The following is a 137,228-nucleotide window of genomic DNA, read 5'->3' on the forward strand; positions in this document are numbered from 1 at the left end:
GTTTGGCCCATTAAAATAATAATAATAATAATAATAATAATAATAATAATAATAATAATAATAAACATCATCATCAAATTTACCTGTGATAATAAATATATTTACAAACAGATACAAAGTTAAAAGCTAGAAAGGCAGCTGGGATTGATAAGATTTTTGGTGATATGTTAACGGCTATGGACTGGGATATATAGCCATGTCTGAAATGCTTTTTTGATTACCGTTACTAGTTGCTTGAAGGGGCGATACGAAATGAATGGATAGTTGTTATATTATCCCCAGTGTACAATGAAGAGGATAGCAAACATAAATCGGATAATTAACTTACTGTCCAGTCAGCTTGACATGTGTTGTTTGCTAGTTCTTTGTGATTATATTAGATACGTTTACTAAATTTCTAACAGGCTTTTTAAGCCGACAAAACGATTGTTGTATTCGTCCTTTTGAATACGAACGTAGAGAAATCTTGTTAGGTTCTAGGCTTGTACCCAGCTAGAGCGACGCATCAAGTCGGCCGTGGCTTGTAGCAACATTTTGAGTTATTCCATTGGCGATGCTGGCAGTGGCAGTTAATAGTCGCAAAACATAAATAAAGGAGAATTGTCAAAGTAGCCGTCTGTCATCATTATAGTAGAGAACATTGAAGTATAGTCGTACTCATTCTCTTTGATATAGTCACAGCAGTACTCTTGAAAGGTTGGCGGGTGTGATGAAGTAGGAGTATAGGTTATGGATGTTTTTTAGAGTTACATTGTAGTATTATGTACTACATCTATTACATGTAGTTTTTAAGAGTTGTTACTATCATTACAAATGATGGAAAGTGATGATTTGAGCCCAGAATTTGCCCGGCCTGTTCGCCGTTCAAATATTCGGATGCAGTATGGTTTGAGTGACACACCACTAACCAATGCTCTAGAAGGAGGAGATTTCGACGCTGCTGAAAAAATCATTCTTTCGAATACAGATGCGGAGTATTTGGATGAAGGTATTAAGCCATCATTATTATCCTGTATTTCGACATAGTATATGAACCAATTTACACTTCAGATGATAATAATATGACAGTGCTTCCAGCTTATAATTGAAAAGTTGAAAATATGTTACTGGTATCTTAACAGTAATAATTTTTCAGACGGGAGCTGTCTTGAATTTTATATCTTAATGTATGGTGCAGTAATTTCATGGAATGTACTATTTACTTCACTACAACAGTGGATCTGTTATGCCTGTTGTTTATCATTTAAAAAAATACATATATATAGTATGCAAACCTTTTCTTGAGCCCTGAGCTCCATAGTGCTGAATGGGAACTTGGGCTCAAGAAAGGTTCGCGTACTATACATACATTCGTCTCCATTAGGCTATGCCTTTCAGTGCTTAGTCTGGAAGATTGTAAATTTGCTAAATGCCCCACAATCCGCATCTGTAACTAGGTCTGTGGTCTCGTTCGATTTTTTTTTTTTTTCATACATGGTGGCACTTTAATACCTGGTTCAGATGTTGAAATCATAGGAAACTAATTTTTTATGATACCTGATGTAGCTCAATGCTTGTCAGGAACAAACTGCCCCACACCAAAAAATTATTGCTACTTATATAGAAGGATTAAAACAGAGACAGTCTTTTCTTTGCTCTTATTGGTCAGCTGTGAATGGCTGTGATCAGCTATAATGAAGGCAATGTTCATACTACCTCCAATAGAGCTCTCATGATGATTGGGCACAGCGTTACCATATTCAGTGAAAATAATAAAAGAACGGCATTTCAGCCGACATTAACGTCTGTGCCAGATAACCTTATTTTGTCACTTTATAATATTTGTCATAGTATACCTGGACTTCAAAGGATACTAGAGGCCTGTTGGCTGCTTGACCCCAGCCCAGTTGTCTTGTCACTAGTCAGATCTAACCTATCCAGACTAATGATCTAGACTTCACAAACCAGGTCTCAAAATTATACCCCGGACACCTCTTAAATAATTAGAAACTGAGTCTAGCCATAATCTCCTTGTCTCCCTCTACTTTCTTACCTTCCATGATTGAGTCCATTATTCTCTTTGGTAACCTATCCTCCTCCATTCACCTCTCATGATCTCACTACTAAAGCTAGTTTATGTGTACCGCTTCATCCGTCAAGTTCATTCCTAACTTAGCCTTTATCTTCTCATTTAGAGTACCCTCCTGCCACTGTTCCCATTTGCCTACACAAGCAGTTATTCTCACTACTTTTGTGCCATTCTTATTTTACAATGGATTTATGTTACACTGGCACAGGTAGGTCTGAACTTATGGCGGTGATGGGACAGGAAAGGGTAGCAGTGGGAAGGAAGCAGCTGTAGCATTAATTTAGGCACAGTCCCAGCATTTGCCTGGTGTGAAAATGGGAAACCACGGAAAACCATCTTCAGGGCTGCCGACATTGGGGTTCAAACCTACTATCTCTTGAATTCAAGCTCATAGCTGCAAGCCCGTAACCGAACGACCAACTTGCTCAGTGTCATTCTTATACCGGTAATCTCTATTAAATACCCCCAGGGGTTCTGAACTTAGGAGCATGGGTTGATGACCACAGGATCTTAGCTCAGTCTTCTTTGTTTCTACTTACTGGTATCGGTATCATGCTCCTAACTTTCATTTTTCATATCTGACATACCATGGTCAACTCTTATACTTTTTCGACCCTTGTGAGATTAGGAATGCGAGGCCTTGGAAGTCATTCATTTTCACTTCCATCATGGGATTCACTTTCTTTTGCTGATACCTTTATTTTTTGAATATTCAGAACATTCCATTTTCCTCTCTGAATAGCATTTAGAGGGGATAGTTGCCTAGTTGTACTTCCCTGTAAAACAGTACACACTACCACCTAATTTCTTACTCATATAAGCAATAATCAGTCTAGGATTATGAGGGACGTGATGGAAAAATGTAAACTCCCAGTAATGTTAACATGGACCCTGGCTATCGACTAAGCAGTATCTGATTTACCAATGTGGGTAGAGAGGATGGTTGCCCAGTCATACTTAACTCTTAAAATAGTAGCCTACTTACCACCATCACCATGGGTAGAAAGTTCTGTTTCCTATTCTGTGATTTTTGACTTTTTTTTTTTCCCTCTTCAAAATCTGCACCCTTGACCTTCTTTAGGTCCATAATTGCAGAGTGGTTTATTCAGTGTTTGAGTGTGTTTTTTTTCACTTGACATTGTTAATGCAAATATAAAACAAAATATTGAAATGATTTTGCAGAAAGCTTTGCACCGTAAAGTCTCACAAAATTAGAGAAAATGCTCCAATGATAGGTGCTGTGGTTCTTTTTTTTTTTTGCTAGTTGCTTTACGTCACACCGACACAGATAGGTCTTACGGTGACGATGGGATAGGAAAGGCCTAGGAGTTGGAAGGAAGCGGCCGTGGCCTTAATTAAGGTACAGCCCCAGCATTTGCCTGGTGTGAAAATGGGAAACCACGGAAAACCATCTTCAGGGCTGCCGACAGTGGGGTTCGAACCTACTATCTCCCGAATACCGGATACTGGCCGCACTTAAGCGACTGCAGCTATCGAGCTCGGTGCTGTGGTTTTTAACACGAAGTCAGCTTCCTCTGTGGATCATTAGTAGAGTATTGACCTCTGGATTCCAAGGTAGCGGTTCAAACCCGGCACATGCAGTTGGATGTTTGAAGGGCAGAAAGAAGTCCATTTGATACTCCACATTGTACAATGTCGGCATGCAAAAGATCTCTGGTGACACATTTGGTATTCACTTGACAAAACTCTTTAAAATTCAAGTCATAGATGCCCAAGAGAGATTTGGTTTACTCTGCCATCTAGTAGGCCTAGTGTAAAACGGAACATGGAAATTGATGAGCAAGCAGCCAGATGGCGTTTAATGCTTGCACACAGTAGCTGTCTTTCTACACAGAACTGGACGAAGCCATGTTGGAATGAATGCTTCATCAATGTCTGTTTCACCTCTTTTGCAGATTATCTGCGGTTTTCGATTGTTCACGGTTTCTCTATCCTCATACCTCTCAAACAGTTGACGTACAGACCAATGGCCTTGAGCATGCTGGAGTTCAATTCAGTTTAGTAAGCGAGTGCCTATACATTGGTATCAGTTAGAGCTGCGAGTTTATGTTCTTGTATATGTAAAGGCCGGTCTCCACTGATTAACATTTAACACCAACATGTTAAATTTAACATGTTACAATTGACATGTATATTGTGAATGTGTCTTCCAATTGACTTTACATGTTAACTCAGAAGGTTGAGGTTAACACTTTTAACATGTTGGCGTGTTTTCCGCTCCAAGTGGAAAACATGTCACGTCAATTCGTTGTTCGTGAGATGTTGGCCAGCTTCGGCAACTTCCTTGCCGTTTCCATGTTAACAGATAGTCAAAGACGTGCTTCTCGTGAAGTAGGATTATAGTTACAACACTCTGCAACACTCATTCTCTTTGTTATAAGCTACAAATACAGTACCGGTACCGGTACGTGCACGTGTGTCGTTCTCTCTGCACTATACTAATATTTATAGTCAGAAATGGAGTGGAGCAAGATTACTTTGGACTTAATTAATGATATAATATAAAGGCCTTGTTTGTGGGATGTCTCATCAAAGAAATACAGATGTAAAGCGAAGAAGGCCGACAGTTTCCAGGAACTCTAAATTATCTATAATTGTTCCCGCGAGTGCAATGAAAAAAAACCTAGCGTCCCTCCGCTCCCAGTACAGTCGAGTATTGAAAAAAAAAATCACAAGTCGGGTGCGGGAGCGGACGAAGTTTATACTTCAAAGTGGTTTGCTTTTGAAGCAATGAGCAGGATGAGGGGAGGAATGTGTCTAGTAAAACTACATTTCTAAGTCATAACAAGAAACAACAGTGGCAATAACAAAGGGCCAAATCCTCTTCATGTGAGTCCATTGTCCTTATTTGAAAATACTAGACACCACCTAAATGTATTACCACCAATTGATATGAGAACTACTTAGGGCCTATATATAAACAAAGAAAGTCAAGTTTAAGATGTTTATTAAGTGTGGACACAATGTTAAATGAAACAGTATTCAACATTTAACATTGAACATGTTGATGGTGTTGCCAGTTAACATTTAACACTTTTAACATTTAACATGTTGTTGTTAAATGTTAATCAGTGGAGACCCGCCTTAAGAAATTGCAGAAGTATTCAGTCAGCAGTAAAAGTAGTTTGATATAAAGATAATGTCCGGGTAGAGGACGCAACTAATACTGAAATTTACTATGATGATAAAGACATTTACAAAAAGATACATAAGTTGAAAGCTTGAAAGGCAGCTGGGATTGATGAGATTTCTGGGCATATATTAAAGCCTATGGGTTGGGATATAGTGCCATATCTGAAATACATATTTGATTACTGTTTGCATGGAGTAGGTGAAGTGTTATTTGATCCTGTAATGATTAAGAGAGGGGTCGTCGCAGGGCAGTATTATTGGACCTTGATGTTTTCTTATATATACGACATAAATGATATGTGTAAAAAACTGGAATCACAGATTTGCAGATGATGTTATAGAATAGTAAAAGAGTTGCAGGATTGTTAGCAACTGCAGGGGGGCCTAGACAATGATGTGAAATGGATGGCAGTGTGATTGTAAATGGGATGAAAAGTCAGATAGTAAGTTTCTCCAAGAGGAATAATCCTCTGTTTTAATTACCGTACTGTCTTAGTGGGATGATGGTACCTCATGGAGAACAGTGTAAGTAACTAGGTTTTAATATAAGGAATGATCTTCATTGGGGTAATAATATTAACAAGGTTGTTAAGAAAGTTTACAGTTATGGTTGTGGAGTATTTAGGGTTTGTAGTAAGGATTTAAAGGAGAGGGCGTATAAGTCTCTGGTAAGACCCCAATTAGAGTATGATTTAAGTACATGGGACCCACACCAGGACTACTTGATATAAGAACTGGAAAAGATCCAAAGGAAAGCAGCACAACTTGTTCCGGGTGATTTTCGACAAAGGATTAGTGTAAATATATTTGAGAGGAATTCCACCTTTTCAATACTTTAAATAATCAGATAAAATGTGACATTAATACCATTGTCTGTTGGTACTCTAAAAAGAGTGAATTGTGAAAACATGCATATTAGGAAATACACTGCTTTTTTATACATTTCTCATGAACATTAAGATGTTTTTTGTAAAAAAAATCACAATGTTGAACTTGAATAGGTTACTATTCTGATTGGGCCGATGGCCTAGATGTTAGGCCCCTTTAGACAACAAGCAAAGCATCATTATTCTTGTTGTTGAAACACATGAAAACATGTTGTCTGTTATATATATGTTTGAAAAGGTGGATCGATCTTCTTTAAGTTATAAATGCTGTTATATTGGCTGAGGGATATCCCGGTGTTTAAGAAAATCAAGTCACATTCATCCGTAAGGGCGATAGTGGGGGATATCTACAAGAATGAAAAAAGAAAAAGACTTTAGACGGATCATAATAAATTTGTTATTAGGTCGAAAATAGAAAAACTGGAAAAGAAGCTTGCTCCTCGAGGTTCCAGTGGTACACCTTATATAGCTGTTAGTGTTGTGACATTAGTATCTCGCTATGGCATGGTGAAGAAGGGAATAGAGGAGAGGTGAACAGCAGAAGAAAGAGGAGGGGATGGAGAAAGTTCATTGCTTACACCCTTGCTAGAGTCGCAGATGAGGTATTTTCGTGAATGGGTTTTTCACAAATTCTTATAAATTGTAAGGTAGATGCAATATAAGTGATTTTTAATGTCTATTGCACAATTTGCAAATGTTTTACAGTTGTGACATATTGTGAATTTTTGTAATTTTATCATTTTGTCATAAATTCTTATGTAATTAACAATGTAGTATTTTGGGATATTAGTTCATGTCAGTAATAGCCCCGAAATACTATGTCATTTAGTGGTCATGGGAGTCTACGTTTTAAGATTACAACAATCTTATGTAATTAATATTTTTGTGGATTTCCATGTAATTCACCATTGTTTTCACGATTTTGGACAAATTTTGCAATGAAACCACAATATATTGGAGGACATCATTATCACGTAGAAACCATCCATACATTTTGATATCAGTACATAGATTACCAATATTTTTCAGTTAGAGTTGTAAAAATTGATTCCTACGATATCTAGCGATTTTATGCATTTTATCGTTTAATCATTTTAGTGCCAGGATCCTGTATTGTACATTCAAACTCTTTGTAAACAGTCATTTATTTCAGAAATTAAGTTCCCAGAAGGGAATCATAATTTCACTGACTGTGAATATTATAGTATTCAAACTCTTTAGGCCTTTCCAGTCATGAAAATACCAGCATTCAACCTCAGTGTGGCAGTGGGTTAATCAGTTATTTATTTATTTTTGCATGTATAAATATATTTGTGTGTAAGTGAGAAACTAGCGAGAATGATTGCTGATACAAATGGTGACAGAGATGAAAGTAGTGAGAAATATTCCTAGAAAAAACATGTGGCACAGTGACTGGAGGATACTCAGAGTTAAGCATGAATTTGATGGATGAAGCTGTACGCATAAACTGATTTTGGTGGTAGGGTCTTGTGAAATAAATGGAGGAGGAATAATGAACTAGCCATGGAGAGTAAAAGAAGCAGAGGTTGGCTAAGGTGACTATGGTTAGACTTGGTTTTAATTATTTAATAATAAGAGGTGTGGAACTAAACGAGGTCACAGGCCACCACAACTGAAATGGTAAGAGAATTTGATGCAAAATTGGAAGGTTGTGGGTTCAGATCAGACTGGTGTCCGGTTGGCTATTTTTGTTCTGTACTTAACATCTCTTTGGCACATGCTGTGTGTACCAAACACAACCTGAAACATTGAAAATTTATTTTGAGTACAGTGCAGTCATGAGAAGTCAGTATACATTGATTTTTATTGTTCTATACTTTAATTTGATGTTGATAATATTTACAATTTACTTTTCAGGGCCCTTTGATAGAATTCCATTAGGTATTGTGCTGAATAATGACCCTATGTACCGCCTATTTCCACGTAATTTACGTCTGGCCAGACTGTTGGTGGAGAGGGGTGCCGATCCAAATCTTCGAATTCCTTTGGCTCAGCTACAAAGATCCAGCCCAAGTCCTTTGGAGTATCTGGTGAAGTTTTGTGAGGATGCTCTAGATCTCTGCGATATGAATGAATCTGCTGACAAAATGTTAGTATCTTAGAGCAATTGTTTTTGAATGTCTAACTCATCTTAGACCTTTGCCTTATATATTTCACCATTAGTCTTATTATAGTAAGTCATTTATTCTAAGTTGACAAACATTGAAGATACAATGTTTATTTCCCCATTATATTTTTTAGAATAATGATATTGTTATAAAATTGGTAACCTTCATTTTGAATTTTTCTTCCTTAAAACAGATGACAAATAATTCATTTTAAACTGGTTTGCAATTTCCAGGAATGAGAATGACAATATTTGGGGCCACAACTTAGTCAGACATTACTTTGGCTTACTTGTATCATAGGAGGGATTGAAACCTATTGTTGATTATCCTTGATGTTATATAATTTTTTGTCATTTCTACTTCAGGTAAATGCTGGAATGTTTTACTTCCTCATAGCCTCTTTCTTCCCATTCATTCCACACACACACACACACACACACACACACACACACACACACACACACACACACACACACACACCCCTGTACAGACACTGTCATAACATGGAATATTTGGCATTTCTCACATACTCTTTAATGAGGCCAATGGTCAAAACACAAAGCCCCTAAATGAAACAGCAGAGTAATAGCCATCCTTAAAAATTTAAGAATAGTATATCGTTATTGGTATTTGGACTTGTCTTCATGTCACTTAATTTTTTATGTTTGGATATGACAGGAAAAATTGATGGCTCTTATAAGTATGCCACTGTAGACCACGGTTGCAATAAGGAATGGAGAAAATGTTCTGTTAAAACTTTGCAAAAGAAATGCAAGGATTCTGGTACATACAGTATCCTCTCCTTTTTCATTGTTACATTAGGCTCTCTTAATTCATGATATTTGTCGCAATATATAATCATCATCTCCTGATGATAAATTCTATAATTATGTCTTATGATAACTTGTTCCTTCCACTTTTAAAGGGACAGCTCTGGGGAATCAGAATACTTCCTTGAAGTGATCGGTTTGCATAATGAAGTGAATCTTAGTGGTCCTGAGTTAAAAGTGCAACTTCTGGAACTTCTGGATGTGTTTTTAGGTGAGTAATATTTGTCTCATATATTCCTTCTGCTTTCGTCAGCAGTAATGTGATTAACTTGGAAAACATGCCTGTTGGGCTACAACAGTCTGAGGAGCTAAACCCAATGTAGAAATAATTTAAGTTTTCCAGTTTTTTTCTTTTTTACAATTTGTTTAAGTCGCACCAACACACACAGGTCTTATGGCGACAATGGGATAGGAAAGGCGTAGGAGTGGGAAGGAAGCAGCCGTGGCCTTAATAACGTACAGCCCCAGCATTCGCTGAAAATGGGAAACCACGGAAAACCATCTTCAGGGCTGCCGACAGTGGGGTTCAAACCCACTATCTCCCGGATGCAAGCTCACAGATGTGCGCCCCTAACCGCATGGCCAATCACCTGGTAGTTTTACTTTTGATTTCATATGGTGGAAAATTCTAACTTCAACAAAAACTACTTTGATTAACCTTTCTAAAGCTAAGAATAACTTGTAAAACTGACTTAGGGATAAGTAAAAAAAAAAAAAAAGTATAAAGAACAGTTATGTTCTGGACATTAGTAGGTCCCTTATAGCCACTGTATTGAAAATGACAGGTTTTGGATGTTCTCAAAGAGATCGTCAGCCTCAGTGCAATTGGCTTTACACATTGTGGACATAATTGCCTGCTCCAAAACCTCCAGATGTTAAGTAGTAATCGATCCTACGATCAGGCTTGAACAGGGCATTGGACAAGTGATGACTGTCAACGATGGAAAGGCAATGAATAACCAAGGTGACCAGATGTTCTGATTATTCCGGGGACAGTCTCAGTTTTTGTAGTTTGTCCCTGTGTCCCGAAAAGCTTCCTCTGGGTGCTGAAATGCCCTGGTTTTCAAGAAATGATGCATTGAAAATTTTGACATTGTCTCTGTTTTTGTGGAGATGAACACCATGATTCCTTGAACAACTCACATTTTACATTGGCATTCTTGGTTCCTAGAGTAATAGAAAATAAGCAGATGAAAGCAGTAGAGCCAATGTCCATTTGGGTCATGTGGAGCAAATGTGACATTAATAGCATACAGATGTACTGTATGTTCAGTATAACAGTCTGTGTAACAGTCTTTTCATTTGATAATGCCAAAAGGAAAGTATTTCAGGATTATTTTCCATACATTGAAGATTCTAAGAGAGAGGATAAAATGGAACACTATACATTATATATCGGAACTCTGCTTCCATGTTTGGTTGTCCTGTTTTTCTGTCTTCAGAATATGGTCACCTATGTATCGCCCAATAATCCCATACTTCAAGGGAAGATACAATTGGGTTGTATATGTGTAATCGATTTCATTGTTAGTGCATGTGGTGCTTCAGAAGTTCTGCCACAAATACTGACTACCTGCTAGCCTCAGAGATATCATCTCTATTGCCCTTAGGAGGTCATGACAGATTTTATTTCACCATGCTCAGTCACAAGCAACAAGTTACTTACATAGAGCTACTTTTTGCATGTAATGAACTTAATTTTCAACATCCATATTGATGTAACAATGATAAATTTCCAATTTTTAATGTTTGTAAATTGTATTGAAACTGTAACCTGATTTTATTCTGGATCCAAATGGTCACCCTCATTGCAGGATGGACGATTTATTATTTTAATAAATCCCTCTCTCTCAAGTCAAAATTGAGAAGAGTCCACCTTTTTCAGTACCAGAATATTGTATTAACTGTTTAAAAGTACACGTACTGAGCTCGATAGCTGCAGTCGCTGAAGTGCGGCCAGTATCCAGTATTCGGGAGATAGTAGGTTCGAACCCCACTGTCGGCAGCCCTGAAAATGGTTTTCCGTGGTTTCCCATTTTCACACCAGGCAAATGCTGGGGCTGTACCTTAATTAAGGCCACGGCCGCTTCCTTCCCACTCCTAGCCCTTTCCTGTCCCATCGTCGCTGTAAGACCTATCTGTGTCGGTGTGACGTAAAACAACTAGCAAAGGTACACGTTTAGCCCCTTGTTGGGGACATCTTTGGCTTTTAGAAGATACAAAGATAGTCTATTCCAAAATACATGGCAAGTAATGAATAAATAAAAAAACCTTCTGAAATAAGTTTTAGAACTAATGGAATACTGTGTATTTCTAAGATACAGTTCTTGTATGTTATGTCTTGTGGTGAAGGTATTTCAGATTGTAAAAGATAATATTATGGTGACATTTAAAATTTTAATGAGTTGTTGTGGAGGAGACGTTGTAGAGGCAGGAGGTATAAGGCTACGGTAGGGAAGGCATAGAAGAGGGGAGTTTGTTTTGTCATTAATGGTTTTATTATGTTTGTTTTTCTGAGAAGATATTTTGGAGATTTCCTCTAGCAGAATATTAATGTTTTCAGTAATTTCATTTAAATTATAGTTTTAATTAGATTGTTGGTCCTATTTGTATGTAAATATGTTCAAAAATATTAATTAAAATGCCTTTATTTACAGTGTGCAAAATAGTTTCTAGTGCTGAACTAGATTCCTTTTTGCTCCATAGAATTTTGCAATGCTACCAAAAATATTAAATTACAACCATCATACACTATTAATTTGATATTATAAATATGTACTCTAATATACTAGTTACTGATGCAATTAAATTAATTAACATAAATCCATTTGAAATCCATACTGGACTTCAACAGGGAGATGGACTCTCACCATTATTGTTTTACCTGTGCCCTGGAGAAAGTCATGCGAGAATGGCTGAAGAAATGTCATTCAAACATCAAGATAGGCAGAAATATTAAATTTAATTGCCTAGCATTTGCAGACGATCTTACATTACTAGCAAATAGTGTGGAAAAAGCTAAATTTCAAATTGAAGAACTCGAGAAAACTGCTGCAAAAATCGGACTGCAAATCTCGTTTGAAAAGACTGAAATGATGCCGATCTTCAGAATTGAAACACCAGCCATTCACCTTGACAGTGGCAAAGAAAGTAAGATTGTGAATAAGTTCAAATACGTTGGGGAAATTATAACCTGGAACACAAAAGAGAAAACATTGATCGAAACATCTAAACTGAAAACAGCACAGCAAATCACCTGGCCAACTCGTAAAAAAACCTCTCTCCATGAATGCTAAATTTCGACATTACTATACAGTTGTAAAACCCGAAGCAACTTATGCTAGTGAAACACTCTTGAAGTTGAACAATAAATCAACAACCAATAAATTGCAGAAAGTAGATAGAAGAATCATCAGGACAATCATCAATAAGAAACACCAAATTGATGGCCAGTGGAGATTATTACCTAATGATGTGTATATCGTGAAAGCGAATCAATAATAGATACAATGCGGAAAAGGAGAATTGCCTTTTTTTTTGTGATATATTCAGACTGCCATTACCCGACTTGTGAAGCAGTTATTTAGCTACTTCTGGAAAAACAAAACAAAGAACACTTAGTTCACGGAGATCATAAATGATTTAGAACAATTAAATTTATCAATGCTCCAAATTGAAGGCAAAGAGAAGAGAAGAAAATTCTAAGGAATAAACACTTGCGATTCAAGCTCATAACATTTGAACAAAGGAAGTACACCATTACTGACAACCAAAGGGCAGCCAGGTCCGACAGGATGAAGAAGTTTTGGGAGCGGAAGAAGAAGAAGCTGAAAAGCTGATTCTGTTTAATACTATTAGGCCCAATTGTATAAAGCAGTTGATTCTAGATCAAGGCGTAAAACTGATTCTAGATCACGTTGATCGTCAAATTTGTGTTGTATAAACATTGATCCGAGATTAATTTTCCTCAATCTCAAATCAAAATTGATCCAACAAACTCCTTGGATCAAGCCTTGTGATCCGGATCAAGTAGTGTTCTTGCACTGTAGGGCGCATTTATTAGCGTGAAAAGAAGAAGGCTTTTATAGTGAAAAATAGTACCGTAACGATAATCATGGTAAGAAAATGAAAAAAAGAGGTTCTGCATTTTTATCGGTATTTAATCTGATGAAGGGACTTTTATCGCGATTCTGTCTTTGAATTACAGATGTCTGGCTTCTCCGATTTTTCTTCAGATGACGATAATGAAGAATTTTGGCGGTCTCTTCGAGTATTCCAAGAAAGAGGAAACCCATTCTTAGAACTTAGCGACAAAGCTTTTAAAATGAATTCCGTCTAACCAAGTACACTGTTGAGGTTATGAAAGGTAGACTTCGAGACTTTAATGGGACGATCAAATAGAAACCAGCCACTTACTCGATGTTCCAGTGATTTATGGCTGGTTTCGGAAATGATAGTTATCTGGAGATGTGTAGTTATCAGTGACTTAACATGGTGATACGTTTAAAATGAGTTTCCGAAACTGTTTCGTGAACGAATTGGATCCACGAAATATCACTGTAATATGTGTCCCTAATGGAAGATAATAATAGCTTTTACTAGGGGGGAGTGGATAGAACCTAACGGACTGGATAAAGAGGCGAATAGGGCAAGAATTAGAAAACTAGAATTGGCTTGCAGGTTAACCCAGAACAGATACAGCAAAAGAGCAATATCTTACAAGGCAAAACTTAGACACTACATCATAGTGGTAAAGCCAGAGAGTCTCTACGCTTCAGAGAGTCTGACAATGAATAAAAAGGGTGAGCTTCAAGATCTCAAAAAAAAAGAGAGGAGAATCTTAAGGAAAACTTTAGGACCACAGAAAAATGTTGATGGGGAGTGGAGGAATAGAAAAAATGATGATCTCTACAAAAACACCAAAAAAATCACTGTCACAATGCGAAAGCCAAGGCTAAAATTCTATGGGCATCTAGAAAGAATGGATGAGAAACGGCCAACTATGAAATTATTCAAGTACATCAGTGGACTGAAAGCTTTGACGAAGTGGTAGAAGAGGTAAAAAGATATGCAATAGAAAGTGGACTTACAATGGATATGATTCACAACAGAAAAGAATTTAGAAGTCGAGTGGACAGCATCAAAACACTCTAGGAAAACCACCAAAATGTAGACCCAAACTGGTCATATCTGAGAAAGAATTAGGAAATTACAAGTGAAAGGATGAAGAGGTTCTGGGAGGAGGAGGAGGAGCAGAAGAAGAAGAACAGGGGTCATTTAAAATGTCTGTAGATGATAGGTATATCATAGTACAGCCTACTTAATAATAATAATAATAATAATAATAAATTGTATCAGTCAATAATTTTGAAATCCATGAGGAATTCCTCATAGGACAAGATGTAGCTAAAAGTATAAATGATTTTTTACTATTGTTAACGATCCTTTCAGGGCTGCTAACCCAATGTCCTTAATAAATTGGTTGTGCAAATTAAATTGCTTACAAAAGTTGTGGAATGTGTGAGTAATGGTGCCTCTTGCTCCTATCATCAATCCTAAAACATCTATGGAGTCCAGATGATATTTCTCGACATAGTATGGAATTGTAGGTTCATATACTATATAATCTCAAGTACCACCCTCACTGTTTTTTTTCGAAAATATCACTTCCAAAATTGGGTGCAAGTCTTATTTAAAATATTGGGAAATTTATCTTTCCGAATGCGCGTAAATCGGACATCACCGTCGGCGTGGCTTGGCAACAATGCTCTCTCTGCTCTCAGCATACGCTACTTCCGTGCTTGGCGTCAGTATCATGCACGTTCTCGGAGTATCAACATTGAATTCCACAAAGCGTTTGCGATCTTAACTGCGAGTGAGAAACTGAAAGTAGTTCGGGAAGCCGAAATTATTGAAAATCGTGCCGCCGGTAGGAAATACGATATTGACGAGTCGTGTGTTCGCGATTGGAAAAAGAAGAAAAATATGCTATTAACATGTAGTGGTGATCATAGAGCTTTTCATGAACTGTGTGAACAGTTTCCAGAAATTGAAAGAAAGAAAAACTTTATAAATATGTGACAGAAAGGCGGGAAATGGGATATGGTGTGTCAACCAAAATATGTCAGCTAAAGGCATTAGAGATCGATGGGTTTGTAATTTTTATAAAAGAAATGGATTCAGCGTACGAAGGCGTACCTCAATTTCACAGCCTGTTCCTGGTGCCTACGATGAGAAGTTATTGTCGTGCCAGCGTCACATAATTCGGTTGCGGAAGGATAATGCATATTTGCTTTCCCAAATTGGCAATGCAGATCAGACGCCAGTCTACTTTGAAATGCCAGAGGACAGGACTGTGAATGTTAAGGGTGCGAAAAGTGTTACCATTAGAACAGGTGGTAATGAAAAACAATGGTGTACAGTAATGTTATGTATCCTCGCCGACGGAACCAAATTGCTGCCGTACATTGTTCTCAAGCGAAAGACGCTTCCTAAAAATCTACCCGCTGGTGTTATCGTCAGATCTCAGAACTCCAGCTGGATGGACAGTTCACTTGTGGAAGATAGGGTAAAGTGTGTCTGGCAACATCGCCCTGGTGCATTATTGGTACAAAAGAGCTTGCTTGTTCTCGACAGTTACTGTGGCCACACAACAGACGCTGTGAAGAAACATATCAAGGATGGGAAAACCGACCTAGCAGTCATTCCGGGCGGGATGACGTCTATGCTACAAATATAAATGGTCCGTTATTGGACCTATGGGAATCAACATCTGTATCATCTATGCTACAGCCGCTGGATGTCTGTGTGAACCGTCGATTTAAAACAGCCTTGAAACAGCTCTATACAGAATGGATGGCGGCTGATAATCACACACTGACGCCAACTGGTCGCATTCGGGGCCCGGAAGTTCAGCTGCTGTGTTCGTGGATTTTGACGGCATGGAATCATATCCCTAGAGACCTCATACGGAAGAGCTTCAGGAAATGTAGCATTTCTAATGCTATGGATGGCAGCGATGACGACATTTTGTGGGAAGGTGATGGTGATAAAAGTTCCGAAGTTGGTACTGATGATGATGATGATGATGATGATGATGATGAATGAACTCATTGGATATCGTTCTGGAAATGTTTGTTTACTTTTATTTGTATTTTCTAATCATTTGATGTGTGTTAGTAAAGATTGTAAATAATTTTGACTTAACTTTTTTTAAAAATTTTGTTCTTTCAAAATAAGGATGCGGGTCTTAATTTGGTGGCGGGTGTTATTCGAGATTATACTGTATATCATATTTCTCCTTGTGTACATTATGTGGTTGAGTGGATGATGCTTCGGTTCTAATTGTGGGGTCTTGAGCCTGGTGATATAGCTATCATGTCAATCCGCCAGCTTGACCCTGTCTGAGAGAATTCATTACCTCCTCGTAGACTGTATAATGCTTTTCTCTCAGGGCTTCAGCAAAATTATAGATCTTATATGATGATGCTGTGAATTCTGTAGGGTGTCATTAAATGGACAGGAACCCAAGACGTGGCCAAGTGTTTCAAATCTCACTGTGTAATGCCGACAGTGATTATTGTCTTGGGACCTGCCAGGTAATGCACGAACTGGAACTACATTTGCTTTAAGTTTTATGGCATTTCTCCATTCGCTGCTGGTCAAACCTTCGGGTTTTCTTACCCACTGATTGGCTGGAGTGCATTCCTTAAGGGGGCACATACAGCTCAAACCTATCTAAAATAGGCAACATTCAATTTCAATTTTTATAGCTTCCACAGGGCCTTCTTAGCTAAACTTTTGCATGTATGACTAAAATGTCCTTCTAAACCTATATATTTATTAATGTTTAGAGAATAAAAAATTTAAAGATGTTTTTGGGCATTTCAAATTTTGCAGTTTTTTTCACACAAAAGTAGCGTTTCCCTCGTATCATCCACAATTTTGGACTGATTCTAATTTTTTAAAATTTTATATACTCCCATATAATTGAGGAACAAACTGAATTAAGTTTTCTAAACATTTTATATGTAAGTAATATTTTTAAAACAATACTTCCTTATCATTCATTTTTTAGGTAATTTTATTTTAAAAATATTTTTTTAAAAAAGATCTGGCCATGATGTTACTACAAAATTAATTCACTTTTTAGAACACTAGAAAGTGATGTTAAGTACAAAGTTTCATGCTCATATCTTGAAAACTGTTCATGTTACAAGGGAAACCGTTTTGAAAAACTCAAGTGTGGGTAAATGAGCATTAAAGTTGCAACTGAAATGAATGAACTCTAGAACATCCCTGGTGCATATATGATTCCCTCTTGTGAGTTTCTCTGGGATGCTTTTTCCATCCTTAGTCTTCTCTTTACTTTCCTTGCTTCCTCTGTCGATTTTTGAGCTCTTTTAAGGTTGTAAGTGACTCGTTGAGCATTCATATGGCTGAAAGCCTGGAGGCAGTACTCTCCAGAAACAAGTTGTAGTTCTTCAAGAAATTTCAATCTAGTCTGCATACCATCACTGAAAGTCAGAGCAGCAGCATTTACTGCTATACCTACCACTTTATGCCCTGCAAAGCCATTTTGGGCAAATTCTCCAAATTTTGGAGTTTAGGGATTCATTATTGTTCTGGGTGTGGCCGCCTGCACACATCTTCAGGAGATTTGTTTTAACTAAATCTTTAAACACAGGTTTGACAACCTCCATTATAGAAAGGGATATGTTTTTTTGTCTTTTTAAGCCTGAACTTGCCCTTCCACTATGGCATTTCAGTAAGAGCACCAATAATTAGGTTCCTTTGGGCAGAAATATTTGTATGGTTTGCCATCTGAGGATGCTTTGTGGTACCATACAGGCCAAATAGGCTTCCTCATCTCATCTACAGAATTGCAGTTTTCTCTGATAGCATTCCCAGGAAGACTTCCTCTTTCCCATGTTTCACTTTAAAACACAACTTGCTAGACAATAGATTTACATAATAAAAACAGAAGTCACATGTGCATATCTATAAACAGCTGATATTTTGTAGGCATGTAACAAACAATAATAAAAGGAAGTAGATGTCGCTACCAGTGCCATGGAAGTGTGAGAAAGTGAGCAAGTCATATGACAATCAGTCCCGCGGCAAACATGAATTTGCCTGTAGTAATAACTTGGAAACAAGGCATGAACGCGTTCCGATCTATGTGACAGCAGAATGGAGCGTGGTGCCTGCAGAGATTTAAATTATGTTTTAGGCCATAACTCAAGAACTATTGCAGATATTAATGTAATTCTTTCATGGAATTACACAGAAGAGTATAATCTAAAATCACATAACAAAATAGAAAAATCAATTTTTTTGACCACTTAAGCTGTATGTGCCCCCTTAAAGAGTATAACATCCTTACCCTTAATTTTCAACTACATGGTTTCCTTATAACCGCATAACCTTTGGTGGTGCTATTTGAGGATCCAACCAGCCTCTGGGCTGATGACCAGACATACATACATACATACATACATACATACATCTCCATTATAGACCGTTATGCCTTTCAGCATTCAGTCTGCAAGCCTCTATGAATTTATTAAATACCGCCACAATCCTCTCTTTGTAACTAGTTCTGTGGCCTCGTTTAGTTTTATACCTCTTCTTTAAATCATTAGAAACTGAGTCTACCGGGCGAGTTGGCTGTGCGGTCAGGGGCACGCGGCTGTGAGCTTGCATCTGGGAGATAGTGGGTTCGAATCCTACTGTCGGCAGCCCTGAAGATGGTTTTCCGTGGTTTCCCATTTTTACACCAGGCAAATGCTGGGGCTGTGCCTTAATGAAGGCTACGGCTGCTTCTTTCTCACTCCTAGACCTTTCCTGTCCCGTCGTTTCCATAAGACCTATCTGTGTTGGTGCGACATTAAGCAAGGAGAAAAAAAAAAAAAAAGAAACTGAGTCTAACCATAGTCGTCTTGGTTTACCTCTACTTCTCGTATCATCCATAATAGAGTCCATTATTCCCCTAGGTAACCTATCCTCATCCATTCGCTTCACATGACTACACCACTGAAGCCGGTTTATGCATAAAGCTTCATCCATCGAGTTCATTCCCAACCTAGCCTTTATCTCCTCATTTCTAGTACCCTCCTGCCATTGTTCCTACCTGTTTGTACCAGTAATCATTCTTGCTGCTTTCATGTCTGTTACTTCTAACTTACGAATAAGATATCCTGAGTTCACCGAGCTTTCACTCCTGTAAAGCAAAGCTGGTCTGAAAACAGACTGATATAAAGATACTTTCGTCCAGGAGCTGACTTCCTTATTACAGAATATTGTTGATCGCCACTGTGAGCTAACTGCATTGGCTCTACTGCACCTTGATTCAATCTCACTTACTTTACTACCATCCTGGGAGAACACACATCCTAAATACTTGAAATTATATCTACTTGTTCCAGCTTTCTATCCCCAGTCTGACACATTCATTTCTCTTGGACTTCTTACCTACTGATATCAGTTTAGTCTTGGAAAGGCTAATTTTCATACCATACTTATTGCACCTATTTTCAAATTCCAAGGTATTGAACTGCAGGCTTCCGGCACAATCTGCCATTAACACAAAGTCATCAGCATAGGCCAGATAGCTAACTACATTTCCACCTACCTGAATCCCACCCTGCCACTTTATACCTTTCAGCAGATGATCCTTGTAATGGCTAACGTAAATGAGTCAATTATTTATACCGAACAGCATGTCCGTGATGTCATTGACCCTATCCCTCTTCAATGTCGTCCGCCTTCACCCTTACCTTCCCCGTCACCAGCTGTGGCAGGAGACATACTTAAGGAAAGGTTAGCTCCCCACCAACAATATTTTCAGTGTTGTCATATCAATGCACAATCGCTTCTTTGTCACTTTGACGAAATACAGGCTCTATTTAGTAACAGTAACTTGCATTGTATTTGTGTAACAGAGACATGGTTACAGCAGTCACTCAAATCTGATCTCGTAAAGCTGAATAACATGACGTTACATCGCCTAGATCGTTTAAATCGTGTAGGGGGCGGTTGCGCTATATATTGCCGTAGCGACTTAAAAAGTAAAATAATTATGACCTCAGATCCTAAGACTCCATTTCGACCTGAATTCATGTTTGTTGAACTCTTGGTTAATAATCAAAAACTACTGATCGGAGTGGTATGCAAGGCGCCGGACATACAACATATATCTGACCTAGAAGTGGCATTATCGAAGTTAACTCCGCTGTACGAAAACATAATCATTCTTGGTGACTTCAATACTAATCTCCTAGTTACGAGTAACGAATCAACATACTTGCAAAACTTATTCCATGGCATGGATTACAATATACTGACACTAGACGCGACTAACCATGTTCACAGAATAAACCACACGTCTCACACACTGATTGATCTTGTTATAACAAACAATCCGCAGAAAGTGGTAAAACATGGACAGCTTGCTGTACCAGGTATTTCGACCCACGATCTCATATACTTATGTTACTCTCTCAAGGCACCAAAGTACAAAACCAGGTACATAATGCGAAGCGACTTCAAGCATTTTAATACTGAGATAATACGAAATGAAGCATATCAATTGCCGTGGAATGACATTCTACTGACTAATGACATTGATGATAAGGTTGACAGACTGAACTCTTTAATATTAGGACTGTATGACAAACACGCTCCGAAGAAGCAAATTTGAGTTTCTCACCCTTCGTCTCCTTGGCTAACAAATGAAATTAAGTTGGTCATGGCAAATCGTGATGCATGGTATAGGCGATTTAGGCGAACTGAAAGCACTAGTGATTTCGAAAATTACCGTATTCTTCAAAATCAAGTTAAGAAATTAATTCGTAACAGCAAGTATAAATATATTCAAGAGATAACAAACAGACGAAATTCAGCACTAATATGGAAACATTTGCATCAGATGGGTATAGGTTGCAGCCTGACCATGCAGACACCCAGTATACCACTTGATGATCTAAATTATCATTTTACGAAAGCAGCATACACTAATAATGATATTACTGACAATAATGACTATGATGCTAACTATCCTAATAATAATAATAATAATAATAATATAATCATCATCATCATCATCAACCAGTTGATGACCTAACTGATGATGATATTAACACCATAAATGCTCATTCCCGAGTAAATCAAGTAAAATTCACTTTCAAAAAAGTTGGGGCGAACGATGTGAAGCGTGTAATTTACTCCCTCAAGTCTGATGCTCCGGGTAATGACGACATACCGTTATCTTTCATAAAAAATATTATTGGTGCCATATTACCTATTCTGACGCATATATTTAATCATTGCCTCGTACAGGGAGTATTCCCAACTGTGTGGAAGCACGGTATCGTCATTCCTATTCCTAAGAAGAATTCTCCTAGTTTACCATCAGATTATCGCCCTATATCCATTCTCCCACACCTTTCCAAAGTACTAGAACGCTTGGTACATGAAGAAGTCCTCACTTAATTGACTAACTTCTCACTGCTTGACCCTTACCAATCTGGTCTCAAGAAAGGACACAGCACGACGACTGCCCTACTGAAAGTAACTGATGATATCCGACAGGCAATGGACACTCGACAAGTGACTGTACTGGTTCTACTTGATTTTTCTAGTGCTTTTGATACTGTTGTTCCTCAACTGCTACTTTCAAAATTGGATTCATTAAATTTCAGCAAGACGGCAATAAACTTTTTCAGTTTGTACCTCAAAAATCGCCGTCAGTGTGTCAAAGTAAATAATAGCAGATCTGAGTGGCTTAACAAACCCCTCGGTTTCCCCCAAGGGTCTGTACTTGGACCATTGCTGTTTGCAATTTACTTACACGATGTTGCCAAATCGATTACACATTGCAAGTATCATCTTTATGCTGATGATCTGCAGATCTACTACCTCTCAAAAACTGATAAAATTCAGAGTGCTGTAGAAAAAGTTAATGCTGATTAAAGTCTCATAAGTAATTTTGCATTGAGTAACAATCTCAAAATTAATCCTCTTAAAACGCAAGCAATAATCATTGGTACTTCGAAAACCTTACACGTCTTAAAACAATACGAAATTCCTCCTGTAGCACTAAACAATACCATTATTCCATTTTGTGAAACAGTTATGAATCTTGGTGTGGCTATAAGCGAAACATTGAACTGGTCGCAACATGTGATGAAAGTGTGCCAAAAGGTATATCAAAGCCTGCATCCTCTGAAGCGGTTTAAAAATATATTTCCTCGGTCCTTGAAAATAAAGCTCATTCAATCACTCTTGTTTCCAATTCTCGAATACTGTGATACAGTTTTTATTGATATCAAAAACGAGCAAAGCACGAGACTGCAACGTGCCCAAAATGCATGCATCAGGTATGCATTCGACATACAACCATACGCCCATGTATCCCCATTCTATACACAATTATCTTGGTTACGACTGAATGGCAGACGTAGACTCCACGCAACTACTTTGGTGTATCAAGTGCTTTCTGAAAACACTCCTCCTTACCTATCCACCAGATTTCGCTACCTTAGTTCCCTGCACCTGTTCAATACCTGGTCAGGCTGTACGCTAGAAATTCCTGTGCATCGAACCGCAACCTACAACAGATCGTTCACGATCACCGCCACAAGCTGGTGGAATGAACTCCCCAATGACATCAGGGAAGCTAAATCTAAGACAAAATTTAAAATCCTTTGCCAGCGTCATCTTTTAAGCACTTCCAGTCTTTCTTGAGTGTGAATGGGATGCATGAATGAGAGTGAATATGGTTGTTTATTGCAATGTGTTCCTGTATATAATTCAGTTATACTTTAGGTTGTAAAGATTTCATATGTTTAAATTTTATGTAAAATATACGTGAAGTGGTTAAGTGTAAGAAAGGGCCGGGAGCCCTAACTTCGCCACAATACACACTTTAATAATAATAATAATAATAATAATAATAATAATAATAATAATAACAACAAAGGTGAAAGATTTCAGCCTTGTCTAACCCCTGTAAGTACCTTGAACGAAGAACTCATTCTACCACAATTCTCACTCCAGTCCACCTGTCAACATAAATGCCTTTGATGGATTTTAATAATTTACCCTTAATCCCATAGTGCCCCAGTACGATGAACATCTTTTCCCTTGGTACACTGTCATATGCTTTCTCTAGATCCACCAAACTTAAACATAGCTACCTACTCCTCTTGTAACATTTTTCAGTTACCTGACGCATACTGAAAATCTGATCCTATAACAGCCCCTCTGTGGTCTGAAACCACACTGTTTTTCATCCAAATTCCTCTCAACCACTCCTCGCACTCTCCCTGCCAAGACACCATTAAACACTTTGCCTGGTATACTGATTAGTGAGATAGTTGTTGCAATCCTTGCTATTCCCTTGCTTATAGAAATGTGCAATTAGTGCTTTTGTCCAATATGAAGGTATCTTACTAACAGCCTTATCTATCTTACTAATCTTCAATCAATCCATCAATCAATCAATCAATCACTACCCATCTGTATTTAGGGCAGTCGCCCAGGTGGCAGATTCCCTGTCTGTTGTTTTCCTACCCTTTTCTTAAATGATTGCACAGAAATTGGAAATTTATTGAACATCTCCCTTGGTAAGTTATTCCAGTTTCTAACTCCCCTCTTATAAACGAATATTTGCCCCCTTGAATTCCAACTTTATCTTCATATTGTGATCTTTCCTACTTTTAAAGACGCCACTCAAACTTATTATATTGGGCCGATGACCTTAGATGTTAGGCCCCTTTAAACAACAAGCACAGCATCAAACTTATTCGTCTACTAATGTCATTCCATGCCATCTCTCCACTGACAGCTTGGAACATAACGCTTAGTTGAGCAGCACGTCTCCTTTCTCCCAATTCTTACCAGCACAAATTTTGCAACATTTTTGTAACGCTACTCTTTTGTCGGAAATTGCCCAGAACGAATCAAGCTGCTTTTCTTTGGATTTTTTCCAGTTCTTGAATAAAGTAATCGTACGAGGGCTGATCAACAAAGACTGAGACTGATTTTTCCTATAGCTTCCTTGATAGTTTCCTATCTGTAATATAAATATTTGAAAAGAGTGGGTTTTTATGTATAATGTCCATAGGCGGCAACACTCTCGTATTGGTAGGTTGGTAGTAATGCTCTATTTTGTAGACGCTACATGCATTTCGCATACCAGACAATGGAGGTGCCGCGAGAGGAGCAGTACAGCGCAAACAAATTCTGTTTCATTTAAACCATCCAGCCACTGAAACTTACGAAAAGCTGAAGCACCTTTATGATCCTGAAGGAAAACAAGCCAGCACATGGTGGAAATCGCCAAAAAAGGCAAAGGTTGTTCCATCTGCAGGGAAAGTGATGATCACATTTTTTGACTGTAATGGAATGATCATCGCAAATCAAGCCATGCAGTTTCTGGCTCGATTCAACATTGCCTGTGTACCGCACACACCTTATAGTCCTGAACTTGCACCTTGTGATTTTTTAAATTTCCATCAATAAAGGCAAAGCTTAGGGGCATTCGATTTGACAACTCTGAAGCAGTGCTTAAGAGAAGTGAGGTGATTCTCAAGGACCTGACAAAGAATGGTTTGCAGCATGTCTTCAAGGACTGGCAGAGATGCTATAAAAAGTGCATTGAAGTGGGAGGGGACTACGGAGGTGGTTTGAAAAGTCCGCGCAAAGTCCGAGAGATGGCACCACCGGCGCGTATTGAGGTCATGTTTAGTTAGTAGCATCTCTTGAATTAATGCACACCAAGTTTCAGCCATATTGGTGTATTTCTTTGTGTTTGGCATTCGTGTGAATCAAGGAAGTCAAGTGATTTTCAAGAAATGGACGAAAAAGAATTTCGTGTGGTGATTAAACATTACTTTATGAAAGGCAAAACGCCTCAGGAGACTGAAGAGAAGCTTGATAAACATTATGGTGACTCTGCACCTTTGATTAGAACAGTTTAGAAATGGTTTCAAAATTTTCGCACTGGCCATGTGGGCACAAGTGACGCTGAACTTTCTGGACGGGCTGTGGAGATTACGACTTCAGAAATCATTGATCAAATCCATGATATGGTGATGGATGACAGAAGAGTTAAGGTGCGTGAGATTGCTAGTGCTGTGGGCATCTCGACTGAGTGGGTACATAATATTTTGACCAAAAACGGAATCGTGTGAAGTGTTGCAAGGATGGTTTCCAGCTGTTCCGGAAGAATCCGGAGGACTTCAAGCGTCGTTTCGTCACTGTGGATGAAACATGGATACATTACTATACTCCTGAGACCAAACAACAATCTAAACAATGGGTTACCAAGGGGGAATCTGCACCAAAAAAGGCGAAGACCGTTCCTTTGGCCGGAAAGGTTATGGCGACTGTCTTTTGGGATTCACAAGGGATAATCCTCCTCGACTATCTGGAAAAGGGTAAAACTATTACAGGTGCATACTATTCATTGTTATTGGACCGTTTGAAAATAGAGCTGCAAGAAAAACGCCCGCGTTTGGCCTACGAGAGAGTCCTTTTCCATCACGACAATGCACCAACACACACCTCAGGAGTTGTGGTCGCAAAATTAATGGAAATAGGATTACAACTCGTTTCACATACCCCATATTCTCCAGACTTGGCTCCTTCGGACTACTATTTATTCCCCAATTTGAGGAAATGGCTGGCGGGACAAAGATTTTATTCTAACGAGGAGGTGATTGCAAACACTAATGGATATTTTGCAGACTTAAACAAATCCTATTATTCGGAAGGGATCAACAAACTAGAACATTGTTGGACGAAGTGTATAAGTCTAAAAGGAAACTGTGTCGAAAAATAAAAAAGGTTTACCCCAAACACGTAAGTAGTTTTTATTTTTGCACAGATTTTTCAAACACCCCTCGTACTTTGAAAAAGATCATGTAAACATTGAAATGGAGTAATAAACATCTGTGAAAACAAATGTCTCAGTCTTTGTTGATCAGCCTTCGTATTACTCTATGAAGCCATTTCATCCCTGCCTTCCCACTATATTGCACCATTTCAGGTCTAATTTCATATATTTCTGCTGCTTTATGACAATAGAATTTAATTACCATCCTTTCCACTTCATCAAGTGTAATTTCATCAACATCAGTGATTGCCTTTCCATTAGCTCGGTTGTTTGCAATGTCACCAGGAAGATTTCCTTTTATGTTCAGAAGATTTTCAAAATATTCCTTCCACCTATCCAGTGATTTATTATAAGTTCACCCGAATTACCCAAAACGCTATTTATTTCCTTTTTCCCCTCCCTTCCTAATATTCTTTATTACTGTCCAGGAAGGCTTCCCTGCTGCTTGACCTAGCCTTTCTATGACTTATTTTTAAATTCAACAACTATTTGTTTCGCTCTGTTTCTTTCATCTGCGTACAATTCCCTGTCTGCTTCAGTCCTTGTTTTTAGCCATTTCTGATATGCCTTCTTTTTATGTTTACAAGCTGCTCTCACTTCATCATTCCACCAAGATGTTTGCTTTTTCCCCATCTTTACACACAGTTGTTCCTAGGCATTCCCCTGCTGTTTCTACCGCAGCATCCCTGTATGCCACCCATTCTCTTTCTATATCCTGAACCTGCTTACTGTCTATTGTTTGGAACTTTTCACTAATCATATCCATGTACTTCTTTCTAATTTCCTCGTCCTGGAGATTTTCTACCCTTATTCGTTTGCAGACAGATTTCACTTTCTCTATCCTAGGCCTAGAGATGCTTAGTTCACTACAGCTCAGATAGTGGTCTGTGTCATCAAAAATTCCCCAGAAAATCTGCACATTCCTAACAGATTTCCCGAATTCAGAGTCTACTATGGATCTGGTGCCCCTACCCTCGCATGTGTAGCGGTAAATAGCCTTATGCTTGAAGAATTTATTTGTCAGTCCTAATCCCATACTAGCACAGAAGTCCAGCAAACGCTTCCCATTCCTATTGGCTTCCATATCTTCCCCACGTTTACCAATCACCCTTTCGTATCTTTCAGTTCTATTTCCTACTCTTGCATTGAAATCACCCATTAGCACTATTCTATCCTTGCTGTTGACCCTGACTATGATATTGCTCAATGCAGAGTTCTCCCCAGAAATTTTTATCAGCCGGTCAGTAGGAATGAGTAGCCGGAAACTACGTAAGGAATGAATATGATAAAATTTCATGTGCCTCAGGGCATTGACAGTAATATCAGTCCGGTAACAAAATTGAACTATTTTAGTGTTATCACGAACAAGACATAACTGAGTATTTTGAACTAGTATTTTGCACTGCTCCTTCATGATCATGTAACACTGGGACTTACCACTCTGTTGCTGTGGAGTACCATACAGGTTTGTGATGTCATGTGGAATCGAGTTTTCGCATACAATTCCACACTAATCCAGGCACCGCTCATACAAGATACTGAGGGATAGTAAAGATAAACATTTAAAATCTGATGTAATTGATGCAATTATGCTGACAATAGTGAAGATTTTCCATTTAAATAAACAGTTTTACAGTAACTTATTTAAATTTAAATGTGGAACAGCCAATGACTCAAATATGTATTCATACGTGGCTAGCACATACCCAGGTTATATTAGCTAGGTGGTCTGTAAAATCAGCAGGGTACTGTGTATATTAAAAAGATCCTAAGGAGAACACTGCAATGCTTCATAAAACTTGTCAACTTTATCCTCATCTGCACCCTCACATGGTGAACACACTGAGACAATTCTAGTCCTAATTCTTCCAACTGCTAAATCTACCCACATCATTCACTCATTTACATGCCTGACAGAAACTATGTTGCGTGCAATAGTGTTCCTGATGAACAGTCCTACCCCACACTCTGCCCTTCCTTTTTTACCATTCGTCAAGTACACTTTATAATCTCCTATCTCTTCCTCATCTCCCCTTGCCCGAATGTTATTAACTCCTAACACATCCAGATGCATCCTCTTTGCTGACTCAGCCAGTTCTACTTTCTTCCTTCCATAAGCGCCATTAATATTGATAGCTCCCCATCAAATTCCACTTTGTTCGCCAAGTTGTTTCCAAGGAGTCCCTCACATGCTGGAGTGGGACTCAGTTACTCCCATAGGTCGGAGGCTTGCTTAAAAAGTTCCGAGTGTGCACAGTGAAATTGGTGGCAACGGCCACTCACATTTTTACGAAGTTAGTACAGTGAAAACATGCTATTCAGTGTTCATTCATACTACCCACTATACATCATACTTGTTCATCTTAATATTGATTATCAATGGTCATCAGTTCTGTTCCCTGAAATTAGAATGAAAGGTCACCCTATAGAGCATATTTACCATCTGCATCACCTTTTACATTACAACAATTTACTTTGCAGTTACAGATTTTGGTATGTTGTAGTCTTTATCTGTGTATCTTATGACTGTTCATCTAATCCAAAAACTGCTTCTGTTACAGCTCATGGAGGAGATCCTAATGTAATTTCAACATCTGCTCACTCAACTGTGTTCCATACTGTTTTGAGGAATCCTGAGCCATGCATGGATTTAGTCTTGAAATTGTGTGAAGCAGGTAATTATTTCATTATAAAATTAAACTTCTCAATATAATGCATCCTTGAGAATTTACAGAATGTCCATTACTTAGAAGTGATCACTATTCAATAAAACAAATTGGGGACACATTTTCCATATGATCCCTCCTCACTGCTGTAGCCCAAGAAGAGATGAAGTCCCATGAATAGCATTAAGTTTAATAATAATAATAATGATAAGCTTATTGACTTTACATCCCACTAACTATTTTTACGGTTTTCGGATATGCTGAGGTGCCAGAATTTAGTCTCGCCAGAGTTCTTTTACGTGCCGGTAATCTTCTGACACGAGGCTGACGTGTTTGAGAACCTTCAAATATCACCGGACTGAGCCAGGGTCAAGCCTGCCAAGTTGGGGTCAGAAGGCCAGCGCCTCAACCGTCTGAGCCACTCAGCCCAGCAACAATAAATTTAGTAGGCCTAATACAGGAATACAGTGTTGAGTACTTCAATGGAGTGCATTAAAACAGTACAGTGAAACTTCTAGATCAAAATGAAAAGATGTTGTGACATTATTTTCCTCTTTACTTTTTAAGGAATCTGATATGAGAGTATGTGTTGTGGAAGCACTTTGAAGTTTATTTTCTACACGTTTTCATACTTCTGATATAATTTTAAGTCCCTCTGCATTTTTGCTATGTACGAAGTAATTTTTTCACTTCTCTTACCTTTTTAATATCATCTTAATATGAAATTATTTTATGAGCTTCTGTTGCTTCCACTGCTTCATCCTCATTCTTGTTCCTGTTTGATGCAGTAGTATCAGATTCTTAACCCATTCACCGTTGGTCATTGAAATCTTCCACTAGCGCTAGCACATTGCCCAGTAGGTCTTTTGATTTCACAATAATTCATATCTTTGGTCATTTTTATGATTTTTTATGAAACTAAAACCACAGTGATTGTGAATCTTTCCTCTAGGTAGTTAGAAAGTTACAAACTTATTATGTCAATATTTGAGTTATCATATTTATAGATTTTTTTGGGTTAGTTGCAAGAAAATTCTAACAGTCATTAAAAATTTGTGTTCAGACTGTACAATCTATGCTGCCAGACATTACTGCTTGACTTATGGAAGAAACCCATATAGATTTCAATGTTAGCAATATAATTTTCTCATTCTCAATTAGATATGCTGGTTAGCTCTCGTTATAAATTGCAAATGCAGCCAGATGCTGTCTGATGCATCTCTTATAATAAAAATACAGACCTAATAGCCCGTGAGATTATACAAATAATAATCATTTTCATTTCTCCTTGTCCATCTCCTGCCAAGTCAGGGTGTTAATGACACTTCTCCACCGTTGCTTCTCCTTCCACCACTCTTCAGTCTTCTGTTTCTTATACTGTCATTAACAGAGTCCATCCATCTTGCTCTGGCTCCCTCTTGCCTTGAATATTTAAGAGATGAGTTATTTATAAGATTCAACCTATTCAATACTAATTACGTGTTGTATAGATGTTATTCATAATATTTATTTAACATGGGGCCGGTTTCAATATGGAAACAACAATGAAACTCATATCTTTGAATATTTAAGTCAGATCACTGTCACTCATAACTATGGCTTCAACAAGTCGAGGTAAGTCGAGCGGTTCATGGCGTTTAGTGAGTGTTAATGGCATGGAGTGACGACGAACTTTGTTGAAGATGTACTAGACAATGACATTGATATTGATTTCAGCTTTGGTGATAGTGATTTAGAAAACGATATTGGAGAAGCTGTTAGCTCAAGTGGTGAAAGTGAAGAAATGAATATATTCCTCTAGGATTGAGGAAGGAGTCAGATATGTGGTGTGCAGACAACAATTGCCCAAACATCAAACCTCATTATTACACTGATGGAATAGCGGGTGTTCAAACATACACAGGTCTAACTGTTGACAGTATGCCTATCAACATTTTAAAACATTTCCTTGATGATGAACTACTGTAGTTTGACAGTTACAGAAACAAATTAATTTCATGGAAAAGTGATTGAAAAATTAACTCCAAAAAGTAGAATTCTCAAATGGGTAGACATTGTGAATGATGACACTTTTTAGCTTTTTATCACTAATTATATAAATGGGTATTGTCAAGAAACCACCAATGGAAGTGTACTGGTCAACTGACAAAATGCTTTCTACACCTTTCTTTAGGAACTGTATGTCAGAAAATAGGTTCTCTTCTGTACTTCGATTTCTCCACATTATCACTGTTGGCACACCAAATGACGACCTGTATTTACACACCTCATAAATAAATTTAGAGATGGATATCGGCGTGGTTAAAAAAAAAAGTCACTGTAGACTAAAGTATAATGTTGTGGAAGGGGCAATTAGGGTGGAAGCAGATCATTAAGATGAAAAGGACTAGGTTTGGAATCAAAAGTTTTGATTTATGTGAGAGTGGATATCTTTACGATAGCAATATTTGCACTGAGAAAGGTACAGACATCACCAGAGACAAGGACCTATGCCTTTCAGATTCAATTGTAATGCATCTAATGGATCCACTACTAAACCAGGGCAGAACAGTATACCGGTATCTGAACAGTTGGTACAGTTCTCCAAAACTGTTTATAGCTCTCCATAATAAAGGAACAAATGCAGTTGGAACTGTCCAAACTAACAGGGTTGTGCTGCCGAAAATTGGTAATGCCAAAAAACTATGGAGAGGAGAAATGAAAGTCAGGCAACTACCCCCTTTCAGATATGTATTATGGAGTGATAGAAGACTATTGTTCGTTTTATCTGATTATCACTCTAGGGTGGGAATGGTGGATACAAGGAAGACCGATCCTATGATTAAATTACCAGTTTTCAAACCCAGATTAGTGGATGTTTAAAATAAGAATAATTGGGGGTGGGGGTGTAGATTTAGTAGATCAAGTGAAACTGCATATCCATCTATGAGGAAAACTGTGAAGTGGCATAAGAAATTGTTCCTTCACATGTTGGACTTATCTATTTACAACAGTCTGATCATTTGGAGGGCCCTAAATATGGAGAAGAGATTGACACTTATCAGTTTTCATCTCATGGTAGGGCACGGCCTGACAGAACAGCACCATGTGCCGCACCCCATCGACACAGGAAGGTAAAAAATCAACAAAGCCCTTTAGGCTAAAAGAGAGGTGATTCATCTCCAAGATTCCATCCACACACAGGAAAAAACATGCTAGCCAGCGAGGTGTGTTGTATCAGAAAATAGGTGTTAGGAAAGATGTGAGAATAATATGCGCTGCCTGCGGAAATGTGCCCTTGTGCTTCAACCCGTTTCAACATGTAAAGGTGAGATACCAATACATTTGATTAGTATTTTAAGAAAAGTATTTTTTTCCAAAACATTAAGTAAAATAGTAAAATACGCGGTACGTTTGGTCAAAATAATTGCAATAAATTTATGTCCATAACATGCAGTGGGTATTTTCTGTTCGACGACGATTTGTTGTTCATAACGGGGAGCAGGTTAACATACTAAATGGATGGCCTGTATATGCAGCAGCATAATCAATGGACTCAACGTCTACTGCATCATCACCAAACTGTTTTAGAAGTTTGCCACAGATTTTGTGCTTTCATTTCCACATTTATCAGTTCTGGAACCACTGTCACTTTAAGAGACTCAGCCTTCAGAAAACAGTTGCATATATTTAATGGAGCGCTTTGCAATGTCGGTGTCGACCTGCCCGATGATGTGGGCCTATATGAATGTAATGCTGGTTGTATTAACAATTCGTTTTGTACAGACAAATGATGCTTCAGAGATCCTTAGGCCTCAGGGAGTATCAATATCAAGTAAGCCACCAAAAATGTCTTTGTATACATTTTTAAAATGCATGTCGTTCACTGTTTGGTATTTGGGCAGTTCTGGTGATGTTTCTTGACAAAGAAGCAATATTATTTAACTTGAAGTATTACATTTGTCATTCTGTATTAACATGACATTTCTATAGTTCATGTATTTTGGCACCGTGTATGTAGGAGTGAATTTATGTTATAAACTTGCTCGTACCATAGTGCTTACTAAGTGTCAAATATACTGCTCATTCAAGACTGTTGAGATGTTGTTGTTGGCATGTTGTGTAAGTCTGTCAAATTATGACTGTATAATCTCTGACTGAAAATATGGTTAGTATTGTAGTTACAGAGCGTAAGGAATTTTCATCATTTGGAGGAGTAAATTCAGGGGATGGTTTGATTAGTTTTACAGATGACATAATTCAGAGCACTGCATCCAGCACATTAATGTTTATCGAAAGGTCACTTGTTGATCAAGCTTTATCCGTTTCTGACAATAGGTGTCTTAGAATCCTTTGGCTATAGTAGGTCTTAAAGCATGTGATGACTCCTTGATCCTGGTGGTTGATAAACTGACGGTAGAAATTCAGTATGTACAGCATAAGTTTTATAGCATCTTAAGGGATTGGAAATGTTACAAATCTTACGTGGAATACCTTGTAGAGGAGATGTGTGCTCACTGTGACAGCCAGGGACCCACCCGCTGTCCCTCAGAAGTACATTTACTTTTATAACCTAATATAATTTATCACGCCATTATTCATTGCTCAAGCACACTGTAGCATTTCCATTGGCTGAGATACAATCGGATATGACAACATTCACAGCAATGAAATGCATTGTTACCAACCCGGACGCAATAAAAACACAACTAAATGCAGTCTGTAATGAAACAATGTACAGTACGTAACAATAGGTTTATCACTAGCTGGCATAATAAATTAACTTCAGATTTTTGAATGCGCTGCTTTCACCGCACGGAGTGCTAGAGGCCTAAACCGCTTCGCGGCCCTAGCCTGGGGGCTTATGCCCACAGATCCCCTTTGCTTAATCCTAGTCCAATGGTTTTGTCACTAGCCGGACCTAACCAATTCAGACCAATGGTTTTGTCACTAGCCAGACCTAACCAATCCAGACCAATAGCCTTATCAGTAGCCGGCATGATAAATCACTTCAGCTTTTGGAATGCGCTGCTACAACCGTACGGAATGCTAGAGGCCTAACAGCTGCTTTACGGCCCTAACCCCCTTTGCTCAGTCACAGTCCAAACCAATCGGCTAGTTCATTAAGTTGAAAAGTAGCGCTGCTCACCTAACAATGTATGACTAGTTCTTAAGGTCAAGAGTTGGCAGCCCTGTGCACTGAACGATCACGACCATCGCAAGAAACCAGCAAGAAAGAAACAGATGATGCAATTGTGCCTAGATGTCTGCACTGAGAAAGTCTTGCAGTAAGTGAACTTTTGCCCAAGCACATTGTGGTTTTTTTTTTTTTTTTTTTTTTTTTTTTTTTTGCTAGGGGCTTTACGTCGCACCGACACGGATAGGTCTTATGGCGACGATGGGATAGGAAAGGCCTAGGAGTTGGAAGGAAGCGACTGTGGCCTTAATTAAGGTACAGCCCCAGCATTTGCCTGGTGTGAAAATGGGAAACCACGGAAAACCATTTTCAGGGCTGCCGATAGTGGGATTCGAACCTACTATCTCCCGGATGCAAGGTCACAGCCGCGCGCCTCTATGCACACGGCCAACTCGCCCGGTCACATTGTGTTTTGGGATAGAAAAATTGACTAAGTTTTCTAGTACATCAACATGTGATTGTTATCTGGGAATAAGACAATCTTTCTCTTCTGACTGCCCATTTTCCTATCAAAACTGACTAGCCAGTTTGTCAGGAGTTCTCTAGTCATCCAGAAACATTTATTTGCATGCTGCTGGACATCATTTTAGTTAAATCCCTTGAAACAGTGGGGATTAGCTACTTTTTGAATAATTAAAGGAGTTTCAAAATCACCCTCCATATCCACATTGAACATAAATGTCTATCTTTGAAAATTTTCCCTCCACTACAATATTCTCCCTTCAGACACATTGTTTTGTCTGGTAAAGCTGTGAAGAAGTCTTTTTTCATCACAGTATGGTCCTTAAAACGTGTGTAACAGTGATCAGAGTGTGTTCAGTCAGGAGATGTGTATGGGAAGGACATTGACTTTAAGAGGCGAAAAATCAGTTACCACCGCACTGCAATCTGTGATGTTCACCACACACAGTTACACCACAGTGCCAGCAGTTACTGGAAGTGGCGACCTTCATGTATCAGTTCAAAAGAGTCGAAAGGTATGTTTAGTAAGACGGTGAAAAAAGAACATGTTTTCGCATGAAAATATTCATGTTGGTTGCATGAAATCTAGAAAAATGGGATCTGTTCAAGTCATTGAATGGTTTAATGGTGTATTCATGCATAATATACTGTCCGGTAAAGTTGTGCTCCTGGATTCCTTTTCTGGACATAAATATGTGCAAAATTAAGATAATGTACAATTGATGATCCCTTCTGGTGCCACAGCTTACTATCAACCACTAGATGTAAATGGGTTTAGAGAATGGAAAGGCTTTGTACGTAGCTTATATGGCTGTTGAGATTTTTGAATGCGCTGCTCTCACCGTACGGAATGCTAGAGGCCTAAATGAAGCCGCTTCGAGAAGGAGATGCAGAGAAATACTATCTTGAAAATGCAGTCTCTGACATAGGTACCACCAACTGTTGTCTCCTTATTTCCATCCCATGTGTCAATATATCTGGTTTTCAAGCCAGTACTTGTACAAAAGCCCCAGAGCCTTTGAGCATCCTGTGCAATAATGTTTTGACGGCGTTGACATAACATCTTCCACTTGGCCTTATCTCCCTTTTTTCCCTTTTTTTACATCACACCAACACAGATAGATCTTATGGTGATGATTGGATAAGAGTGGTCTTGTATTAAGTTATAGCCCCACCATTTGCTGGTGTGAAAATGGAAAACCGGAGAAAACCATCTTCAGGGCTGGTGACAGTGGGGTTCGAACTATCTCTCAAATGCAAGCTCACAGTTGCACGACCCTAACTGCTTTGTGCTTTCAATATTTCTACCATGACCATCATTGTAGACCCATAACCAAGGAAGGAATTAAATTATTTCTCTTAATTAATGACCCATGTGAGTTTGTTAAATTAAGATGTAAGAACATAGTGTTATAAGAAGAATTTGTTGTTAGGGTATATTGAACATGTATATCATTATATTTGTATAACTTTTAATTTGGGTAGGAGTCTGTACATATGGCATAACAGTGAAGATTGCTCAAGATTGTGCAACATGGGAAACAGTAACTGTATCAGGAAAGACATTTTAAGTCAGAAATGTTGCAAGAAGTGGCTTGAAAACCCAGGGTAGAGTTGGGAAGTATAAGCTGAAGATTGTAATTCATCAGTGTGGATGAACGCGGGAGTTTACTAATTTGGCACTGCCTAATCTGGATGCTGAAGATTCTGAAAACTTGCGTATCTTTCGTTACAAAGTTCTAACAGCATCCACATTAATCAACTTGAATCATCCTTCAACGGCCGTTAAGTGCCCTATTTTAATGCATTTTATGCATAATTTAAAACTTTTATCACCATTGTGACTATTTTTCATCTTCAACTTTTAAATTTTAGCGTCGGGGGCCGATGACCTTCAATGTTAGGCCCCTTTAAACAACAAGCATCATCATCATTTTAGCGTCAAACCATGATATTTTTACAGCATATGTACATTGTTTATGGACCATTTGATATGTTGTGCAATTAGTGTTATTGGCTGATCATGACCATGATCTTAGGTCAAAACTAGTACCAAATAAATGTTTCATTTGTAATGTAAACTGCATTGCAAAAATTTTATATCGAAAAGATGGAACAGTTAAACTAAAACTTTTAATTTTCTTTGTAATCACAGTTCAATACGGACCAATCAACATGAAATTTATATCTCTTAGTTGTACTTCCTCTTAAAACAGTAATCACCACCACCACCTTGACGAGTGAACCCAGCACGTGCCGCAATCTTGCTTAGCCAAGCATGTTAATTCAGATGCAAACTTCAACGTATTCTGTAGGTCGCATGAGTTAATTTCTGAAATAATGTTTTGACTGATGTGTTATTCTTTGCTCATTTAACCCATTAGCGCCCAGAAAAAAATGTTCCTAGTTTAATGATATTTTCATTAATTTGTGATGGTTAGGGTATACAAATTGGGAAAATAACATATTATTTTCAAACAAGAATTTATTTTACGAGATATTAGCTGATACCATATGGTATCACTGGGCGGTTACACTGCTATCATTGTACAGGATACAATAAATTGTTAATGTTGTTCCAACCTGTTGACACAGCTTACTGAGTATGGTATGTAGCAAAACATGTTACGCATAAGCCTACATTACACTTCAGACACATTGTTCTGCCGAATGACTTGCAGCCTTCACTGGCACATCTTCTCCTATTGCAGTTTGCAACAAAGTGATTGACTCCATCAAATCTCAAAGCTGGCATTGTATTTCCGGCAACACTTGCTCTCCCAGGAATCTTTTGTGGGACACAATAGTGTTTTAGATACACTTGAACAACTTCTCTACGGAAGTCAAGTTGTGGTGTGCCCTTGTAGTCAGGAGGAGGGCAGGAAACATCAACACGTTCTAAGTCACCGTCAATCCATTCATAAATAACTGGATTTTCTAATCTTTCTAGAATCCACTCAGGAGCTTGTTTTTCAGGTGGTTGTTGTTGTTGTTGTCGCTGCTGCTGCTGTTGTTGATTTTTCTCCGTAGGCTGCATGGATGGTGAGAAAGTACTACAGGAAATTTCAAGGGGTTCATAATCTCCTCCAATATGTTTGTTGTTTGCTAAGCGTGTTTCAGCTGCAGCACGCAGCTGACGTCCAGTTAGGTTATGAACCATTCCTCCCTCATCTTCATTGGCTGAATGTTCATCTGTGTCAACATTACCATCCGGTGGTTCAATGAAAATATCCTCAGTCTGATGTCCTAACTCATCGTCTGCTTCCAATATATCCCTCTCTTCTGATAAGGTCAGTCCACCCCTGGACTAATAAAAGATAAATATGTAATCAACTACATTTAGCACATAAGTAATCTTCGAATGTACGATATATTATTTTAAAAATTACTGTATCAACGGTTCGATATCATAAACGCCCAGTGATACCATATGGTATCACGCACTTAGAGGCATTGCTGTGTTGTCACAAATAACATTGTTGAAATTCAAATGTTACAGAAAGTTTCTTTGATTCATCGTCAATGTTATAATATACTGATTAGAACGGAATAATAGATAATAAGGACAATATTATACTTACACATATCGAACATTCATGATTTTCACTCCAGAGAATCACACCTGAATTCATGCAAGCGCTCCCGCCAACAAACCACTCGTAAGTGTCGGAAGCTTCTTCAGACGCATGCGTCACTTCAAGCCAAAGAACGTATAAAGCTCCAACTAAACCCCTCTTGCGACTCAAGCCAGTACCAGCTCAGTTAAACTTCTACTGTCTCCTGATACCATATGGTATCAGTGGGCGCTAATGGGTTAATGTGTGTGCAAAATTTATGTAAGATCCGTGATTCCACCAGTACGTGACCTTGCCTTGTACATCCCAGTTTTGAGGGAATCTCATAGACTCACATATGCGTTTATGCTTTCTTTTGATGAGTAACAACTCAATTACCCTGGATATCAAGAAATTATCCTTGAAGAAATATACAAACTACAATCCCTACTGAAACACAATAATATTGTTCTTTGTTACGTATTATATTTATTGAGCATTGTGTTTATTGTTTTAATAGTTGAATGTTCTGTTACTGTTTGATTCTTTGTATTAGTTGAATGTCTCATACTTGACTTACATTTATTACAGTACAAAGGGTTGAACTACTTTTGAAGTACAGAAGGTAGTGCAAACATTTTGTTACAAATTAAAATCACATACCTCTCTGATATATAACTGCAAAATCAGGTATCATAAATTGAGTGTGTAAAGGGTTAGCACTCACTACTATACACAGAGATAGCTAAATGTGATGTGTAAGGTGTTCAAATTTCCGCGCACTGTTTCCCAAACCAGCAGTTGCGAGCACTGTTCTCCGCACCGCACTACCCCGTTTGCTCTGGTTGTTGTCGCAGAGCTGAGGCCCGCTAAGTCCAGCTGGTGTAGTGGGGTACATGAAATTGTGAACTTCATGTATAGTATCATTGCAAATTGACTTAGAGAAATAAGATATTGATGTCATTTTCTTCAAGAATAAACATGTTTGTGACTTTGGAACTGCAGCAACATTGCAATCCTATAAGAGAGCACTATTTTCCAAATATTCTGCATACTTATTTTTAATACCGTATTTACACGAATAATCCCCACATATTTCTTTTAAAAATTTGAGGCACGAAATTGTGGAGCGGGTTTTATTTGCGCCAAGGTTGGCAACACGCTCCTGGTTCACCTACTTTTCGATATTGGGCATACAGTTATGCTTTATGTCACCACAAATGGAAGAAAACTGTCCCCATATGTCATATTTAACCGGAAAACAATTCAGACTTTTAATTTAAAACTGCCTTTACATTAAAAATGTAGTATTCAAAATTTCTCCGTGGTATGAGAGAATGCGTGTTTCGGAACGTGCAGGGGTAGCTTTCCGCACTTACACTCACTTATGTGCGTCGACAGTGTGTTTCATAGTTGGTAAGTTCAACCTAATTCTTTTGTATTTAGCGTTTTAAGGAACGCCACAGTGTCGCTTAGCAGGCAGTGTGCGGAGAAGCAGAATCCGCGAACACTGGCGATGCTGATAGTTGGTGAAAAAGAGTGGCTCATAATTATAATCGATTCGTACGCTACGAACAATATTGTCAATGCCAATGAAACTGCATTGTCTTTTTATGCCTAGCCCAAACAGACTTTTTAAAAGGTTAAGGGGTCACTGTACTGTGTTGCAAGGCAGACGGAAGCGAAAGACTTCCTCCCCTCATCATAGGAAACTTCGATAACCCACGATGTTTTAAGGGCATCGGGTACTTTCCGTGCAAGTAGAACGCATCTAAAATGCATACAGTACAGTAATTCAATGAATAAAGTACTTGCACAGGGGAGCCAGCATAGACTTCTCTTCGCCTTTAAATAATTTTTTTTTCATTCCATGAGGTTATGTTTTCCCATTAGTTATCCATGTGCATTATTTCAATACTGTAAATGCACCTTGTTGGATATAGTTTGGAAATAGTTCTTTTCCATGGCATTTGAAAGGTTTAAACTGTGAAACGATGTTAAATTCTTCTCTGTTTTCACCACAGAGAAGGCACCTTGTTGCATCCTTCACCCTAACCCATCCCTTGTTTTTGTAAATTCCCATCATCCACCATATCAAACCCCGGATTTCTCTTCTATTTACACTTACAATATTTATGTTCATATCCTGCCTTATCCTATTAAACTCTGAGAGGGTCGCCTTGCTTCTACACTCGGATACCAACCACTGTCTTTGAATATCTCTGAGTCGTCTAATGATTAGTTTATTCGTTGATCTTTCCAACCTCTCCCCATAACTTCCGTATATTTTGTGACACGGGAAAGGTTGGCATTTCTGAAGTATGGGTCGGCGGTTAATTTGAAATCACGTAATTCGATATTCGATTTTTGCGTCCTGACGACTTCGAAATAACAAGGTTTGACTCTATCGCAAAACTAACATCCGAGTTCGCCGGTGTCTCTGTTTCAAGTGTTTACATTGCACGAAAAGAATTATCCACCACCGGTCGTATTAATATCCGCGTAAAAAAAGACCACATGTGAAAAGCGGTTTAGACGTGGAGTGTGACAAATTTGTAAGTAATTTAGGAGAAAATTCTAGTGGTGTAAGAGACAACGAATATTTCAATCCACAGGGAATCGAGCCAACTGCAAGTTCAGATTAATGAAATACCATGGCCTATTTGCTAATTTTTATGGCAAACATATATTATAGTAGTGATAATGTATTTTTATGATTTCAAATATGTTCAGGCAGAGCGGCTATATCCGCAAATTTACACGTTCATTTTTGCATAAAGACCACGTGAACCTCGCGGAGTGATATGAAATGTCTGTTTATGCCTATGTTAATCTTTCGATGAAAGGAAGTTTAGTTCATTTCATTTTTTCAAAATTAGCCGTCTTAAAATTATGGTGCGGGGATTATTCGCATAAATACGGTATATTGCATCTTGAAAATTTGAAATGGAGTTCAAGAAGTTTAATGAAAATGTAATTATTTTCTCATCATTCAGTGATGGTAACCAATACTGTTATTCTGTTAACCTAATTTTAATGGAAATGCTCTTGGGACCACAAAATTAAAATGGAAATAGGGAGAATTCTGCTTCTGGGAATACGGTATTTATGAGGTTCCTCCATATGACCACAGACATTTTATTATACACGTTCGTATATATTCATTAAATACCTTTTGTAATATATTTTTCAAATATTATTTCACCATACCATCATCTTAGATGAGGAAGAGGTGCCCCTATTCAACAATTTCCACATCTTAAGACTTCATACATCATCTGTTAAACATAGAGCATTTACACTGTGCATTAACTGTTTATACACAGTACTGCCATAGTTCTGTCAGTACTTTTAATGCATATAACTATCAAATAAAAGTACACAAACCCATTAACCCATTGACATACTAATTTTAATGTACTGAGCATGCACATGTATACCATTTTTTCATGCATAAGATACAGTTTTTACACTACTAAGATTTATACATGTAATCCACAACATACTGAATTTTAATCATACCCATGTTTGATGTGATGAAGTGCAGCACTCGGAAGAACAATTTGTGTAAATTCTTATGGTGTGAAACACCCTAAAACACTCAGGGAAATGCAAAGCTACCAAATACTTTTACAGTCGTATCTCATTACACTTTTCTTGCTTGTGTTGCTTTCAACGCAGTCACGGCATGGTTTAGGGTTATAAGCCTTGTGAAATGTTTCCATTGAACACATACAGGGTGAGTTGGGATTTTTTCCGTGAATAACTGATTGGCAAAACTGTTTCTTTCAGTAGCTATCTCATCCCATAAAGAGTTGTGAATCACGTGTTGAGAAATGTGTAGAGGGGAGGGATCTGGAGGGAGGGTCCTGTTTATGATGGGTTTTATTCCAGAATTTCATATAAAATCATATTTTGATGGTTTATCGTCTGTTTTATTCCATTTGCAGTCATCTTCCTTTGTCTTTTTAGGCAGGATGGACTTCATTATCATAGTTGCTTTCAAATGCATCATCACTCTCGCGTGAAATGTTTTTTAATGGTGCTATTATTTTCACTGCTAGTATTTATTTATTTATTTATTTATTTATTTATTTATTTATTTATTTATTTATTTATTTATTTATTTATTTCATGCCTTCATTTGTGGCGAAGTTAAGGCTCACGGCCCTCTCTTACACTTAACCACATATCTAATAAACTTCATAAAACAGAATAGTGAAATAATATAACAAAATATAAATCCTAACCTCATTCATTCTTCCATTCATACTGCCATTCATACAAGCTGGTTATAAATTTAATAGGTAATCTCGGCAAGATCGCTTGAAAGAAGCTAAGGAAGTGCAATTCCTAACACTAAGTGGAAGGGAATTCCATAGCCTTGCACCAGACACTTGAAAGGAGCGGTTAAATGAAGATGAGCGATGCACAGGAATTGAGAGTGTAGTAGTCGATCGTGTGTTGTGTTTATGAGAGGAGGAGAGTAAATTAAACTTTAAGGATAAATACTGGGGTTTAGATTCATTCATCAGACAAAATACGAGAGTTGCAATGTGAAGATGTCGTAGTTTATCGATTTTTAACCAGGGGAGAATTTCATAATAGGGGGAGATATGAGTTGAAAATGTAATTGAAAATATAAACCTAATGCATGAGTTCATTGCCCTCTGTAATTTTAATGTCTGTTCCATGGTGGCATCTATCATTACAATATCACAATTAAGTATGGGAAATATGAGGGTCTGGATAAGTTTAATTTTCAAGCTTAGTGGAAGAAGTGATTGGCGAGTTTTGAGAGGGTGAAGTGACGAGTGAATTTTCCTACAGATGCTTGTGCTCACTCCAATCTAGTGTGTCACTTATGATAATCCCAAGATTTTTTACCGACTTCTGAAATGGTATAGCTACACCACAAAGCAAAAGTGAAGGCAGTAACTTCTTATTAAGGATATTTAACTGCCTTTGTTGCCCTATTATAATAGCTTGTGTCTTTTTAGGATTAATTAATAAACAGTTCTTATTAGAATAGGAGCTAATCAGATTTAAAATAGAATTCATCTGATGAATTCCAAACTCAATATCAATAGCTTTACAGTGATAATATATTTGTAGATCATCTGCATATAAATGATACTTGCAGTTCCTGAACTGAGAATATATATCATTGATATATAGAGTAAACAGAAGAGCTCCAAGCACAGATCCCTGTGGTACACCTGTTTGCTTCGTCTTCCAGTCTGTGGTGATGCTGTTTATGACAACATGTTGTCGCCGATTGGTGAGGTATGAAGCAAAGAGCTGAATAGCAGAGGGACTCAGATTAAATCTTTGTAATTTCGCTAATAATATGTCAATATTACTGTGTCATACGCACTACTGAAGTCAAGTAAAATAATTATAGTCACTTTCCGCTCATCTATAGCACGTCTAACGTCGTCTGTAATTCTTAGTAGTGCCGTCCCTGTGCTATGTCCTTGAAACCAGATTGGAAGGGGTCACGCAGAGAATATTTTTTCAGGTGTTGTTCAAGTTGGCTATAGATCAATTTTTCTAGAGCTTTAGACAGTGCTGAAAGAATGCATACAGGACGAAAGTCAGATGCTACATTAACTGGCGACCTTTTTGGAACTGGGACAACTTGTGCATCTTTCCACTTTGACGGAAATAAACTACGGGAGAGGCATGCATTAAATAAGTCAGTAATAACCGGCAATATTATATCCATAATGTTAGTAATAAAGAAAATAGGGATTTCATCAGCCCCCGTTGCATGAGATTTAATTGAAATCAGTACTCGTCTCACTGCAGACTCTGAAACAGTTTGAAATTCGAAATATGGGCGATCAGATAATTGTTGTCGTGTTTATAGACTTGATGGTGGCCTGCACTATATCGTGTTTAGGAGTAAAAGCATCTGTTGAAAAGTGTCTATTAATCTCGTCAAGCGGTATTTCTGGTTTAGCATGGTTCACAGGAGGCCTTCCAATACCTAATGAACGAAGTTATCGCCAAGTAGTACCAGCGTTTATATTATTGGATAGACACCGGAAGTAATCGAATTTCTTATTGCGGATAATTTAATTCGATTTTGCAGTACACGGTATTGTTCAAATGTGTCAGCTGATAACTTTCGTTTGTAACGTCTATATAACGAATCACGCTGAGCCATCAGAGATTTAATTTCAGTTGTCAGCCACGGACAGGGCGGGCGTGTTACTTTCACACAGCGCTTAGAAACATGCTTATTGTAAAGTCCATGAATATGAGAATTAATATTTTCCAGTTTTTTATCTATATCATTCATTAGTATTATGTCACCCCAAGGACATTTGCATGCATCTTCTTTTAGGTGATGGAAATCTATATTTTTAAAGTCTCTAAAAGTCACGTATTTCGACCTATATTTAGGAACTCTTAGCGAATACGCTAAGTATATAAGGTCATGAGTTGATATTTCAGGAACAGGTATTTGACCGTGTTTAAGAACCTTATGTGGATTATTGGTTATCACCCCAAGGACATTTGCATGCATCTTCTTTTAGATGATGGAAATCTATATTTTTAAAGTCTCTAAAAGTCACGTATTTCGACCTATATTTAGGAACTCTTAGCGAATACGCTAAGTATATAAGGTCATGAGTTGATATTTCAGGAACAGGTATTTGACCGTGTTTAAGAACCTTATGTGGATTATTGGTTATCATGAGATCAATTAGTGTATCAGAAGAGATGGTGGAATTATGAACGTGGTTAGTTGGTTCCGAGGGCAGTATTGTCATGTCACAGGAGAGAAAAATGTTTCGAAAGCGTATTGTTTCACTAGTCCGAGTTAACAAATTTGTATTAAAGTCGCCTAGTATAATCACGTATAATCAATTATAATAAGATGGTAAAAGTCTCATTAAATCGTCCTCTAACTCACCAATGCCCCCTGCATTTGGAAGCCTATATACAACTCCAATGAGTACTTTAAGAGTGTCTATAATAATTTCAACAAACATAAATTCAGGAACAGGATTTGTAGTAGTGGTAGAAATTTTTACCACTGTACTCCTGAGTTTAAGCTTACAAAACAACGCAACACCACCTCCATTCCTGCTCATCCTATCAAATCGATGAATACGATACCCTTGTATTTCAACCATACTGCAAGGAATTGAACTACATAGCCAACTCTCACTTACAGCAATTATATGAAATAAACTGTTTTCAAATATGGCTTTCAGTTCATCATGGTGAGCACAATAGATTGACTGTTAACATGAGCACACAACAAAGCGCGTGGAAATGCTTTCACTTCAGTTTCTAAAATACTACGAACAGATAGATCTGAAGAGAGAATCTGGGAAAAGAGAGGGGTAAGAGGAGTAAAACTAAAAGTCGGTGCCAAAGAGAAAGGAGGGGTGGTGTCTGTGTTCAAGTCTATGCTCGCGATAGAAGTGAATGACACTGTTATACTTAAATCCTCAGGCAGAAGTTGAGAATAAACAGATAGCGGCTTACCTCGACATAGCATAAAATATAACTTCCAGCTAATTCATACAAACACACACACTTACTAACCATAACTAACCTAAAACATAGAATAGGCCTACTATACCATAGCAATAACAAGAACGCAATCATAATTATTTCCTAGTGCTAATTTTGCCTAACTGTCTAATCAAAGAATTTAATTCTGCAGGAGTGTTTAAGTGCATCTTCTTTCCATCGGCTGTGAGGACGATAACCGTGCCATTTAGCGTATAGGTGTTACGCATTCCAAATATATCACGTGCCTTGCGGAACATCTCCTTCCTTGTAGCTGTCAGAGATTCAGTAATAAGAATTTTAGTGCCTTTTAGCAGCCGCTTAGCACACCACACTCTATCTCGTTGCTGATATCTAAGAAATTTTATGATAATTGGCCTGTTTCCTGATGTCACCACATCAGCAGTCTATCTCTGTTGTTGCACTAATCTGTGACATCGATCAATGCAGTCAATATTCAGGTCAATCTGCAGTTTATCTCTGATGGCCTTGCTGTACACATTTCATCAGCAGTCTCATTAACACCATGCAACAGGAGACAATTGCACCTGCTGTATTGGGCCGCTTCATCTGACAATGCTTCGTGTATCTCAAGGCGCTGTTCAATTTCACGTGTATTTCTCTTCAAATCGGATATTTCCGCTGAAATCTATTCTCGAAAGTCACGGAAGTCACGTTCAAGCACACGTAGCAACTCTTTGGGATTAGTGGCATTGTTAGTAGTAGCAGTTAGAGCTTCCTCCAGGCGCCCTTGGAATTGAGACATACGTCTTTCAAATTCACTAATCTTCTCATTCACAGCTTTGAGGGTCATGTTTGGTGCACTAAAAATGAAATATATATTTATAAATCTAGTGGATCCCACTCACGGTAAATATGTATGATATATTTTGATATTCGGTAGGTGAATTACGGAGCACTTTCACACACGTTCAACTACAGGCGCCATTTTACTTTTTAATTTTATAAAACTACTTCACTGCCCAATTCATTCTGACTATCCCATAATATATGTTCGATTGTATTCCTTGTAATACAGTGTTTACTAGGGCCAGTCATTTCTGCTCATTATCAAGCGGGTAATCACCCTACTTGGAGAGCGATTGCCTGCTGCGTGATGTGATCTATGATGTTCATTCCAACTTCAAGAGAGAGCAGATTCTTAACTTACAGACGGTATACTGTATGCCATCTATGGACAGAAGGCTTGAACTAGTCGAAGAAAGCTTACCTCCCAGTAGTCTGCCTGTCAAGGCATCTGTGTATGAATGGTCACTGCACGCACAGTTGCCTGGCAGGCGGCAAAGTATGCCAATGATTTAATATTACATATGTTCTGAAAAATCACAAAAATTTTACAGAATGAACACACTCTTATTCAAAATGATCACCATATGTGGAAACACATGGGCGAATACGTTGAGGCCACTCATCAATAGCTGCACGAATTGTGTCCAAGTGGAATTTTTTTGACAGCTGATGTGATTGATTTTTTTAACATCTCGATATTGCGATGCCTTGACCTTCTGTCACAGAGGATAGTCCAATGGATTGAGGTCTGGACTTCCTCTAGGCCAGTCAGCAGCAGCAATGAACTGTGGAACATTGGTTCCCAACCACAGCTGCGTAGTTTTTGCTTTGTGTGCAGGAGTGCTATTTTGCTGAAATATCCACAATTTCCCTTCAAACAGCTTTAAAACATTGTCTGGTAGACAGCTGCAGAAGTCTTTACTCCACCTTTGCAAAAATGCACCTCTGATGCTCCCCGCCAGAAAACCACCCACCATACCATGACAGAAGCAGGGTGATGTCCGCGCTGCACACGTGGAACTTTCTCTCTTGCTTCCTCAAAGGACTGTGCGTAAACACAATCCTTTTGCTTGTTAAATGACTCTTCCACAGTGAATATTTTTTCATCTGTGAATAGGATGTCTCGATACTGGCTCTCCCCATGTCGTTGACAAAGCTTGCGATCGAACCTGCCGTGTGTATCTATTATATGCACTAACACGTTAATCATCCTTCAAAATACATGCAATAGTTTGTGGAGATACATTCATTTCACAAGACAAAATTGTTTTGTTTACACAAAGGATTGCGTCAAATCCTCGCACAAACGGCATTTACAACTTCTTTTCTGCATACACACCTAGGATGGCCTGATCTGATGCAATCACACCCGTTTCTTTAAACAGTGCTATTGTCCAAAACACAAATCGTTTGTTGATACCAAGAAGTTTCAGTGTAGAAAATATTTCCTTAGTTTGCTTTCTACAATGTGATAATGCCAATTCAGCGATACAATCCTTGTACACTCCCCACTTAATCTTTCACTGCTGCCTGCTGTTGGCATGCTGCAAGCCAGTTACTGGTGGAGTCATGAAGGTGACCCTGTGGATGACAACATTCAGCATTGCCACACTCCTTCATTCACAATTGCCATACTACAGTGCGTTTGGATTTTACTGACAGAACTTATAGCAGGTGTATATGATGATGTGATGTCATCCGTTCATTCGAATCCGACCATCGGCGATTCTATGAATTAGTGCTCTCCAAGTTGTCCTGTTCCACACTGCCTCCTTTAGTTGTTCCAGGGTGAGAGTTGTGTCTGTTTTAATGGTGTCTAACCAACAAGTCCTCTGGCGACCTTGTCTTCTTGTACCGCTGATCATTCCAACTTCTATGGAAAGCGGGTGTATATACATTGAAGTAATACTACATGACCACATTTTGACTTTCTGCTATGTCATTACACTCAGTTTTAATAAGCAGATTTATTTACTTGGTCAGTAAATTATTCTTTGAGGTTTATTTTTTATCATTATTTTTTATAAACCCGTCATAACACTTTAAACTGAAATATTTATTTTTTCAGGCGGTGACTTGAATCGCTGCAATGCACACAGAACAACACCTCTGATGGACCTAGTTACATATGCTGAATTAGATACTTCCCTGGACATACTTAATAGTATTTTGGAAGTTAATCCTGATGTAAGTTTTTTTTTTTTTCTGTTTCACTCATTGAATTCATAAAATGTCATTTTTCATAAACCTTGGATTTTAAACCACATAGTTTTAAAACCATGGTTCATGGTGTGGGTTACTGTAGTCACGTCCTAGTTCGTGAACCTGGCTGAGTGGCGTAGTAAGTGGACCTGAGACTCTGGATACCAGTTGCTATGGAATGGGAGTGGGCATCTCAGACATATTCCGAATCATGGCCCTCCTTGTGCTCAGGCGGCTAGGGCTATACAATCCACCGGTGGTCCATAACGCGTTAGAGGAGAGATCCTCACTTGGACTGTGTGTAAGTAGGGTAGCATCCTGCTTCATGAATTTACTGAGCTCAGAACATTTTAAGCAAGCCTCGGACCTATGGGAGTAACAGAGTCCCACTCCCATTTGACAGGCGAGGGACTCCTTGGAAAAAACTTGGCAAATGAAATGGAATTCGATGGGGAGCTATCAATATTAATGGGGCTTATGGAAGAAAGAAAGTAGAACTGGCTGAATCAGCAAAGGGGATGCATCTGGATGTGTTAGGAGTAAGTGATATTCGGGTAAGGGGAGATAACAAGGAAGAGATAGGAGATTTTAAAGTGTACTTGACGGGTGTTAGAAAGGGAAGAGCAGAGTATGGGGTAGGGCTGTTTATCAGGAATACCATTGCACGGAACATAGTTTCTGTTAGGCATGTAAATGAGCGAATGATGTGGGTAGATTCGTCAGTTGGAGGAATTAGGAGGAGAATTGTCTCAGGGTCAACAGCAAGGATAGAATAGTGCTAATGGGCGATTACAATGTGAGAGTTGAAAATAGAACTGCAGGATACGAAAGGGTGATTGGTAAATGTGGGGAAGATATGGAAGCAAACAGGAATGGGAAGCGTTTGCTGGACTTCTGTGCTAGCATGGGTTTAGCAGTTACGAATACATTCTTCCAGCATAAGGCTATTCACCGCTACACACGGGAGGCTAGGGGTACCAGAGCCATAATAGGCTATATCTTAACAGACTTCGAATTCAGGAAATCTGTTACGAATGTACGAGTTTTCCGGGGATTTTTCGATGATACAGACCACTATCAATCTGTAGTGAACTAAGTATCTCTAGGCCTAGGGTAGAGAAAGTGAAATCTGTCTGCAAACGAATAAGGGTAGAAAATCTCCAGACGAGAAAATTAGACGGAAGTACATAGATATGATTAGTGAGAAGTTTCGAACAGTAGATAATAAACAGGTTGAGGATATAGAAAGAGAATGTTGCGAACAGCCAAGCTCATGGGGAGGAGGAAAATGATGTTGGTGAAATTACACTTGAGGAAGTGGAAAGGATGGTAAATAAACTCCATTGTCAAAAAGTAGCAGGAATAGATGAAGTTAGACCTGAAATGGTGAAGTATAGTGGGAAGGCAGGGATGAAATGGCTTCATAGAGTTATAAGGTTAGCATGGAGTGTTGGTAAGGTACCTTCAGATTGGACAAAAGCAGTAATTGGACCTATCTGTAAGCAAGGGAACAGGAAGAATTGCAACAACTATCGAGGTATCTCATTGATTAGTATACCAAGCAGAGTATTCACTGGCATCTTGGAAGGGAAGGTGCGATCAGGGGTTGAGAGGAAGTGGGATGAAAACCAGTGTGGTTTCAGACCGCAGAGGGGCTGTCAGGATCAGATTTTTAGTATGCGCCAGGTAATTGAGAAATGCTACGAGAGGAATAGGCAGTTGTGTTTGTTTCGCAGATCTAGAGAAAGCATATGACATGGTACTGAGGGAAAATATGTTCACCATACTGGGGGACTATGGAATTAAGGGTAGATTATTAAAATCAATCAAAGGCATTTATGTTGACAATTTGGCTTCAGTGAGAATTGATGGTAGAATGAGTTCTTGGTTCGGGGTACTTACAGGGGTTAGACAAGGCTGTAATCTTTCACCTTTGCTGTTCGTAGTTTACATGGATCATCTGCTGAAAGGTATAAAATGGCAGGGAGGGATTCAGTTAGGTGGAAATGTAGTAAGCAGTCTGGCCTTTGCTGACGACTTGGTCTTAATGGCAGATTGTGCCGAAAGCCTGCAGTCTAATATCTTGGAACTTGAAAATATGTGCAATGAGTATGGTATGAAAATTAGCCTCTCGAAGACTAAATTGATGTCAGTAGGTAAGAAATTCAACAGAATTGAATGTTAGATTGGTGATGCAAAGCTAGAACAGGTCGATAATTTCAAGTATTTAGGTTGTGTGTTCTCCCGGGATGGTAATATAGTGAGATTGAATCAAGGTGTAGTAAAGCTAAGCAGTGAACTCGTATTTGCAATCAGCAGTATTCTGTAAGAAGGAAGTCAGCTCCCAGACGAAACTATCTTTACATCGGTCTGTTTTCAGACCAACTTTGCTTTACGGGAGCGAAAGCTGGGTGGACTCAGGATATTTTATTCATAAGTTAGAAGTAACAGACATGAAAGTAGCAAGAATGATTGCTGGTATAAACAGGTGGGAACAATGGCAGGATGGTACTCGGAATGAGGAGATAAAGGCTGATTGAGGAATGAACTCTATGGATGAAGCTGTATGCATAAACCAGCTTCGGTGGTGGGGTCATGTGAGGCGAATGGAGGAGGATAGGTTACCTAGGAGAATATTGGACTCTGTTATGGAGGGTAAGAGAAGTAGAGGGAGACCAAGACGACAATGTTTAGACTGAGTTACTAACGATTTAATGATAAGAGGTATAGAACTATATGAGGCCACAGCACTAGTTGCAAATCGAGGATTGTGGCGACGTTTAGTAAATCCACAGAGGCTTGCAGACTGAACGCTGAAAGGCATAACAGTCTTTAATGATAATGTATGTAGTTTTAAAGCCTTGACTGTCCTTTTGCAGACTGAATACGTGACATTGAACATTCCTTCTGCGACTTTCTGGTACCGTACGTTTTACATTATTGTTTTTCATCATTTGTATGATATTAGCTGAGCTCTTCATATACAGTTCCACTGCATCTGTTATTGTAGACATTTGTTTCTTTTTGTAGGGAATGAAGAAAGAATTGGGTAAGGAAACAGGTGGTAGAAATATATGGTTCACAATTTCTGGAAAGTCGGGGAAAATTAAGAAATTTTGGAAAGTTCAGGGAAAGTCAGTGAAACACTGAAAAAAATGCTGAAAATCAGGGCAAACAGCTAGGTCTTTTAAAAAAAAGTTGGGGATTTTTAAATTACATCATTTGCTCACGCTTGTTGCTGTGATAAGTCATCAACAAATGTACGATTTCTTCTTGATAACTGTTGGTGAAAGAAATTGTAATCAAGTTCAGGTAATAAATATAGAGTAAATTAAATGTCTGTTATTACTTTTTAAAATAGAATTAATCAAGAACTGCATTAATTTACACTATACCGGGCGAGTTGGCCGTTCGGTTAGGGGCGCGCGGCTGTGAGCTTGCATCCGGGAGATAGTGGGTTTGAATCCCACTGTCAGCAGCCCTGAAGGTGGTTTTCCGTGGTTTCCCATTTTCACGCCAGGCAAATGCTGGGGCTCTACCTTAATTAAGGCCACAGCCGCTTCTTTCCCACTCCTAGCCCTTTCCTATCCCATCATCGCCATAAGACCTATCTGCGTGAGTGCGACGTAAAGCCACTAGCAAAAAAAAATTTACACTATTTATTTATTTCCATAGTTTACGCCCACATTGGAGTACTTAAATCAATCCATATACACTACAGTCTTCACAATATTAGTTGTAATGTTTTTTCAACTTCCTCTTCCCAGAACTACTTCATTTTTTCTGACCTGGCCACTCTATCTTCATCTGTAATGATGTATTGTTTTTGTTTGGCTGTTTTTAATTTTAGTCTTGTATCTCTACTTCTTAGAATCCTCTTCTCTTTTCTCTCTGCAATTTGTTTCATTGTTATATTCAGTTCTTCTAAATCATTCTGGACCTCAGCGAACCAGTTGTTCTTGGTTTTACTTTTCCAAAAGAAATTGAATATTTGTTTCAGTAGTCTGATCTCTGGTAGTCTTACTATGTGGCTGAAAACAGCAGTTCTCCCTTTTCTCATTTTATCCACAATTTATTCATTTTCCCGATAGACAATTTCATTAGGCAGCAGTCTCCGTTGTCCATGTACTTGATGTTTTTTATTGATGATTGTCCTAATGATCCTTCCGTCTATTTTTTTGATTTTATCTGTTGTTGCTTTGGTTAGAGTTTCGCTTGCATAAGTTGCTTCAGGTTTAACTACTGAACCGTAATGTTTGAATTACACTGTAAGTGTCCATTTACTATACTTCAACTTTTATTCAATAAGTACTGCAAAAGTACAAACCATATAAATTATACTTCATATACATAATACTTACCATGATGATATAAAACAATTTGCCTTATGCCTTTAAGATATAAAGGTAGACAGGAGATAATTCTACCTCTATCTTAAAGGCTGCAGAGATTTGCCATCAAAGGGGACATTTTATTTTTATTATTTTTGTTATAGATATTTAGTAATTCATTATAAATATGTTCTGCAAGGTCTTTTTGTATACAAAAATTTATCATGATTAAGTATATTTTATGTTAATTTTCTATAAACTAAGTTTTTTTGTTTGTTTTGCGGGTTCATTTTGAATATGACATCATCAAAGGAAACCTTTTTTAATGACCAATTGTTAGACTGTAAAATCATTCCCCAATTCACAGGCTAGTTAAACAAAGGACCTACCATTTCACAAGTTCATTGCAACATTTTCATAAAATCAATTATATCAACTGTCATCAGGTTGTTATATTTCATAGTAAAGGAAAAATTCATGAGAGTTTAGCTAAAACGAAAGAAGACCAATCTTCCGTTAAAAACTTTTTTTGTGCTTCTACAAGTACCTCAAGAGAAAATGTTGCTAGTATGAGTCAAGTAAATATCCAGCCACCTAGTCAAGAAAGTATGGAATTTTCACCCCAACCTGAGATATTGAAATCCGCTCAACAGTCAGTTGAATCAATTTGCACAAAGGACGATGTTACAAAAGCGGAAGCAATATGGGCTTTGAAAGTTGTTTATAGCAAGTTTTCATTAAATTCATGATCATGTGGAGGAGAAACATTCAAACTAATGTTCCCTGACAGTTCAGTTGCTTTGAAGTTTAAAATGGGTGCCACAAAGTGCAAATACGTTACAAACTATGGTCTAGCTCCTCATTTTTCCGATTAACTCAGATACATTGCAACAGTGTGATGATTACGTTCTCTGTTTCGATGAGTCATTAAATAAGATAGTACAAAGGGGACAGATGGATATATTTGTTAGGTTTTTTGACATCAATAGGAGTAGAGTACGTATGGAGTATTTTAACAGTGTGTTTTCAGGCAGAGCTACTGCACAAGATTTACTTTAAAGTTTTAGTGCAGGAATTCATCCATTGAAAAAAAAACTTCACGTTTCAGTGGATGGTCCAAATGATAATTTGAGTTTTATGAAAAAGTTAGAAGATAGAAAAGAAGAGAATCCTGATGGGAAAAAAACTCTTAATGTTGGAGTTCATGGGCTACATGTGATAAATAGAGCGATTGGGTCTGGTCTGCTAGCTGCAAAGTGGAATGTGGATGACTTTTTTTTGCGAGATGCATATTACATTTTCAGTGATTCTCCTGCCCGCCGTGCAGAATATACCACTCTTACTGGCAATACAGTGTTTCCTTTAAAATACTGTACCACTAGATGGTTCGATAATGTGGCATGTAGTGACAGACTTTTAAACATTTTTGATAGTGTTAAGGAATTCATTGATTCAAGAAAAGTTTTGAATACAAAACCATTAAGAAATATTTCAGAACAAACAAAAGACAGTTTCATTAAGTGCAAAGTGGCATTTTTCAAAAACATCTCCCTAGAATGTGCACCATTTCTAAGAAAATTTCAAACTTAGGATCCACTAACTCTGTTTTTGTTTACAGATTTGCAAATTATTTTACGTAGTTTGTTGGAGAGGTTCATAAGAAGTGAGACTCTACCTTCTAGTACATCTGCTCTCTTATTCTTGGACTTAAAAGATAAGCTCAACTACCGTGACTTGAAAGATATTGATATCGGTTTCCAAACCAAAAAAACTTCTTAAAGAAATCAAAGCAAAGGAAACTGATATTCAAAAGTTCAGATTAGAGTGTCAAACTATACTGATCAAAGTGACTGAAGAATTATTAGAAAAATGTCCTATTAAGTACAGAACTGTACAAGGTTTGTCATCTTTGGAGCCCATAATAATATTCAGTCAATCAGAACGAGGAAAACAGAGAGTTAACACATTATTAGAATCATTGTACACTGCTAACAGAATTTCTGATGTTTTTGCTCAAAAAGCTAAAACACAGTACAGTAGTCTTTGTTGTGAAGCACACATTACATTTGAACATCATTTCAAAACTTATTTAGAAAATGCAAGTTCATCTGCAAGACTTGATGACTTTTATTCAGACTTATTGATTTTTATTCAGACTTATTGATGTGGAACATAAAATATCAGGAACTGTGGCAAGTTATTCAACTTGGTCTAATCTTTTCTCATGGAAATGCTACTGTTGAGAGTGGTTTTTCAATAAATAAAGATTTACTTGTTGAAAATGTACATGAACACAGCTTAGTTGCACAACGTAGGGTTCAGAATGCAATATGATTCTATGAAAGCATCCAGAAAATACCAATAACCTAAGAACAATGTCAGAGCTGCCTACAGAAGATATGGGGAAAGCCTCCAACAGTCAAAAAAAGCTCAAAAAGAAGAGCAGGTTCGATCCTGGCTCAGTCCGGTGGTATTTGAAGGTGCTCAAATACGTCAGCCTCGTGTCGGTAGATTTACTGGCACGTAAAAGAACTCCTGCGGGACAAAATTCCGGCACCTCAGTGTCTCCGAAAACTATAAAAGTGTAGTTAGTGGGACGTAAAGCAAATAAGATTATTATTAAAAATGCTAAAGGCAAAACAAGCTGTAGCCTTGTTGATTTTCATGTATTTAGAATGGACAAAATCAACATTTGACCATTTTGACATCCAGTCAAGACAGTTTCCAAAAAAGACAGTTTTTAGTGTTATCTGAAACGTTTTTCAATTTACTAGAGGTGTAATGGTACAAATTTACACATTTATGTTATGACATACTGTATTAATTTTTAGCATACTTTAAAATGTTTATATCATTAATATTGTAGAATATGTTTAGTTGATTACTTTAAAGCAATAGACTGAGTATATCATTGTATTCAATTTGAAAAATGTTATTACGTAATCAAATAGTATTGTAAGAATAAAAAGGCAACCGATGGACGGTTATGGGGACATTTTTGTAATAAGATTATTGAGATATTGTGTTTAAGATGCATGATTAACTTCAAAGTATGGTTTATAATTTTCAGGTTGATTTTGTACTCCAAAGTACAACATTAAAAAATGCTTATTGGGCCTACTTTTTACAGATAGCTATGTACTGCTACAGACTTGTTTTTAGACCTTTTTATGTTCAATCATTCTTCTGTACATACTTGGGTTCTGTTGTTAATGTTTTAGGCAGCGTCAACCAAGAAAGTGCTCGGATGGCAATTTTTTTCACTAGAATAGCATTGTTCAGCTCCCTTTTGTTGTAGGTTAATGCTTGATACACTTAAACTTTCCTCAGAAAATGCTCTATACAACAGTGAAACCTACATCAAAATCCATTTAGTGATTCTGGAGATTAGCCGATGGAAACCCAGACACACCTACCAGATGCTTTATGTTATTCTCACCATGAACTTTATCTCAGTTTTGTCTCATAATTTTATATGTAATTCCTTCCATTTACTGTATCCCATTTGTCTCGCCTAGTTTTTATATTTTCGTACACATGACCCAGTAATTTCTTTCTAGTTCATCCTACTGGCTTCCTTCCAACAAGTGAGCGCAAGTTTATGCAACCCTATTTTGACACATTCTCTTCTTCAAACTTCACTCGATCACATCAAATAATGTGTCCTTGTCACTCTTATGTCTTTTCAGGATTGGTCCAGCTTTTCTCCATTTTTCATTATTTTGGTACTGTTTTCTTCCCCTAATTTTCTGATTCATACTGCTGGAAATGTCATTTCCTCATTTTATAGTTTGCTGTGAAGTAGATGGAGCTAAAATATTTTTCAGGAGACTGAAACCAGGTCTCTTTAATCTGTGTATTACTTCTGTACTTTTAAGGGATAACCCTATTAAAATATTAGCCCAGAAATCGTCCAGAAACCAAAAATGAGATTTGGTGCTTACAGATACTTCAGAAATTGGGGTACATGATGATTATATCGTTTTTTATTTTTATGTGCAACCATTTTTAAAGGTCCTCTGAAAACATTCATATCACACCTGTGTTTTTGAATGTTTTCGGAGTTATACTTGTAATACGGTTAAGTCTATAATCTATGATTGCTGGAGAAAGTCTGTTGTATGTGTATGTTCAGTCATTAGCCCTAAGGCTGGTTGGATCCTCAACAGCTCTTCCACCAGCTGTCATAGATGGCCTAGGCATCACTGAAGAGGCGTACTAGGGAAATGGGAGTGAGGTAGTTTCCCGTTGCTTTGCTCGCCGAGTCAGAAGTTGCTATTACATATCAGTCTGCCAAGCCCACTGAAATGCATGCACCAACTGACCCTATGAGCAACGTGTTCACACCATTCATAGCAGGGACAAGAGAAAGTCTAAGGACAGAAAAAGCAGAAGAAATAAACGTGTTCAGTTAAGTATAGAGAACCAATGAGTTGAGCCACCTCCTTCAGTAAAAATTCTGAATCGGAAGTGAATGTTAATAGAAGGCCGTCTTTCAGTGTGAATTACTCGGAAGCAACTTTTTCTAGCATTCAAACCACTCCCTACATAATAGTTTTAATCTGATTGGCAGCAGATTTTGGTATACACTTGCGCTCTTGTAGCATTCATAATTTGCAGTATCCATTTTAATAATTATTGGTCATTTTCAGAAATGTTTTGTATTAAAGTATGAGAAATTAAGTTTTTATGATGCAGTACCATATTCTTCTTCTTGCTTCCGAATTTGGCCAACTGTGGACTGCGTGAAACTTAATGCTTTCTGGCCAGTCTTCTTCTTTTCTCTTCCCAGAACTTCATTCGTTCACTCCTTATTTTTCTCTGCTCCTCCGATATTACACATTTGGGCCTGTTCTTCTGCTGCTCTTCATGAAATTTGCGGTCATCAACTCGAGTTCTGAATTCCTTTCTGTTGAGGATCAATTCTGATGTTATTTTAATTTCTTCTGCGTCCTTCTTAACCTCCTCCACCCATTTCGTTGTCCTCCTCAATCCAATTATATATTTAAATATCCTTTTAGTCAGGTGGTTGTCATTCATTCTGACGAGATGTCCGTAAAATGTCAGTCTTCGTTTTCGCTTTGTGTCCGTGATCTTTTCGGAATACTTGTAGAGATCCTCATTTCTCCTTTTCCTCAACGTACCATCCGTCGTTTTCTGAGGTCCAAGAATTTTCCTCAGAATTTTTCATTCCTTCTCAATTTCTTTAAGTTCCCCTTTTTATTTAATATAAGGCATTCTGAACCGTACAGCCCCTCTGGTTTTACAACAGCATTGTAGTGTTTAATTTTGGCTTTGTAGGATATTGCCCGTTTATTGTACCTGTTCTGTGTCAGTCTGTAGGCCACTTCCAATTTTCTAGCTCTTTCCTTGTTTGCCTCCTTGTCTAGTCCATTGGGTTGGATCAGTTCTCCCAAATACTTAAACTTTTCTACTCTTCTAACCTTTCCGCACTTCACTTCCATGCTTTTCTCTCTCTGATGACGGTACTCCATGTACTTCGTCTTTTCGTAGGAGACTTTGAGACCTGTTTTCTTCGCAGTGTCATGAAGAAGCTCCAGCATCCTTTGTGCATCCTCTCTGTTTTGAGCTAAGAGAGCACAAGATCATCAGCAAAAGCCAGACATTTAATTTCCAAGTTTTGTCCCTTGCGCCCAAGATGAATTCCCTGTATACCTTCTAATTTCAGAAAGTTTTCCCAGGTTCTTATAACTTTCTCCAATACAGTGTTAAACAGGATGGGTGATAATCCATCCCCTTGTCTGACTCCTGTCTTTATTTGGAATGGATCAGAGATTTCTCCAGCAAATTTAATTATTGAGATGGTATCTGTCAGGGTTTGTTTTATTATTTCTCTTGTTTTCCTGTCGATTCCAAACTCTTCTAGGATATTAAATAATGTCTATCTATCAATTGAGTCTTATGCTTTTTGGAAATCGACAAAGATTACCACTGTGTTCTGGCCCCTCAGGGCTCTAGTCCTTAGAATACTCTTGAGGTTGAATATCTGTTCTGTACATGACCTCCCTTTCCTGAAACCAGCTTGGTATTCTCCAATGAGGGAGTCTATTTGTTCTTCGACCCTGTTCAGTAGCACTTTGGAGAATATTTTGTACGCGACTGAAAGTAAAGAGATACCTCTATAGTTATTAATATCCATTCGGCTATCTTTCTTGTGGAGTGGGTGGATAAGCGCACATTTCCAATCGTTCGGAATCCTTTCAGTTTTCCAAACCTCTTTTATGAGGTGATGTATTCTTTCTGCAGCCACTTCTCCAATCTTCCACATTTCTGCCACAATGCCATCTTCCCCTGGTGTTTTGTTGTTTTTAAGCTCTCTGATTATACATTTTATCTTATCTAGACTTGGTGGTTTGGAATTTGGATTCTCATTGGATAGTTTCAGGACAGGCAATCTTCCATGCGGTTCTTCACAGTTGAGCAGCGTTTGGAAGTAGTCAGCCAAGAGCTGGCAGTTTTCTTTATCATTTGTTGCTATGCTACCATCTGTTCATCTGAAGCACAGATTTGGTGGTGTGTATCCCTTTAGGTCTTCTTTGAAGGTTTTGTAGAACTCCCTGGTGTTGTTCCTTTTAAATTCCTCTTCTATCTTCTCTATCCTATTCCTGTTATATTTTCTCTTCTCTGTTCTTATGATCCTAGCTGTTCTCTTCCTTGCTTCCTTGAAGTCTTCCAAGCTCTCGCTGTTGCTGTTCGAATGCCATCTCTTCCACGCCTTTAGTCTACTTTCTAATGCATCGTCACATTTTTCGTTCCACCATCTATGTTTCCGCTTCCTTGGAGGATTCCCCAAACCTTCAGCAGCTTTGTTCATGGAATCTCTGATTTCATCCCAGTGGTCATCCTTAGTTTGGAGAGGTTCTGTTGGTATTCCAATTTATTCTGCTCCAGAGTCTTTATATTGATCCTGGGCTTCCTTTGCTGTCTAGGTTTAGATCTATTCGGCTGGAATCTTACTTTTATCTCAGAGAGATAGTGATCCGGAGCAATGTTCAGGCTTTTCCTTACTTTGACATTTAGGATTTCTTTCTGGTTTCGTGCTGTTATTGCAATATGGTCAATCTGAAATTCACCCAACATTGTATTAGGAGAAACCCAGGTTTTCTTCTTTTTTTGAGAGAGCTTTGAAATATGTGGACATGAGTTTCAGGTTGAATTGTCTACAGTAGTCAATCAGTCTTTCGCCATTTCTGTTTGTTCTTCTGTGTGCTGGGTAATCTCCCATGACTTTTCTATGTTTCTTTTCTTTGCCTATCTGAGCGTTGAAGTCTCCGACCAAAACCTTTACATGATGATGTGGAATTTTGGAAGTTATATCTTCCAGAGTTTCCCAAAATTCATCCACCTTTTCTGGACGTTTCCTGTTATCTTCATTTATAGGGGCATGTGGGTTGATGATTGTTTAAGCTTTGTTGCCAGATCTAAAGGAGAGAATTGAGAGCCTCTCCGTTGGTGACGTGAAGTTTATGACGGACTCAGTAACGCTCCTTTTGACTACAAAAGCCATTCCAAGAATTGGTATGTTAGAGCTGTTTCTTATTGCAGGTTTTCCTTTATAGATTCTGAAACCGTCTGACTCGAATGAATTTTCATCCAGAAATCTTGTCTCTTGTACCGCTAATATGCAGATATCTCGTTCCTTTATAACACTGGTAAGTTGTTTTAATTTCCCGGCCTGTAGAAGAGTGTTAATGTTCACTGTTCCCAAAAGGTGTTTTTTCTTGGGTCGAATCTTCTGCATTGAAGTTCTGGGAAGCTCCGACTCTTCCCTACATGATGTTCCAGGCTCTCCAGAATCCGACGGCCAGGTTGCACTGCTCTTGGCAGTGGGGGATTTCCATTTCTGGGTACCCCCTGGAGTAGTTTTTCCTGAAGACGTTTCCATCATGCTTTAAGTTGAAGTTACGTGGGAGGGCAAGAACAGCCTGCTCCTCAGAGTTAAAACTGAGGTTGTAAGCCCCATAGTTTGTTCTAGGCTGCCTCTTACATGGGGAACAGACACCCTTGCAGCCACCCCTCACCTGGGAAACAGACGCTGCTGTTGGATAGTGTACTCATACCCTTCCCCGAGTACTGGGCTGCCTCTTCCGCAATCTCCACCGTTCCGAAGTCCATCTTCTCCGCTGTAGATTCCGTTGAGGTCTTCGCTCGTAACCCTGAGCTGGGACCCTTACCAGATGTTACACACCGGGTCAGTGTGCTCTGGGACTCGCATAGGCAGGGACGCCAATTCCTGGTAATATTACAGTTAAAATTCTTTAAGATCTCTAACCTAATAACTAAGTTTCAAGATAATGAACCAAAAATTGTCGTTCTTGGACCATTTTGAAAATGGTTCACCAGACTGTAAGAAAGAAGTCTGCTCCCAGGCGAAACTATCTTTACACTGGTCTCTTGCTCTATGGGAGTGCAAGTTGAATGGACTCAGGATAACTTGCTCATAAGTTAGGAGTAACAGACATGAAAATAGTGAGAACATGGTTCACCAGACACCAGGCATGTTGGAAGGGCAGGTGCGATCAGTGGTTGAGTGTAAGTTGGATGAAAACCAGAGTGGTTTCAGACCACAGAGAGGCTGTCAGGATCAAATTTTCAGTATGTGCCAGGTAACTGAAAAATGCTATGAAAGGAATAGTAATGTTTCATAGATCTAGAGAAGGCATATGACAGAGTACCTAGGGAAAAGATATTAGCCTTACAGGGTGATTATAGGATTAAGGATGAATCATTAAAAGCAATCAAAGCCATTTATGTTGACAGTAGGGCTGCAGTGAAAATTGATGGTAGAATGAGTTCTTGGTTCAAGGTTCTTACAGGGGGATAAACAAAGCTGTAATCATGCACATTTGTTGTTCATAGTTTACATGGATCGTCTCCTGAAAGGTATAAAGTGGTAGGGATGGTGGAAATGTAGTATGCGGTTCAGCCTATGTCGACGACTTGGTCTTAACGGCAGATTGTGCTGAAAGCCTGCAATCTAATAATTTGGAACTTGAAAATAAGTGCAGGTAGTATGATAGGTAAATTAGTATTTTCAAGATAAAAATGTCAATAGGGAAAAAATCTAAGTGAATTGAATGTCAGGTTGGGAACACAAAACTGGAACAGGTAGATCATTTCAAGAATTAGGATGTGTATTCTTCCAGGATGGTAGTAAAGTAAGTCAAATTGAATCTAGGTGCACATAAAGCTAATGCAGTGAGCTTGCAGTTGTGATGAACCGTATTCTGTAAGAAAGAAACTATCTTTACACTGGTCTGTTGCTGTACGGGAGTGAAAGTTGGATGGACTCAGGATGTCTTGCTCATAATTTAGGAGTAACAGACATGAAAATAGTGAGAATGATCGTTGGTACAAATAGGGGGAACAATGGCAGGAGGTTACTTGGAATGAGGCAGTAAAGGTTATGTTAGTAATGAATTTGATTGATGAAGCGGTATTCATAACCGCCTTCGGTGGTGGGGTCATATGAGATGAAAGGAGGAGGATAGGTTACCTAGAAAAATAACGGATTCGGTCATGGAGTGTAAGAGAAATAGACAATGATGTTTATCTAAAAATAAGACGTATGGAACTAAATGAAGCCACAGAGCTAGTTACAAATAGGGGTTTGTGAAGGAATTTAATAAATTTACAGTGGCTTACAAACTGAACACTGAAGATCTATAATGAAGATTTGTATGTGTTTATATGTATGTTTGGAAAAAAAGCTTTAATTTCAGAAATATTTTGTTGTATTTAGACAGACTTGTAATGCTCTTTGTGATGAAAAGTTTTGCCTAATTTTGTCATTTTAAAATGGTTATTTTGGTATATTTTTTGCTATTTTTAATTTAATTTCATCAGTAATTTCTCTGAATTTTATATCCACTTTTCAGCAATAACACCCAAACCAAAAGACAGTTGATAGCATATTTACAGTAAAACATATTTCATTTTTGCATATGTACAAGGAACATGCCTACTATGCATCTGCTAAAAACATACATTACATATAGCATAGCTTGGATGTTTGGAAAAAATATCCTGTCACTTTAAAAAGTAGGGCCCATCCTACATATATAATTTACACATCAGTATGAAAAAAACAGAGATACCATGAGCTCCATATTGCTGGGAATAAGAACTGTTCTCTTGTCAAACATTATACGTATTACAATAAGTTGAAAATTGCCTTTCACTATCAACATTACTGACTGGGATCCATAAAGCCTTCGCTGGAGCTTCCACAAACTGCTTATATTCTGATTTCAGGCAATGGAAAATGGCAATCACATTAATATCTTTACCTGATGTATATGAACTATTAGATTCCTAAACACTGTGTATGGGTCAAGAAATTCTGACGAAAGTTCTCGTAAGGTGGGAAATTGTTTATTAGAAAAGAGACTTCATCATTTACTATATCACCTTTCATTCAGCTTCTTGAATCAAAGAGTGATTCCAGATAATTTCAGAATTATTTTGTGATTTTTCTTGTATTTTCATATTTTGTAGTTTTGTATTTTGAGCCAAATTTGTAAAATTTTGCAAATATATTGCGATGCTGTGCTTTGCGATAAACAGGTGCCTCTATTTATTAATTAGAGCCATAGTAATAACTACCGGGTGAGTTGGCTGTGTGGTTAGGGGCGCGCAGCTGTGAGCTTGCATCCGGGAGATATTTGGTCTGAACCCCACTGTCAGCAGCCTTGAAGATGGTTTTCCGTGGTTTCCCATTTTCATACCAGGCAAAAGCTGGGGCTGTACCTTAATTAACACCATGGCTGCTTCCTTCCCACTCCTAGGCCTTTCCTAATCCATCATCACCATAAGACGTATCTGCGTCTGTGCGACGTAAAAAAAAAAGGAATCAACTCCTGAAATTGTGTGTAGATAGAACTAAAATTATAGAGAATATCCATTTCAATAGGCACCTCCCCCCCTCCCCCTCGTAAATAACTGAAATCTGAATAACTAGTTCAATAGTAACTATATGTTGTTGTTTTTCTTTCAGATTTCTTCTCTTAGTAAGCAAAACTGTTGTGATCACACGGCTTTGTGGCGCGCCATGCTCTCTGGATCACCTCGTGTTGCTATGGAGCTCCTAAAGAAGGGAGCTGACCCTTCCCCTCGAGCCCTCGTTTCACAGGGTGGATGGTATAGAGGTGGAAAATACATTCGCACTTTAACAGCTGGTTTACCTTGGGCAGTGTCAGCCATCTTTGCTCCACTTCTGGGCAATTCGGCACCTTACATTCACTTTGGATGTGTCACTAACTCTCCAAGAGAATTTATACCAGAAGACTTATATGAATTTAACATTGATTTATTTAATAAAGTCCTGTCATATGCTCTATGTCCTATCATTGATGACAGTGAAGTAGTTTTCTTTGAATGTTCTCCTGAGTTACTGCTGGAGTTGGAAAGATTGCTGGAATCCCAGACATATTTCACATTGGCTCAGTTGGAATCTCCAATGAGGAAAATTGAAGATATATCAGTGCTCCTGTTTGGAAAGTTGAAAGCTGGTCTTCAGCAAATGTGCATCCAACGTATTTTACGCTGTATTCTTGAAAATTCTGGTAAGTTATTTTATTTGTGTGTGTTTGAATCACTAATTTAGGCTTGTTAGATACAACTGTATACTGTACCTTCCTCACAGAAACCCTTTTGTCCCCACATGAGTTCATTGTTCTACATCTGTGACAGTGCTAACAGAACTAATGTTAATGCAGACTTCCCTCTACCTTTCTTATGCTTTTGTGTATTTTAAGAAATGTCATACGTAATCCATTTCTTCTTTTAGTTGGAGCTCACCCCAGACATTTTCCCCAAATTGTGTGGCAATGTTATGTCAGAACAAGGTATCAGGGTTACATGCAGCCCATGGAGTCACTTGTGGTCAGATTGGCAACATCCTCAGCCGTATTACTTAACTTTTATGACTGGTTTCACTGCCTCTCATACCAGGCAACTCATTAATTTGTCTTACAAGGCATTTAGAGACATTGGGACAAAGTTTTGGCAAAAATCAGTCCAAAACTGAAATTTGCTTTTTGTCAGAAAAATATTGTCTGAACCTTCAAGAAGTTGGCACAAGATGAACATTTGCAAAAAAGTGCATGCGCGCACACATACACATGCACTCATTCACTCACACTCTCTTTCCCCCCCCCCCCCCTTGCAGCTCACTCACCATTTTTAATAATGTACATTTCCTTATTTTGAAAAGGTGCTCAGTATTTTTTATCAAAAAAAATTTGGACATAAGGCCATTGTATGTTGGTTTTTTGTTCAGTATTGGGTGCTCTACTACCCATGAACTCAAATGTGTAGTATGAGGTGAAAGTTCACTCATCACTTCATCCCCTTAAGATTCACCAGACCGTATTACCTCTCAACTTAAAAATAAAACTCGTTCAAACATTGATACTTCCAATTTTTAACTATTGTGATGTTGTGTTGCTGGATGCTACCAGTGAACAAAATAGGAAATTGCAGAGAGCTTTAAACTCCTGCATTAGATTTCTTTTTTCATTTAATTTTGCCTCGCATGTATCCCCTTTTTATGCACAACTTTCTTGGTTAAAAGTAGAGCAGCAGAGAAATCACCATGTATCAACCCTTATCTATCGACTCTTGACTGAAAATATACCTGAATATTTCTCCAGTAATTTCCGTTTTCTATCCTCCTTTCATGATCGTGACACGCAATCTGGGTCAACAATTGCAATACCTCCACATCATACATCTGCCTTCAGTAATTCTTTCCTTGTGTCGGGCGCTAGAATATGGAATGCTTTACCCCCTGAAATTAGAAATTGTTCCTCATTAATTGCCTTCAAAAGACAGTCTAAAGATTTCCTCTTGAATACATAGGCTATATCATGTAGTTATGTGTGAATGTGTGAGTGAATGTCTGGAGTAAATAGTTCCTAAAAGTTTACATAAATTACTGTTATATTTTATGAATTCCACCTAGAGTAGTTAATATTGAATTTATTTTTCTAATTTTAGACTTAGGATGTAATCTTTTAGTTTTAGACTATATTAAGTTATATTACTATTATATTATATACATTGTGTTAAGTTTGAATATTAAGTTTGGATTCAGTATTAAGCTGCATAATGTGGTTAAGTGTAAGAGAGGGCCAAGAGCCCTAACTTCGCCACAAATAAAGACATCAATAAATAAATAAATAAATAAATAAATAAATAAATAAATAAATAAAAGTGTTCATCAGCTTCCTTTACAAAGTGATGATGCTGATAGAGTGTATGATAGTAGGTCTAGTTTTGGTAGTTAGGCAAAAACATATAATGCTGCATGTCGAGAAAACTGCACTTAAATATATTTACCGGGAAATGATTATGGGGCCAGAGCATGGGAAGGATCTCAGGTTGTGTGCGGTTACTATTGGAGCGGGTACAGAGAAGGATAATTTCGCAGGGCGAATAATAGATGGTAACTAAAATTTTTGACAATATTTATTGATATTCTCAAGTAAATCACCCTGCTGTTGATTTATCAAAATTTAATTTTCAATCTATCTTTTCAGAATGCAAAGATGAAATATATGCGGTGTTATATTCTGAGATCTCAAACACCCTACAGTTCATCTAGGATCTCTTATGTAGACTCAAATTCAAAATAGCACTTTGTACATAGAACTTCATTTAACCACTTGTTGATTTAACAAATTTCTAGATTGCATAGAAATTATGTCCATCACTTGTGATGCAAACATAAAGTTTTTCTAAAATTATTAAACATAACATTAACTCACACTTCCTTTAACAATCTGATAGTTCAAATAAATATTTTCAATGACTTGCTGAAAACTCCTACAGTTCATCTAAACCAATTACATAAGACGGTAAAATAGTGCACTCGTTTTATGGCAAGCCCTATAGTTCATCTGCCAGGCGTAGAGCTAACCACTCTACCCCATCACGTGCCGCGGTTAACAATGGTGGAAGCCTTTACCTTCCACTCCTCCAAGGGCCTTCATGGCCTGTGCGGAGGTGTCTTTGTCTTTGCCTATAGTTGATCTAAGTGAAATGACTTCAGTTTACACAAACTTTGAAGAGAAACCTACAGTTCAAAATAAGACCTGAGGTCTTCTTAAATAAGCTCCTACAATTATTATAAACATTAGGATTAGAATCCACACAAAGCACTTTTCCTTTGACGAATGTAGCACTGTGAATGATTGAGTGCTTTATTAAAAAGTCAGTTAGTGTCTAAGTGTAATTACTCACTCAAAAATATATGAAATACACTTATATCACCTGTAATCTGCTCATAAGGATTGATGAAGTACTGTCCTGCGGCTTGGTGACTAGAAATTTCTGCAGCGTGCAGCCCAAACTCGAACTCGGCACCAGCAGCGTAACACGTTCCATTCCATGAAGACACCACATCATCCCTTGTAGAAACCACGATCAATCCCTCGCTAGATACCACGAGTATCCCACGAAGAAACCACGCTGGATTTGACGTTCTACGTAGTGTAATATCACGACACTTTGCCAAGATTTCTTATGTTCTTTTAAAGAGAAATGTTGAAACACAGAAAGTTCAGTTGGCACAATACAACGAGCTGTAGGACTCTTAATTATCATTAATGAGTTGTATTTTACACTGACATAAGTCTTAATACGCAGTTTGTACTCACACTTTTGTTCTACGATATTAAATATGTGACTCAGAATATCACAGTCTATGCTACAGTTTGAACCATAAGTCAAGTTAATGACCTGAGGTCGTTTTGAAAATGGAAAGCACAGTCTTTCACTCACAGTTTATAGAACATGAATTGAACACTATCACAGTTCATAATAATCACTGATTATGTCTTAAATTCAATCGTACCAAGCTCGATAGCTGCAGTTGCTTAAGTGCGGCCAGTATCCAGTATTTGGGAGATAGTGGGTTCGAACCCCACTGTCGGCAGCCCTGAAGATGGTTTTCCGTGGTTTCCCATTTTCACACCAGGCAAATACCGGGGCTGTACCTTAATTAAGGCCACGACCGTTTTCTTCCCACTCCTAGGCCATCCCTGTCCCATCGTCGCCTTAAGACCCATCTGTGTCGGCGCGACGTAAAGCAACTTGCAAAAAAAAAATTTTTAATTCAATCGTAGAATAACTATCATGGTCCATGAATTAATATCACTCCTCTAACAGTCTCTTGAATACTAATGTTCACAGTTTAAGAGGTTTTTATGAATTAGTTTGCATGACATAAAATGTCCTTAACATTCAGCTCGTTTCTTATGGTAATAATCGAAAGTTCGAGAAAATACGTGAAAAATAGTCAAATTTAGTCCTATTAATTATTGAAAATTTGAGTGGAATGGTATTTCAAACACTTCACAATCGTAATTGTATACGAGAAATGCGTCTCAAAATTAATGATGTGGTCATAAATTGTAAGTTCAGTTGTCACGCACAATTTCCTAGTATGCTGTCACTATCAATGATCATGACAAAGTTCAAAAATATGAAAGATTAACTAAGTCCACAATACTGTCGAATGGTAAATTAAACACTGGTATTCTCAATCATACTTCAGTTCACAGTCTCTATCGTAAAATCACTTAGTTAAGACACTCGTAAATCTTATACGATGAAAGCTCAGTTTGAGAAAACTTTACAACATCTCGCACGTCACGACGCGGTTGAAACTTCACTTACTACGACCTCGTACAAATTCAAAGTTCTGGAGTACAACGTTCATATCTCTCGCGACGGAGCATAATGACGTCTAGTCATGATCGAGTCGTAGAGTTCAAGACACACTGACTTTACCCTCGGGTCGTCGACCTATTTATATCCGGCTGGAAGAAAGTTCTCTGAGTCAGGCAACAGAGGGTTGGTTATACATTCCAAACTTCAATTCGTCATATCTTTTAAACCACTAGGCGGATTAATCTCAAATTTGCAACGTCGTACATTTAAATGTGAGCTATAAGTTGGTGTTAGTCTCATATTTATCGGTCAAGTCGTTGAGAAGTATAATAATTATTTCGAGACGTTTCTACGGCGAGGTGAGATACATGTGGTGCTGACGTCACTCGACCTTGCCCCCTCTCATGCTGTCTTCCTCACAGAGAGCAGTAGAGACGAGAACATTCTCTCGTACAGCTGTTCGGACATCGCAACTCAGCCGTTCTTTCATGAATAAAGATTTTATAACACATATGTGCCAGGGCCTATGCCTTCCTGGTACAATATTCAAAATGTTCATGCATCAAATTTTGTTTAAATATGAAATTGTCTTGAATGCTTACACCAAAAATGAAATCTCAGAGCAAAATTTCAGGTATCGTACTGTGGCAAGGAAGACAAGTTTTTCCTAAAAAGGTTACAGAACGAAAATAAAATATAACATTAAAAATTATTATAGTTGAAGTTTTGAAACTGTCTGAAATATCCCTCTTTAAAATTGAGCGTGGTTTGGGATACGTAATGTAAAGGATGCATATTCAATTTGATATTCTAATGTACTGCATGTAGAAGGTGTTGATTACACAATAATTTTTGTACCAGTTGGTACACCTCTACGCCGCACATTTGAATTTTCCGCCTTAAAGTACTTCTCTACTGGAGAAACCTTGAACTTTAACAACTGAACTAACTCTACGGGTTATCAGAAGATGTCACTGTGTGTTTTTGATTTGCTTTTGTTTTTCATTGATCAAGAAGTGTGGACATTCTCTAACAGATGTCTCTACCAAAAACTATGCTAACGCACTCTGGTGTAAAGAACGAACTTTCTTGGAGAAATTTTGTATTCATAAGTTTTGTCTTTACTAAATTTTGTTCTGTCATTTGTGGGTTGGCAATATTAATCCTTTCTTTCCGCCTGTTTTGAAAGTAGCCAATCAGGAATTTCTGTAATTAATTTTCGGCCAATCGGGGCTTTCTTCTTCAATATTGTATGTAACTGTGTACTGTAGCCAATAAAAGTTTAAGGGCGGGTTGTTATCATTCACGAAAGGTCTCGAACTTTCCACGATGGTATAAAAACTGCTGATTTTCTTGTCTCCGGGCCACTCGAATAACATCTTGCTCAGTGTGTGAATATGTAGCAGGGGGTGGGAAGCACCTCGTTCTTCAAGCAGCAGCTCTTCAACAAGGTAATGGCCTCTTAACATCTTTATTTCTTGCTAGCTCAGCAGTTTAACTCGCGGGGAAGGTTCGAAACCTTTAATATGTAACCTATATCTTTAAATATGTAAGCCTTTTCAATCTTTGTAAATACTCTATTTAACTTGAACTGTAATTCGGGGATAGAGTGTGCTTTACCCTCTCGAGCTCCCCTTCATTTTTGGAATTTGAGTTGACTTCGTTTTCGTAACCGTTTTTCTCTTCCTTCTTAATGTGTTAAATTTATTTTGCAGACTAGTCACCTCCATAGATTGGGATTAGCCCCTGTATTATCGGCCTAGCGCCACATAGGTTTTAACAAGCTTTAGTGTAGGAGTGCAAGAACGCGCCTCCATTCATCTTTGTGTTTGGGCCATTTAATTAACCTTTTATTTTCTATTCAGGCCTCGTAGGTTGGGTACTAGATACCCCTGTGTCCTTATAATTGTGCCTTGAGAGGCAGTTTAGAGGAAAGTTTGGTGTTGCCTTTAACAGGCGTGAGAAATTGAGAGCGGGTTAGCTCTTTTTGATGTGATAGATGTGCCTCTAGGAGGCCCATATGTGGCTTTGGAGCTAACGCTCCCGGTAATGAAGGGGTTTTCTGCCCTTTGAACGGTAATTCTGTAACTTGGTATTGTTGAGCTAAAATTCAAAGATTGTCAGATTGAAGGCTTGGAACCCAGGACTTGTAAGAACCCGAAACTCGGGCTTTCCTTGTAAAGCTACTCGTGTACCCGATTTTGTTATTTCCCCTAGTGGAAACTGGTTAATATTTTCTCTAAATCTTGGACTTCTTGGTCGTGTACCTGATTTAACTTGTTATTTGTTGTATGCTCAAAATTCTATGTCACCATTGTTAAATATCAGAAATATAACCTTTATTGAAATTTTAGATTAATCTTTTGGCCTTGTAGTTTAGACCCATTCCAACCCGCACCTTCTTTCACCTCTGCTGTTCCACAGAGACCTCGGAACAATTTTAATAATCATATTAACCCATTGATGCCAACTTATAGAACAGTTAAGTTCTTACCAAGAATTTATGTATATTTATCCACTTATTTAATACAGTAAAATATACACCACTTAAATTAACTGGCTTGTATAAATATGTCTAAAGGACAATTAAGCATTAAGGTCAACATCAACCCGACCTGAACAACTTACCCAACAGGACTCGAGGAGAGAATACCTGCTCAACATATTTCAACCTCATTGAAAAAAAATGGAATTTAAATTTCACACTTTGTTCCGACATTGACGATTGATTACATCAGATTATTTCTATTGTAAATAGTCTACTGATACCAACGATACTCCTCCAGTCAAGCACCTTTTATTCAACTTTGGACTGTTATTTCTAGTCAAATAGTAACCAATATCAAAGACAGCAACTTCGTAAAACTATGTTCAATATTTTTAAACCTCCTTCCTTGCAAAATAGAGTTTTTATTGTATACTGGAAAATTATTTCTGATTAGTTTTATTCATATGTGAGCCGGCCCCGCGGTGTAGGGGTAGACGAGGCCCTGGGTTCGATTTCTGCCCAGGTCAGGGATTTTTACAATAGAGTAAAATAATATATTATTATTGGTCCACCTTTTCAATACAAAATGAAAATTACATAGGGACTAGTTTCGACCTAGTAATAGGTCATCATCAGCCTGAAGTAAGTCAAAGATCGAAGAAAACATAAACAATGTAAACACAAGTACAGTCTCTTTAAAGGTACATACCAAGTGAGAAGTTGAGTAGAGATATATTAAAAATAATAACTCATCCAAATTGACGAAGCACTGAGCGGAATTTATGTAAAGTTCGGTGCGTCGTATATTATAAAAGACCACTGTGCACTAAATGATGCAATAAAGAAGAATAGTAGGTTGAATGCTGGCTTCTTCTTAGCTGTTGTATAATCGAAGAAGATTACGTCGTGTTTTATAAGGTATTGATAGACGTCAAAATACATGGATGTTGGAAGACGTAATCTTCTTCGATTATACAACAGCTAAGAAGAAGCCAGCATTCAACCTACTATTCTTCTTTATTGCATCATTTAGTGCACAGTGGTCTTTCATAATATACGACGCACCGAACTTTACATAAATTCCGCTCAGTGCTTCGTCAATTTGGATGAGTTATTATTTTTAATATATCTCTACTCAACTTCCCACTTGGTATGTACCTTTAAAGAGACTGTACTTGTGTTTACATTGTTTATGTTTTCTTCGATCTTTGACTTACTTCAGGCTGATGATGACCTATTACTAGGTCGAAACTAGTCCCTATATAATTTTCATTTTGTATTGAAAAGGTGGACCAATAATAATATATTATTTTACTCTATTGTAATCACAGTTCAATACGGATCTATCATTATGAAACTTATTTCTTTTAATCAGGGATTTTTACCTGAATCTGAAGGCTGGTTCGAGGTCTACTCAGCCTACGTGATTACGGTTGAGGAGCCATTTGACGGTGAGATGGCAGCCCCGATCTAGAAAGCTAAGAATAAAGGCCGAGAGGATTTGTCGTGCTGACCACACGACACCTCGTAATTTGCAGACCTTCAGGCTGAGTAGTGGTCGCTTGGTAGTATATGGCCCTTTGGGACTGTTGCACCATGGGGTTTGGGTTTTATTTATGTGTGTGTACCATTTTTTTAATTTTTTATGTGTATATCTTATCTCCTGTATCATAAGCTGAAGATGACCTTAACCCAGGTTGAAACATGTCCTTTAGACATTGTGTTTCAAGTTAAGTGGTGTATATTTTATTGTATTGAATAAGTAGACAAATATATGTAAATTCTTGACCAGAATTTTTAGCTATATTTGAGTCAATACGGAATCAAAGATGAAATTGATCACATGTAATTATGGAACAGTTCTGTATGCTGGCATTTTGGACCAAAAGCTGGCATACGGAACAGTTCTGTCTGAATATTCAAAGGTTCGTAGTGTGCGTGACAGACAAGAGACGGTCTTTGATGTACTTGCAGTGTATTCCCAATAGTTAACAGAGCATGTTATTTGAGAATGCACCCATGTAGAGTCCAAGGGATAATATATAAAAACAAATAAATATAGACATTCATTACATCATAAACATGGCAGCTAGTGAGAAGGATGTTTCAGTGTCGTTACAAAGTGACTCTTAGGCCGCTATTAGCCGTGGTCGACTAATGGCGCAACTGAGCAACTAGTTGCCGGCCGTCGTCTGAGCCGGCAACTGCTCTGGCGACTTTTAGTTGCTCAAATGCGTGATGGGGCATTGCAGTAAATGTAGCCTATTACCCGCGGGTGGCTAATGGCGCAACTAGTCGCCCGATGTACCTCCCCGCGTATACGGATACGTCACTCTTGTTCGTGTTCTCATACCAGCTTGACGTAATGTGGAAGATGGAACGCAACAGAGTCAATGATCCACCTAACCATTATCTTTCTTCATTACCTTGTTTGGTCTCGTACTGTGGTAGAGTGAATATTTTAATTATTGTGTTAGTTTATCTATTGAACATGGAGACATCAAATAAACAACAGCAGCAAGTGAAGAAGATGGCAAAATTATTTGAAAGTCAAATAAATACTGAAAACCATTTTTGAGGTAGAATGAAAACCGGTCACTTGGGATTCCAGAACTGAAGCTTACACTGACAAAATAGAAACACTGAATTCTTGGAACAGCACTTTAAAGAACTTTATTCCAAAATTCGAAGCAAAACCCATAGGCGAGAAGAATACTCTAGGTGAGTATTATAATTTTTTTTTGCCAGTGGCTTTACGTCGCACCGACACAGATAGGTCTTATGGCAACGACGGGATAGAAAAGGGCTAGGAGTTGGAAGGAAGCGGCCGTGACCTTAATTAAGGTACAGCCCCAGCATTTGCCTGGTGTGAAAATGGGAAACCACGGAAAACCATCTTCAGGGGTGCCGACAGTGGGATTCGAACCCACTATCTCCCGGATGCAAGCTCACAGCTGCGCGCTCCTAACCGCACAGCCAACTCGCCTGGTATGCGAGTATTATTAAACGTTTACTACTTAGTACTCTTATATGGAAATATGTAATACCCATGAAAATTCTATATACAAGTACCATTGATCCATTATATGGCTATATTAGTGAATTACAGCTCAGCTGGGAAAAACTTGTTTAGTCCTGTGTCGTTTCCCATTTTTTCTTCTTTTATGAAGTCGAGCAATTTGTAAAATGACGACTTTGACATGCGCAGGTAATTGAAAAATTTACTGTCATCCTCATTTACTCGTAGATCGTCATACAAATATAGGATGTTTCCGCATTTTCCTAACCCTTCGGTCTTTTCTTTTCAATAGAAGAGCAAGAAGAAGAAGTTCTTCGTAGGACGCCATTCTCTCAACTAACTATTCCCCGGTATGAACTGAGCAATTATTCACAAGTTGCGCCACTGATTGCCCGGTACTTAAATCCTCTGGGCAACTAGTGTCGCAACTAGTTGCGCCACTAGTCACCTACGGCTAATAGCAGCCTAATGTTGTTTCTTTGCTGGATTTGGATTATGACAATGAAGACAAAGATTGTGGTGATAATAGTGGTTTACACGGTTGTATTTCAAGTGATTAGTAGTGACATGATGCAGAATGACGACATTGCTGGAGGTGATGCTGTACAAACACAGATTTAAGCATGGAAATGGATATATGATGCAAACACCCAAGGATATTGCAGTTACTGGGACTCCTGGTGTAAATCCCATCATTTCAAAATGATTGGGGAATAATCCTAATGTTTTGGGTAGCTGCAATGAATTTCTTGAACCGAGTGAGTGACTGTGTGGTTTGGGTCACATAGCCGTCAACTTCCGTTTGTGAGATAATAGGTTTGAACCCCACTGTCAGCAGCCCTGCAGATGTTCTTCTGTGATTTCCCATTTTCACACCAACCCCCTGTGGGTGGGGGCGGCAGACGAAGAATACACCCGCGGTAACCCCTGCCTGTTGTAAGAGGTGATTAAAAGGGGCAACCAAGGGATAATCGAATGAGACTACTTGTAATTAGTACCACCATTCGGGGAACACCATGGATTGCTTTTACTTGCACATAGTTACACTCTGTTAGGTACAAAATAGGTTTGTAATTAGCAGCAGCAGCAGAGAGCGTTGCCGGCTTTTACAGTACCTGTGATTAGTAGCACTATATGAGCGTCACCATGGGATGAGCGACACCATGGTTCTGGCTTGCCTATGATTAGTACCCACTATATGAGAAACACCATGGGATAGTGCGAGTCCCTGTGTTTAGTACACTTATGTGATGAACACCATAAGTTTGCGTTGCCTGTAAATGACGCCGCAATGTGTGAAACACCATCAGTCTGTATTACATGTGCAAATTTCATTACCTGTGAGTAGTACCATAATATGTGGAATACCACGAGTCTACGCTACTTTTGATTAGTACCGCAATATGGCAAATACCATGGTTCTACTTTCCTAGCGATAAGTACCATTATGAGGGGCTGATGACTTGGAGTAAGGCCATGGCTGCTTACTTCCGCTCCTACACCTTTCCCCTATCCCATCGTTGTCATAAGACGTATCTGTCATGGTGCAACGTAAAGCAAATAGTACCTCAATTTACTTCATTGTTTGTGGTGTGGGTTACTGTAGACATGTCCTAGTTAATGAACCATAGGTAATGTCTGAGTGGCCTAGTAAGTGGTCCTGAGAGAAGGATACCAGCTGCTATGGAATAGGAGTAGGCATCTCGGACATATTTTGAGTCATGGCCTTTCTTATGCTCAGGTGGCTAGGACTACACTATCCACTGATGGTCCCTAACCCATTAGAGGAGAAATTCTCACAGGGACTTTGACTGTGCAAGTAAGGTAATGTCCTGCTTCACAGATTTACCAAGCTCAGAATATTTTTAGCAAGCCTTGGACCTATGGGTGTAGCGGAGTTCCACTTCTATTTGACAGGTAAGGGGCTCTCTGGAAACAACTTGGGAAATGAAATGGAATTCAGTGGGGAGCTATCAGTTGCATACGGAAGAAGTAAATTAGAACTGGCTCAGTCAGCAAAGAGGATGTGTCTGGATGTGTTAGGAGTCATCAATGATATTCTGGTGAGTGGAAATAACCAGGGAGAGAAAGGAAATCATAAAGTATTCTTAACAAGTGTTAAAAAAGAGAAGGGCATAGAATGGGGTACTATTCATCAGGAATACTATTGCATTAAACATAGTTTCTGTTAGGCACATAAACAAGCAAATGATGTTGGTAGATATAGTAGTTTGAGGAAATAGGACAAGAATTGTCTCAGTCTGTTCACCATGTGAGGGTGCAAGAGAGGAAGATGCGACAATTTTTATGAAACATTGAGTAACGCCATATTCAGGGTCCACAGCTAGGGCAGGATAGTGCTAAAGGACAGTATCAGTGCATGAGTTGTAAGTAGAACTGAAGGCTGAGAGTAGGTAGTGGGTAAATATGGAGAAGATATGGAAGCTAATAGGAATGGAAAGCATTTATTGGACTTCTGTGCTAATATGAGATTACCGGTTATGAATACATTCTTCAAGCATAAGGGTATTCACCGCTTCACATGAGAGGGTGGGGGCACCAGATCCATAATACGACTATATCATAATCAATTTTGAATTGAGGAAATCTGTTAGAAATGTGTAGGCACCAAATTATCTTTATGGGTGAGAAAAATGTTTACTGTGGAAGAAATAATAGTAATATTAATTTTATTAATCACACCCGGGCGACTGGAATGGGACATTGATGATGATTAATGTTATTGGTTTGTACATCCCACTAACTACTTTTACTATTTTTGGAGATGCCAAGGTACTAGAATTTTGGTCTGCAGGAGTTCTTTTGTCAGTAAATGTACAGACACAAGGCCGACATATTTTAGCACCTTCCAATACCACTTGGACTGAGCCAAGTTCAAACTTAGCAAGTTGGGCTCAGAAGGCCAGGATTCTACTGTCCAAGCTACTCAGCCCAGCTGTGGAAGAAAATGTGAACAACTAGAATGATTGATTGTATGCTCGCAGCTCTCAGGAAGCTGCTCCCAGCATCAGTGATAGTCAGGTGGGGAGTATCATATGAGGGCATTGCAAGACTGCATTTCTGCCAAAAGAGGAGTGAAAACACATGCTGAACTACCAATGCAACATTCTGGAAAGGGATGTGAAGCTGTTAACACCACACCACCTTGTTCACAGGTAAGCTGTGGGTATTCCAGCAGAACTTAGTGCCTATCCATATGGCCATGTCGACACAATGTTGGTTGAAGTTCATCGCTGCTTGTTGAAGTTCTCATTGTACCCTGCTTGTGGAAGACTAGAGAAGACTGCTTTTAAACCAAAGTATTGAGTCTCTGAAAGCAGATCTGGCAAAGTCCTGCTAGAAGTAGAGAGAGAGAGGGGGGGGGGGGGCAGGCAATATACAATAGACATGATCGCTTAAAGAAGTGTGTGTAACAAATGATGGATATTTTGAGTAATTGTCTGGTATATTACATGTAGTCAGTAATAAATAAATAACATACATGCACTTATTTTAGCTGTCATTTCTCTGCAGACTAGCTACCTTTTTATGAGGGATAGAACTTTAGTAGATACATAACTGCAAGAGACTAAAAGTTTTATACACTCACCATTTTAATAATGTTATATCTTGATGCTGTGCCATTTTACTCTATGATTGTGAGTTTATGATCATATTTTATTTTGTTAATTAGCATGAATTCACATTACTGACAAGTGTGCTTTATTATATTGGAATTTTCTATATCTAAAAATAGTTTTTTGGTTGTAAATATGTAACGTTACTAAGGAACTTAAAATCTTTAGGAAATATTTTGAAATTTGTGTCACATAATTGCTTAAAGTTACGAAGAAATGTAGTTGATGTGCATCGCAACGCTGCCTGTTGGTATAACTATGTACTAAAGCCTCATCCAGTTGGTGGCACTCCTGGCGGCCACTACCCATTACTGCGACAGTGTGGCATGTATTTGTTACAGACAAGTGACGAATGATCTTTGTAGTGTTAACTATCATGGAGTCGGCGTCTGATGGAAATTGGTGTTCCTTCCAAAAAAAGGATGTCAAAAGAAGAGAATTATGATTCGGGATAAGGATCAGAATTGGTTTCAGGGTTGAGAAACACTTCTCATTGGCGCTAGCTGCCGAAATTTCATTTTACAAATTTATTTTATTCAGGGCAAATTGTTTTATCTTACGCCCATGTAGTAGTGTAATTTCATTGTGCATTTTGCTTATGTATGTATTAATTCCAGAACGTTAAAGCTTATGGTTTAAAAATTCTTATTGGCAGTAATTAAATCAAAATTTCATGTTTGGTTGATTCCTGTGTCGATTTTATTGGCAGGTAAATGATACCTGCAGTCATGGGCGCCCGCAAGGGGGGGCAAGGGGGGGCAAAAATGTTGATGTTCAATTGTTTAATATCATACCAGATTATTTTATAAACTGAACTTACTGACAGTCATCTAGCATCTGTTATAACTGGAAATTTCTATAAACAATTTAATGTTGCTGACGTTATATTGGTTTTATGTTCAAGAAAATTGTTAATGTGCCCCCCCCCTGGAAAAGATCCTGCGGGCGCCCATGCCTGCAGTTCATAACTTAATGCAGTTTGGAATCCTTAATAACTACTGAAACTTTAAAACCTTTTGCCTGTCAAGATCATACCTAGTAAAATTTAGAAGATGTAATATTATTCTGTTTCTTGGTTAAAGTTTCTTCAAGGTCTATTGAAGATCTTTTAAATGTGAGGTTAGGCCAAAAAAATTATAACAACATATCGTCATATTCTTTTTCTAATGTGAACGAAACCTCAAAATTATTAGTGGCCTTAAGCTTAGTTCTCTGTACGCTGTTTTTGTCTTGCCTATTGTTCTGTTTTGTTGCTGGGTTATGACATTTATTTGATGATGATTGATTTGTTTTTGCCCCTCTCTCTTGTTTTATAAGACTGATAGACTTCAGATGGTACTGATTGGAAGTATGGTTAGCTGTTGACTATAAGATTAATTCTTCAAGTTTATCATTTCATGGTGGAATACTAAGTAGTCACCCATTTTTTTTTCTAGTTCATTCCTTATTTATTACAGTCTGATTGATTGAATTTTTAAGGCTGCGATTATTATTTGCCTGATCTTAAATTCTGATCATCGGGCGAGTTGGCTGTGTGATTAGGAGCGCGCAGCTGTGAGCTTGCATCCGGGAGATAGTGGGTTCGAACCCCACTGTCGGCAGCCCTGAAGATGGTTTTCCGTGGTTTCCCATTTTCACACCAGGCTGTACCTTAATTAAGGCCACACCGCTTCCTTCCCACTCCTAGGCCTTTCCTATCCCATCGTCGCCATAAGACCTATCTCTGTCAGTGCGATGTAAAACAGATAGGAAAAAAAATCTGATCAAATCAATCTCTGATAATTTTGGGATTCCGGATGATATGTTCTAACCAAGTTGGGAGTAATAAGAGATATTTTAAATAATTTCATTGGTGATCTGTAATTAGAATTTCTTTGAAGTACCTCAAGTTATTATTTTAATCAGGAGCTAATTGCAGTTTAAGATTATTATTCTAAATATCAGTTACTTTTAAAATACTTTTTCTTCATTTTCATATTGCTGATCTGTAATTATGAATCGATTTATTAAATCCATTTAAGTTTGTGTGGCTCATTTCATAACACATTGGCAGGAGAGCTGAATCATTTATTTAATATAGTTCCTGGCCTTAGATTTTAAATATTATTGGGGTGAGTTGCACTGTTTCCACATATAATTATTGTCATTGGTAAGTATTATTTGTTTCATGACAAAATACTATGTGCTCAGAATTCCTTGTATTAATATTTGCAAATTACTGTTGCAGATACATTTCTTCAGGTTGTGCAAGAAGTTAAAAATAGGGTCAAGTATCAGGAAGATACAGACAACAAAGGAAACACTGACCACGAGAAGAAAATTTCAAATCACTGGATGCTGGTGCAAGAGCTAACTCCTGCTGTTTTAGACTGCTTAGTGTTGGAACATTTAAACCTTCCTTCTGTCCTTGTTAACAGCTTTATGATTGAAGCAGCTCGCTTACAGTTAGGAGCTTGTCTTTTTACATTGGAAACTGTTGATTGCTTTCAAGCCTGTGATGGAGAATCTGATGAAGGTAGTATAGATCCAAGCTTAGAGAGCAACATAGACGATGGTGAAGTAGATGATGATGATGATGATGATGAAAAAAGTAGTTGGCTCAGTGAGTCATCTCAGTATGAAATGGATTCTGTAAGTTTTGAAGGTTATGTGTCTAAACTCGAGATGGAATTGTGTACATCTTCCAATTCTTCTGACGAAACCACGGGTAGTGAAGAAGATCTAGAAAATGTAGATTTGTATGTTAATAAGGACCATTCCTCAGACAAAGAGGAGCAGGTGCCTTCTTCTAGGGAAAATGACTGTTGTATTGTTAAAAAAGTGCCATCACCTGAGAATTCAGAAAGCTCTGGAGAGAGTATTCCACATAGTATTTGCAGAGATGATTATGAGCAATTTAGTAATGAATTCTGTAATAGTGATATATCTCCAGGTAATATCACAAGTGTGGATGACTATGTACATTCTGAATAAACTGCTAATGTTTCCACCTTTTACAAAGTTATGTGGTACTGTGTATGGGTAAAGGCTGTGATAATTGAATTTATGCTGTCAACTTTCGATTGTGTATACCATATACTAGAGCTGTGCAAAGCAATATGTAGACTCATTCAAACTCATTTTTAAAGAGATGGGTCTCGCTGTGTTTCGAAGTCTAGTCTCATTCTAAGGTTCTTCCTTGAGCTCTCAGGTCAGTGAGTGTGTGAAAGAACTAAACTCAGAAAGATGCTCAACTTCACTGAACAAATTTGTGTTGAACTGTCCATGCTGTCTGATCACAGTGATTCCAATATAATTTGTCTGTTATTGGAAATGATAAATTTCCCAGCTGACACATTCTTGGTGGCCAGCATTTCACCCCATTGTGGTGCCAATTTGGGCTTATCAGTGGTAACTACCACACCTACCAAGACACATGGCTAATGCATGTAGTGAAGGAACCAAACCAAACCATGTTATTTCTATTCCTACCCATTTGGTTAGGTAGGCTGTCAGCCAAACCAGTGGCTCTTTGGCCATTGTAAGGGGAGTATTGTTGTTTTGTTAATTTTGATTTGTTGTATGTTTGTATATATGTATTGACTTCTAGTTGAGATTATTTTATCCTCTGACGCAGAGATCACCACCACCAACCACGGGGCACCCCCGGGCAAAACTGTGTTACACCGCATCCACTTTGGTGGACCACACTATCCCCCCCCCCCCCCGTCTATTGAGCATGTAGTGCAGGTCACTGCACAGGCTACTTGGAGCCCTAGGCAGTGCCGATGCACTGTCAGAGACTTGGTCTCTTTAACAAAAAATGATGCCTGCTAGGCCATCAGATGATATAGATTTAGATTCCCATACAGAACTTGAAATATATGTCCTGAATGAGTAAATTCATAATTCCAATATAATTAGTCCATTATTGGAAATTGTAAATTTTTCAACTAACTCTTTCTTGGTGCTAGTGTTTCGCCCCAGTGTGCGAATTTGAGCTTACCAGGTGGTAACTAGTACGCTTGCCAAGATGCATGGCTAGTGCTTGTAGTGATCACAATGAGCGGAACGAGTCTGGGCAGAATTGAACTGCTCGTAAACTTGGAAGTTAAGGTGCCTCATTCGTTAGTACATTGTTGTCACATGGAGATCACCCACTGAGTGTCTGAACAACTAAGTGGATTGATATACCAGGTCTGTTACTGAGTTTCGAGTTTAGGTTGACACTCGCAGCTATGTTCAAATATCACCCACTTGGACTGAGCAGCTATGGGTCTCATTCATTTATGAGTCCCTCTCTGTTTGTATGTTCGTTCTAAAAAACAGGCTCGTTCTCTGACCAAACCAGCTGAGTAGTAGAAGTGAAGAGGTATAATCTGACGGAATAGCTCAGACCGCCATTGTACAGCCCTACCATATACATCTCTGACAGAGAGTGGAAGGGACTTGTTGCTTCTCCTTCCCACTAATTCTCTTTTGTTGCAGTTTGGATATGTGTAGGAAGGTTCTGTATTGTATTTGCCTGTCATTGGCTGGTTTGTTAACAACTGCGTTACAAGCTGCACTTCATTGTCTTCCCCAAGGTTGTCTTAATACAGTATAGTTGAGACTGATTTCTGTGTAACTCAGTTCTGCATAATTCTGTTTTATATGTAAATTTACTTAATATTCTGTAAGTTGCAGTAAAACATAATCTAAAAACATGTTCATTAAACCTTATTTGTGCATAACCCATTTAAACGTAATTTGGTGTTACACATACTAATTGTCATGAAATACAGTTGATTTGTAAATAACAAAATTAAAATAATGTTGCAGACATATGCATTTCATCTTGTTATCAAAATGCAGCTGAGTTAAAATTGTGATACATTAAAGACGGCATCATTGCAGCACGACTTATGCTGCAGATGTCAGAGGGGTGCAATGCAGTGGTGTACCGATGGTCATGGAAAGTGACTGCGTAGCATTTTAAAGAGAAAGATTACAAGACAGACATGTGTTTGTGAAATACACATTTGCATTTAACAGAGTTTAAACAATATTGCAGACGTAATAATTTCCAGTTGTTACCAAAACACAGGCGAGTTAAGAGTCGGCATTGTTCACTGTCAGAGGTGTGCGTTATGGTGGTGTAATGACGACTGTGAAGAGTGACCACGCAGCATAAAGTTCCATAATAACCATGTTCATTCACAAATTTCTGTTGGATTCAGCCATTGTCAATCCTTTGACCGATTAGAACATGTTCTAATTGACTTTCAAGACTTTTCAAAACTTCTCAAGACTTTTCAAGTATTGCAAGCAATTTGAAAAGTAAAATTGTGAAGTATTGAAAATTCTTGTGAAGTCTCAAGAAGTGGACTGCTTTTATGTTTATTAACTATAAGTAAACACTATCAGCAATATTCGATTTATGACAGTCTTCACATAGGGGAGAGTGCTGTACCTAAGGACACTTTAAAAAAATTACATTTCCATAATTACATGTTTCTTACTTACTATTTTATTAATAATGATGTTTCATATACAAAGTGTGAACATAACTTTTCTCCAGTTTGTATGGTGCAAAAGTTATCTAGTCATTTGTGACATGTTGCACACTGTCCCTTATAACATACCTGTACTGTACCTGGGGACACTTCAGTGAATCTTAATGACACATGTTATAAATTGAAAATTCAACTGAAAAAGTAAAAAGTTCTTGCTGCGGCTAGTTCCTCCAATTGGTGTTGGTGCTGGCAGTTATGTATCACATCCTGTAAAGAGATAGAGCCACACTCTTCTGACTTCTCATGCTTTTCAATCACTTTTGCAACAAAATGTTGCCAACTTTTTCCACACTTGCACTGAACCAAAATATAGTCTCCTTTTGCAATGGAAACATCCTCAAGTTCTCTTTGCATTTCATATTCACAAATTTCATCTTCTAAATTTACATCATCTGTATCACTGTCAAGAACCAAAAAGTCATCTTCATTACTGCTGCTGTCGCTTCTCTCTTCAAATAACAGTCTGGAAACTGCTGGCTCACTTCCTTTTCTTCCTTTTGTAGGGATACTATTCGGCTTAGATTTCAATTTCTTCTTTAACAGGTGTATCAGTTAAAACAACAGACTTCCTTCTTCATAGGCCTATATTAGGCCTACTTTGTTTTCTAGGTGCTGCTTTCGAGAATGATCAAATCATTTCGGGTGTCACTCTGGCTTCAGAGTTTGAAGGCGGTGGGATTTCCTGTTTATGGTATATTTCTGCTCCTGAAGTGTCATTAACAGGTGAAGTTGCTCTCTCTTCATTAATATCAGGTATTGGATGGTCAGTCACAAAAGAGGGGAGAAAACTGACATCATCAAAAACAGCCTCATTGACGGGAAGAATTCCCGTTACTTCAAAGCCTTTTATTATATTTTTGGGTGTGGATGCAGATTCATAAGCACTCCCAGCTATTTCACAAACATCGTATGTGGTCACAGGTCTTCCTGCAGTACCAGGAATGTTCATCCAGTCGTTCATTGCCTTGTGGTAATAGCTCTTGAAGGGTTCAAAAACTGTCCTGTCAAGAGGCTGCAGCTTATGGCTGGTATGTGGAGGTAATGTTAGAAGCACAAGTCCATTTGTTTTAGCTTTTGGTAATAACATCCAATGAATGTGTTGTGATTATCCATTATCAAAAGGTGTGGTTCGATTGGGGTAGGCTTTGCTTGTTTAATGAAGTGTTAAATAAACTGAAGGAAAATTGGTTCATTTGTCCATCCGCTAGGATTAGTTGCCCTTATCGAACCAGGCAACATGTGCTGTTTAAAATAAACTCTTGGAAACACGAACAGAGGTAGGATTGTATTTCCTACTCCACTCACTGCAGCAATGATTGTCACATTTGCCCCTCGCTCACCAAAGGTCATATTTCCAATCTGTTTTGTACCTTTTGCTGTAAGTATTTTTGGGGGTATATGAACTGTTGAACATCCATTTTCATCTGTATTCCACACTTGATGACGCTGGAAGATTTTCTTCTAGACACCTCTGTAGTTATTCAAAACTTCCCCAACTGTAGTTTTATTAAATGCTGTTGAGCGAGCCAAACTTGTAGCTTCAGGTTTACGTAATGACAGCTCAGGATGTTGTTGCCGAAACACTCGGAGCCAGTTGATTCCAGCAATTTTCTTTGCCTCCCACTGGGGAAGATCTTTCTGATTGGCCTTTGCAAAGTCATAGGCAAGCTTCCTTGCTTGATAGGTTGTCAATCCGTAGTGCAGATAAGCAGCTTCCTTCAAATAATTAACTAAATCATTTTCTTCACTTGATGAAAATACTCTTTTAATATCAAATTTAGGTTTAGGGCCTATAGGAAAATACCGGTATGGCATTGTTGGAATAGTCAATCTCTGCTTTACACACTGAGCGTGCTATGGCAGATTTCGAAATGTTGTATTTGTCTACAGCTTCCCGAAGAGACAACTGCGCCTTTCAATCACTTCATTCACCGCTGCTTCCAATGGTGCTGGTGCTGGAACTGGTCTCTTGATTCCAGTTTTGCTGCATGGCATTTTTTGACCTGGGAAGAGTAGTAGGTCATATTAGTAATGGAGAAAAAAGCAGCTTATTTTCCAAAAGTATCTAAGGCACGTTCACTTTTTTAAAAAAAATTCACTCACGCAACATTCATGTCATTATTAAACATACTGTATGTGTAGGCCAACAGTAGGCGACTCATGTGATTAATATGTTGCTCGGGTCTTATGTTTTGAATAAGCTATTTGTAACATAAAGCTAGTAGAGATTTGTACCAGGGGACGTCCCCAGGTACAGCAGTGCGAACTGTCCCCTGGTACATTTTATGCCACTAAAAAGAAAATTATTATTTTAGGTTATGTGGAATCATGAGAAATTATGAAATACATTTTAGAGAGAAGATACATACCTCCAAGTATATTTTTTAATTAACATCCAAAGAGAAAAACTCATGTTTATGAGAGTTAAATAATTACAAAAGTAGGTACGAAACACAACTCATTCACTGAACTGCCATTTGTAATACAGACACAATTGGAGGGAAAGTTACAGTACTGCCAACATAATATTGAAGACAAAGAACTTCTAGCTCCTCTAATGTCCCAAGAATAAAAGATGTCACTTGGTACAGCACTCTCCCTTATTATTATTATTATTATTATTATTATTTTTGTTAATTTCGATTGCAGAGGTTACTTTGTTGAAGATAACCACATTAATATTTTCCCCTTGTAAATTATGGTTTATTGCGAATTTCTCTTCTTTTTAAGACTGTATTCCACTTCTAGTCCAAGAACCACAACTGCTGTTTGCCTTTCCTCCATGTTGAAAGAAAATGCCATCAAACCTTGCCAAATATTTTCAAATCTTGTTAAACCTTCAGCAGTATTGAACTATCTTTGACAAGATTTGACAGCTTTTCTTGTGAAATAATGAATTTAAAGAAAACTTTGAAGGTGTACAACAGGCATTATAAATCTGCAAGCTTAAATTTTTATTAACGTTGAACATGATTCCCGTAGTAATTCTGTACTCAATTTTCCTGATTTCTCCTCACTTTCGTTGGTTTGTTTCAAATGTTCCTGATGTAACACACACAAACTGTTAAATCTCTCTTTATTCTTTACAGATTCTGCACAGAGGGTATTTTACCATTGTTTGCATATGTACAACTTAAGTGTATAAGCTATCTTGAAGTTCTGTAATGTCAGGCATAATTACAATAATAATAATAATGTATATGGTATACTATTTCCTAACTATTTATATTCATTGGATGTTTTAATATATACACATTCTGTATTGTATATACTGTAATATTGTTTTTACAGGAACAGTATTGACTTTTTGCCTGTTAAAATATTGATTAATTTGTGTTCAGTAAACATGTAAATATTGAAAATATGACAAATACCTTAACCCTAGAACACTAGCACTTGTAAATCATAAGAGTCAAGGACAGATCCTCCCTTCCCCTCCATCCTGTGGCCCGTTAGACTCCCTCTCCTTCCAGGTATGCTTCCCCCCGGTCAGTTGTAGTTCTACAGCTGCTGAAGTCCGCAGCTTGGTGTAAGTCCACAGCAATATATCTTTGTAATGAATCACTACGTCATACATTTTACAAGCGCTTGTCGTGCATGATAAACTGCATAAGATTTACGAACGCTAGACAAGGAATTCTTATAGAAATCGGTAGTGATGGTTTTCTTTACTATTTCACTTTCTCTGCCTGAAGGGTATCTTATTGACGTTGGGTTATAGTTCACTGAACACCAGCATTACATGGATTTGTTCTTTTAGGTATAAAACAAAGAACTACCTAACACTTGCAGAGGATAATATTTTGGATTTGCTTTTATCTGACGACGAAGAAGCGGATTTTGGTCACAGTGATAGATATATCTGCGATAAGGATCCAGAATACATGCCTGATCATCTGATTCAGAGCCCAAGGAAGAGAGTTTATTAGCATGTCTTCGTGAATTGGGAAGCAAGTGGAAACCAACAGGAATGCAGGGGAAGCTTTCGAAGAGTATGATGGGAAGTCCGGAAATGGACAGCGGGTGAAGAAGAGGGGGAGGAGACATTGGTCGATGGTGAGAATGGAGTTAAAAAGAGGAGAGGGAGAAAGCAAGATGAAAACATTCGAAATGGATTTCCTACCGGCTTTCAAATTATCTGCCGAAATAGCAAAGATAACACAAGATCTACACGTGAAAGTAGGGGCGAGCTATCAGCAGAAAGAAACATTGATACAGGAGTGGAAGAAGAGTGTCCAACTGGAGATAACACAAGAAAATCTTATGTAATTAAATTTCAAGATAAAGAAACTGTTGAAAAGAATAATTTTAAGTGGAAAACTAGTAAGTTTGTACCTTTAGATGAAAAACTTATGCAAAAAATATGTTCACATCAGGCCAGGTCCCACACCAAATGCAGTGGTGTCACACAACCAGTGTTTTTTCAAGAAATTTTTCACACTTGATTTGCTTGAAGAAATTGCGCACCAGCAGGTTAATATAAGAAATCGACTGATGCCATTCTTCAAGGTTATGATGAAGGAACTTGAAGCCGTACTTGGATTATTGATATTAACTGCAGCCCTAAAGGATAACCATCTTAACTCAAAAATCATGTTTGACACAACATTTTCTGGTGAAAGGTACAAGGCAACAGTGTCTGAAAGAAGATTCTGTTTCTTGATTAATTGTTTAAGATTTGATGATAAGTACGTATAAATACAGGAACAAAGAAAAGAAAGAAACAAACTTGCAGCTATTTCTAAAATTTGGGAAATATTTATAACAAACAGTAGAAGCAATTACAAACCAGGCAGATACCTCGCAATAGATGAACAGCTAGTAGGCTTTCGGGGTAAATGCCCTTTTAGAACGTTTATTCCTTTGAAACCTAACAAATAAAGCAATAAAATTGTTATGATATGTGATAGTGGAACAAAATACATGATGGATGCTCAACTGTATCTAGGAAAAGGAACCACTCCACCAAATGAAAGTGCTGATGAGTTTTTTGTTGATCAACTCACTGATTGTGTAAAGGGGAGCAATAGGAACATTACTATAGACAACTGATTCCCCAGTGTTCCTTTAGTTCAAAACCTACCATCAGAAAAACTGATTGTAGTGGCTACCATGAAAGGGAATGAGAGAACTGCCAAAAGAAGCAACAAACCTTAAGTTTCAAAGTCAAAGAACGGGATCGACCCTATTTCTCTTCAATGAAGATAAAATGCTGGTGTCGTACAAGTCAAAGGATAATAAAATAGTACTCCTCATTTCCTAAATCCACCTTTCTGTTGCTACCAATCCTGCAACAAAAGCCAGAGATGGTCAAAGTGTATAACAGCACAAAAAATGTGGAGTTGACGGTCTGGATCAAATGAGTCAATACCGTACATGGGCACATCTAGAATGATCAAGACATGGCCACTATGTTACTTCTATAACGTAATAAATATTGGGGGCATCAATTCCTTCATTGTCTACGCTTACATATTGTACCGTTTCATTGACCTGAGTGCGTAAAAAAACGGAAAATTACGATACGAACATTTGCCATGAATCGCGGTAAAAATGACGGGGATTACATAATAGAAAAGTATATTATAAGAAAATATACAGACAAGCGGAATTAAATAAGCTGTGATTATGATAAAGTAAAGGTACAGACCCATAGAATTAAAGAAGCAGTGAACATGTCGAGAGAAGTGCAGACATAACGAATCAAGTAAGCTATGAGTTAAAATTACGACGATCAGGCCTAAGGAATCCATGCGGCCGTGATAAAGAAAATTTAATTGTTATCCCGGGCAGGTGAGCAATCACTTGAGATATTGAACATCGGAACGAAGTTACACGCAAGATTCTGGACGCGAAGAAAGAAGAAATTGATGACGGAAGAAGAGTTGCTGAATACTAATAACGACAATGTTGAATATAAAGAAATTACGCCAAATCTTGAATATAAATAGAAACTATCAGGCGTAAAAGAAGACTGAGAAAAGAAGAAGAGATTAATTGGTAGAAGTCAATCGAAACCCGAAACTTTTAACCAGAGCTACTTAGAGAAATTAGAGTTCGCCAATTTATTTTAAGTTTGCGTCAAAATCACTGATCTCTATACATGGATCGCTGATGGCAGGTCTCCGCTGCAGGAGAAAGTACGCCAAGTTGAGCGCGCGGTTCGCCATGTTGGCATACCCAACCTAGAGCTCTCCTTATGGGGAAGCAATGATAATATAGTCAATTTTAAGTCGCAATTAATGGCGCATTGGAATAATTAAAAATATAGAGACATGTTCACTCAAAGCTTAAGGACATTGGGATCACTGACACGTCATTCCGAGGTCAGTAAATCTCCGGGATAGCAATAAACATGGTGTATAATAACGGCCGACAAATATTAACTTAGGTGCTGAATACATGCAATTAGCGATCGGTAACACAATACGAGTGAAAACCAGTTTCTGGAAACATTACTGTAAATTGTATACATGTATGCCACGAAATTATGCATTTTTAAAATGATGTACCTATAAACGTAGCTCACTATACAGGCCTAGATTCGACATATCGTAATCGAAGCTTGATAATAAATTCCTGTTTCCATGAAATAACGCGCATATTATCAAATTAAAATATCATTGAAGCAAATGTACACGTTTATAAAGCCAGCAAATATTCAAAACTTGTCAATATATCACATTACCTGCAGCTTAATTTACTATTACAGACCTCTTTAATTAAATTCAGCTCGCAAAGCGATATTGATAGTCATCATCAGAAATATGTAACACAAGTTAAAAGAGTCCCAAATACCACGAATAGTATAATGGGATAGCCCCAAACACCCATCACACTCTCCCTTCTCCCACCACTCCAGTGTCTCAAACCCATAATTATTACTGATGTAAATAAGGTCTAGAATTCCTCCAGACTTCATTTTCTAAGATTGTTATAAGGTCACGTCAATTATTTCATCGAAACCGTCAGTTTAATTATGAGAAATAAAAAAAAGCAAATCTTTACTTGCAGTTAATGTTCAGTAAAATTGAAAACAGTTAGCTGTACATCACTTCTAAGGTGTACAGTTTGTCCATTTCTATCAAAACAGTCTTCCTCTAGGTGATCCGAGCAGAGAACAGCTGTTTTAGAAGGCTCAATTCTCCCGCCTGATAATCCATGATCTTAGAAGTTCGGGTCTCGAGAAAGGAAACCTACAAAAATTAATTGCCATTTTGCTCCCGGAGTATGCGAAAAAAGATACAATAAACCTGAAATTCAAAACACTACCCTAGGAAGATTCTTATGTACGGTATAAAACTCCCCGATGTAATGATTTCTCCTTCTGCTGATCGGTTCTGTTTGTACATCCATAAGCTGAACAGTGCGGTATGTTAATACCCCGTAGAATGTTTCTTCATTCATATTTCAGATAAACACATACATATTTAAATTGAATCTTGTAATCCACAAGTTAGTATACTACAAGGCAACGAACCTAAATTCGTAAAATACACTGCTATATACTTTGCAATAACATAGCACAGAACACTCGTGGAACTACAATCAGGAGGCCTGGCGTCACTGAACTAAGCATAAACAAAACAAGCGTGCTCCTCAACGAGCTAGAATAACATAGAGGGGCTGTATACCTGACATCAGCGCTCCCTGCTTGAAGCAAGTTGATAAGGGGCAGCCATGTTAACGGTTGTCAAAACAAAGCGAATTGGCGCGAGAGCATATGTTGAGGTGACAGGGAGATCGTGCATGCTAATTTAATTCCCTAAGTTTTAAGAAGTGGAAAGATAGATTCTCGCTTTCAAGAATGCCAGCCGTAAGCTCAGTGTATGGTTGTACTAATCGGAGTAATAAAACCAAGGATATATCGTACTTTAAGTAAGTATTACTGAATTATAGCCGAGTATCCTTTTTGTAATTAAATCCATTTTATTGTTTACTTAGCGAAAGTACGGATAGGCACGGTAATTATTTGTTGAATTTTGTTTCAGATTTCGTTTAAAGAACAAGGAATTAACTGAACAATGCGTTGTGAGGGCGAAAAGAGATAAATGGTATCCCACTCAATTCAGTTGCCTATGCTTTGTACATTTCCAGCCTTATTTAATTTTCATTCACATTTACAAATAAAGGAAATGGAACGCCCACCACCAAGAAAACGTAACCACAAAAAATCACTTATTTCGTTCAAACGTACAAGTATGATAAATACAGCATTTTACTGCTATTTTTGAAATGTATACAGCCTTTATTGTAGACGTCTGTTGCCTTGGTTTTTAAAACTATGCCACACTTCATAATGGACAACTTTCAAGCTAGTAACCCCAGTATGATATAGTAATGGGAGAAACATGATATCCCCCCTATATTATAATAAATAATTACACTAAACTATTATTGTAGTAAAGTATTCATGGCCCGCCTCTGTGGTGCACTGGTTAACGTGAGCAACTGCCACCCCTGGAAGCCCGGGTTCGATTCCCAGCTCCGCCACGAAATTTGAAAAGGGGCACGAGGGCTGTAACGGGATTCTATCAGCCTGGGGAGGTCAACTGAGTAGATGTGGGTTCGACTCCCACCTCAGCCATCCTCGAAGTGATTTTCCGTGGTTTCCCACTTCTCCTCCAGGCAAATGCCGGGATGGTACCTAAATTAAGGCCACGGCCGCTTCCTTCTCCCCCCCCCACAAGGCCCCTGTTCAGCATAGCAGGTGCAGCCCTCCCTCACAGTTGAATCCCCCGACCCAATGTCTCACGCTCCAGAACACTGTCCTTGAGGTGGTAGAGGTGGGATCCGTCGCTGTGTCCGTGGGAAAAACCAACCCGGGAGGGTAAACAGATTAAGAAAGGAACACAGTACTCATGAGGATGCAATAATTTTAAAAATATTAACAGAATGAGGTTGTAACCTATTATAGGACCCTATGATTTTAAGGTTTCCTGTCATAAATATTGATGTCCATCGTTTTTATTCTGATTTACGCTTAACCACAATAGCCAAGCAAGGTAACGCTCTTGTTCCGATTTCGCGGCCTATTCGTATGTCACTGTGCGATGATTTCGAACTACCCTACAATCAACTGATTGTGATGTTGGCCTCGTGCCGCTATATGATGAAGTGGCGGTATTCGCTTTCATGCTTCAAGCTTTAGGCAACGGACTTTAATTCTCCCCCAGCGATTCTAAAATGCGCATTTTCTACACTTTTCGTCATTTAAAGGCCATGCCCCCTTGCTTGTGTGACAATAGGAAACATGGCGGACGTTCGTTCTATTAGGTTCACCCAGGCAGCGCTTCCGCCTCTCTATGTTATTCTAGCTCGTTGGTGCTCCTCGTGGTCTATTGCACCATGCGCTCGCTGCCATCTTACTACGCCAGTCATCTTCTATTCGGCTTACTGCTACCCAAGCTACCAGCCATCCAGGTATAGAGATCAGTGGTCAAAACAGAAAGTACTTTAAGTAGGTACTGTTTTAACATCGTCTTTTGGAAGATTAATTTGCTAGAGAGATAGAAAATAGACACAAGATAATTAATTTTGTGATTGAATAATGCAACTAATGTCATTCTTCAATATGTTTCCATCGCATGTAAATGACGGCGCTATCATGGCTGAGTAAATCAAGACCATGGGGTTGACTTCTGGCGGAGACCTTACCAGCTGATTCTGCACATCCGAGACTGGAGACCATGGCCCAGTGATGACGCATTCTTGAACTCGAGCCGATGGCCAAGGAAGATCCATAATGAAACCCAACCCAGATGAAGAGCAAGAACAAAGATAAGTCAAGTTCCATGAATTTTTATATAGTTAAATTATTTATATTTGAGTGAATCATAATGTGCGTTTAATTTAAAATGTGGTTATAGCAAGGTCAATATTTAATTCTTCGAGATCTAAGTTCAATGTATAGTGTCTTCGATAAGGAATCCATATAATTGCTTTAAAAACACGGACCCAGACAATCATCGACAACTTAAGTTTATATTCAATGTGTAGGAATGTTTATTTTCATTTGTGGCTTTGAAAACGGCATCTTCGATTTAGTGCTAGAAAAATGTGTCTTTCATAATGTAAATTAATCCAAACACGATACGAAATGAAATAAGATCGTCTTCTAGAATAATAAAACATGATACAACGTTAAATCGTCACCAAACGTAAGTAGACAAGAGCCTGATACATTAACACATGCTTTCTTTTACAGGAAATGTGTAATTGCTTGTAATACGAATTATAACAAACCCCTAATGTTCCATGATATTATGATAGTGGATTATTCGTACATTGCGCTGCTAGGAAAGCAACGATTGATTTTCTTATATAGAATTGATGATATGAACAACGGAATAATGAGATTATAGGCATGAATATTACACTGACTGACAGTGACAATGCAACACCAAGGAGGAGTGGTTCGAAGGGGATGAAAGTTGGGGAAAAAACAGAGACGGCACGGACGAATAATTGATGTTTATTTCAAACCGATATGCAGGTTACACAATGCGCACGGCATCGACTCAGTAGGATGTAGGACCACCGCGAGCGGCGATGCACGCAGAAACACGTCGAGGTACAGAGTCAATAAGAGTGCGGATGGTGTCCTGAGGGATGGTCCTCCATTCTCTGTCAACCATTTGCCACAGTTGGTCGTCCGTACGAGGCTGGGGCAGAGTTTGCAAACGGCGTCCAATGAGATCCCACACGTGTTCGATTGGTGAGAGATCCGGAGAGTACGCTGGCCACGGAAGCATCTGTACACCTCGTAGAGCCTGTTGGGAGATGCGAGCAGTGTGTGGGCGGGCATTATCCTGCTGAAACAGAGCATTGGGCAGCCCCTGAAGGTACGGGAGTGCCACCAGCGGTGGGCATTTAACGTGCCTTGAATACGCACTAGAGGTGACGTGGAATCATACGCAATAGCGCCCCAAACCATGATGCCGCGTTGTCTAGCGGTAGGGCGCTCCACAGTTACTGCCGGATTTGACCTTTCTCCACGCCGACGCCACACTCGTCTGCGGTGACTATCACTGACAGAACAGAAGCGTGACTCATCGGAGAACACGACGTTCCGCCATTCCCTCATCCAAGTCGCTCTAGCCCGGCACCATGCCAGGTGTGAACGTCTATGCTGTGGAGTCAATGGTAGTCTTCTGAGCGGACGCCGGGAGTGCAGGCCTCCTTCAGCCAATCGACGGGAAATTGTTCTGGTCGATATTGGAACAGCCAGGGTGTCTTGCACATGCTGAAGAATGGAGGTTGACGTGGCGTGCGGGGCTGCCACCGCTTGGCGGCGGATGCGCCGATCCTCGCGTGCTGACGTCACTCGGGCTGCGCCTGGACCCCTCGCACGTGTCACATGTCCCTGCGCCAACCATTTTCGCCACAGGCGCTGCACCGTGGACACATCCCTATGGGTATCGGCTGCGATTTGACGAAGCGACCAACCTGCCCTTCTCAGCCCGATCACCATACCCCTCGTAAAGTCGTCTGTCTGCTGGAAATGCCTCCGTTGACGGCGGCCTGGCATTCTTAGCTATACACGTGTCCTGTGGCACACGACAACACGTTCTACAATGACTGTCGGCTGAGAAATCACGGTACGAAGTGGGCCATTCGCCAACGCCGTGTCCCATTTTTCGTTCGCTACGTGCGCAGCACAGCGGCGCATTTCACATCATGAGCATACCTCAGTGACGTCAGTCTACCCTGCAATTGGCATAAAGTTCTGACCACTCCTTCTTGGTGTTGCATTTGCTCTGTCAGTCAGTGTATGTTGGATATGTGGAATGATATGATTAATGAGGAATCATGTTAGTTATGGAGTGTATACGATGAAATATGTTTGAGTAATTGGTGGTATTTATGCAACATAATGCTAATGATAGGTTATAGTTGTTGTAATTGCGACGTGAATTATAGTAGTGTACGACGTCGGGTTAACTGACATGCATACGATGAGGTACGGTTATTGAGTTAACAGGCTATTATTGGCGTAAGATCATCAAAAGATTATCCTAAAATAATTTATTTACGATTGAAACTTGATACTTTTCTAGAGGAATTTCGCAGGTTATGTTAAGTCCAAGTTAATTTATGTCGAAGATATGATTTTTTGAAGGAAGCATCTTCATAATTTAAATGACTACTGTTCGCAAACAAATAATTATCATCTACGATTTTTTTGGCGTGGGGGATTCGCAAATAGGTGATTGTACTTGAATGAAAATTTGACACTGCCAGATGGTTGACCTGCTTATTGTAACCGTTCATTACTATGCCATAGGCATGTTAGGAGGTTTAGTCAATTATATATGCCGTTTTCCGCAACATTCTGTGACATATAATGTAGTAATTAGCAGTTTACATGCCGAACCGGGGTTTGATTTTCGATACCCCAGCCCGAAGGGAGCAGTTTTCTGCGCTGTAACGAGAAAAGGATATCGCAGTATTGCTAAACCTTGAAATCGCGCTCTCTTTCCGAGGAAGCGAGAAGGGAAGATAACGCTACGCATGGAGATGTAGGTTGTCGGAGAGTGGGCTGAGTTAAGGTGTGTTAACCCTTGAGAAATAAATGCCCACTACTATTTCAACACCGCATTCATTGGTGCCACTTCACTATAATTTACTAAAAAGAGGAAGAATAAGAACACCTTCATCTGAACTAATTTGTGGAAAATTATGAATCAGGTCTCATTCGAACCGATGTATTTAATGCTAATTGTTGATGCATATAAATGCAATACTTGAATAGTGGATCGGTAATGACGCTTGTCATATAGCAGTACGCAGAGTAAAGACGACTGCTGAAATCTGACAACGTGTGGAAAAAGTGGGAGATCTTGCGTGATGAACCATGACGCGCAGTGGCGGATTAAGGTGTTTGGAGGCCCTGGGCTATTTAAAAATGTGGGGCCCCTTCTTCGTAACATCACGTAAGACTAGTATACTGAGTCGTTATAGAACTACTTCCACTTAAATTGATGAATAGGGAAGTGTAGAAATAGACTACAATTTTTCTCTATTTTTCATGTTAATATTTCATAATGCTAAAACATATTTTACATTTGTCTCATCATCATAATCAAATCGACATACAAAACACAACTTACGTTTTTTGGCACCACTAGGATATTTTCTATCCATTTTACAAGAACATTACAGTTGTAACTTACGAATGGTTCGATGAAATGAAATGTCGTATGGCTTTTAGTGCCGGGATATCCCAGGACGGGTTCGGCTCGCCAGGTGCAGGTCTTTCTATTTGACACCCGTAGGCGACCTGCGCGTCGTGATGAAGATGAAATGATGATGAAGACAACACATACACCCAGCCCCCGTGCCATTGGAATTAACCAATTAAGGTTAAAATCCCCGACCCGGCCGGGAATCGAACCCGGGACCCTCTGAACCGAAGGCCAGTACGCTGACCGTTCAGACAACGAGTCGGACAATGGTTCGATAATCAGAGGCGAACTGGAAGTTTTCTTCCTGATGCAAAGATATAGTATAGCATGCGCATTCCATCGTGCTTCCCCTGTCCCCTCCCGCTCACTTCAGAGACCTCTTCCCCCTTCCCCCTCTGCCTGTACTCGCAAGCTGCCAAATTTAAATTTTTGTCAACAATAACCTTTACAATAATTACAGTGCGTAAGTAGCGAGGATTCGTGTCTCCGGACGGTAATTGATTCCAGCAGTGATGGAATACTAACATGGGCAGCTGATAAGAAGGAAGGAAGGAAGGAAGGAAGGAAGGAAGAGTGAGTGTTCGATATTTTGCGAGCGTAAATATTCATATACATGCACGGAGGTGGAGCAGCATGCCTTTTAATACAATTTTAGGTTCGGCCAAGGGCCAGGGCCCCTTGGCACGCGGGGCCCGGGGCTGTAGCCCGTTTAGCCCCCCCTTAATCCGGCCCTGATGACGCGTGATCTTCTAAAAGGAAGCTTTTGAGATTGTGAATGACCCACTGATCGCTTTAGTTTTATGTCTTCAGTAAAATGTAGAGGTCACAAGCTTTAATTTGATTGTTATCACGTCGCTGAAAGACTCCGATTACCGGACCTCGATTTTAGCAGGGGCATAATTCACCTCCCCCCTGACCATTTTGTCCGGAGGCTATAAGTAGAGCCAGGACCTAGATACAGTATCTCATTGTCATCTGTGTAGCTGCAGTACTAACACCTTAGGAGTGAACTTGGATATCAGTGTACGAAGTGTTGTGCCATAGAAGAAAAACACATCAGTGCGATGTAAATACATCGCGGAATAAGCCGTGTGGTACAAGTTAATGTACACATTTGCCGAATAGAAGCCTTATTTTAGCATTTAACGCTTTAATTGTTAAAGACAGTCAGTTGTGGCTCATGGTGCATTCGCCAACGAAAGGGCAAACGCATCAGGTTATTTAGAAATGGTGAGACAGCTAATTATGTTCAGCAATTATTAATAATCATCGATCCAAAGCATTCAAGAGCGAGTGACGTTCAGGAAAAATTAAATAAATGTTCCTGATAAAATTAGCGTTTGCATCCTCCATGGACACTCGTGGTGATAGACTGTGTGATTACTGGGGAAATGAACAGTGATTTCTACAAACTTGCCACTATTAGCACTAATCTATTTGAAGTTAAGAGTGGATCTTGTCACAAGTAGATTCCCTTTGAAACTACATAAACAGTGTTTAATAACTGATTTCCCATTTTTCTGTATGTTCGTGAGTGGTCGTCGAACCCGAGATCTAGAGTCTACAAGAATCGCCCCTAAGTGCCTGCGATCAGTTCTACAGGGAGCGTCCAGAGACTTAACTGAGAAGACCACAGTTCGAGACATCGATCGTGATAGTATGAAGAGGAACCGAGGACTGCCAGAGAGAAGAACATTCATCATGGTCGTGAAAAAATCTAAGATGTACCCCGAGATGTCAGCAAACTATACCCATCATTTGATAAGTACACATGATTTAAATATATGTTACCACGAGATTTGCATGCCAGTAGCAATTTTTATTTTGTAAATATCATAATGTTATAATTAATAATTTAAAATGTAGGAAACATTATGCGCGTATGACTGGGAAAAGATTTATTATTTAGTTAGGATTATCAAATGATTTCAAGATATTCATTGATATTTAATTGGATCAGTTGCATAAATTATTATATAGATCCCAGAAATTCTTAGCTTATATGAAGCACATATTTGGGAAGATTGGCGATTTAGCTAAACTTATATTTCTTTGTAATGTTTTATCTGGTAAATATTTTCATAGTAGTTTGAATACAAATTATACGTTTGCTTTAAGGTGATTCAGGAATTTGTAAATCCCGGATGATATTAGATGAACGGTTGATATTCCAAACCGAGGTATTAATATGAATTATAAAAATATGTGAGAAGAATTAAATAACCTGGAAGAATGGAGTCTTTTCTGTAAATTAAATGAACGGATTGAGATGCGGTGGTATGATACGGAAGGCCGAAGCTGTAACATGTTATGTTGTTGAAATGATAAAGAATAATAAATAATTATGGCTGTTGTGATATGTTGAATTAGGCTGAGTATATAGCCAGATAATGAATAATAAGTGACGGCTCTCAAATGAATGCGTACTTGAGAATAAGCCGCAATGATATATGTAGGAAAGAAAGAGAGAGAAAGAAAGAAGGACGATTTTAAAGTGTCCGTAGCCACAAGGCTGGTCACACAGCTGTTGTCATGATTGACAGGTACGGTATATTACTAGCCGACTGAGGGTCGAGAGAGAGATTTTGTAGTTTCCAGCAAAGCTCAATATTTCTGGCGAGTTCCCTTTCATTCGCCAAAGCAGTCTCAATTCCATTCTAATGATACGTTATGTGTAATGCGGATAATTTTCTGATTTTGCGAAGGATAGATCCCTTCTTATGCTTAGGCATTAAATTAGCCTTTGATTGGAGTTTAAAAAAAAATACTTTGGAAGCTGAAGTCCGTGTGTTCGAATGATGTTGGAGCGAAGAATTTAACCATATCTTCAAGATGTATCGTGTAAAAATATGTTGATATTTTTCTATGTATCGTGTTTACGTGTTTTATTATTTCGCAAAGTGTTCTATGGTGATGGGTTCGATTCCAGCTTTGGCTGATTTTCTTTGAATATTTTTGTTAGGTAAACCCAGGATATGCGTATGTGTTCAGTGTAAATATATAATTGTCGTGGTCAAATAGACCACGTGTTTGATATACGGCAATGCAATCTCGTGTGTAGAGTGTACTTGATTTTCATTCCAAATCATGATAATTAATCATTAATGAAGGATGCGATTAATTAATGAGGATTAATAATTAATTAATCACCCGAATGGATACCATTTAATATCAATTTTTGATCAGCTTTTTAAAATATTAGATGCCATTTTATATCATTGTTATAAATAAATAAAATCACGTACTAGTGTGTGTTATTCAAATGACTTGAGGTACGCCAAGGATCAACTATGCCGATGACAAAGGACTACAAGGACATGAAGGCATACCATTTATATAATTTTCGTATCAGTCTTAATTGTTCTTTTTGCTCATGTGTTCAAACACGGCATCATCTCATGTGGTTTCTATCAGTATAATAAAAACGTTTAGAAAAATAATATTTAAACGAAGATTCTTCTCTTTTAATAATAATAGTGTATTCCTCTCATATTATAGAATCCCACTTTCATTATATTTTAGGTAGTGCCTATTTTTCTTTTTCGAACATTCCATTGCCCGTATGCTACATGAATTCAGCCGGTGACGCAATGAAAGTAGGGAGGACGAGACTTCAAGCCTGGTAAGTGACTTCGGGCGGTTATCATCCAACCATTCCATCTATACATCTGTTTGTGAAACCAAATTAAGTAATATTGCCAAGTAAGGGCAGCAGCGGCTTTTCAGGTGCATCAGGTACAGCCCGGCTGCACTAACATTTCTCAAAACAATTGTCTATCATTTTCTGTATCCCTACATTTTCTGTTTAAAACATATTCGTTGAAAAAACCGAAGAGTGCGCTCTATATGTTGTGATTATTCAACATGCGTAGCGCACATAGTTAAGCAACCACCGCTGTTCACTTACGAGTGCTGCGGACTGAGTGCAGCCAAATACTTTAATACACCAATAATAAATATGGTTAAAAACTGATTTCAAAGTATTTTCAATTGACCATCATTCGCAGATATGTCCCGTCTAAAATCAATACCGGTAGGCTATAATTTTGTACGCATATGTTTCGTTTGTATGGTGTCTATTTTATTACCTTTCTAGTGTGGGTATTAGTCTCGAAAGTCAAAAATAACGGCTGAGAGCATTCGTCCCGCTGACCCCACGACGCCTCCTAATCTGCAGGCCTTTCGTCGCCATAAGACCTATCTGTGTCGGCGCGACGTAAAGCCCCTAGCAAAAAAAAAATAATCTGCAGTCCTTAGGACTGAGCATTGGTTGCTTGGTACTCTCTGGCCCTTCGAGGCTGTTGCGCCAGGGGTTTGGTACATTTTTGTGTAGGAATACGCATTTACTGTCTTGTGATCTCTTAAAGAAAAAATGTTTGAGAATAATCTGACCTAGAATATATTTTCATTTTATTCAATATTCCAGGCCATTTTCAGTTTCAAATTGCTATTAATCCTCTGAAATATATATTTCACCGCAAATCAAGTGAAATTTGCAAGAGACATTCCGCCTAAATGTTTAAAATTCGTTAAGATAGAGGGGAATCGGGTAATATGGAATAGTCGGCCAATATGGAATACCACAATATCTTGCCTGTAAGGTACTCCTCTCAGGTGGAAACTCGTCGAATTACGGTAAATGTTCTCATGATGCTTTGTATTCAGTTTCGACAAGCTCGTGAGTGAGGTTAGTGCGTGGAGCAAGAATACTTGTTTTTCATATTTGAAAAGCTTTTGCAGGTAATTCTTTTAAAGCTTTTATTAATTGCCAAAACTGAGTTTAGTCCCGGGAAATCCAATGTTACATATTGTACAAGAGTTGCTTATATTGCTACATCAGTGTAACTTCCTTGTTGTGCAAAGTTAATGGCATGACGAATCCTTTAATTCAAACATATGGAATACTGTCTTAGTTTCAAAGTAAAATGACGTTTAAAGTTAATTGCATTAATCCTGGTATATTATAACATTTAATTACCTATAGATCTCAGTTTCTGCATCTGTGACGTTTGTCACTGAATGAACAAGTGACTGTAAAAAGAAAATTCTGAATAAGTTTATACAGATTATTATTTAAGTTAATTACCAATTTCATTCTTTCGATTTTTTAACATTTCTGTACGTCCACCTGTAAGAACGTTCCTTAAATATAACTGAAATAATTTATTGAAGCTCTATTTTAATTTACATATCATTTACCCTACTATTCCATATTAGACTATTCCGTATTACCCACCAAGTGCAACATTTTGAAAGAAATAATTTTGACGTGAAGACATTAACAATTTTCAATTTAAAAATATAGAGAATCTTGGCTAATTATTTGAATTTTCAAACCATATTTATTTATATTTCATAACTGATTTCGGTAAGAAGTTATACTGCCAAAAGTAAATGGTATTTCCATATTATACGACTCTCCTCTATCTGTGTCTCGTCGCATGTACGTATACGTCAGGCATGCCTCTGTGCCGTACAAGGAGTCGCCCAGGAAGCCGCACTTCGCTCCCATACAGTCAGCGTTCCAGTATTACCTATAGTTCAGTGGGTTGAACACATGCGAGCTCCTACAGCATTGCTGCCAATATTGGTATCTCAATCTCACGCTAAAACACAATCAAACAAGGACACATTTACTAGTATATTTTGTCGCGAGAGTTGTGGCTACTGTTACACCAGCTGTAACAAGAAGCTTGTTATAAATTTGAACGTGTGGTGCACGGAGTATTCTTTCATAGTGAAAATAAATGTCCGTTGTTATAATGTGAATCGTGGCCGTGTGGCGGATTAATTGTGAGTGAACTGTAAATAACATAAGCACATTTGAAGAGCATTTAGTAGCACAGCTCACACGGTGAGCTCTTGGCGTTTTCATAGTTACTATGTGAAGCGTAGAATAATTATTGTCGTATGGATGTTTGGAGAGGAAGTTCGTTTGAAATTCATTAGGGATATAAATATGTAGTATTATAGTATTTAAATCTTTTCTTATAGTGTGAAAGAATAGTGTTCCCTCCAAAGCGTGCTTTAACATGGAACCCTCCGTGGATTTAGTTTGTATTTTAAGAGAAACTCCGTTTTCGAAATGGAAGGAGGAGGATAAAAGATAAATTTCATCAGTCAATCGTCCCCAGCCAGATTTGACTTATCAGAAAATAACAGGTACCGCCTCCGGGAAGATGCACACACGAACTTTCCAAGTATCTCGGTATAGTAGTTATCCCTGGTTATACGGTAGTCATTATTTGCAGAAACACTTTTGTTGGCCTTGTCTTATTGTTGGAGTGAAACAGGGAGTCTGGAATCACACAGGATTTGAAAATATGTCCTGTGCTACTAGGTCTTTCCAAAAGCACGAAGGTTCCTAGGAGCATATAAAAATGCCGTGGGATTTAAAGAACTTAAGAAGAATCAGAATCAAATTGCTGGCGCTCTAAGAAAAAATGCTCGTCTATACATCACAAAATTTAATGAGAATGTGAGGCTTTACAGACCTTTCATGTGATTGCAAATCGATGCAGTTTTATTTATTTCTAAGCAGGAAATGAAATTTAGAGGCCATGATGAGAGCGGCGACTCCTTAAATAGAGGGAATTTCAAAGAACTGTTGAAACTTCTAGTTTCCAACAGCTCATTAGAAATGCAGCAGCCTTATGCTTCTATAAAGAAAGTTTTTAGCGCAGAATCGAAAACTATACAATAGACTGCATCTATATCTTCATTAGGGATGCTGTGAAAGAAGAAATTTTAGAAACCTCTTTCTTTTCAGTTCAGGTCGACGATACAACCGATATCACAAAGAAATCGCAGTGTTCGGTGATACTTCGGTATATTATCCACAAAGGTGCGCTAGTCGAACGCTTTCTTGGTTTTTTTGAAGCTAGTTCGGACCGTACGGCGATTACTTTATTCAGCTTGCTGCAGACTGTATTGAGTGAAATTTTCTACAAAACTAAATTGATTGCCCAGTGTTATGACGGAGCTAGTGTCATGGCAGGTTATCTAAATGGTCTTCAAACTTAGGTCAAGGAGGATGCCCCTCAAGCATTATTTGTACATTGTTCGGCACACTGATTAAATCTCGTGGTGCAGCAAAGTATTACCAACATATCAGAGTGCCGTATTTTTTTTTGCGAGTCTTGGTGGTTTTCTTTCATTTATTCATTCATCAGCCAAAAGAACTTTCGTCGCTGATTCAGTAATTGCGAAGCGAATACCATCTGGTGTGGATACACGTTGGTCGTCACATGGGAAACTTTTGAGCGTGGTTGTCGAGGAGTGGGAGGGATTGAAATAAATTTTTGAAAGACTCATTTACGATCCTCAGTCAGACGAAAAAACCATTCGCCAATCAGAGGGGTTGTTTAATAACTTTAATAGCTTCCAGTTCACATTTTTATCAATAGTATTCAATGACATTTTGAGCTTGCTAAAATATTATTTAACGTGCTCCAAAAGAAGTCTCTGGATGTTTAGTTCTGCCTCTCAAAAATAAGACCCACACGGTAACTTATACTAGGTAAAAGGAATGAAGAAACATTTAAAACCAGTTTTCGTACGGCTGAGAAGAAAACCAAAATTGAACTAAAAAGACATTCTGGTTTAAAAACGGAAATGAATTTTTTCTAAGGTATCGAGTGCTTTATTTTCAGATACTGGATTTAGTCTCCGTAGAGACTGATACAAGATTTCAAGATATGCAGAAGCTCCAATATCTTTGCTTAGGGGATAGCTCTAATTTTGAAGAATTTTCTAAAATCCTCCCTCTTGATGGTCTAGAGAACTTAAAAATCTCTTATCCCACGACATTTGACACACACAAGTTAAAAAATGAACTTCAGTTTATCTATTCTGATTCCACCTACAAAAATACCAGTTTGGAGGAAATAATTCTGTCGCTCAATAAAAATGAACTCACGGACGTTTTCAAAGAAGCGTATAACTTATTTTATTTAGTACTTACCATACCGTCTACCAGCTTCTCAGTAGAAAGAAGCTTTTCGTGCCTTAAGCGGATAAAAACCTACTTAAGGAATTCAACATCGCAGGAGATGTTGACTGCGCTGGCAACCATATCCCTGGAGAAGTCATTGTTCAGCGACTTGATGGATACAATGCCCTTTTACGATGACATCATTGACAAGTTCACTGCTTCAAAGGACCGAAGAATAGATTTAACGTACAAGCAATAGACGTTACCGAATGTAACATTTGTTTTTAGTTAATATTATAGTTACATTGTGCTTTTTAAAGTAATTGCATGACTTTTTTGCTAGGGGCTTTACGTCGCACCGACACAGATAGGTCTTATGGCGACGATGGGATAGGAAAGGCCTAGGAGTTGGAAGGAAGCGGCCGTGGCCTTAATTAAGGTACAGCCTCAGCATTTGCCTGGTGTGAAAATGGGAAACCACGGAAAACCATCTTCAGGGCTGCCGATAGTGGGATTCGAACCTACTATCTCTCGGATGCAAGCTCACAGCCGCGCGCCTCTACGCGCACGGCCAACTCGCCCGGTGCATGAAAATTACACAGCGGATATTTGTAGACCATTATCATACCAAAAGATCTCCCCGATCCCTTATTTCCTCCTAGCTAGATTATCCAACACACCTATTCAAAAAGTAGGCTACACATTTACTGCAGATGCGAGTGCTGGGCTGCACCAAACTTACAACCCACGAGCCGCCACTGAGTAAGGGTACATTATGAACATATGTACGTTACGTTAGGTTACTCCCACCTATTTTCGGGAGATATTATGGATTTATTTTTCAAACTGATAGAGATAATTAATTGATATTTTATTTTTAATTTGATTTTCGTTGGTATGTTATAGTTGTAACTTTTCCCTCTCGTCATAACACTTGGGGAGATGAAAGTTGTTATCTTGGGACACATGAATATTAAATAAACTATTTGTGGCTTGCCTGAAAATTGCCACGCAAATAGAAACAATTAACATTCCATGGTTCCCCATTTCTCTATGTAATGTTTGGGCGCCATGGTTACTGTTTTAAATAAAACTGTAAACCAAAATTTATACACTGACTGACAGAGCAAATGCAACACCAAGAAGGAGTGGTCAGAACTTTATGCCAATTGCAGGGTAGACTGACGTCACTGAGGTATGCTCATGATGTGAAATGCGCCGCTGTGCTGCGCACGTAGCGAACGAAAAATGGGACACGGCGTTGGCGAATGGCCCACTTCGTACCGTGATTTCTCAGCCGACAGTCATTGTAGAACGTGTTGTCGTGTGCCACAGGACACGTGTATAGCTAAGAATGCCAGGCCGCCGTCAACGGAGGCATTTCCAGCAGACAGACGACTTTACGAGGGGTATGGTGATCGGGCTGAGAAGGGCAGGTTGGTCGCTTCGTCAAATCGCAGCCGATACCCATAGGGATGTGTCCACGGTGCAGCGCCTGTGGCGAAGATGGTTGGCGCAGGGACATGTGACACGTGCGAGGGGTCCAGGCGCAGCCCGAGTGACGTCAGTACGCGAGGATCGGCACATCCGCCGCCAAGTGGTGGCAGCCCCGCACGCCACGTCAACCGCCATTCTTCAGCATGTGCAAGACACCCTGGCTGTTCCAATATCGACCAGAACAATTTCCCGTCGATTGGTTGAAGGAGGCCTGCACTCCCGGCGTTCGCTCAGAAGACTACCATTGACTCCACAGCATAGACGTGCACGCCTGGCATGGTGCCGGGCTAGAGCGACTTGGATGAGGGAATGGCGGAACGTCGTGTTCTCCGATGAGTCACGCTTCTGTTCTGTCAGTGATAGTCACCGCAGACGAGTGTGGCGTCGGCGTGGAGAAAGGTCAAATCCGGCAGTAACTGTGGAGCGCCCTACCGCTAGACAACGCGGCATCATGGTTTGGGGCACTATTGCGTATGATTCCACGTCACCTCTAGTGCGTATTCAAGGCACGTTAAATTCCCACCGCTACGTGCAGCATGTGCTGCGGCCGGTGGCACTCCCGTACCTTCAGGGGCTGCCCAATGCTCTGTTTCAGCAGGATAATGCCTGCCCACACACTGCTCGCATCTCCCAACAGGCTCTACGAGGTGTACAGATGCTTCCGTGGCCAGCGTACTCTCCGGATCTCTCACCAATCGAACACGTGTGGGATCTCATTGGACGCCGTTTGTAAACTCTGCCCCAGCCTCGTACGGACGACCAACTGTGGCAAATGGTTGACAGAGAATGGAGAACCATCCCTCAGGACACCTTCCGCACTCTTATTGACTCTGTACCTCGACGTGTTTCTGCGTGCATCGCCGCTCGCGGTGGTCCTACATCCTACTGAGTCGATGCCGTGCGCATTGTGTCACCTGCATATCGGTTTGAAATAAACATCAATTATTCGTCCGTGCCGTCTCTGTTTTTTCCCCAACTTTCATCCTTTTCGAACCACTCCTTCTTGGTGTTGCATTTGCTCTGTCAGTCAGTGTATTTACTAGCATAGAGACTTATACTTAAATCACAGGGGTAGGATTTTAAATATTTAACCATTAAGTATCGCTTAAAAAAGAAAATTAACGCAATAGAAAATACAAATGAATTTATTATACAAAAAAATGAGATGAATCGGAAAAGTTTCCTTAAAGCGTGGAGTAATTTATAATTTACTGAATTTACCATTGCTTGCTTTATCTAATTGAAGCTCACCAATTGCAGCTTCCGATGAAGTCATCTGGTTTCCGTGGTTACTCGTTCTCTTCTTCTCGATGTAGACTTTGTCCATGGACATCCTTCCTTCCTTATTTGATATGGTACGGGCTATCTGGACTAGCACTCCCTGCTTGCCTAGTCTTTAAATTAGACATTGGCCCTATACTTGTAAAAACTGATCAGCGTTGATCGTATGAGGAGAAAATTCAGAGATATGAATTTTTCCATATTAGTAGAAATCTCAATCCAACTGAGCTATACTATTTATACGGTACAGACTTGTACCAAATTTCCGTAGACTTGAACTAAACATAGTTTTTCGTCCACAATATTTACTGAATATCACACAAGCCATAAGCTTGTTTCGTTTCTCGTAGATCCGATAACATAACCGAAACTAAGTACTGTATCGAAGTGATAACACATTGTACAAAAATAACGATGTCGCGGAGCGACCACATTCTGTTTCAAAATCAAATCACGTCGTTCAAAGTAGATGTTCACAGTAGAATTAGTAGTGATGGAGTATCTCGTTAGGATGTTAGCTTCACAGCAGAAGTTGTACTTAGTTAGGTGCCGTTCTCGTGTTGAGAATCAGTATATATCCGGGTTCACCCCTACTCTTGGTAACAGTTCAATCTCAAAACTCATATACAACGAAGTATCTGATTCGATAGATCGAAGCATCAACTCCCCTTCCCTCCTTCCTCGACAAGTCCAGAAGGCGTGGCGAAGATATAGCTGACCCTCTTGCAAGCCTCGCGCACGGGTCGCTGTTTACTAGCCTTGGTCATAAAATAAACCCATGACTAACGCAAAATCCCAAGCTTCAAGAATAACCCTCCGTATACACAAACATGAGATGAAATGAAAACAACTATGTCTCAACATATTGACCGTATTTACAACATAATGAATTCTTATCCTACATAATATAATAATTTAAATAATAAAACGATGTTATTATATATACAATATGATTCCAAAATGCCATGATTACAAATGATTGACGTTGAATAAATATGTTATTACAAATAATTCCCGATGGCGGATAAACTTGATATCAAATGATATCGCGTAAAATGATATTATATTAAATTAGTAAGGCTGGAGAAGCCTGGACGGTTACATAGTATGGCCATTATAAGCCACGTTATGTGGAACTTACTTATATTGCTCACGTTATAATGGAAATTTGAGAAAGCAAGATAGAGAAAGATGATACATGCAAGTTACAAAGGACATTCTTGATATTTCTTATATCTTCATGTACATTTCAAATATTTCACTTATATTTTATTTATGTCAATACTTAATACGATTCATAAAATATGTTAACTGACTTTCCATTACTGTTACTTTACAATTTTTACGATTATTTCATTTTCTTTCTACGAGGTAAAGACTTAATCTCAATCAATAACTAGTTCAACTATATTTTATTTTGAATCGGAATACATTGAATATGATTGAAGATGTTAACTATAATATTATATTTCGTTCCAAGTACAATGATATTTTGAATAAACTAGGAGTTAAGGATTTAAATTGGAATTTTTGATATTTATTCATTCCATTATCAGAAGAGATATTAAGTGGAATTCTTATAAGATAATCAATGGATGAATTTAAGGTTTTATTTATTTCTCGGCAACAGTTAAGTGGAAATGGATATGCGGGTGAATTAAAAAAGGCTGTGCACTTCTTCAGTTGATTCCACGTAAAAAAATATTTTTTAGTTACAGTAATTATCCCTGAAAGGTATCGTGCAGCGAATTAATACTTATTTGACATGAATAATATAATGTGGAAAGGGAATTTATCAGAATAAGCAAAAATATGTGTTGGCGAAAGAGTACTTATCTTTGACGGGATGAAATATACAAATGAAGCGGCAAACATGTGTATGTTGGGTATTCAGCCCGAAGGCTGGTTTGATCCTCTGCAGTTCCGACAACAGCTGTCATAAATAGCCTAGGCGTCACTGAAGAGGCGTACTAGGGAAATGAGGAGTGAGGTAGTTTCCCGTTGCTTTCCTCACCGAGCCAGCCGTTGCTATTGCATATCAGTCTGCCAAGCCCACTGAAATACATGCACCAACCGACCCTATGAGCGATATTTTCTCACCATTCAATACAGGGACTGGCTGCATAAGTAATGGTATTACTAGCATCACTCATACCTCAGTCACTTTTATATTGTCAAAGCCAAGGATGAGACTGAGACAGGTCAATGAAAGTAACAAATTTGATATAGCCCATACCAGAAGACATAGTGCACTGTAAACACTACATCTCGCCAGGTGTTAATATTAATGCGAGGTCGCAGATTTAGGTTGACACATTTATTTCTGATCCCCATAAGCGTGACGTTTTGGAGATTGCGGAAAATCGATGTATTTATTTGATCGCCCAACGCAGCGAATTGAATTATTGGCCGGTGTGAATGAAGAATATTGATTGAACGCGCACGATACGTAAATGTACCCTGGTGGTGCAATATGTATGGAAGGTAGCAAAAACCATTGATGAGACTACATTTCATGCTGAAGCTGCAGCAACAACTTACTGAACCATGGCAATGTGAGCATCTTCAAATTCTCAGCTGAGCAGTAAACTAAAATCTTCAACCTTGGGAGTCGTAGGAGGAAAAGAACAAACCATTGTCGACTTTGAAAAACAAGATTAGCCACTACTGCGGATGGCATAAAAGAAGGATGACTTCTTCTTACTGTGCATGTGGGAAGGCCATTTGCAAAGAGCATCAAAGAAAGACCTGCCTTGATTGTACTAGCTAAAGTTCTGACATTTTCTGTGATTAGGACGTTAATTATTCCCAGGAAAGATGATATTAAAAAAGTGCATATTACTCTGTACACTAGAAAGTAAGGGGAATTTTTTTAGCAGCTTGTAAAATTTACGAATGCTACTAATAAGCGCCATCATAGCAACGCTATGGTTCTAGGGTTAAATTGGGCATGGCGGAATCAATTTGATGGGGTGAGACACCAAAGAACATTCTTTTAGGACTTCAGCACTACCAGATAATACGACAGTGTTTTGTGAGTAAATAAGGAAGAGAAAAATGGCTATTTGGAAATTATGGCACCATTATAGATTCTAAAGGGGAAATAGAGGTGGGATTTCAACAAAAATAAATAATGCCAATAGTTTATGGGATTGCTGAGTATGCAGCCTACCTTCATGGTTATCCAGTCTTAAAGTGATGAAAATCTTGAAAACCAAAATCATGTTGTTTAATCCCTGTTCTAGTGATGGTCAGTCTGAGACGAGGTCTCGGGATTTCTCGAGACTAGTGCCGGTACTATTTCTCGTGAGAAATTTCAAGAGATCTCGAGAGCGTTGTCTCCGCTTTGTGCGGCGAGCAGCGTGTCATAGGCCTACAGGTAGTCGGAGCTGAATGTTGTTGTGCCGAGTATGCGAATAGCCAACCACAGGCCTTCTCAAATTCGTAAATACGTGTCAACAAGCCACTAGGGCGATCATTTCTTCTGAGGTCTATTCTGACGCAGTATGACAGCATTCTGGCATTGTATGCACTGGTAGGTACACGAATAAGTGGTTTAAGTACAGAACCTAACGGTTACTGTAGGTACACGTTATCTGGATACTAGAGGCGTGCATTATTCAAACTCGAGACGAGGCAAGGTGCGCCTTGCTGCATATGCAACCACCATTACGCACGAGTGGAACGTGTAATTTAAAATGCTTCAGTTTGCTCCAATTCTTTCGACGGGTAGGTGTACATCGTTATCAGACCCGATATTCAATAACATGTGACCATTGCTTGTGTTTACCGATATTTTGGTGACGAAGGAAATAATTCCTTACAATGTTATAGAGTATTCGCGTCATAATTAGATACTTCGATATATAACAGTGCAATGTGAAATTGTGTCTAGATGTAGGCCTACGCGACAAGTTGAAGACAATGTCTGAAACGCAACGTAAGTCGTGGATGTCGGTTATTTTGAAGAGATGTCACATAGCACAGCCCGCTGTGTTGCTTATTCAAAAGAAGTAAAATACGTTGGCAGAAATACTTCTGGGACACTTGAAAACACATAATATAAATGAAGAGGAATAGTCACAGAACACTTCCGGCCCGGTCTGAATCACAAGAAGCTATTCTGCCGACAACGATTGTGAGGCATCCAGGTAGATTTACATCCTAATAATAGTTATTAACAAATTATACGGGTTATTCAACTAAGAAGTTTGTTTTGTTGATGTTTGTTGTTTAAAAGGGCCTAACATCGAGGTCATCGGCCCCAACTAAGAAGTCCACGTAACATAACTCTTGAACAGTTACTGGCATTCTGTCTTCACTTTCGTTAATGCTATTAAGGAGCTCATAATTCACATGTAGTGCTTTCCTAGGCTTTTGACAAAATTTGTCGCACATTTCCATATGAGAACTGCTGATGATAACTATCAAGCTTACACTCGCAGTTACTGGGACGTCGCACAGCTCGCAGAACACGAGAATCGGTCTCGAGAGCGTAGCCCATTACCTCTGCTGAAAGAATTCGAGCAAATAAAGATAAAAATTTCATAATGTTCCGTATTGAATTGTATCACAATGAAATTAAAATAATAAATAAGGTAGTTCAACCTAAAAAATCTACAAGATCCTAGTTACATATTTCAATTATATTGAATTGTATTATCTTGAAAACCAAAATCATGTTGTTTAATCCCTGTTCTAGTGATGGTCAGTCTGAGACGAGGTCTCGGGATTTCTCGAGACTAGTGCCGGTACTATTTCTCGTGAGAAATTTCAAGAGATCTCGAGAGCGTTGTCTCCGCTTTGTGCGGCGAGCAGCGTGTCATAGGCCTACAGGTGTGTAAATTTTCGCAACCGAAGCAAATACTGGATCATTAAGCTATTCATCAAGTTCCGTCGGCATTTGAAAGCACAGTGCCTGACGTTGAATATGTCGCGCTGATCCACAGGAACTGGCAATTTACTTCAATTGAGCTACTCGTCTTCGGCTTCTGCACGATATTGGATCTTCATATTTGTTGGATTGTGTTGTGACTTCGCGCTTGATAGCGTATGCAAGCTGGCTCATTTAACTGTCCTCCGCTTCTCGTAAACATTATGAGACAATGCCGAACTTTGCATGTGCTATGCTGCTGTTCAGAAGATTGCGCCTTGCTTCTTTTAAGTGACTTACCATCTACTTCTTCTGAATTTTACAGTGCCTATCTCCGTTTTTTTTTTATATTTCCCCTTGAACTGTTTTTGTGCGGACTTCATCTTTAATTTCTTTCTTACCTATGCATTTTTTTGCGTTTTATTTGGCAGATGATGACCCGGATTGGGGTCGAAACCGGTACCGCTTCCGCTTATAATTAAATAGGAATGTAACACTAAATTTCGTATTTATTTGTATTGAATAGGTTGACTACCTTATTTATTATTTCAATTTAATTCGAGTAAAGTCGGGCACTTTAGATTGCACCTTCCACTCATGTGTAATGGGGGGTGCGTATGCAGCAAAACACATCTTCCCCGTCTCAAGTTCGAATAATGCACGCCTCTAGTATCCAAGAAGGTGTACATCCTATCTACGGTTATTCACAAATTATGCATGGTTATTCAGCTAAGATGGCCACCCGAAATAAGTCGTGAACGGTTTAAGATACTGATATTCTGTTTTTGCTTTCGTTGATGGTATTAACGGGTTCATGGTTGAACATGCAGTACTTTTCCCGGCTTTTGACAAAATGTATTGGCTCACACGTTTTCATATAGGAACGTTATTTCACGCAATAACCGCCAATGATATACTATCAAGTTTACAGTCATAGTTACTGGTATGTTGCACAGCTTGCACTACAGGTGTATCGGTCTCGAGAGTCTCTCGAGATCTACGATATCAGTCTCGAGCGAGAGCGTTGCCCATCACTACCCTGCTCATATCGACCTTTGGCAACTATCCTGAGGGTGGCGTTTTCTTAGGTTTTTCTATCCTTAAGGTGATGTTTTCTTAGGTATTTCTTAGTTAAGTTGAAGTTCCAGTTCTAGTCCCTTAAATAATATTTTACATCATAATAGCTTTATCCACATTAAAAATAGAAAGGTGTCATTTTTTACTCTTATTAATTTACTGCTTTGCTATTGCTGTAATTTATTGGAGATCCAGTTGAGGCTATGTGACATTCCATTATTGAGACTTTATTTACCATAGTTGAAATTGGAATGCTTCAGCCCTCCCAGTTAAGTCTACATAATTAATTTTTTACTTTTTAAGAGAACTTGCTTCATACTTCCATAATTTTGTTTCCTATTATTCAGTTGACTATTTGCTTATTCCCTACTCTACTCCTTTTACCAGCTTTCCCTCTCAGAAGAAATGTATGGAAAGAGAGGCTCAATGTAAGATGTACCCTCTGGTACAGGAAAACTTTATACTTTCCTTGGCACATAGTGTTCATGGGGCAACTTGCGTGGAAAGCTTGGATTTAAAATCATTCTTGTTCAAAATGTGGGGACTCACATCCTGTAAGAATATTATATTTCAATTTTTTTCATAGAAGTATTGAGATACTTGAAATTTTATATAAGATCCACAAGGTCAAACTGTAGGAACTACTATTTCAGATTGTCACATTTGTCATAAACCTGGGGCTTAGGTGACAATTTATGGGCAATTGTTCTACAGCAAACCTCTGTATCAATTTGTATAGTTATCACATCACATCCTGACAAGTATGAGCAAAAATTCTGACTAGTCATTTACTAAGAACCAATGTAGATTTTTAATTAACACGTTTTTCCTGATATGCGCCATCGGTGGTACATGATGTAGAAATCTTACCTCTCAAAAATTGCTTTGTATTTGGTGTTGTATTCCATAAAAGCAGACATTGAGTTTCTATAAAGGCAACAATTTTTGTTTACATGAAACCCTTTGATCAGTGCTTAATCTGCGTATGTTTCAGTTTTTGCGACATTTTACGCAGTTTGTTTTGTGAGATATTGGTAGCACACAAGAGAATTTGATAATCACACGGCAATCTTATACAGTCATACGCCATCAATGGTACTTGTAATGTCATGGCTGTTGAAGCAGATTTTTGAGCTCTGTAAATTCCAAAACTGCTCGCATGAGTACAACACCTCCCAGAAGCAATCAGTAGTGTCCTGACCTGATTTAAAAAATGTTGAAATATTTTACAGTTCATTGTTACGGTGTGCGTCGTTGTCATAGGCCTTTAGAGTTTACTTTATGCTGGCAGTGTATTATAAACAGAAAAACCTTGTTCCTATTTTAATTTGTGGTAAGCCTAAATATTTGTTATGGATCCTGATGAAATCCTAAATGAGAGTACACCTGTGTCTGAACTTATTCATATATCAGCCTATGGAAGTGAGTACTGTATTTACCATCAGATAATGAAACTGACAATGACTTTACATGTGTGGAACCAGATTGTGAGGAAGAAAGTGATGCAGAAAAGAATGACTATGACCCAGTGCAAACAGTAACAAGTGCTGTTCTTAATAATCATGTAAAAATAATTCAGAAAGGACTAATTTGAAAGCCACATGGAGGGAATTTCCCTTTTCTGGACAGCCAAGGCTGCCGTATAATTTTGATGTGACAGGCCCTTTTATAGTCTACAGTATATGCAATTTTTAGATGATGAAATTTTAGATGTAATTTTGTTTAAACCAACAGCTATGCAAGGCCAATACATTGCCTCTAGAAGAGTGAAAATATGCTCACCAGGGGCCAAGTGGAAAAACTGCATGAAAGAAAAAATAAGAAAAGCTGCTTGGAGTCCTTATGATCATGGGAATTTGTTGTCTTCCCCAGCGAAAAATCTACTGGTCTGACAATCCTATGGTCTGCCTCCGTAGCATTATGGTTATCATTATTAGCTGCTATCCTCAGTGCCCTGGGTTCAATTCCCGGTACTGCCAGAGATTTAAGAACGGCAGGAGGGCTGGTTTACACTTTACAAAGGAAAAAATTAAATGCATCCTCCTAATTCAATACAAAACAAAATTCGATCATTAGATGGAGCAATAAAATTCAACTGGGGTTCTAAAGCTTTTTCGCTCCCCTCCTAGCCATTCGTGGCATGGTGTTTCTATAAAGACAGACTGTCAACCTGAATTTTTAACACAGTGATTTCGTCCTGTTTTTGAATTGTTATCAAACTAAAAAAATGTATTCTAAGAGGTTCGCAACCTCACTATTAGGACTTATTGTTTCATTTCCGTCTGTTATATTTTATTTTATTAGGTTTAGAATTTTTTTGGATTCAGTTATGTTTTATATTCACCCTTTGTTCAGTGAATTTGTCTCAGCCAGTTATTTATTGCTCCATCTAGTGATGTAAATATTGTATATTGTTATTGTTCTTATTTCCGTCTGTCTCTTTTGTTTTTCATTTGTTCCTTCATTATGTTTTTAGCACATTTTAGCTTATATTATGTAGATTACTTTAATCCCCCCTTATTTCACTGAAGATGGCTCAAACGAGTCGAAACATGTTTGAATTTTATTGCTCCATCTAATGATGGATTTATGTTTTGTATTGATTTAGGAGGATACATTTAATTTTTTCCTTTGTAAAGTGAAAACCGTCAATACGAAATGATTCTAATATCTCGTAAAGGAGGGATGGTCATCATCATTTCCCATTATCCAGTTGCAGCCGGGTAGGGGCAAATATGGTTCCTCTCCACTTTCTTCTGCCTTTCCACCACTCCTCCTCCAACACCGTGTCGCAGTCCAGGTTTCTTTCTCTAATACTGCATTTGGATTCTGTCCTTTCATCTCAATCGTGGTCATCCGCGGCCTCTCCTTCCTTGAATTTGCATTTCCATGACCTTTTTTGGCCCAAACCATCCTCTTCTCTATCCTATCATTAATTTTTTCCACTCCAATTTCTTCCAGGATTTTCTCATTGCTTATTTTCTCTCTTCTACTCTTCTGTATCAATACTCCTCAAGAACTTCATTTCGGCTGCCTGTATTCGACTCTCATCCTTCTTTGTCATTGTCCAAGTTACTGCCCCGTAAGTTGTTATGGGTACCGTACGTTCTACATCTTGTACATGGTTTCCTTTGCTTCCATTGGCACATCTTTGTCCCATAACATGTTTCTTACACTATGGTAGAAACCGCTTCCAGCTTGAATCCCCTTACTAATTTCAGCATCCAGTCGAGCATTCTCCATTAATTCACTCCCCAGGTATTTGAACGTCTCCACTACTTTCAGGGACTTGTCTGTAAGTCTAATCTGACTTTTCCCTTCTTTTTACCCTCTAGTCATAACAAGAGACTTACTCTTTCCTGCACTTATTTTCAATCCACATTCTTCGATCTTCCCATTCACCACTTCCAACTGTTCTTGAACATTCATGTCCTCTTCTCCCCAAATCACAATATCACCTGCAAATAACAGCACACGTCTAAAGATTGTAGAATATGTGTGCTATTTGGTGGGAGAAGGATAAAAGAAATGTTGGGTTTTTCTCCATGAGCTGCCTTTGCTGTTCTCATGATGTCATCCTTTGCTACTGTAAACAGGACTGGCGATAGAACACTTCCCTGTCTCAACCTACTAGTGATTTTGAACCAACTTGTCCAACCAAGTTGTGTTTGCACGCAGCTTCAACATTCCTTGTACGTTGCCATGATCATTTTTATTAATCCTTGACTAATTCCTTTCTGCACCAGACTGTCCCAAACTTTAGTCCTGTCATATTTCTTTTCAATGTCAATGAATGTCATCACCATATCATTCTGAGACTCCCATTGCTTTTCCATTACGGTACGGTAGTTGTCTCTTAACGAAAATGGGCTCTATTGTTGACCTTCCACTTCTGAAACCAAACTGATTTTCCTGTATCTTTTTCAACCCTCAACCTTATCATACTTTCCAGCATGCTCTCCATTATCTTGGCAACATGGCATATCAAATTCCCCTGTAGTTCTTCAATACTTTCTTATCACCTTTCTTGAAAATTGGAATGATTATTCCTTTTGCCAATCCTCAGGGACCTCCTTACTTTCCCAGACAATCCTGAGAACTCGATGTGTCCACTGCAAGGCTCTAACTGCCTTTATCATCTCCACTGAAATTTCATCTATTCCAGCAGTTTTTCCATTCTTCATCGTTCTTACTGCGATTTCAATTTCATTAATTTTAATTTCTGTATCCATTTCTTCATTACTGATTTCCTTTTCTGGTGGAAGGAGGGCTGGTGTATGGTTAAAATTGTACATGCAGCTCACCTCCATTGGGAGTATGCCTGAAAAGAGCAGCACCACCTTGTTATGAGGATGGAAGTTTATTTACAATCCTATATCTGAAAATGGAGTTATAAAGGAAACTATAACAAGGGACCGATTTGACACCCTGTTGAAATGGTTGCATTTCCATAATAATGAGGAACCAATAATCGTTTAACCTTGCCTGGCAAAAATTAAAAACTTGATTACCCTACTTAATGAAAAAAATTAAAAATTATTCTTGTGTCTGATGAAACACTAGTTATCGATGAGTTGATGTGGTGCCATGGAAGGGACGACTGACATTTAGACAATATCTCCCTGCTGGCAAATCAGATGCGACTGCAAACAAAGGTCATGCTGAGAAAGTCAACATAGATGTGATGGAAAACTACTTTATGTAGGCATTTTTGGTAATTCCATGAAATTGGAAAATCCCATAAATATGGAGTAAAGATTTGCAAGGTATGCATTACTAATCTATACACTTTCAAAGTAAAAGTACAGGGTGTTTCAGTGGGATGTCCCACTTTTTAATTCAATCTAGCAGTGGCGGCTCGTGATGATAGAAATGGGTGGAGCACATTCAACATATTAGGAACACTAGGAATCAATTAAATCAATTAAATTAATCTTAAATTAATCCGCCATTGAATATATTATTCATTGTACAATTCCTCTGTATGAGCCTTTGGCTCGTTGGAATTAATTATTGAAATAAATATCTATCTATCATCTACCTTCTTATTTCTTGTATATGAAACTGCGATTGTAGGTTCTATTTTTATCTTTGAACGATTTATGCTAAGCTCTGGTCTTGGTCGGCCCATTTCTTTAGCTAATAATCTGTTTTCGTAATTAAGAGATTTTGTTTGTAAGTAGCTCACTTGATTCATTTTAAAACACTTATGCTCGCACAGGAATACACTCAGATACATCACACTAATCTTCACACACTTTTCAAACTTACAATGAACATCGACACCGATGGACATGATTAATCTAACAGACGTACAAAGTAAGCACAGGTTTGCTACAAACACTACCTTTGCGCGCGTTAATAATACATGTGCCGACAAGAAAGTGTAGCTGGGTGCTATCTAGTAGGCTGTAGGAGAAGTAAGTTCAAAATACGAACTAGCGCTGAAGTGTCACGTCGTAGAAATACTGTGACCGGGTCAATGGAATTTGTCATTACCCCCTTCACCCCTCACAGCTCGCAGAATGAGGGGATGATGTTCAGGTATAAGAAAGAGTCGGTCCCATCCGGTATTAGACCTTTACTATGTTGCCTAGTTTAGTCCAGGGCTGCTAGAACAAGAACAACCATGGTGAATCATAGCCTCTTGAACTCACTGAAGGTGGTCGTGACAGTAATCTTGCATTATGTTGTTCTGATTTTTATAATAGTTTTAGTCGGTGGAGGGGCACGTGACCATGTGACCTAAAGGCAGAACCGCGCCTGTAATCTAGTCTTTGACTGTATTAGAGAAGATAAACGTACCCTAGTTAGAGTGAGAGGGAAAAATAACAACAGTTACAAGATGTGCTGAAAGTTCTCCCCTTCCTCCTGGTGACACATTCTTGCCTGCTTCACCATGTTTTCATATACACATCTGAGCATGTCGACGTTGATATTAATTATTTCGGTTGTGATGTTTCTCTGGATATATTGGATGGTTCGTGGTTTGTTTCTATAGACACCTTCCTCGAGATGGTCCCACAGAAAATAATCTGCTGACGTCAAGTCTGGTGACCTTGCAGGCCACAATCCTTAGAGATAACATGGTTCTCAAAGAAGTTGCTGACGTGTGCCATGGAGTAATTGGAAGTGTGGCAGGTAGCACCATCCTGATGGAAATATTCCTGTGTAAGTTCGATGTCATCTAGCTGCTCCACAAATTCCATGAAAATGTTCTTATACATATCTGTATTAACAGTTTCGTCCAAGAAAATAGGTCCAATGACCCTGTGACCTGATATTAAACACCATACTCCAACTCTTTCTGGATGAAGTGATGTCTCGTGGAACACCTGAGGATTTTCTGATGCCCATATCCTTGTGTTTTGAGCATTTATGAATCCTGAGAGATGAAACTATACTTTATCAGTAAACGACGTCATTGCAATATGTCTTAGTTTCTTTCCACAAAAGCCAAGCAGAGTGGCTCAGGTGGTTGAGGCGTTGGCCTTCTGACCCCAACTTGGTAGGTTCGATCCTGGCTCAGTCCAGTGGTATTTGAAGGTGCTCAAATACATCAACCTCGTGTTGGTAGATTTACTGGCATGAAAAATAACTCCTGCGGGCACTTCGGCATCTCCAAAAACCGTCAGAGTAGTTAGTGGGACGTAAAGCAAATAACATTATTATTAATAATAATTCTTCACAATAAATACACGCTGTTGAATTGTGTACTCCATTTTAAAGCTTTACGTGACGACGACAACAACAGGATATGTCGATATTCCTCCACGGCTGCAGCAACGTCGCGGTATGTATCAACATCCATATATCAAATCCAATCTACAATCATCCACTGATACTCCTGACTTGGTGCATCATTGCAATGTACGTACAATTTGAAAGTCATGTAACGATGCAGAGTTATAGCTAATTAGAAAGTGGGACGTACCACTAAAACACACTGTATTTGCTGGCAAGTTAGATGTGACTGTAAAGAAAGGTCATGGCATGCTCAGAAAATCATTGTGGATTTGATGGAAAGCTACTTCGATGAAGGCCATACACTTTATTCCGATAATTTTTATAATTCTGTAAAACTAGTTGAGATTCTACGCATTAATAAAACCTATCTCTGTGGGACTCTGTGGTCTGAACGTAAAGGAAACTCGTAACAAGTAATTAGTCATAAACGATCAAAAAATAATTTTTGGCTAAAGAAAACTGTAGAGGTCTAAAATAATCAAGTGGGTAGATAAAAGAGCAGTGTTAATGATATCAACACGCCCGGAGGTAAGTTCCAAAAAAGTACCAAAAAAGTGATCCTGTCATGAAGCCTAATTCTGTAATGGCTTCCAATGATGCAAAGAAGGGTGCTGACTATTGTCTCTAGATGTCAGCATATTACACTCCACTAAAAACATTAGCCGGGTACAAGGAGGTCACTGTAGATCTTTTCCTTGGAAGATGTGTTGTAAATGCATTGGTGGTATATAACCAATTTGGAGGGCAGGATAAAAATTGTGATACGCCCCGGCTAAGAGAGAAAAAATCATTGACCAACTAACAACTATTACAATTCGGATCAAACATGGACGCTGATAGTGCTCAAACACCAGAGGCTGGAGGTTAGTGCCCATGAAAGCGAAAACACCAGCTCAGCAAGAGAGAAGGTAATGTTGGATATGCCAGAAAAGGGTGCATTTCCTGTTATCAATTAATGAAACAAAGAAGTGCCGGTTCAGCACAAAAATGACAAAGCAGATCTCCACGTTCTGCAACAAATGCATTAGTACACCATGCTTAAGACTGTTTTAATAAGAATCACTATTTCATTCATTCCTTGTGTATTGTTTCTAGAGAAATATAAATTTCAATTACGTTTTTCTTTATGTTCATGACAGTTTACCAGACTTTGAATTGTGATTGTTTTATTAAAAACATTTTACTTTAACATTTGTGTATTCTTATTCTATAAAGGTCAGTTTGCATTGGAATTTAATAAACCTATCTTACTATTATAATTATATGCAATTTTGTAATCTTTCAGCATGTTTAAATAGATAAAGTGGCACGCAGCTGTGAGCTTGCATCCGGGAGATAGTGGGTTTGATTCCCACTGTCAGCAGCCATGAATATGGTTTCCCATGGCTTCCCATTTTCACATCAGGCAAATGCTGCGGCTGTACCTTAATTAAGACCATGGTCGCTTCCTTCCAAATCCAAGACCTTTCCTATCCCATCGTCGCCGGAAGACCTATCTGAGTCGGTGTGACGTAAAGCAACTTGTAACAAAGAATAAAAAATGCTATGGTTTAATAAATAAAGGAGGTTATTGAAGCGTTTTTATGCCACTAGTTTTTGTTATATCAATGACTACCATTGGTATACAATGTATAGAATCCTAAAAATGCAAAAGCATTACCTACTCTCATTTCCTTGCATAAAATGCTGACTGCAATATCAAGCATGTGCCATCAGTGGTACACATTGGAATTTTGGAAATCAATGGTTGTTCACCATCAGGTTGGACATGTTAATTTCCTTATCTAGGAAATCCAAGAAAATTTTTGTTTGGGTGATTGTCCCATTGAGAAATTGATACCTAGTTATTGCAGGGAAAAGTAATCTTATTGGTAGAATTAATAGGGTAAGATGCAAGACTTAATTTGAAGTAAAAGGTTTGTGAGTACCTACTGCTATTTATTTATTATAATTTTTTAGCCAACATAGGACTACTTTAGTCAGGTTTATGGAGGTTTTTCCTTCTTTTTTGTTAGGCCAATACTGTTTCATTCTTTCTGAACGTAATTTTCTTTCTGCTTATGGAATCACTCTTCCTATTCTCTGCTTGTTGATTATCGTCTGTGGTCTAGTGTGTTTATCTTTCAATAACTTGAGTGTATTTGTTTTGTATTTTAAATCTTCTATTGTAATATACAACTCTCTTATGTCTTTAAGTTCTGTGATCCATCTAATATTATTCCAAATACAGTAGAGAGAATACGCGACACTGAGCGAGATATCGAGGGACAGCTATTGGAGCTCACTCCAGCGGATAGACCTGAACAGTACTGATTCTCTCATAAGAGCACGTGTATTTTTGTGTGAAGTTATTGGTGTTATTTATGCGTTTTCAGTGAGTTGACGTAATTAAATAGTAGCGTGTGTCATTCCTTGATATCTCCTCTCAACATAAGGGGAAAGGTATGTGCTGTGTTTGGCTGCAGTAATTACGAAATAGAGAAAAATACGCGGTCGTTCTTCAGGTTCCCTCGTGACAAGAACATGTAAGTAATATTGTGTTTGCATATATAATCTTCCAGTGACAGAGATTTTCATAGTACTCTATAATCATCTGCCCTGCTCGACCCATGTTTTAACTGGCATAAAATGTAATACGCATATTTTATTCTATAGTGCAGCTGTTAACCTTCAATACCGATGTGTTGTTGTAGGTGTGATCTGTGGATTTTGAAATGTCACAGAAGCGATTTGGATAAGGTGTACAAGAAAGAAGGGATGTTACGCTTATATAAGAATTATAAGATCTGTTCAGATCATTTCCAGGCCAGCGACTTTAGAAATCCTCGACAATACAGCCAAGGGTATGTTACATTTTTGTTCTAATTGTAGGCCTACGTAAATATTCCTTAAAGCATCATTATCGACAACATTTTCATACTTTTCTTTCTTTTATCCCTCTTCCCAGATTAAAGCCGGGATTTTATAGATTTTCTTTCTGTTAGTAGGCTTCATATTAAGAGAAAAATTGTCCAGATTTTAATTGTTAATTCATTGCATCATGTGTGTAAGGAATGTGCTGATATTTTTATTGACAAGTGTCTTTATGTGATGATAAAATGTTTTTAAATGACAAAAAAGACAAATCCAACCGTAAAAGTTCAGGCAGGAATGTTAAAGCTAAAAAAGTAATGCATAATTGAAAGATCAAGCCATTTCACAGCAGCCTATTTCATATCTTGTTTATGTGTCTAATTTCAGTCTTTTTTTTTGCTAGGGGCTTTACGTCGCACCGACACAGATAGGTCTTATGGCGACGATGGGATAGGAAAGGCCTAGGAGTTGGAAGGAAGCGGCCGTGGCCTTAATTAAGGTACAGCCCCAGCATTTGCCTGGTGTGAAAATGGGAAACCACGGAAAACCATTTTCAGGGCTGCCGATAGTGGGATTCGAACCTACTATCTCCCGGATGCAAGCTCACAGCCGCGCGCCTCTACAAGCCCGGCCAACTCGCCCGGTATATTTCAGTCTTTGAATAATAACCTTTTATATAATTCTTCATTCCTTTATCCAGAATTGCTTTAGCAACTTCGAAGTTAATATCTCAATAACACTTTCTTTCTAGACGTAATTTATTTATCCATTTCCGTGTATACATTTCCATTGATATTTGAATTTAGCGCGATTTGTTCAGGTCAAGTCACTAGGAGTGCCACCGTCGAATTGTCTCCCATTTTAGCAAGGCGAAATCCGTAAGTGTCGCGTATTATCTCTACTGTATTTGATTATTCTTACCAGATTTCATTGCTACAGGTTATTTATTTCCATCTATAATTTTTCGGTACAGCGTCTTTGTAATTCTTTCTCCAAAGATTGTTTTGAAAGTGAATTACAAGTGTTTCGTCGAAAGAAGTCATTATATCGTGCACAAAATACAATGTTTACCTCTGCTCTGATTGGCTGGTTCTTAAACTTAACGTAAAATTAACCGCAAGAGCTTGGAGTTTGCAATCCCTTAATTTTACGGACTCGCTGTTAAGTTTACGTCGGCGCATTGTGAATGGTTCCATTAGATAAGATGGCCGCTAACTTCTGAGTTAACGTTAATTTTAAGTTTACGTTACATTAAGTTTGCATTGTGAATGAGGCTTAACGCTTCCATAATTTTTCTATTGATTCTATTTTCTGGTGACCGTATTAGATGCCCTAAGAATGATATTCATTTATTTTTCATTGTGCTAGTCACAGGTTCTATTTCTTTATAAACTGTTTCGTTGGAAGCTAGTCTCCAGACTCTGTTTACCTGATAATTTTTATTCAAACAGGTTCTCACTATTCTTCTTTCTAACTGGAGACTATCTATTGCAACTGTGTTTGTTGTTTTGAATAATGTTTCACATGCATATGTAATTTGTGGCTAGGTGACTGGTTTGTAGTGTTTTAATTTGGTTGCTATTGAGAGACACTTTTTATGATACGTATTCTTGGTAACATGCCGTGCTGTAACCAGTTTATCTCTTCTATTTTGCCATGCTGGTTTCTCGTTCAGGTTACATGTGATCATTTCAACTAAATATTTACTTTTTTCTACAATTTTTATTTCTTGGTCTCCCAGCTTAATCATGTTTGCAAGCAGAAGTTGAGTTAGCATAATTTCTGTTTTTTCAAATGAGATTTTCAAACCAATATTTTGAGCTATTTCCTGTAAAGATTTTATTTGTTATTTTTCCTGAATATCATTGGCCAGAAGAGCTAGATCATCAGCAAATCCTAGACAGTTCAAATGTATGTTGTCCTTCTGAGTTCCAATTTTTTTATTTTTTGAGTTGTTCTTGTACCATTCCCTCATAACGTACTCTACTGCAGAGTAAAAAGAAGAGGTGACAATCCATCACCCTGTCTTAAACCAGTTGTTATCAAGAATGTTTCAGAAAGTTCTCCTCTGAACTTAATTTTAGAAATTGTATTAGAGTAATTTCAATCAATTTGATTAGCTTTGGGTGATTTTTAATAATGATGGTCTGTGGATGGAGTCGTAAGCTTTCTTGAAATTTATAAACGTTATTGAAACGTGCTTGTTTCATTTTCCGTAATATGCCGCGACTACCTTCAAAGTTGTCATTTGTTCAGAGCAGTTTCTCCAAGGTCTGAAGCCTCCCTCGTATTCACCTAACCCTCGATCAAGTTGTTCTTTAATCTGATTATATAGTATCTTAGAGAATATCTTATACGTGCAGTCAAGGATGGAAATATCTCTATGGTTGTCTGGATTATTCTTTTACCATTCTCATGAATTGGATTAATTATAGCTGTTGTCCATTGTTCTGGGAATTTTTCTGATATGCATATATTTTGCAATATCACATGGAGGGATGTCAGATTCTCACTGCTGGCGTATTTACACATCTCTGCAAAAACCTGGTATTCTCCACACACTTTGTTGTTCTTCATTTCCTTAAGCACTGTTTCAGCTTCTTTTGCTGTAGGTGGATTTATATTTTCTGGTTTAGTTTATATCGGGGTGTATCAATTAATAAGAGCTTTTCAGGTACATCACCGTACTAGAGCTTGTTAAATGCTTCCGCCATAATTTCTGCGTTTTCCTTATTGTTATGCCCTATTTTTCCGTCTTTATTTTTCAACAATAATGTGGGAGGAGGGTTGTATTTTTGCAATTTTTTACCACAGGCTTTGTAATAATCTCTAGAACGGGTTTTGTAATAATTTTCCTCAATGGAGTTTATTAAATCTTTTTGATACCGGTATTTTCTCTTAAATCTTATAATAGTTTTGGTGAATTCTTTTCTGACATTCTTGAGGTTAGTGACGTTTTGTAGGCTTGAAATTTCAACTAAGCTTGATGTCTTTCTTCATGCATTCTATCACAATCAGAGGTCCACCAGGCATGTATTTTCCTTGGATTTAATGGAGCTAAATCTTCTGCATTCTGTTTAAGAATTGGTATTAGGTCATCTAAATTATCTGTTAATCCTGTGGTTCCTGTTCTTTGCTGATACTGGGCATTCTGGATTAAATGATGAGGGTCGTATATCTTATTCTCTCCAACTCTATTTTTTCTTCTTAATGGAGTAAATTTAATCTTGACTTTAATTAAGTAATGATCTGAACCAGTGTCCCTTCCTCTTAGAACTTTGACATTGTAGATTTCCTTGTGAAAGTATTTGTCCATACATACGTGGTCTAGCTGCCATTCCCCTTTTATCCAATCAGGATGTTTCCAAGTTTTAAAGTTGTGTGGTTTTCTTTTAAAATATGTAGATTTGGAGATTAGTCCATGTGTTCTGCAAATTTCTATGAGTCTTTGGCCATTTCTGTTAGTATATTTATGAGGAGCCCACTTTCCTACTCCATCTGGATACTTCTTTTTCTTACCCAGTTGAGCGATGAAGCCCCCTATAAGGATCTTGATATTATTCATATGTTATTTTATTCATTATCTGATCAAGGAGATCCTAGGAATCATAGAATTCTTGCAAAGTTTCTGTTAGGAATTTTTTTCATTGGTAGGGGTATGAGCATTTATGATGGTGTAAAGATGTTTGTGTTTTGTAAAGTTCGAATTAAAATTCTCGGTGAGATGGCGTTAAAATCAATTGTGGAATCTAATATTTTCAAATTTACTATAAATCCTGTACCAAATTAGGGGCAATTTTTCATGACCCTTTGGCCTGGCTTCACATTGTACACTCTATAACCTTGAGATTCAAACGGATCTTCTGTTAAATTTCTAATTTCTTGGAGCCCTACCAGAAGAATATTTTGCCTATCTAGTTCATCTTTCCGGTTTTTTAGTAAGGAGTACTGCTATATTACACCGAAGTTATAAAAAAAGGATAATGTATCAAGTCTTTATTGAGGAAAAGCCTCGAAGAACGTACTTATTCTCAGTTCTCTTCATTGAGATGTCCTGTGGCGAGTGGCAGGAAAAATCTAGGCACTTTAACATGTTACAGTGAAACTAAGTATGGAGTAGATTTTGTGGACCAAATGGCTAAAAAGCATAATGTTGATCTAACTGCATGTAGATGGCCATTGCATATATTCAGGCTCTGTACATCCAAATCCCAATCTGAAAATGTATGTTGCAACTTGCTGTTCATAACAGTTTGCCAGACTTTGATTTGCAAGTGTTTTCTGTTTTAAATCATTTACTTTTTGTAAACTTGTGGCAAATACACAGAACAGAAATAAATGTATCTGGTCTGCAGATGTGACAATGGCAATAATAATGAAAATGAGCCTCAAACTGATCCAAAAAGCAGGAAATGCCAAGTGTGCATGAAACAAATCCAAGGACACGGAAAGTGTGTGCATGTGTAAAGCATGCGGAAGGTTGAACTGTAGGAAATATATTTACAAAATTATTGTTTCACATGTAAAATATTTGCTAGCTTTGATGGTGGTGATGCTGTCATTTACACAAATACTGTACATTTATCACTATCTCACCGTACTCATACATACTATTACATCATCTATGGAAGAGAAATAGTTGGATCATATGCATGGTTATATTATAAAAAGAAGAGAAGACTGAAGGTCTGCAGTTTAATGTTAGAATGAGTGAATTCCTGTAAGTGGGTAGAAAACTCAGAAAGGACCTCTGAGAGACTTAAACAGCGAAATATTGATATAATACTGGGCAGACCAGAGAAAAATATTGTTGAAGAGGGAGTTGTTGTATCCAGGATTTAGTTGTAATTCATTCTCATTTCAACTGGTGTATAGATTAACATCCTGCAACTAAACTATTGTCGCGGCCACCTAATTAGGCGGGTGAGGAAAACTGCGCTGTCGTCAGATATGGGAACGGCGAAGCGACAGATGGTCGAGAGTCGCTTACCTCCGAGCACGGATTGGCAACGCTGATCGTGCAGTGCTGTCTATTTGAAGCCCATCCGCTCCAGGCCACCTTACCGAGTCATTCCCTGTCATGCATCTGTTGAGTTCGCACCGTAAGTGCAGTTAAAGATGGATAGTAAATGTGTTCAGCCTGGTGTTTTTTTCTGGTTTATTATCTAAAAAGGACGAAGTAAGTGCGAGAAACGAACAAGAAACTCCTCTGAAGCGTCGTCGGTTGAAAGGGCTTAAGAGGAAGGATTTAGCCAGCCGGACAAAATCCGTAATTGTGAATGTATTGCAATACGTGCAGAAGTTGGCCGACTCAAATATTTTGCAGACTGTGAACTTCAAGAAAAGCCAAGGATTGATTGCAAAATGTGTAATTTTAGCCTTCGTCGGTACAGAAATGTGTTAATGAAGCGAAATATTCACCCAACCATAAAATACTTTCTTCTTTAAGGAAAACTTGATAAATTAGCTCTCTCTTGGGACCACGAGGTAGTAAGGTTGCCACGCTACCGCTGCCAATACAACCCAATTGAAATAATTTGGGCTCAAGTCAAGAGAGAAGTTGCAGAGTGGAACAAACCAGTCAAAATAAAGGACGTAGATAAACTCACGTCAGAAGCCATCGACCGTGCGACTGCTGCAGATTAAGCGCTTCAATCGCGCGGAAAATCTTCAAGCAGACGATTGGGCCAAGGAAGTTATAAGGGACGAAAGAATGGAACCATTCATCATCAGTGTAAATGACGACTTGACTGACAGTGCGATGAGTGATGACAGTGACTAAGAAATTTTAGACTGCCTTTTAACTAGAAACAGATTCTTAATTAATTGTAAATTAATGTAAACCTATTCTTTAAAGTTGTTATTTTTCTATATTATTCAGCACAATATACATTATTCAAATATTTAAGGTTATAATGTAATAGAACTCATACAGATTAATAATGTAATCCGAAAGTACTTCGGCCGTCCTGCAGCCTGTGCTTGCGCGCGCACCCCAAACTACCGCAGCTAGCGTCATTTACATGATCGCTTTCCGGGCAATTTTCCAGGAAAACTGCAAGACTAACGGAAATATGTTTCAGATAAAAAATGTAAGTCAGGCGATTTTTTACATTTTTTCCGCAGACACAATTTTGTTGGCTGAAGAAATAAAAACTTGACCGCTTACTGAAATTTTCCGTACATGATTCTAAGGATTTAAATTTACTCGTTCAAGATTTTTTAAATAATTATTTAAAGTGGTTTGTGTGGAAAATAGTTATATCACTGAAATCAGCAGTCTTTTTTGAAGCGTATAGTATAATTTGTTTCGAAGCATTGTATGAAGTAACATCAGGAGCTTGAGAGAGAACAACCTGCCTCGCGCTCCGAAATTGAGTGTTCAGTTAGACATTTCTTCGCCAGTTGCTACATAACATTGGCAACAGCGTAATTTCTCTGACCCGCCTAATTTGGTGGCCGCGACAATACATTAATTACACCACAGTTCATAGCATTTAGTTCTGACAAAGATGAAATTTGAAAGCATACAACACAAAAACTACAGAAAAATATTTAACTAGAATAGCTTACCTTATGTTTAGTTGGCAAGAGTGTACTGTACACTGTTATCTACTATGTTAACTCATTTTCGTTCTGTTCATAAAACTTATTTTTCACATCAGGCAAAGAACTACAATATTTACAGTATTATATTGTTAACACTGCTCTACAATACTTGAAAAAGTCAGTCTGTTTCTTTACAGACAGGGTAACACATAAGATCGTACTGCACCGAGATCCACCAAATGATTCTCCGGATTGCTCACAAAACTTGAAAGAAAACTGTGGAGTGCTTCACAAGATCCAAGAGAAATGCCCAACAGTAATTAATAAGTTCTTCGAGAATGGATGTGCAGAAATATACTTGCAGGTTGTTGATGGAAAGCTGCGTTTATTTCATCAGGCAATTCACAGAATTGAGAAGACTAATATTACTACAACAGAAGTGGCCTGCGACTCAAACATCTGAAACAAAGCCAAGCAGACAGGAGAGGAAACTACTTCATACAAGGAGATACAGGTCCTTTTTGAGAACTTCAAGAAAATGGAAGTATAAATGCTGTTGTTTTCAAAGAAGAAATGATTGCATTTTATCCAAGATGCATTGAGTATACTGAATTGTGGACAGGAAAATTTCATGAAGTGGAATCCTTCAGCTGGATAAACCATCTTTAGAGATGAGCCTTACACCTAGAATTTCATGTTTCTCATCCTTAACTTTTTTGTAGCTTACCAATTCTTCTTTCACCAGCATGAATACTTCCCCCTCCTGCTGTTTGATTATTTCTAGTGACACTAACATCTCTCCGGAAATTTAATCCCACCATCATCTAAAGCAGTTTCCAGCCACTGGTCAGGTTTGTTTAGAATATAAGCCACTCCATTTCCCGTGATTCTACCAGCTCTCCATAAACACTGTCTTCTCCTCCCCTCCCTTTTTAACACAATCCTTCGGTCTCTTCAGCCATCTCTCTCTTGGTTTTTCCCTTGGCCTCTTGTTGCCCACTTCCATCGTGAGAATTCTTCTGGGTATCCTCAAGCCCTCCATTCATTCGACACATTCATACCATCTTAGTTGACATTTCTCCATTCTCTCTTAAGGGTTCATCTTTCATTACTTACTTCACCATTTCATTTCTACACTTTGTGATATTTGAAGCTATTTATTTTCAATTTTGACTCAGTCAATTCATAACAGTTAGGTTTTTCAGTCTATCAAAACTAATTTATGAATATATATATTTACAATTGGTTTTATGTCACACCGACACAGATAGATCTTATGGCGACGATGGAATAGGAAAGGCCTAGGAGTGGGAAGGAAGCGGCCATGGCCTTAATTAAGGTACAGCCTGGTGTGAAAATGGTAAACCACTTTTTTTAACAGCAAAGTTATCTTCATTCTGTCCGGCCCCGCGGTGTTGGGGGCAACGCGTCCACCTGTCACCCGGTGGCAGCGGGTTCGATTCCTGGCCGGGTCAGGGTACTAGTATAGATGGGAGCTCGAGAGAAGAGTTTTGCTAGGAATGTGGCCGGGAATGCGTTAGCCCTCCCTTCTCCCCTCGTACCTGGCTTCTCATCACTAACCTTGTGTATGTACTTGCGTTTCTGAAGACGTTCGCCCTCGCAGTCGCAGTGTCCTCAGGTGGTCTCTTCCTGCAAGGCACTCGATGTATTTTTGTATATCACAGGTGGGTAACATTATTCATTTATTAATAGACTACATATGACCAGCGAAATATTAAGACAAGGCAGTTTCTAACTAATAGCAATCTAGATTATTTTCCACTGACATTGGGAATTTATGCCATCTTCAACATTCCTGTATTAATTATTATAATATTTTTTACATATTTTTACAAAATGATCGCCAACGTTCGATCACGGTTACAGTACTAGAAGAAGACGATATTTATTTCCTATTTTTCAGATGTAGCAAGTTGCATGAAACGAGCTACAGGCAGGTCAATTTCGTTCGTCAGTGTGTCGAGTTACGAATGCATTCTCTCTCACACAAGTCCCGGTGTGTTCGTTACGTGAAGAAAATAATAATAATAATAATAATAATAATAATAATAATAATAATAATAATAATAATAATAATAATAATAATGAACAAGATTGAATATGAGCGCGTATAACAATTTTATGATTACGATCAAATCATGCAACTCATTCAGACATGCACTCATTCACTCATTCAGCCACTCAATTAATATATAACGTCTATTGTAAACTAAGGAGAAATCTGCTCGGACTCTTAAAAAAAATATACTAATTAATAATAGGAGTACCGGTAAGATACGTGTTGTCCTAGACAATATAACACTGTTAATGTCTAGGACAGAAAGGAATAAAAAAAATTAACAAACTGCAATTTATAGATTGGGTGTAAATAGTGATTAGGAGTAATTATAATGTTTAATGTAGTAATAGATACAAGAAAAGCATTAATACCAAAATTAGCAATAAATGTTTACTCTGTCCCCAGTTCCAGGCGATCCGGAACTCGGAGATGTTCTATTTTACTATTCAGTATAACAATGTTCTAGCTTGTGCGTCACGAATTCTGTGCCGCAAGGATCATTTTATGTGTCGATAAAGCTGTCGACACGACGCTGACGTATTTCAGCACCTTCAAATACCGTTGCACTTAGCCGAGATCGAACCCACCAATTTAAGCTCAGAAAGCCAGTGCTGTAACGTCTGAAAAGGGTGAGAGAGACGCTGACGTATTTCAGCACCTTCAAATACCGTTGCACTTAGCCGAGATCGAACCCACCAATTTAAGCTCAGAAAGCCAGTGCTGTAACGTCTGAAAAGGGTGAGAGATGAGGGAATTTATTCATTATTTGACGAGTTAGTTTATTGAAGAACTCAATTTTATAGAAATTTTTTTTAAATAACAAAATGTTTTAAAATACTGTAGGCCTAATTACCTTCACCAATCCTTGTGTCCCTATGTCACTTTACTTGATGACACACAAACTTATGAAATAAAATAACATTTGAAACAATAGACTGTAGGCCAAAATTAGCTTCATCAATTCTTGAGTCTCTTTGTCACTTTTCTTGATAGACCAACCTATGAAATAAAAAAACATTTAAAAGAACAGACTGTAGGCCTAATTAACATCATCAATCCTTGTGTCCCTATTTCACTTTTCTTGACGATACACAAAACTGTGAAATGAAATAACATTCAAAACAATAGACAGTAGGCCTAAATTAGCTTCATCAATCCTTGTGCCCCTTTGTCACTTTTCTTGACGATACACAAAACTATGAAATAACATTTAAAACAACAGACTGTAGGCCTAATTAGCATCATCAATCCTTGTGTCGCTATGCCTCTTTTCTTGATGATACACAAAACTGTGAAATAAAGTAACGTTCAAAACAATAGACTGTAGGCCTAATTAGCTTCATCAATCCTTGTGTCCCTATGTCATTTTTCTTGATGATACACAAAACCATGAAATAAAATAACATTTAAAATAAATGGCTGTAGGCCTAAATTAGCTTCATCTATCCTTGCGTCCAAAGGCCACATTTCTTGGTACACAAAACTATGAAATAAAGTAACATTTAAAACAATTGACTGTAGGCCTAAATAAGCTTCATCAATCCTTGTCTCCGTATGTCACTTTTCTTGATGATACACAAAACTGTGAAATAAAATAACATTCAAAACAATAGACTGTACACCTAAATTAGCATCATCAATCCTTTTGTCCCTATGTCACTTTACTTGATGATACACAAAACTATGAAATAAAATAACGTTTAAAACAATAGACTGTAGGCTTAAATTAGCTTCATCAATCCTTGTGTCTCTATGTCAATTTTCTTGATAGACCAAACTATGAAATAAAAAAACATTTTAAACAATAGACTGTAGGCCTAATTAGCATCATCAATCCTTGTGTCCCTATGTCACTTTTCTTGACGATACACAAAACTGTGAAATAAAATAACATTTAAAACAACAGACTGTACGCCTAAATTAGCTTCATCAATACTTGTGTCTCTATGTCACTTTTCTTGATAGACCAAACTATGAAATAAAAAACATTTTAAACAATAGACTGTAGGCCTAATTAGCATCATCAACCCTTGTGTCCCTATGTCACTTTCTTGACGATATACAAAACTGTGAAATAAAATAACATTCAAAACAATAGACAGTAGGCCTAAATTAGCTTCATCAATCCTTGTGCCCCTTTGTCACTTTTCTTGATGATACACAAAACTATGAAATAACATTTAAAACAACAGACTGTAGGCCTAATTAGCATCATCAATCCTTGTGTCGCTATGCCACTTTTCTTGATGATACACAAAACTGTGAAATAAAGTAACATTCAAAACAATAGACTGTAGGCCTAATTAGCTTCATGAATCCTTGTGTCCGTATGTCACTTTTCTTGATGATACACAAAACTGTGAAATAAAATAACATTCAAAACAATAGACTGTACGCCTAAATTAGCATCATCAATCCTTGTGTCCCTATGTCATTTTACTTGATGATACACAAAACTATGAAATAAAATAACGTTTAAAACAATAGACTGTAGGCCTAAATTAGCTTCATCAATCCTTGTGCCCCTTTGTCACTTTTCTTGATGATACACAAAACTATGAAATAACATTTAAAACAACAGACTGTAGGCCTAATTAGCATCATCAATCCTTGTGTCGCTATGCCACTTTTCTTGACGATACACAAAACTGTGAAATAAAATAACATTCAAAACAATAGACGGTAGGCCTAAATTAGCTTCATCAATCCTTGTGCCCCTTTGTCACTTTTCTTGATGATACACAAAACTATAAATAATATTTAAAACAACAGACTGTAGGCCTAATTACCATCATCAATCCTTGTGTTGCTATGCCACTTCTCTTGATGATACACAAAACTGTGAAATAAAATAACATTCAAAACAATAGACTCTAGGCCTAAATTAGCTTCATCAATCCCTGTGTCCCTACTTTTCTTGATGATACACAAAACTGTGAAATAAAATAACATTCAAAACAATAGACTGTAGGCCTAAATTAGCTTCAACAATTCTTGTGTCCCTATGTCACTTTTCTTGATAGACTAAACTATGAAATAAAATAACATTTAAAACAATAGGCTGTAGGCCTATTTCGCTTCATCAATTCTTGTGTCCCAATGTCACTTTCTTTGAATATACACAAAACTATGAAATAAAATAACATTTAAAACAATAAACTGTAGGCCTAAATTAGCTTCATCAATCCTTGTGTCCCTATGTCACTTTTCTTGATAGACAAAAAAAAAAAAAGTAAATAAATAAATGCAATGTAAATATTAATGTTATACCAGTTGTATAGTATCATTTGAAGTAATTCCACATACTGTATATCAGTTGACTATATTTGTAAGTAGGACAGGATATATTATAAGTAGAATTTTGTAAACAATATAAATTTATTAAGGATGAGCTGTGTGTTTAATAGAAAACATTGTTAGCGTAAATTGAATAATATTGTATTATAGGAAAAATTTTCTTCTCTTGTTAATTTAATATTTAGTGCTTGACAATAATGTATTTTAGTGTACCATTTGCCACCGAGGTAGACACCTCATTTGCAAATAAAGAGATTTTGATTTGATTTGATTTTGATGTCACTTTTCTTGATGATGATACACAAAACTGTGAAATAAAATAACATTCAAAAACAATAGACTGTAGGCCTAAATTAGCATCATCAATCCTTGTGTCCCTATGTCACTTTTCTTGATGATACACAAAACCATGAAATAAAATAACATTTAAAATAAATGGCTGTAGGCCTAATTAGCTTCATCAATCCTTGTGTCCCTATGTCACTTTTCTTGATGATACACAAAACCATGAAATAAAATAACATTTAAAATAGTATACTATAGGCCTAAATTAGGTTCATCAATCTTTGTGTCCCTATGTCACTTTTCTTGATGATACACAAAAACATGAAATAAAATAACATTTAAAATAATAGCCTGTAGGCATAAATTAGCTTCGTCTATCCTTGTGTCCATATGTCACTTTTCCTGATACACAAAACTATGAAATAAAATACATTTAAAACAATAGACTGTAGGCCTAAATTAGCTTATCAATCCTTGTGTCCCTATATGAGGCACAACATAAAAGTTTAATGCTTCAACACATTTATACAATATGTACATGAAATAGAACCAAACTTTTCTTGAAGCTTGTTGAGTTGCACACCTTTAATGTAATATAAGGTAATAGGCTGAGGGCCTGAGTATTATTTACATAGGTACAAATGGCGATTCCTATATACATTCAGTCTGGTCTTGATGAGACAGTCTGTTCAAATGAGAGAATGTTCTTGATAGTCGAAAACTATCGGTCATGTATAATAACAAGTGGAACTTGTAGAGAGAGTTCGTATTAGCAGAATGCTAACAGGAGGCGTATGACTTTAAAGGAACTTGCGTCTAATGTTCGTATATAGCAGAATGCTATGATTGGAGTCGGAGCACTGTAGAGAACTTGAGTGAGTAGCAGAATGCTTGGATGGGTGCTCGACGTGGCTACAGGATGCAGGATGAATGAGGCAATGTTCAGAGGTGAAACCTCACGGCCAGGAATCAGTCCACCTATTCAGAACACATTTTTAAGACGGTACCTCCGTGTCTGACTTGCGGTGTAGTCTGGTCGTTGGACACTGTAGGAGTCCTGGAGAGGCGAGAAACGTTGCTCCTTTTAGAGCGCTGGCTGACGTCACAGACGATCACGTCAGTGCACTGCAGTCTGCCTTGTGGTCTCTGGAAACGTCAATGTGTCAGGCGGGCTGCGGAGATTGTAGGCGCGGAGGACACACACAACACCTATGTCACTTTTCTTCATAGACAAAACCATGAAATTAAATAACATTTAAAACAATAGACTGTAGGCCTAAATTAGCTTCATCAGTCCTTGTGTCCCCATGTCACTTTTCTTGATGATACACAAAACTATGAAATAAAATAACATTCATAACAATAGACTGTAGGCCTAAATTAGCTTCATCAATCCTTGTGCCCCTATGTCACTTTTCTTGATGTTACACAAAACCATGAAATAAAATAACATTTAAAACAATAGGCAGTAAGCCTAATTAGCTTCATCAATCCTTGTGTCCCTATGTCATTTTTCTTGATGATACACAAAACCATGAAATAAAATAACATTTAAAATAAATGGTTGTAGGCCTAAATTAACTTCATCTATCCTTGTGTCCAAAGGCCACATTTCTTGGTACACAAAACTATGAAATAAAGTAACATTTAAACAATTGACTGTAGGCCTAATTAAGCTTCATCAATCCTTGTTTCCCCATGTCACTTTTCTTGATACACACAACTATGAAATAAAATAACATTTAAAACAATAGACAGTAGGCCTAATTAGCTTTATCCATCCTTGTGTCTCTATGCCACTTTTCAGATAATACACAAAATAATGAATTAAAATAACATTAAAAACAATATTTTCTAAGGTGGAAAGAGACTTAAAGTTACGTTTCTACACGAACGAATTATCACAAACGCTACGAAGAAGTGTTTGAAGAGCATCTTCGATGGGTTGCTCACTGTCTTGTAGGGGATGAGCAAGTTCGGATTTGGACGAGGAAAATTCGTCATCACTTGATTCATTAGAGTCACTATCCGATATATGATGAATTCTTCGAGCGCGTCTTTCATCAGTCCAGTACTCTGCCAGTACTCTTCCTCACAGTTACGAAGGCGGGAAGAATATCCTTCCCAGTCTTCTTTGCTAATAGAAGAAATTGCAGGTCTCGTTACGGCTTCGGAGCTTTTTCATGGAAATGTCCCCGGTGACATTGCTTTCCCATACAATCCTCTTTGCCTTCGCCCAAGCCAGTTCAGTAGCATTAAACTTGCACATGTAACGTAGCAAATGAATTACGTCATGCCCATGTGACCTTAAAAGCTCATCAATCCGGAAGATTTTCTTGGGACCTTTATTAATTTCAATCAAATGAAAGAGTTCCGATTTTTTCACGTCCTCACCATATGTCACAGTGTTCCTTTCTCCAGCTTTTCATTTCCTTCTTAACAGCATACTTTGCTGGGGGTTTGTTCTGTTGCACACAATGATACGAAGCATTA

At 38.2% G+C, this 137,228-nt stretch overlaps 1 protein-coding gene across 1 annotated transcript; it reads left to right on the top strand.

The window, feature by feature from the left end:
• The first annotated feature begins 573 nt into the window (after positions 1–573).
• Positions 574–80,515, top strand: LOC136871645 (uncharacterized). Its single transcript, XM_067145124.2, has 7 exons — positions 574–988; positions 7,987–8,218; positions 9,163–9,278; positions 28,529–28,642; positions 48,237–48,355; positions 63,719–64,286; positions 79,770–80,515. Exons 1-7 carry the CDS (start codon positions 814–816, stop codon positions 80,513–80,515), a joined length of 2,070 nt encoding a protein of 689 aa, XP_067001225.2. The 5' UTR covers positions 574–813.
• The last annotated feature ends 56,713 nt before the right edge of the window (positions 80,516–137,228 follow it).

The sequence above is a fragment of the Anabrus simplex genome, chromosome 4 (assembly GCF_040414725.1).
Source record: "Anabrus simplex isolate iqAnaSimp1 chromosome 4, ASM4041472v1, whole genome shotgun sequence".
Classification (NCBI taxonomy): Eukaryota; Metazoa; Arthropoda; class Insecta; order Orthoptera; family Tettigoniidae; genus Anabrus; species Anabrus simplex.

Bases quoted from the DNA above. Each gene is read 5' to 3' on its own strand.
- LOC136871645 (XM_067145124.2), top strand. From the start codon at position 814: ATGATGGAAAGTGATGATTTGAGCCCAGAATTTGCCCGGCCTGTTCGC. The intron at 9,279-28,528 runs GTGAGTAATATT...CTTCTGTTACAG, and splicing joins ACTTCTGGATGTGTTTTTAG to CTCATGGAGGAGATCCTAAT. The intron at 48,356-63,718 runs GTAAGTTTTTTT...TTTTTCTTTCAG, and splicing joins TTTTGGAAGTTAATCCTGAT to ATTTCTTCTCTTAGTAAGCA.